Source organism: Populus euphratica, unplaced genomic scaffold (genome assembly GCF_000495115.2).
Source record: "Populus euphratica unplaced genomic scaffold, PopEup_1.0 scaffold31.1, whole genome shotgun sequence".
NCBI classification, from domain to species: Eukaryota; Viridiplantae; Streptophyta; class Magnoliopsida; order Malpighiales; family Salicaceae; genus Populus; species Populus euphratica.
Window position 1 is genome coordinate 2,138,315 of NW_011499850.1, and position 138,608 is coordinate 2,276,922.

The window sequence follows — 138,608 nt, forward strand, 5'->3', positions numbered from 1 at the left end:
ATGATGTGGCATAAAAAACTAGGTCACCTGTCAGAGAAATGTTTCAAGGTTCTCTCTGATCAGAAGTTACTCCCTAAGCTTACAAAGGTTACTTTACCTTTTTGTGAGCACTGTGTTACAAGTAAGCAGCATAGGCTGGTAAGCACCAATTTGTGATGCAAATTCAACAATGTTGGGCACCAATTCGGTGCCACTTGCAGCACCAATTGCTGCCTTTGTCCCATGCATGGATGTTTGCCTATAAATAGGCAAAGCATCCAAGCCTTAATTCACAACATAAGAAAAAACACAAGAGAGAAATAAAAGAGGAAAAGGAGAGTGAGAGAGAGAAAGTAATCCCACAAAATTGTGAAGTATTTGTGAGAGAGTAAGTGAGGTGTTTTCTCCTATTATTAGAGAGATTTCAGTTGTTCTTCTATTAATAGAGAGGGGTTGTAATTCCCATATTACTTAGTAAAATCCTTCTATACTTGCCTATGAAGGTAGCTCAATTGGGTGAACCACGTAAATTCTTATGTGTCATTTCTCATTTAATCCGGTCCTTTACCTTTTATTTTGTCGGGTTTGCATATCAGTATCTTAACATATATATATATGTATGTATATATATATATATCCTTCCCCAATAATATCACCCCAATTTCCATTCCAGTGTTAAAGTTACTTAACATGGTAAAATGTAGTCTTGTTATAGATTTTTGGAACATTGACTTAAATTCTTTCATTCCTTTTATTATATCTTTTTTTTTCTTTTAGGCTCTGTCGGTTCTTTTATTTTTTTTTAAGATTTTATTTTTAATGTACTATTTTGAAAAGAAAAAAATATTTTAATAATTGATAGATGATAGAATCAATATTTTTGGCTTATATTTTTGTGGTATAAAAAACTCAGGCATCATGGATATAATAACATATTAAACCTAATAATTTAGATTAATTTAAAATGATATAAATATTATAGTATGTTAGATTTAATAAATTTGGGTTTATTCTAAATTCAAAATAACTGGTAAAATACCAAACGTAATGTGTTTGAATTTAATAATTAATTGAATCTAAAATAATATAAATTTAATAAAATATCAGATTCAACGGATTAAATAATAAAATTAAATTAAATATGTAATAAGCGTCCGCTGAATATTACAGTTCTCTTGTCAAACCTCATGACAGGATACCTTGTTTTCCTTTAAAAAAAGTGCAAAGGGGTTGCGAAAACGCAATTACACAATATAATGAATATTCAGCGTGTGTGCTTTTGCCAGTCCATATTAACCCATTAGAGTGTGTGCTTTTTGACTGGTTCTATAAAAGATTACCATGCACGGAGCTTCCATCTCTTGTTTTGCAAATGGTCACGAGTGCATTACCTCTCATGGTGGCTCTTCTGTCTTCAGAATTCTTGGATTGATTAAACATCCAAACATAAAAAATAATAATTAGCGTAATCAAAATAGCTGATCACAATCAAACCATATTCATCCTTTACGGTACAAACAACTGGAATTAGATTTGTGATTTGTGAAGCTAGAAAGTTCACCCACAAACCTACGTTTGATGAAACAACAATAAATTAAACAAGGGAAGAAAGAAAAAGAAATTGATGGAGGATTCATTTGTAGAGAGATTCACGCGCTGACAGAATAGATAAAACGATATATAGCCCATGACTCCTTGGTAGCTCACAAACCCTGAGATTAATCTACTCTAATCCCGATCACTGATAGCTAGACAAGGCAGTACCAGGGAAACGACAGCGTTTGACGGACTGGAAGAGAAGACAACAAGTTTGCAGGCAGCTAGTTTTTTTTTTGTCTCGGCGGAAGAGGATGACGAAGAAGAAGGGGGTTTGTATGCATCGCACTCAAAATGACAACGTTTAGGAACTGAGAATGTCGAAAGACCCCCTGATGTTTGGCTCGCTTCACACTTTGATCCTCCCAGGCTTTTAATTCATACAATCTTGGTCAACATTAAGCCAAGTTGTCAAATGTTTCTCAATTGGGTCATTGGATTATTAAATTCCTCAAATTTGTTTAGAATTGGCTGTCAAATCACAAATCTTCTTCAATCAGGCTCAAATTGATGAAATTAATAATAATAATACCTGCCAGGCCATGCCAATTTAGCATTTTGGTTCTCCATACTTTTAATTCCATCAATTATAGAGCCAATTCTTTTCAATTACTATCCCCAAAATGCATCTCAAAATGAAAAATGTATTAGGTATATTATTTTATTAAATTCTTAAACTAATTATAAATATAATTAAATATTATTTTACTTAATGCCGTTCAAATCGTACTATTTTTTCAAATGAGATTATAGAGACATTTAAAATAATAATAATTGGAAAGTGATTTTTTTTACAACCCATAATCATTGTTTTAATTTTTTGATTGTTTTGATGCATGCAATAATTTTTTTAATATAATTAAAGAAAAAATAATTTTTATAAAATTCATTAAATCTAATTGAATTCAAGACTCAAGTTGTGACAAGTTAATTCAAGCTACTTTTAATGGTTTTAAGATGTTATTATTTTAATATTAAAAAAAATAACATTTTAAATTTTATTTCAAGTCAAACTAAATTTTTTAATAGTTCATATTATATAATTTTGAATCAAGTTGTATTATATCCCTAGTTTTATTTGAAATTCAATTCTGACAAGAAGCAATGTATGGAGATCTCCAAGTCGATATGCTAGGAAAGGTTTAATGAGAACACCAAAAGTTCATCCACGTGATGGCATTGTATTATTTTTATTTTTTTACTACAATAATGCCTAAATTATCAAAATGTTGTTTATTTATTTATTAAGAGTTGCTTTTGGAATAATGATGGAATTTTGTCCAAGAAATAAAAACTGTAGTGAAGGATTTTCTTAAAAAGAAAGAGAAATTATCTCGTTAAATTAATTTTAGTTATAATGATATCTTTTTTATCCATAGGTCCAGATTTTTTTTTTATATATGTCTTCTAATACCTTTTATTTTCATTTTAAATGGTCCAGATTTTTTTTTTATATGTCTTCTAATACCTTTTATTTTCATTAAATAAATGACATGGATATCCTTTTTAAAAAATATATGATAACAAAACTAATCAAATCAAATTAAAAACTTTGTCATCTTCCTCTTCACCATGAACCATCTCAATTAATCTTGAATTGTATGGATTTGAAATAATAATAGGTTTGGACGAGCAAAAGATCGTTGATTAAGTGACAAGAAGTAATGGGAACTTTACAATCAAAATTAAACAAAAAAATTAATAAAATAAAAGAAGCATCAGTTAATTTCAACACAAACGCATCCTAATATTTCTTCGCTACAAAATCAAAGTGCAGGTATAAAGATTTGACTAACTCATGAACACTGATCATCTTGAAAATGGAAATGAGAGGAGACAGCAACAGCACGGAAATTTCTCTCCTGTCACTCTCTCCCTGAAATTGTTGCCGCCTTCTTTTTCACCAACAAATCCTCAATTCAAATCCAGCAGCCTCTCTACAGCTAGCACTGACCTCCATTGAATCGACACCACTTAACCAGCTCCTCTGCCATAAAACAATAACACCTGGCAACCAAACCCTCACCCATGCATCCCTTTATCTGCCGTTGATCTCTCTCTTCCCTCACACAACCACACGCATATGCCACCACACCACATCAACCATCACTGAACTACCATCACGCAACCATCTTCTCTGCCATAAACCTAGTAACATAAGAAAATCAAACCCTCATCCATCTCAACCACTCTCACATGCTGATCTCCAATTTCCGGCCCTCACACAACCACAAATAAGTGCCTCTACACAACCAACCATCACCATCGTCCTCTTCTCTTGCAGCATCATAGCATCGAACCAACCTCCACCTAAAACTAACAAAACACAAACCCACAAACCCTAACCAAACCAGCACCATCACTATCACCATCACTTCACAAAAACAACATAACCCACTGTCATCTCTCTCGCCAAAAAATAGTAGCAGCTTGAGAAATGGTGGAGCTATGTTAATTAGTACAGTTTTGAGAGAGAGAGGCGAAGAGGGATTTTGGTTAAAGAGAGAGCATCACACCATTAAACCAGCCTATACCTAAAACCAATACAACACAGACCCGCAAACCCCAAAAACACCAGCATCATCACTGCGCAAAATCAACAACACGACCTGTTGCCTTCTCTCTAATAAAAATAGCTGTAACACAGAAGCTAATGGTGCTATGTTAATTAGTGAGAGAAACGAAAGATGTTTTAGTTAAAGAGAGAAAAGAGGGATCTGGATTATTGATATACACGAGCATTTTCATATTTTTATTGTGATTTAAAACTGGTATTAAAGTGTAATTTTTCAAAATATAGAAATACATATTATTGGGCTCAAAACATAAAAGATTTGAATTAAGTTTCTCTAACAAAACCAATTCACTCAATATTGAAAAATAAGGGGAAACCTCCACATCAAGTTTGTATAAATATGATTTATACCGCGTGAGAATTGTCTAAATATGATTTAGTTCACGAACTATCAGCCGCCCTTTGGAGTCAGTTTCTGGATCATCTTCTGATTCCTGCTTTCTTTTAAGATGCGCAGTTGATCAGGGGGTTGATCGTGGAGAATGGTATTATAAATATCTAATGTTCAGTGGAGTTATGGTGCGCGAAGTGTTCTAACATCTCAAGACTAGAAAATAACTTGATGAAGTGCATGCCTACCCCAAATTAAAAACATTGACAAGATGTTTTGGCTTAGTGAGAACGAGGTATTTATTAAAAAATTATTTTAATTTAATAGTTTAAGTTATTAAATGAATTCTTAAAATATAATTTATATTATTTTTTAATATGTTCCTTCAAGTAAAAACTTTTTAGGTTTGAAACTTGTACATGCTCATATTACTTTGTGTTTAATCTTAAATCAAATAAATAAGGATGGTGAGATTCGAATTCATGACCACTTGATTATCAAGACTCTGATATTATGTTAAAAAAACATTTTAATTTATTAACTTAAACTGTTAGGTAAAATTCTAAAATATAATTTATATTATTCTCTAATAGTTTTTTTGGCTTGACTAGAACCACTAGGTTTTTTTTTTTTTTTAATGATGCAATATAATTTACTATGATTTCTCAAAGAAGATGACTTAATGTATATTAGCGTTAAAATTAAAAAAAACATTGTTATTGATAATTTGATAAAAGTATATTTAATTTATAATATTCATACAATCACACCTATAAAAAAAATATAATAAAAATCAACATAATAAAATTATCTTCTTTTATTAAAAAGTAATGAAAAATTGTTACCTTCATTATTTCCTCAACACATTTAAGTTCAAGTAATCAATAATATTTACTTTATAGTCGTTTCTTTAACATCTTTCTCAGTGCTTGGACCTTCCGTTGGAAGAAAGGCGACGAAGGTTTTCCACTGTTTCCTTATTGAAGTTGCTTTTAGATGCGGGTGGATTGTGTGCATTAGCTAAGCTGCGATGGACAGGATAGCTAGAATATTTATGAAGAGGATTACGACAACTCATTTTTGCCCCTACGAGGTCTCTTTCTGCATAACGACCAATATTGGATGTGGATAGAAAGGAGAGCTTCGAGCTCAAATTGCTCACATCGTGGGCGTTAGCTAAGCAACTCATTTCTGGCCGTACGAGGTCTCTTTCTGTATAACGACGTCCATTGGATGCGGATGGAAAGGAGAGCTTAGAGCTCAAATTGCTCAAATCGTGGGCGTTAGCTGAGCAACTCATTTCTGCCCCTGCGAGTTCTCTTTCTGCATAACGACCATTGGATGTGGATCGAAAGGAGAGTTTAGAGCTCATATTGCTCAAATCGTGGGCGTTTGCTGAGCAACTCATTTCTGCCCCTACGAGTTCTCTTTCTGTATAACCACTATTGGATGTGGATGGAGAGAAGAGCTTATAGCTCATATCGCTCATCTTTTCTCTGATATGGCTCTATTCTGGGGATTGGATTGAAGAGGTATCGGGCAAAGAAGAAGCGTACGTCGTCTTAAATATAATTGCTCATTGTTGAATTGGAAACTGCAGACTCAGTACGATTTTTGAAAGAAACTGATTTTCGGGAGGACTGGAGGTAATCTATGGATGAAGGGCGGTGATAATTATTCGTTGGTGCTTTGATGGTGGTGGCCTTAAGAAGCAATAGATCAAACAGATATATATATATATATATATATATATGTATATATATAGGATGCGAATTCAAGAGGAGGGACACTGGTATCTCTCTGGTGTTCTGGATTTCGTGAAGGCACGCAACTCGGCAAAAAATTTATCCTCAACAAGCAAAACAGAGAGTTCCTAGAAATTCACGTGAAGATGTATACGAGCACACAAATTTGTGAAGGAAAAAAAAGAGAGTATAATGCGCGTAGGGTGGACTCGATACATTTTGCTCTAAAAAGGTAGCGCAAATGGTTTGAGAGCATGCAATTATACATACTATAGAAAGATAGAAAGAAGTGATTCAGTGGATGATAATTAAAACATAAAACAAATAAAATTATGGACGTTCGTATGAAGGGGACATGGTTATGGAGAATCAAGAACGGTGGTTTCAAAGGTGATCGCTTGGGTTTGATCTCACCCTCAATAGATGGAATATGAAGTTTCAGTTGATTATGAGGTGATTTGCTCATGCTTCAGCAAGAATTGTGTTTCTACAGTAAAAAATTGGATGACTTTTAAAATTTTAATTAATTCCTATCTAGTTTTCTTTTTAATATATTGATGTGATTAGAGATAATAATAAAATGAAATATAATTTTTTTTTCTTTTCTTAAATGACACAGACATGGAGGATAAAAGGATAGATATAAACACTGAAAAACTTAAATAAATACAAAAAAAATAAAAATAATAAAAGGATATGGTATTATTTTAAAGTCTAGTTCTGATATCAACTGATACATAGTTATATAATTCACAATTAAAATTGAGATTTGATCAGTGAGCCTTGAGAGAGAAACAAGAGAGAGACACTCTCCTTCCACCCGAAGTTGTTTCCACCCGTGTTTATGGCCATCCACCACACCTGATCTTGTAGTTGGTTCCTCTAACCCGTAGTTGGTTTTTGTTAATTGTTATAATTGTGAGTGAAACTATTGGCCAGCCAACGTGTTCAATACTCGTTTTTGCGTGGATACCCCATGCATCATGGAAATGTTTTTCTTAGGGAAAAAATATAGAAATTAAAATGATATTTATTTTTTAAAAAATATTTAATTAAATCAAGTTTTATAATTTAATTCATTAAACTTGTAACCGTTATTAAATTTAATAATATTATAATTAATTTTTAATTAATAATATGACAATAAATAAAACTACTCACAAAATAAAAACCAATCAAACATTACAATGTCTTTTTAAGATTTTGATAATCTTGAAACAAATTATGAAAATCAATTTAAAATTAATTATATATTAAAGTATAATTTTTTTTAAAAAAATAAAAGATTCAACCAAAAAAAATTAGAATATTGAATTGAAAACTAGAAAAATAAAAAAGGCCCCCTTAATCTAGCAAGCTATCCTTGCCCAACTTAAATTAACCAATATGAGAGTTTTTCTAATATGGTTTAATTAATTTGTCATATTTAAAAGCAACCTAGATTATTAGAAAAATATAACTTGATTTAAAAAAAATTTAAGATAATAATTTTTAAAAATAATTAAATGGTAATATATTGAATTAACCTAAACTCCATTACTTAACTTATAAAACTCAAATTTTGAATTATTGACTCTATTGAGTTTAAAATCTTTATTTTTTTAAAAATATATTTTTTATTTAATAATACAATAACAAAAATAAAATTTTATATAATTAAACATCAACTCAATAATAAGATATTTGTTTGAGACTGTAAAACTTTATATAAAGTATACCAAAATAAGTCAGGAAGATTAATTTAAAATTAATAAAATATTAAATGATAAATATGAAAGAAAAACCATAAAAAATTCAATTAAAAAAAATTAAAAAATAGTTTTTTTTATAAGAAAGCAAATCTTTCATAGTTATAGTTTATATGAACAATGAAGAGCTGGGTTTTTCCATTCTTTTGGAAGTTAATATATATATGAGATGAAGTCTACGAGAGCCTCTATCAGAGTACAATTTCCATGCCTCGATGAAGTGTGATGGATGTTCTTCTCTCGATAAAGCCCTTTTAACCTCCACCGGGGCGCAAAAGAAGAAAATGAAAATTGCCGGAAAAAAATTCCAAAACCATTTACGTTGCAAAAACAGATCAAACCGCGATAATTCACCTATTTTTTATGCTTGAATTCTTTATGGAGTTCAGCTACAGAGGTCTCCAAGTTAGAATTGTCCCATAAACATCTCTAAACTAGATCTTCCTTTGTCGATTCGTCTGTAGCTGGAATTTTTCAGGGCGGTGTTTGGAAGAGGTCTCCAGAGCCCTGACGCAACGGAGTGGCGCGTGCCGGTAATGCGTAACGGGTTTGGCAATGCTGATCCTCTCTAGAAGGTTTGGAAGCTGAATTTCATTGATCTGCTAATCTACTATGCATTTTTGTCTTTTTTTCATTTTCACTTTAGTCCCTATACTTTGCAAGGTTTGCAATTTAGTAATTTACCTTTTCTTCTTTTCAATTCTATCATTTGAAGTTATGTTTCCATGATTTTATGTGCTTAAATATGTTTTGATATATCTTCACTCGCTTACGTTATGTATCACTAAACATTATGAAATTCAATTTATGATAAATTTTTTGAAATAATGTTTTAGCCTTTTCCTAAGAAAATTGAGAGATAGAGGACCAACGTTGACATACAAGAAAAACCAAAGGACTTTTCCAAAAAATACAAAATTATTATTTGATCCCTCATGTTTATTTTTATGCATAAAAGCTCATGGGCAGCAAGATTACACTTACCTATAACTTTGATTTTGGTCTTTAGAGATTTGCTTTAAGAAAAAAACTCAATGAAAATGGTTTTTTTTTTAATAATATTTAAAAAATAAATTAACTCAAAAAATATTTTAAATTTATTTTAATTTTAAATTTTTTAATAAAATAACGTGTTATTAAAATATGCTACGTATGTGAGCCTACTAGCTTAGGCCTAGCATGCCTTAATAAAAATGAAAGCTAAGAAACAAAACCATTTAGCTAGGTTTGTATGCCTAGACTTATTTTTTTTTATTATTATTAAATAAGGGATAAAACACATTGTTCATCCAAAATATTTATTCGTTAAATTTGTAACATAACATATTATCCATAACCTAGATTTTAATAACTAGTGGGTTGCTTAAAAATTAGGTCATGAGTGTTTTACACTTAAAATGCATTTCAAACTATTTTTTTTTTACACTAAACATTTAAAAAACAACTTAAAAATTTAATTAAATCTATTTATGCCCTCAAACAACTCAAAACATGGTAAAAAAAAAATCAATGTGAAATCAAAGAACTTCTTGATATCAAATCTATTTTTTCATATAAATTAAAAGTAAAAACATACACTAATACAATTTATTTTATCTAATACAACCGTTAATACTAACATTAACTATTTTGATGGTTAGAATTAGTGTTGATATATAGTTTTTTCTCTATTATAAAAATCTAATGATTCTCTCTCCATTCTTAAATTGAGAATTGAAAAATAATAAAAATAAATTTTTAAATCAATATTGAATTTTTAAAAATTATAGTAACCAAAAATATATTAATGGGAAATTAAGTAAGAGGATCAAAGTTAACTTTTTGTGCTAATTTTGAGATAGCCATATAGTTTCTCTGCTTTTTCCACTTTGCTTCCCTAACTTTGAATCTTGTCCTTTAACAAATTGGATGTTACTGGCATAAAAGAAGTTCTATTACCAAAATGAAAAAACATTTCACCGTGACAGTGAAATGTAAGAGGGGCTGCCCTGCTTTCTTGCACAATAAAACCCCTACTCCTCTTAGTCGAGCACCATTCCGCTGACTGCTGCTAGATCACTCAATCAAAATCATGTGAGGGTCTAGCAGAGAAGCTTAGGCTGTAATTGTCCGTTACACTCCGCCCCCAACCGCCACCCCCCCCCCCCCCCCACTCAATGAAAATGGTTTTTTTTTTAATAATATTTAAAAAATAAATTAACTCAAAAAATATTTTAAATTTATTTTAATTTTAATTTTTTAAATAAAATAATATGTGTTATTAAAATATACTATGCACTTGGGCATACTAGCTTAGGCCTAGCATGCATGAGCCTCAACAAAAATAAAAGCTAAAAAACATGACCATTCAGCTAGATTTGCATGCTTAGACTTATTATTATTATTATTTTATTAAACTAGGGATAAGATACATTGTTCATCCAAAATATTTTTTTATTAAATTTATAAATGACACGTTATCCATAACCTCAATTTTAGTGACTAGTGGGTTGCTTAAAAATTAAATTATGGGTGTTTTATACTTAAAATGCATTTCAAACTATTTTTTTTACACAAAACACCTAAAAAACAACTTAAAGATCTAATTGAACTTATTTATGCCCTCATAGTCCAAAAATAAATAAAAAAATTCAACGTGAAATCAAAGAATTTCTTGATATCAAATCTATTTTTTCATATAAATTCAAGGTGAAAAAACACACTAATACAACTTATCTTATCTAATGAAACCATTAACACTAACATTAACTAGTTTAGTGGTTAGAATTAGTGTTGACATATATTTTTTTTTCTACCACAAGAAGTTAATGACTTTCTCTATTCTCAGATTGATAACTGAAAAATAATAAAAATAAACTTTTAAATCAATATTGAATTTTTAAAAACTATAGTAACCAAAAATATATTAATGGGAAATTAAGTAAGAGGATCAAAGTTAACTTTTTGTGCTAATTTTGAGATAGCCATATAGTTTCTCTGCTTTTTCCACTTTGCTTCCCTAACTTTGAATCTTGTCCTTTAACAAATTGGATGTTACTGGCATAAAAGAAGTTCTATTACCAAAATGAAAAAACATTTCACCGTGACAGTGAAATGTAAGAGGGGCTGCCCTGCTTTCTTGCACAATAAAACCTCTACTCCTCTTAGTCGAGTACCATTCCGCTGACTGCTTGTAGATCACTCAGTCAAAATCATATGAGGGTCTAGCAAAGAAGCTTAGGCTGTAATTGTTCGTTACTCTCCGCCCCCAACCGCCACCCCCCCTCCCTGCGGTGTTCTTATCAATGGAGTTATTGTAATATATATAAAAAACGAAAAATGACAGTTCCAAAATGATTATTATTTAGTCTCTAAAAAGATTTAAATATATTCGATTTATGATAGAAATCATGGAAATAATTAATATTTAAAGAAAACATAATTAATAACATGCTAAAATATTCCTAATACTCAAATAATATACAGAGTATGTTAACATTAAGAAATTAAAAAATGAAACATGCCTTAACATCCAAACAATATATATCTGAAAATTAAGATTTTGACCTGAAATTATTACATTTAATTAATAGAACCCACAGGACACGACGTATTATTCTTCCATAAACTCTTGCATAAACCCGCTCCAGTAAACCTCTTAACCAGGACCCCTCCATACCAAGCAAAAATCTCGAGATCCCTGACTATCCTCAGCAGTATTCATATATTTTTCAACGCCTTCTCGCGTTAGATAGCACAATTTCTTTATCAGAAAAAAGGCTTCACTTTCATTGCTTCCTTAATGACATGGCTTTTAAACTAGGACGGAGCCTTGATGGACTGGACGCCAGCAAATATTGAAGAATGGGACTGTGACAACTCATTTTTGCCCCTGTAAGCTTTTTTTTTGTTTGTGAACTGCCAACTGTGGGCTTTAAATAAGCCGTAATGGACTGGACGCGAGCAAATATGGAAGGATTGCGGAAAGAAGTGTGCCAACTCTTTTTTGCCCTTGTAAGGCCACTTTTTGTGTGTGAACTGCCTCCTGTGGGCACTGGACAAGCCTTGATAGACTGGACGTCAGCATGTATTCAACAATTGTGACAAATAATTTTTGTTCCTGTAAGGCCACTTGCTGTCTTGATGGACTGGATGCCAGCATGTATTGAACAATTGTGACAACTAATTTTTGTTCCTGCAAGGCCACTTGCTGTCTTGATGGACTGGATGCCAGCATGTATTGAACAATTGTGACAACTCATTTCTGCCTCGAACAATTGTGACAACTCATTTCTGCCCCGATAAGGCTACTTGCTGTCTTGGTGGACTGGACGTCGGCATGTATTGAACTATTGTGACAACTCATTGTTGCTCCTGTAAGGTCAGTTTCTGCATCTGAACTGCCTTCTGTGGGCATTGGATAAACCTTGATGGACTGGATGTCACCATGTGTTGAAAAATTGTGACAACTTGTTTTTGCCCCTATAAGGTCAGTTTCTGCATCTGAACTGCCTTCTGTGGGTATTGGATAATCCTTGATGGACTGGATGTAAGCATGTCCTGAAGAATTGTGACAACTCATTTCTGCCCCTACAAGGTCATCTGAACTGCCTTCTGTGGGCATTGGATAAGTCTTGGACTGGACGGAATTGCGACAACTCGTTTGTGCCCGTGTAAAGCAATTTTCTGTATGTGAACTGCCTGTAGATGTTGATGAAGAGCAAACCTTATTTTTCACCGTGGAGTTCCGGCCATCCATGGATTGGTGGCTTATTTTTCCTTTGGAACCAGAAGCCTTATTTCTCATTGGTTGGACTTGAGGTCTGTTGGATAAGTAATCATGAAGGCTAGGATTCAGGTTATTCATTGCTTCCTTAATGACTTTGTTCTTAAATCCGGATGGAAAGGAGACCTTATTGCTCATCTTTGCCCCCATAAGGTTCCCTTCTCTGGATTTGACTGAATTCCTCATTGTTGAATTGGAAACTGCAGACTCACAATGATTTTTTAAAGAAAATGATTTGCGGGAGGATTGAAGCTGGTAAATTAGATGTGGATGAAGGGCGGTGATAATTATTCGTTGCTGCTTTGATGGTGGTGGTCTTAAGAAGCGATCGATCAAAACGCCAGCCATATATAGGAGTGAATTCAAGAGGAGGGGTCGATGGTATCTCTCTGGTGTTCTGGATGTCGTGAAGGCACGCAACTCAGCAAATAATTTATCGTCAACAAGCTAAACAGAGAGTTCCTAGAAATTCACGTGAAGATGTATACGAACACACAAATTTATAAAGAAAACAAAAAGTATAATGCGCGTCGGGTGGACTCGATACCTTGTGCTCTAAAAAGATAGCGCAAATGGTTTGAGAGCATGCAGTTATACATTAGAAAGAAGTGATTCAAAAAATAAAAAATAAAAAATAAAAATATGGACGTCTGTATGAATGGGACATGGTTATGGAGAATCAAGAACGGTGGTTTCAAAGGTGATCACTTGCGTTTTTGGAGTCTTAGTTGATTGTTATTATTGTCAGTGAAAGTATTGGCCAGCCAACGTGTTCAGTACTCGTTTATGCGTGGATACTCCAGCCTCAGAGTCAAGTTTAAGATTGAAAACTATTCATATGCCCGCGACGGAAGTAACAAACCGCTACACTGCCAATCAAATCAAAATCTATTTGATTAAGAAAAAAAAAAAACATAGACTACAAGCTTATTTGATAATATTCTCCCATAAACGTCTCTAAACTAGATCTTCCTTTGTCGATTCGTCTCCAAGTTGGAATTCTCCCATTAACTAGATTTTCTTTTCGGGGTGGTGTTTGGAAGGGGTCTCCGGAGCCCTGACGCCATGCAGTGGGGCGTGCCCGTTTTGGCAATGTTGATCCTCTCAAGAAGGTTTGGATACTGAATTTCATTGATCTGCTGACCATCTCATGTGTTTCTTGAGTAGGATGCAACCATTTCAGACTCCCTTCAGCTTTAAAATTATTACCTTGAAAATCAATGCTTGAGCAAGAAGTTATGATCTTCACCAGATTTCGATGCCGAATGTTTCTCGAGGCTCCACATTCATCTATGAAACTCTTAGACGCTCCACGACGTTGCAGGTTAAGAACTTTGATTGCAACTAGTGTTCCATCGTCATCAATATTTCCTTCGTACACAGTGCTAAAATTAACTACCATCTCCAATCAAGTTGGTTGTAGAAAATCCATCGGTTGCTTTAAAGAGCCTCTCATAAGGGATCTAGATTTGAGGAAAAGGACTTGAGGCATTGAATATGCGCATATAAAATAAAAGATAAAAAATAAACAAAATATAAATTGAAAATAATGTCCATCAACCAGCTAGTTAAAAACACACACGTAAAATTAATGGTTTCAGAAGTTTTAATGGATAAAAGAGATTAAAAATCTTGACATGTAAATCATGTTGGAGTAATTTGAAATGGAGAATTGAAATAAATAAAAATAATAAACATAGGTATTTATTTTGATTTTAGGTTATTGTTGCTCAAAAACATGATTTCTTTTGGCAGTCTAAAAATTAAGATAAGATGCATGAATTACCAAACAATTTTCCTCATACTTCCTGACTATTAATATCAGGCAACTCTTTTTTGATATTAATATAATCAATATACATTAAAATAGTTACTTGATATAAACAAACAAGATAGCAAAAGATTGCGTCAAACATAACAATGACCACATCAGAGTATGCTTCAAGCAAACAATGCAGAATTTAAGTTATTATGTCTTCCTCGGAAAGAGAACATTCATTTGCTTGAAGAGAATCAATAATGGACTTCACATATTGAAGATAACCACTCAGTGGGCGTGTGCTCTTGGAGGTTTCATTGAAATCAGATTTCAAGTGCATATATCTATTGGGATATTTTCATTAATAGGCAACAACTTGTGCAACCTACCCTAAGAAGTAGAGTTGCTATTGTCAAAAGGCTACAATGATAGTTGCACCAACCATTGAAAAAAATAGTGTAACCCACCATTTATGCTATAACTAATAGCTTTTTACCTTATCATTGATGCCTATAAATATAGGCATTATTTGAGAGCAAAATGAGAGTGAGAGAGAGTGAAAAGAAAAGAAAGAGAGGTTGCCAAGGGCAGCAACCCTTCTACAATGTGCAGCAGTGTGTGTGAGAGCAATGAGAGTAGAGTTTGAATGAAGTGATCCTCCTTCTCCATGTGTGTTGTAACCCTTTTTCTATTTATCTCTAATAATATTGACTTCTCCTGTAGATGTAGACAGTTTGTCAAACCATGTTAAATATTGTGCCAGTGTGCTTAGCCTCCTATAAGCGATTATCAGTACATCACTGGTCTCAGATTTCCCAACAATTGGTATCAGAACACATGGTTTAAAGTGGTATTTGATTTTACTTAAAAATAAAAGTTATCAAAATTGTGTTTTGACCACACCATTGTGTAGAGGAGGAGAAAGAGACGAAATCACTAGTGAAAACTACGTCAAAGTCGGACTTAAAAAATGTCCCCACACCATTATGTGCCAGTAAGGTGGTTACCCACGGGCACAGACAAGCGTCACGCGTCGCATGCTTCTTCTTTACTCGGATGAGCTGACCCAACCCAACCCAAATACCATATGACCCGACCCACGTGCCTGACCCAGATGGAGGATGACATCATCATGTTGTCATCATACACAGTTGGCATGCCATGTTAGCTTCCAGTCAGTTAACACGTCAGCATAGTGGGACCTAAATGCCACATAATCAGTCGCAAGCCAGGCTAAGTTGAGCTAAGCCAAACAGAGTTGAGCAGAGGGAAAGGATCTAATGTAGCTGATCCTACGTGCAACCAGATCTGATATTGAATCTGAGCTGTTAATTAGACCAAAATTGTTTTAATCAACTTTTAGCCATCTGAAATGCGATTTGGACAATTTCAGACCTGTTTCTAGCTAATTTGATCATTCTAGATGCAATGGTATGGTTCGATCATTGAGATCGAGATAGAAAATGGTGGTGGTGAATTATTAAAAGAGATTGCCTAATTAGGAGGCATCTGAAGGTTATCATGATGGTCGATATAGATGAAAAAGAGGAAATCGCACATGTTTGCCCAATTATATATGCTGAAACACTGAGTGGAGAAATTTTAACTACCTTAAGGAAAGGAAAAATTGGGACATTCTGGACACCTGATCATGTGAATAATTGGAGGTGGAGAGTGGAAACTGATGAAGACCAATCTTGACAAATCTAAGGATTGGTAGTCTGGCTAGATATTGAGAAATCAGGTATAAAATCAGGATACCCCAGATCACTGATAAAGAAAAGCCATAATAAAACTAGCAAATGATTATATATACAGAAAGATAATATGATGGATAGATATGGCCTAAGAAGTTCTAGCTAGGAGATTGAGTTTTAAGCGGGACCAGTGTGATCCCTCTAATCTTTTCTGGAAACTTGCTTAGTTGAAGGATTATCCATACGGTACTATTTCGTATATGTAACATTTTGTAATGAAACTGTTGAAGACTAATAGAATGACGACATAAAGGAACAGTTGGGTTTTGTATGATCAAGGATTTGATGAAGTGGTGATTGTGATTTCTTGAAGAGAGAATTGACGAAGACCTTGATAGTGAAAGAGAAATACAACAAGAGAATAAAGATTGATACCCTATTTTGACTTGGATAGGTGTGTGGCAAGATGAGTTTCTGTCAAACATAAAAGTAAGGAATAAGGAGAAATCTGGAGAACAGATATTGCACGAAGGCACACGGAGATTGTGTAGGAGTACTTATAGGATCTAATGAGGTACTGTAATAAGACGACAGGTGCAAGGAGAGGAAGAGTTCCTACATGAAACTCAGAGCAGAGATTATGTGAAGGTTATACAATAGAAAGTCTCTTATGCTCTTAATGAAAGACAACAGGCAAATATCTTTCCAATGCATGCAAGGATGGAAAGAGAGTTGTTGTGGAGGCATCTAATTGAGGGGGTGCAAATGCTTGTGATAGAACGTGACAGCCTATAAAAGATGAAGACATCAAAGAGAGTTGGTGTGGGTGGAGCTGTCAAACAGAAAGACGTAGAAGCTCCAAACATAGAAATCAAGATGGAGAATTGTGAGGAGTGTACCACAATGCTCTTTTTCTATATGATTAGTAGTAGTAATCTTTCTCATAGTCCACATAGTGGTAAAGAATTTTAGAGCCACTTTGATGCATCCTAGTTGAAGAAGGATGCGGCCGCTTATGAAAGGCGAAGACACATTAGACAAAAGGTGTATGGGCTCCAATATAAGCCTAGGTTCAAACCGTTACATGATAACGAGCGGAGACACCTCTGAAGAAGGTGTAAGGGTCATGATAGAAGCTCAATTACAGAACGTTCTAGAGCCAATGTGGTGGCTGGATATAAGTAGCCATGTATATAGCCAATGAAGTGGCTATGATGAGTATGAAGACAAATGCAGGATTGAATTTCATGAATATTAACCCCATGCTAAATGTCAATGAGCTAAAAGATATTTGTCTTGGACAATAAGTGGGTGACTTGTGAAGCATTAAGACGCGACTGTTATGTAGGAGAAGAGGGCTTGTGCAGGTTTTGAAAACAAGTTGACTCTTGTCAAGGTGATGAACTTAGTAATGACATTGTAATACTCAGAATATGAAGACAAATATGGATCAACCTTTGATGGGCTACCCTCACGGATAAAGGTGGAGCGCTACTTAGATTCTTGGACTAAGAGTGAAAGACTCATGTAGAAGTAAGACGCGATTCCTAAGGGGGAACATAGAGTAGACTCTTGGAAAAGCTCGTGATCATATTGAGATACTTAGATAATCACTATTGCACTTGAAAAGAGAAATTTTCGTTTGAGGGGGTTTGTAAGCCTTGGTGTGAGGCTTGGAAAATCATTCCAGACCGAGTATGATTGATATGCTCGAAGGAGAATGTTGTATCCCAGAGACAAGTGTTAACACTCTTCAAATGTGATGTGGAAGATTATCTGGTTGAAGATATCCTTTAGTGTAAGCAAGGGTGTGCTTTGATAACTTTGGTGATTGAAAGGTTTGGCAAGTACCCATAAACTTGCCCACAAACGCTCTTAGAATAGTAAGTTTGAAAGAGCTATAATATACAAATTTGTCCTAAAGAAGCAAGAGGATAATTGCCTATATAAATGTCAAAGAGGGTGATTGTTGGGATATTGTCATTAATGGTCAAAAACTTGTGCAACCTAGCCTAATAAGAAAGGTTGCTATTATCAAAAGGCTACAATGATAGTTGTACCAACTATTGAAAAAATGGTACAACCCATGTACTGTCACTATTTATGCCATAATTGATGGCCTCTTACCTTACTATTGATGCCTAAAAATAGAGGTATTATTTGAGAGTAAAGTGAGAGAGTGAGAGAGAGTGAAAAGAAGAGAAAGAGAGGTTGCCAAGGGCAGCAGTCCTGCTGCAATGTGCAGCAGCGCGTGTGAGAGCAATGAGAGTAGAGTTTGAATGAAATGATTCTCCTTCTCCATGTGTGTTGTAACCTTTTCTCTATCTATTTCTAATAATATTAATTTTCCCTATGCATGTAGATGGTTTGCCAAACTATGTTAAATATTATGTTAGTATGCTTAGTTTCTTATAAGCAATTACCTATGTATGTAGATAGTTTGTTAAACTATGTTAAATATTATGTTAGTATGCTTAGCTTCTTATAAGCAATTATAAGCACATCGACGTGGATTCTCCATTAATATCTTGATGTCAAGCTGTCAAGAAATAGTTTTTAATAGAAACCCAGGTATCACGGGCAAAGAAAGCAATTTCAGGGGAGATGCTATGCTTAAAAATCTCTAATGACATTGCAGCATTTATCCAGGAGACAAGAACGTGGTCAATTTACAGCCAAATAGCAAAATCTAGATTAATAATAAGTTGTAAGAAGTTTCAGTGATGGATTGAGAATGACTATGAGTGTCATCCACATGATCATAAACCCTATGACAATGAAGAATATTTGTGAAAAGATTTTGCCAGATAAGAAAGTTAGAGAAGTCTAGACTCTCTGGTGTATATTGTTTTATATTACTTCCACCAAACACTGCATGTGGTGTGTTTTTACAAGAGAGTGGTGCAGAAATCATAAGGACATGAATGAATGTGAATAAAGGAGCAGTAAGGGAATAAAATCTAGAAATTTCTTGTGAAGCTAGCCCTCTCAATTTTTATCATTTTTTGTTTTACTACAAACAATGTCTCTTCTATTGATTTTTTTTTTTAATTTTTCGTAATTTTAGTTTGCTTATTTACCTCGGAGAAGAGATTAATATTTACTTTTTATGTTACCATTCCTATGAAAAATATGTAATCATTTAATTAAGTAAAAGATTTCAGATGAAATTGACACAAAACATAAATCTTGGAGGCAAGTTGAAATTACCCTAATGAAAACGCTGAATCAACAGTAGCGGCGCCGCCGTCTCTGATTCGAAAGACTCAGAAGCAACAGGTTAGGTGACCCATGGCGTCGAATCGTCCCTGTCCAGTTCGAACCTTGACAGTCAAAGGGCCCCGATACTTGGGCAAACGTCCAGATTGCACTCAAATCAACAGCGATGGTTGACTTTAAGGCGGCTGCGTTCTTACTCAAAGGTAGCGACTACTTCTCATCAACCTTCAAAATATTTTCTCCCTCCAATAATTCACCAAACGCGGTGGATGGAAATTTATTCCCAAAACGAAAAGCACATTCTAACAAATACTGAGTGAAGGATCCAATTGAGAAACGTGAAAGGCATCAGGGACCGAAATTATAGATTGATTTGTCTTGGGAGTGAATTTAAAATAAGTACATAGATAGCTCGATTGAGGTTTCCTAGACTTTATCATCATTAGAACTCAATTGAGGTTTCCTAGACTTTATCATCATTAGCCTTAACCCTTAATTATTCGATTATTACCGAACTTAATTAGAAAGATAAGAAATATTTGTCCTGTTTATTTATTTCCCAGAGAAATCTCTGATTACACAGGGAAAAAAAGTTTTATTTTCAATTGTCTTGACTTTATGAGGTTGTTGTCTGATCCAACCGTCAGTGGTAATTACTTTCCCTTTGATCTCTCGATCTTTTTTCTTTTTCAATCTTAACATAAATTGTTTCTGTATTTATTAATATCATTTGCCTTATTTAGATATTTATTATAAATAAATAAAAAGCGAAGATGAGGGTAGCCAAGTCACAGGTATGGCAGCCATGCAAGAAGAAGAGATCTTGATCGATCAAAAACAGGATTTTCAGTTTTAGAGAGAGAAATTTAACTGGTCTAGTTAGAGAATGTCGTCTTCTAGAAGTGGTGGTGGTGGTGGGGGAGGAAGCGGAAGCAAGACACGTGTGGGGAGATACGAACTCGGAAGGACCCTCGGAGAAGGAAATTTTGCTAAGGTGAAATTCGCTAGGAACGTTAAGACGAAAGAGAATGTTGCCATCAAAATTCTCGATAAAGAGAATGTTCTTAAGCACAAAATGATCGGTCAGGTATTTATTCTTTACTTTTAATTTCATATAATTCTGTGAATCTGAAGTTTGTTTAATTAAATTGAAGGTATTTTTGTGTTAGTTTTAGTTTATGATTTTTTTTTCTGTTTGGTTACCGAGAAAATTTAATTGGAAAATCAAGAATTTCGGAAAAAGAAAAGAAAAGAAAGAGTAGTCAATTTGATTGGGGAGACATGTCGTTTGCTACATATTTATTTATTTTTATATTTTTTGCAGATTAAACGGGAGATTTCAACGATGAAGTTAATCAGACACCCTAATGTCGTCCGCATGTATGAGGTTGGAATTTTTTTTGGAATATTAATAAGCAAGTTGTTATCTTTCTTTTTATGTTATTTTTGTGATGTTGAAGTAGCTTGAGGAAAGATTACTGTTGTAGGTGATGGCGAGCAAGACCAAAATTTACATTGTTTTACAATTTGTGACGGGTGGTGAACTTTTCGACAAAATTGTAAGATTAATGTGTTTGAAATGAGTATGTTGAAATTGTTCTGCATGTTTTTGAGGAAGTCTTAACTCTTTCTATGGTTTTTGTGCTATTTTTCTTGAGTTAGGCAAGTAAGGGGAGGTTGAAAGAGGATGAAGCCAGAAAGTATTTTCAACAACTTATCTGTGCTGTAGATTACTGCCACAGCAGAGGTGTATACCATAGGGATCTGAAGGTGTGATTTTGTTGCCTTGATTCTTGTTCTAATGCTAAAATGAGAATGACCCCCTTAGATTTCTTCAGTTAAGCTGATGGATTAATCTCTTATAGTTTCGGTAATAAACTAAGTTTGTGACATGCGGTTTTAAACTACAGCCTGAAAATCTGCTAATGGATGCTGACGGGGTTCTTAAAGTTTCGGATTTTGGATTGAGTGCACTACCTCAGCAAGTTAGAGTATGTTAATTTCTGACTCGAGAACTCTGTGCTATGGTCAATTACTGTCCATTTCAGAAGAATTTCTAATTGTTTATCTTTTATTTCTCCTCCAGCTTCATTTCAGAAGAATTCCTAATTGTTTATCTTTTATTTCTCCTCCAGGAAGATGGGTTACTTCACACAACGTGTGGAACACCAAATTATGTTGCTCCGGAGGTGTGTGGCTTTTCCTGCAACCAGTAATTCTTAAAGCTTCAACCATTTATGCTCTTTTATTTATTCCTTGGCGTTTCACCTTGCTAGGTGATCAACAATAAGGGCTATGATGGTGCCAAGGCAGATTTATGGTCATGTGGCGTGATTCTTTTTGTCTTGATGGCTGGCTACTTACCTTTTGAAGAAGCCAACCTGATGGCACTATATAAAAAGGTGATTGTTTCTGTTCCTTCTGGTCGCTTTGTATGCACACACCCATCTTCATTTTGCTGGCTGTGCCTGTATAAAATGCTAGAGCGAGTTTTAATTTATTTACCTATTGATTTTATCGTTTTGACCTGAAAATGGTTGAGTATAAAAGATCTTCAAGATCTCTTAAACCCTTGTAGAACCTAATCTATGAAAATGTTGAACTATTATCAACTATTATGATTGGGAAGTTAACCATAATTTTGTAAGTTAAAAAATCAATTATGTATGGGTGGAGTTGTGCCATGGCAAGTATGACTTGGAAAATGAAGACCCTAAATTCTTCTTGGATTTGGCTCATTCAATGTAAGAATGAGGTTGAGAGAGCTATCAGACAAGCCAATCATCAAGTTGTGATTATTTTGCAAAATGTCATGATCGCTAGTACAGTTTATGCCATTGACATATTCTTACAAGCCGTCCACAAAATCTGAGAGCATGTGTGAAAAACTCAAATAGGGAATTGAATGGCAGGTTGATATCTGATTCTGGTTTGTAAAACAGAACTTTATCGTGGACCCATGGTTTGCAATCAGATCCTTTGTGCATGTCTGCTTTTGTAAACCTCTTCTGTTGCTGTCTAAGATTAGCTAAATGTGGTATTGGTGTATTCAGCAGTGCCTAAATGGATGGAACTTTATTGTATTTTAATTTGGCTAAATACAGTTTACGTTTGACTGCAGATATTCAAGGCTGACTTCACGTGTCCTCCATGGTTCTCCTCAAGTGCAAAGAAACTAATCAAAAGGATTCTTGACCCTAATCCCTCGACAGTTTGCCCCCGCACTTCCCTTCATATAAATTTATTGCACTTCTTTCCTTCTCTAGAATGATGCATTGTAATATTAGGTACTTGTCAACTTACTGTACATGCTAATGGTATTGAACAGCGTATCACCATTGCCGAGCTTATTGAAAATGAATGGTTTAAGAAAGGATATAAGCCACCTGCTTTTGAACAAGCTAATGTTAGTCTCGACGATGTGAACTCTGTCTTCAATGAATCAGTGGTAATTCTTGTGGTTCACTTGTGCATCATGCTTTCAATCTTAGTGCACCACTTGTGGGTTTGTACTTGATGTTCCTCTTGGTTAACAGGATTCTCAAAACCTAGTTGTGGAGAGGCGAGAAGAAGGGTTTATAGGGCCTATGGCTCCTGTAACCATGAATGCATTTGAACTCATCTCTACCTCTCAGGGTCTTAACCTTAGTAGTCTTTTTGAGAAACAAATGGTATGTTTGAACTTTTTGCCGTTCTCTGTAAATGAAGCCAAAATCTGTAAAATGTTAGAAGTTGAGAGCCTGACAGTTTGTCACATTTGTTGGCATTGAGATTTCAATTTAAAATTATTCCATGGATTGATGGTTGAATACTCTTTAGTATTATACACACGAACTTTTATTATTTAAAACCATGTCTTAGATCATTTTCCTACTTTGTTCCAATATTTAGCCTGCTCAATTTTGTGAAATAGTTGCCGAGCAAAAATCAGAAATAACTTCTATGTTTCCAGTGCAAGTTTTTTTTTTTTTGAAATATCATAGTTTAATGAGCCATGCCATTTGCTTGAATATGCAGTTATCTTTGAGTTTCACAACTATGAACTCAAGAGACTTTCTTTTCCTATGGAATATAGGGGCTTGTTAAACGGGAATCAAGATTCACATCCAAACATTCTGCTAGTGAGATAATCTCAAAAATTGAAGCAGCAGCAGCGCCTTTGGGTTTTGATGTTAAGAAAAATAACTTCAAGGTTTGATAACACTCCCTTCAATAAATGAAAATTTTAAGTGGAATTTTTAATTCATGTTTAGCAAGATTCCTGCAGTCTTTTTGCATCCAACTTGTCATGTCTGTAAGGTTTTCATCAAGTTGTCTTCAAACTTGAATCCTGAAAGATTTAAGTGAATTGAATATCCTTTTCTGGTCCTTTCACCTTCGTAAGTGAATTGGATTTTTCAATATTTGCCTTTTTTCTATATGGTTCAGTGGACTCCGCATTTTATGTGCTTGAGAAAAGAGGATGTCTTCAGAACTTTGATCTTATTAGGCAGTCAACTGTTAAATTATTGTTTCTGCTGAAACAGCTCTTCTGTTTCAAATTGCAGATGAAGCTTCAAGGGGATAAGGATGGGCGTAAGGGTCGTCTATCTGTTGCAACAGAGGTATGTCTTCAGGAAATGATTTCCGCTACAAACTTGTCTGTAGTAGTTTGAGCTGGGTGTAAGATTTCTCTATCTTTCAGATCTTTGAAGTGGCCCCTTCTCTTTACATGGTCGAGGTTCGCAAGTCTGGTGGAGATACCCTGGAATTTCACAAGGTATGGCCTTTAAATACTGGTGCTTTTCTGGCAATTAAAACAGTAATGAATAATTTCTCCTCCATCAAAGAATGTCTGGTCTCTGTATTCTTTTACATCAATCAGTTGATGCCTGTGCAGTTAGGTCATGTGTGTAACCCATGGTTTGGCTGCAAACTGAATGGAGCTGTTCTTGAAAAGTACATATTTAGCTGGTTTGCTTATTTAAGTGTTCATGCAAAACAATTATGACAAAATGAAGCTTTTAGTAAAAAGAGAGGCTTGACTGGGAGGGGTACTTGAGATACTCAACCACAGTTGATGGTGTACACATTGATGCCAAGAACTAGCCAATAACTGCATCATTTGTGATTCAACTTTTCCCATTTCATGTTCCAGTTATTATTACCATTACTGAAACAAAAAACATGCTTCTGGAATTATACATTCCTGGGCCAAGTTGAATTAAAAATGATTTCCACGCTCAAGGCAAAGTTAAAATGTTCACTATAGCATTGGTAGCTCAAGAGTAAGGCCAAGCTAAATTCATTTGCATGTTTTATGGGACATGTAATCTCTTGGAGTCTGCTGAAGGCTTGATTTGTGTGTCTGCTCTTATAGGGTGGACTTAACGGGCCATAAAAAAACATAGCTGCCTCCACTGGCATTGTTGCTCCATCAATTGTATTATTAGTTAATTCCTCCTTTTATCCTTAATTGCTATGAGGTCTGATTTTGAATTCAACTGGTTTAAATGACAGTTTTACAAGAACCTCTCAACTGGACTGAAAGACATCGTATGGAAAACAATTGATGAAGAAAAGGAGGAAGAAGAGGCAGCGCCAAATGGTCAGTATTCATTAATTGTATGTTAAGTGCAGTCTTTCCGGGCTTGTAATATTGAGTCTCTGAAATTTTTTATTCCCTGGAGACTCTGTATACAGAACCAAATTTTCTGGAAAAAAAATTGACCTGTGCACAGCATTCTGTAAAATGATTGGAAAACTATTTTCTTCTCTCCTGTTATTTTAGCATCGAACCTGTTAGATAATATTTGTGCTTCTTAATATGCTGTCTGATTTGTGACTTGGAGATACATGGACCCTGAATTCAACATCCTATGCGAGGAAAAATATTTTAGGAAGGGCAATAATTTCTTACTCCTTAGGAAGTTACCTAATTCCCTTAGGCTTTACCCTTTCTGATTCTCTTTACAATTACCTTCACACCTCATACGTGTCCAATACAGTTTGTAGCCTGCCAACACTAGCCATGTCTCTGATTTTCCTCCTTTCTTTTTCATTCTTCTTTGCTTTCTTCAATAATTCTCCTCTCTTTTCCATCACCTTATCTCTTCATATAAAAATAGAAATCTCTCATGTCCTTGTTTTACAAAGACATTTGATTGAAAACTCACTTCTTTTTTCATAATTTAATTGCGTTTTTTATCATGAATTTCCAAACACCAATCAACAACAACATCAATTCAATGCAACATTCAAAAGAGGGGGGGTTTGGTGTATATGTTTCTGAGAGATTTTAAGCATTACAATGGGAAGAAGGAAGAAATTATTGAAGAGAAAATCTTAATTAAAGAAAAAGTAGAGGGGAAGTGACATCAGATGTTTTAGGCGCACACTTGTGCGCCAGAGGTATATGAAAGTTATTGTGATTTTAGATGGGTTCCATATCATGGAAGCAGGGGAATTAGTGTCCATTTTTGTAGCACTCGGGTCTTTAATATTGCAAAAATAAAATTAAAAAAACAGTTTTAACTTCTTTAGGTTAGCCAGGTTTCAGTATGCATTTGCTTTTGTTCCTCCCCTAATCGTGTACAAGCATTAAGTTTTGAATATCTTTTTCTCTGCAGGTGTTGCTCAGGTTACAACTCAATAACTGGGTTTTTTTTTTTTCCCACTTGTAAAATCCAAATGTTGATTATTCAACCGGCTGTGGCCTGGTGGTAGTGTTTTTCTTCTTTCCTTTCCTCATGAATGATATGAAGGTTAATGGGCGGAACATAATGTAGCTTTCATTGACGTGTTCCTTGTGCCCAGAACAAGCTCTTTCATGCCTACGTAGGCGTGGTCTTGTCCAAACTTTTATATATAACTGGGCTTGGTGGGTTTTTCTCCAAACTGTGAATGTATCAGAACCCTCGGCCTCGTTCGGTTTAAAACAAAGTTTTTCTATTATGTATGTTATCTCCCTTGTTTCCAATTGGATGCTCCCAGATTCTCTTCTTGATTGAATATCTCTTTTTTTATTCCATGTGATGATAAAAGTAAGAACAATAAATATCAATATTTTTTGTGGAGAGCAAAAGCATCATTCTCTCTACTAATGACACAATGATTGAAACCAACAATGAATGCTAAACTTGTATTATTTCTATTCTACCAACAAGCACAACAACAAACGATTTAATTTTTTAGGTTTTTTTATCATTATTTTTAGGTATTTTTTGTCATTACACAATTATTTATAAGATAAGCTAATGTGATCAAGAGATATTTTGAGTTATTAAATAAACATTCAGACTATTCAAGTTCATTCAATAGCTTGTAGTTCATCCAATAGTGAATAATTTATGATTCTAAAATGCTGATTGATGTGGTTTTTGTTTTGGTCCTTTGACTTGATGGAGTCTCTTTTGGTCCTCCAATATAAAGCTTTCAATTTTCGAAGAGATCCTTGGTTCCATCGTCCGAGAGAGCCTCTGGGTCGGAGAAATGGATGAGAGAGAGAGTAGATGGAGCAACGATTTTTAACATGGAATAAGCCTATTTTAACCTTTAATTGATAAAGCATAGCTCTCCGAGCCAATTGGAGCTTTTAGGAGTTTATAAGTGGCTTCAAAAAATGAAGAAGACTTGAGCTTTGTTGTACAAATAGGTTTTGAAAATATTTTGGATGATTTGTTGTATGAACAAATATTAAAAATGGACTTCGAGATATCATTGCATGTTTCTCTCTTTCCTTCCTTCGTTTTTGTGGGGAGAGTTTAGCTCCCTTGGGTTGATATGGTGTTTGAAAGTATAATTGTAATTTTTTTATTTAAAAATATATTAAAATAATATTTTTAAAAAAATTATTTTTCACACTCATATATAAAAAAATCTGAAAACATAAAAAAAATTAATTTTAAATAAAAAAATAAAATAATTTTAAATTTTTTAAAAACACTTTTAAAACACAAAAATAAACAAACCAATTCCCTTTCCTCACTCCTTTTGCTTTCCTTTTCTAATTCTTCTTTTCTTTGACTTTCCTCCGATATCCTTTGTTTTTTCCCAGTATTTAAAAAATAAATTAACGTTTTATTTCTTAAGTATAAATAGAATTAGGTTAAAGCTTTTTCATATAAATCATAATAGTGTTTGCTAATAAATTTATGAAAACATGAGATTTTCATATGGGTTGAGGATTTCTTATAATAATAAATTCTTTCTTATTAATAATTTATGTAACACAACTTGTTTTCTGTAAAATATATTTGGATTCTTTGGAAATTACTAAATTAAAAATGTTAAATAAATAATATTGAAGTGTTTGATAATATATATGGTAGTGGATCATCCAAAAGTTCTTATATACTTGAAATGTCTGATGCCCAGAATATATATATCTGCTGTCCTCGACTTGTCATTTCACAAGATGTGCGGTATACTTTTTATCCACCAAATAGCTGAAAATCCATGTTACCATTTTTTCCAACTAAAAGAACCCATTTTCAAACATTGTTTCACTTTTTTTTTTAAATAGTCTATAGGACTATAAGAACCATCTATGGTCTTAAATTTGAAAGATTTCGGTTAAAAAATATAAATCAGCCTGAATTAAAAAAATTTCAAAATCTTATCTATATTTTTCAATAAAAATGAGAGTCAAATAACATGTTAATGGAACTCCTCTCGTAAAAAACACTTACTGACATAAATCTTTTTGTTGGCCATAATCATAGCTAACCAAAAATTATTTATCCTTCATCGTTTTTCTGCAACTTCTTCTTCTTCTTCTTTTTCAATAAAAATATTGCAAAAAATGAGAAAAAAATGAATTTTAGGTTAAAAATAAAATTTCAAAAACCACAAGGACATAAAAGAAATAAACAAAAAAGTAGAAAGACCTAAGTGAACTTTTTCAGGCCAACTTGTTATTGCCTATTTAATGTCCCTGTCTTTTGCACTTTAAACTAAATAAACTAGATTTGGAGCTTCTTTCTGATGAGTATCTGTTGACAAAATGTCGAGAGAATGGGTTGAGGAACATTCACCTACTTTCATGGCTGGAGCATGTTGAAAGTAAATCTAATTTTGATTATAAGAAACAAAGGAACCAGTCTACCAGTGGAGAACTGGTCGACTGACTGAAATAAGTTAAATTAGTTGATTGGTTTAGAAACAGTTGATGAATTCAGTTGACAGAATATCATTCCTATTTATATTAGAATTTTCTTATATTAGTTTAATTCCTTGATTGTGTAGGATTTTATGCCTATTTGTTTTTTTTTGTAATTCATCACAATGAATAAGCATAGAAGAGAGAGAATAACTAAGAGAGCTTAGAGATAAATAATTAATAAAAGTATATCTTCCTCTCTGTCTTGAGTTTTTAACTTTGCATTACTGTTTTTGATCTTATACCTCACATATTGTTCTTTCAATAGGTGGAATCAGAGCTTGTATTTGATTATTTAACATGACAAATTCTAACTTTCCATTTCAATGTCCTAGGATGGCAAAGGATAACTATGAAACTTGGTGTATTTGGGTAAAAGCTTGGCTAAATTACTAAAATGTATAAGAGATAGTTGAAAAATGTTCTGAGGAGCCTATAAATGGAGCAACGTTGACTCCAGCTCAAAAGAAGGCCATGTAAAAGGCATAAATAAATGATCAACAAGCACTAACAATCATTCATCAATGTCTAGATGATGTCGCTTTTAATATAATGGTCAACGTAACCATTGTCAAACAAGTATGAGAAGTTATACAAGAATCAAACCAAAAGGATGACAATACAATAATAATATGTCTATAAAAGCTACGCAGTGACTTTGAAAAATTACATATGCTTGAATAAGAGATTATTTCAGAATACTTTGCAAGAGTATTGACCATATACAATCAAATAAAAAGATACAGAGAGAAGATGGAAGAGACATGTAGGAGAAAAAACCCTATGCTTGCAGCAAAAGAAATTTCATTATATTGTAATCGCAATAAAAAAGTCATAAAATATGGATTTTCTTACAATTCAAGGTCTCATGGGGAAATTACAAACACGTGAGAAAAAAGTCAATGAGATTCAAGAAGATATAGGTGGATAAGCACTTTTTTTAAAGCAAGATGATTCTGGGTATTCTTAAAGGGGTAAAGGATATGGACAAATCAAAAGAAGAAGCTAGAATATTTAAAAGAGGAGGTTGTGCCAGCCTTAACAGGTCAACTAGGTGACCACATTAAGCAAATTGATTGATTGATTACATTGACTATGGCAATCTGAAATTCATATTTGACAAATCAAAAGTTAAATGCTATAATTATGAAAAGGTAGGTCATTATAATAGGGATTGGTAGAGTCCAACCAAGAGGGTTGGGGAGAATGCAAATCTAATGATTGAAGAGGAGAAGGAAATCACCTATTACTAGTGCATGATAAGATAATGCAAAACAAAGAGAACATGTGATATCTAGACAATAGAGCTAATAACCATATATGTTGATGCAAAGATATATTCATAGAGCTTGATGAAGCAATTAGAGGTAATGTCCCATTTGTGGATGATTTAAAGGTTTCCATTAAAGGAAAATGTATGATTTTGATTAAAATTAAAAAATTAAAAGCCATTAATTTATTGGTGATGTCTATTATATACTAAAGATGAAAAGCAATATGTTGAGCTTATGACAACTGTTAGAGAAAGGGTATGAGATTAAATTGAAAGATCGAACTTTGATATTACTTGACATTAAAAAAGCTACAATTATAAAGATAGTCATGATAAAAGAATAGAATGTTCTTGCTAAGCATACAGATAAATATGCCTAAATATATATGTAAAGAATAAGACTTGACTTTGGCATATGAGACTTAAGCATGTAAACTTTAGTACTTCATTAAGTCCACCAAGAAAGATGAGAAGGCTTGATGACTTATATGAGGTAACTAATCCAATTGTTTATGATGTAACATTATATTATCACCTTACTATATATGATCCTATAATGTTTGAAAAAGAAGTAAATGATGCAAAATGAAGACTTTTTATTGATGAGGAGATTTCAATTGAAAAGAATAACACATAGAAATTGGTTCCTAGACCAAATAGATAGAAACCAATAGGTTTCAAATGGATCTACAAAGAAAAGAAGAATGTTAAAGGAGAGATGGAGTGATATAAGACAAGGTTGATGGTAAATGACTATAGTTAAAAGTATGAGATTGACTATGATGAGATTTTTGCTCTTGTTACTAGATTGGAGACCATTTGATTAATCATCATTACTGTTACCTAATATAGATGGAGAATCTATCAAATCGATATCAAATTAGCCTTTCTTGAAAAAGAGTTTTACAATGAGCAATATATGAGATATGAAGTGAAGGGATATAAAAACAATGTATTAAAGTTGGAGAAAGCCTTGTATGGATTAAAGTAAACCCCAAGAGCTTGGAATAGTCACATTGATGGATATTTATTAAAGAATAGATTTGTTAAATGCCCACATGAATATGCTATCTATATGAAGATCAAATAGAGCGGTGATACTCTCATTGTATATTTATATATGGATGACTTAATCTTTATAGAAAATAATCCAAAGATGTTTGGAGACTTTAAGCAAGCAATAATCAAGGAGTTTAGGACGACATATATTGGTCTCATATCCTGTTACTTAGGGATTGAGATCAAATAAGGAGGAGATTGAATCTTTATGAATTAAGAGAAGTTTGCAAGGGAGGTTCTCAAGAAGTTCAAAATGAAGGATTGTGCAAGAGTAAATACTCCGGTTGATTGTAGAGTAAAGATGTCAAAGAATAATGAAGGAGAGAAGATAAACTTTATAACATTCAAGAGCTTAGTTGGGAGTTTGAGATATTTGACATGCACTCGTCCAAATATTATTTTTGAAGTAGGACTTATGAGTAGATTTATGAAGACACCAACCATGACATACTTCAAAGAATTGAAGTGAAATCTTCAATATATCAAATTTATTATTGATTTTGGTTTGTTATATGGTTATTCTAATAATTTTGAACTTGTGAGTTATAATGATAGTGATTGGGTTGGAGATATAGATGATAGAAAAAGCATTACAGGATTTGTTTTCTACATGGAAGACATAACATTCATATGGAGTTCAAAAAAACAATCTATAGTCACTTTTTCAACATGTAAAGCTAAATATGTAGTTACTAAATCATGTGTTTATCATTACATATGGCTAAGCAGATTATTAAAAAAATTGTAAATGCCACAAAAAAAGCCTATAGAGATTTATATGAACAACTCATCAATTATTAATTAGCTAAAAATCCAGTTTTTCATGATAGAAGTAAATATATTGACACAAGATTTCATCACCTAAGAGATTGTATTATAAAAAAAAGAGTTGAAATCAAGTATGTGAAGATATAAGATCAAGTTACGGATATCTTCACAAAACCACTAAAAAATTATGTTTTGATCAAGATAAGAAATATTTTAAGAGATATGCTGGGAGTAATGAAGAAATCAAGTTTAAATAGGGGTGTTGAAAATTAAACTTGATTTTTTATTTTTCTGAAGAATAGAAGAACCAATCGACTGGCTGGATTAAATAAATCAATCAACTGGTTCAGTTGATAGAATACAATTTCTATTCAGATTAAGATTTTCTTATATTAGTTTAATTTCTTGATTATTTAGGATTTTACACCAATAAAAAGGTTTATAATTTAATATTATTAAAAAACACAAAAGATAGAGAAAATAACTAATAGATTTTAAAGAAAAATACTGAATAAAAATATATTTTCCTCTCATTTTCTTCGTGGTCTTAAGATTTATGACTTTCCATTATTGTTTTTAATCTTATATCACAACCATCCTTCTTCCAACAAGCTTGTACCTTGAAATAACATTAAAATTTCATTTTTACAGTGCTCAAATCATCATGCGATGAAGGAAACATCAAACGTCCTCCGCTTTCTGCTTTTATCTTGTCACTGCTTCGTCAAAAAACCAAAGTTGCTTTTTCTTTGTCTCCCACTGATGGAGTCCAAACAGTAAACATTTAGAGTTTCTTAGTCTTTGGAACTTTACCAAGTCGTTTCACACATAATTAGTTGCCCATGCCAAAAGACTTTAATTACATAATGGAATCGCTTCACTGACAGCGGAGTTGCTTGAAAACATTTCTCGTTTAAAAAGTTTAGAGCAGGACTTAAATAAAATACGAAAAAATCAAGTTGGTATAATTATTTTAATCAACCCAAAAGTGCATGAACTTACCGTGTAATTTCACAAGTCAATTTATAAGTCAATCTTCTTGCCTTTGGCTTTCCTTTTCGTACGAAAAGAAAGGATTGTGAAGTTTCAGAAGTGTACAGAAACAGCTCTGGCGCTTGTGGAATTTCTCAGAAAATAAAGTGGTTCTCTAGCTTTTCATTTACCTTCCTTATCCTATAAAAATACGAGTAGTGGAATGTGACCCTAGATTCATTTCAATGGATGCTAGATTGTTTGATTCAGCTTTCAGAGGAGATGTGAATACCTTGCAAGAATTAATTGTAGAAGATCCTCTAGTCCTCCATGCTGTAACAGTCACTACGTCAAACACACCATTGCACGTTGCTGCACTTCTTGGTCATACTCAGTTTGCCATGAAAGTGATGCAAAATTATCCTGGATTAGCAGACGAACTTAACCAGCAAGGTCTTAGTCCCATCCATGTGGCCTCAGCAAAAGGGCACCTGGAGATTGTGAAGGGAATGCTTGTTCTTCGACCTGATCTTACTCTTATAGAAGACAAGGACGGAAATATTCCCCTTCACACGGCTGCCATTAGAGGAAGGAGGGAAATCTTGTCACAGCTTTTTACAACTGTATCAGCAAATGAGCTTACCTCGAGCAGGGAGACTGTTCTGCACCTTGCCGTGAAACACAATCGATACGAGGCACTAGAGTTGTTGATTCAGCTTGCCAATCAATACCAAATTGGCAATGAGCTTTTCAATGCCGTGGATGCAGGCGGTAATACCATATTTCACCTTGCTTGTGCTGGAAAAAAGTCAAAGGTAATGAATGATATTTGCTGTTCCTTTCAAGTCTTTCTCTTTTCCTCAAAAACGAATATACAATAAGAGATTGTTAGCTTTGGCTCCAGTGGTAAAAGGACCCTTGAAGCCTGTTGAGGCATTTTAATTTGAGAAGTTCTATAAGCCATAGATGCATCCCTTTTGCAGCAGAAATTACTTTATGAACCATATAGTTATTCAAGGGTTTTTTTTTTCTTTTAAAAAAAAATTCTCAAGTAGAAACTTGCAGAATCTCATCACTACTTTATATTTAATATTATTAATTAGTTAGAATATTATATCGAATAGCCATCTTTACTGAAAAAAACTTGAGCTAAGTGGTGAAACTGTAAGGATAATTTTTTTTGTACTTTATTACAGTTCTATGAGTATTTATTTATAGAATCCTTTCCGTTGGCAATTCCTCAATAAATACTGACAGGATGTTTTATGTCAGTGATTCTGACAGTAATCATCGACCGAAAAAATTCTGTCATTAATTTTATTGATAATTAAACAATTTCGGTTGTCTATAGTGAGATTATGTACGCAATCAGTTCAGTTAATGAGATTTTTTTTTTGAGTTGTTGATTACTAGCTGTAATCCTTTTTTATTATGAAAGTTTGTTTATGAAGTAGGCAAAGTCAAACCAAATAGATTGTTGTTTATTTTTATTTTTAGTTTTTGCTACAAAGAAAAGGGACAAGCTTGAGATCTTTACCCTCGCGCCAGTTGAACTGCAAACTCAATGCGATAAATTTATTGTTAAGTTGCGGTTGATTGCACAATTAATTAAAGTGAAAATTTGATTCTGCAGATGGTAAAGCTTTTGTCACGGAATAATGTGGATGTGAATGCTGTTAATTCTGAAGGGCTTACTGCTTTAGATTTGGCAGTACGAGCGACGACAGGATCTAATGATGAAGATGAAATACAAGAAATAATCCGAAGTGTAGGAGCAGAGCTTACAGAGCGAGTTGAACGATTAGAGCAATCCATTGCCACTAAGCAACAACGAAGAAGGGAAAAGTTTGTTGGTTCATTAAAGAATGGCATTGTTATTTTGGCAGGAATCTTTGCCTCATTATCTTTTGAAGTAGGAATGAATCCTCCTGGAGGTGTGTGGCAAGAATGGGCTTCATCCAATGCTACTAAATCTGCTACTGCTGCTGCTGATGGCAATAATGACACCGATCCCAACTCATGGAGCAATTCATTATTCTTAGGTTTGTTCGAGTTGGCGAGCGTCAGTGAAGGTGACTCACACAAGCCTGGACTATCCATAAGTTGGGAACTAGGCAAAAAACAATTCCTTAATTTTATCTTGTGCAATTCACTGTGCTTTTTCTTATCAATAGCAACAATTGTGGTTGTAGCATTGACTGAAATCTTCCTGTGGGACTGGCAATCTACTTCACTTCTTTTGGTGCCTATGATGTGCATTCTCTTGCTAATTGCTGCAGCAGAGTTCGTATTTGGGGTGGCTATGGTTACCGATACAAGCGTTGCAAATGTATTTCCACTTCGAGCTTTGATTTTGGTTGTAATCCTACTTAACATAATATGGCAGATTGCTTGGATCTGCCAATGTATCCTGAAAAGGTTACGGAGGTGAATAGAGCCATTTACTGAACATAACCATTACGTTCATATTATCCATGTTTTTTCTAGCTCTAGTTTTTGTGTTTCTGGATGCTAATTGTATCTAAATGTTCTTTGCAGATTACGCCGCAACGAAGAGGGGAGTGGAGCATGAACGAATTGAATCAGAAAAGCAATGCTAATGATGTCCTGCATGACGAGATCTGATTGAATGTTAATGTTCAGGATTAAGAACTTGATTTTCTTGTAACACCAATTTGATTTTGAATGACAAGCTACTTTACATGTCTGAGGCATGTCTTGTTTTGCTTTGAAAAAGAAACGAAAGCATGGAAGACTAGTTTGGTTTTTGCTGGTAGGTTATCATCATTTTAACGGTGCAGGATATCTATGGTTGGATCAAGGCTTGCAGTTGATAGAGATGAGTGAGGAAGAACGCTTCTAATCCTAGTTTAAAAGAAACAAAATGAAAACTAAGCACATAATCCAAAAGGAAAAAATTCAACTCATAACTGTAGCCACCTCCGAATGCCAAAACCCCCTGATTTACCCTTGAATAATAGTTTCATTGATGGGCTTACAGGCGCTGGATTAAATAGACGGATAAATTTCCTAGATGAAACCATCTGAGGATCTTCTTTATTGGTTTTTCCTTCTTCTGAGAGGACCAACAATGGCACCATCATTTTAAATAGAAGATGATTTTGAATCGAATATGTGATGCATCCATAAGATGTCCAATTTCTGCATCCTGACAAGGAGGTGGAAATTTCTCGCTCTTGCTTTAGCCTTGGCTCGTGCCATGGCTCTCCATGTATGGATAGTATCAAACAAATGAGAGTTTCAAGTAAAACTATGCTTTGAAAAACCAAGAAGAGAGCAGAGAACGTATGGCATCTGCAGATCATGAAGTGAAGGACCTAACCAGTTGACAATTCTGACGAGTTGATTTGACAACTGTTGACCTAAGATACCTAAGCCAAAGTGGATTTCACCATTTAACAAGGTCCTGTGGCCAGCCACAGTTTTCGAATGATAAGGAAAAAGTGGTAAACTAAACGAGATCAAGAACGGGTATCACAGAAGAATTCTCAAATTTAGAGTTACCCGACAAGTCTACAGAGATACGGCTTAGTATATATACCTAGGTATTATATATATAAAAGAGTATATATACCTAGTAAGCACTCATCAAGAAAGCAATGACACATAATGAAAATGAGACAAATAAAAATGGATGGATTCAGGGGTGGCTGGGTTTCTGCTATCTAATATATAAGATTCTAGTTAATGTAGGAATCCTTTATCAAAAACGTGATTTGTGTTAGACTAATTTATTAGAATCATTGTTTAATTAGATAGTTAGATTCCTAGTTAGATTATAATAATTAGAGGTGTAATCTCCCTATAAATATAAGGAACAACGTAATCAAAAGAGAAAGTTGTGTTTTTAAGTGTATTGATAAAAGTGATTAATCAATAAAGCTTGGAAGGTTCATCCAAATACTTGCAGAACTTGGATTTAGTGTTTTCAACCATTGATATCAGAACTTAATAAGCTTGGTGTTTTTTTAACCATTAGAGAGAAAAGCAAGCTTGGTGTCCTTTTCTTTTAACAATTGGAGAGAAAAACGCAGTAGTCTTCTTCTCCCTTCGAAGATCGAAAACTGTAGGAATGCACAAGAAGAAGAATTTCACACGAGAAAGGGTTATATATTAAAACCAAAGGATAATATCACAGTGTTAAACAACCAAATTGGTTAGCCTGAAATATCAACAAGGAATTTTATTTTTGAATTAAATCTTCAACACGCCCCTCCAACCGAATGGGCAGTTCTTGAACACGAAGGTTGTCCTGCCATAGCTGAAAACAAATGGTTGACAGTGGCTTAGTTAATAAATCTGCGAGCTAATCCCTACTAGATAGAAAAGAGACTTGAAGTTTTTTTTGCTAAAACTTGATCCCTAACAAAGTGAAAATCAATTTCAACATGTTTAGTCCAGCTTGAAAAATCAGATTAGAGGACAAGTAAGAAGCTCCAATGTTATCACTCCATAGTTTTGGACTGGTTACAAAGGGAAGCTATAGATCATGGAAAACGGATTGGAGCCAATGTATTTCAGCTGCTGTGTTTAAGAGGGATTTATATTTTGATTCATTTTTTGTATCAACGGTTTGTTGTTGTTTACAGCTCCAACTGATCATATTGGTTCCATGACAGATATAATAGGCCCCAATACTATGTCTATCATCTCTATCACCAGCCTAGTCAGCATCATTAAACCTTTGAAAAGAGTGATCTGATATACTTCTGAAACAAATGCCATAGCTTGTTATGGATGCGTTTGACAACTTGCCAATAATTTTCCACGGGTTGATGCATGGATTTGATGCATGGATTTGCTAACACAGTAAACCCTCAAAAGAATACGAAGGAGACATATTTTACGAACAACTTAAAAGAATATACAACTTATTTAATATACTTAATTAAGGGTCTATTTCATAACTTTATATATTTTTGAATTAACTAGTTATTTTTTCTAAAAAAACCAACATTAAATGGTTTTCCCGAAATCCAATCTATAATAAAGCAAATAGTAAAATTTTTAATAATTTACTAAATAATACTTAATTATTCATCAAACCAATTTGAAAGGGCTAATATTACATTTAGGGACCAATCTGAATTTTATCATATTTTTAAGGGTCAAATTGTAACTTTGTCAAATTAGAGGACCAAAATAAAATTGTTATAATGCCATGACTATACTGAAATTCTAACCATGATTAATCCTCAATTCTGTCCAGAATATCTCATTATGCTCCAGGGACCATTCTGGAATTTTACCAAATTTTTAGGGTCAAATGATAATTTTTGTCAAATTGAAGGACCATTGAAGGACCAAATTGAAAGTGCTAAAAATTCATAACTATACTGGAATTTTACCCATAATTCATATTTTATTCTGTTTAGAATCTTGGAATATGCTCCAGGGATCATTCTGTAATTTTTCTAAAATTTGGAGACTAAACTACAATTTTCATAAATTGAGGGACCAAACCGAAATTTTATCATCTTCAACCTCCAACCCAGAATTTTAATAAAAAACCTACTGTCAGATTTCTAACTTAAAATTCATCATTTACATAAATCATAACTTAAAATAATCATCTTTATCTATAATTTCTCAAAATCAACTACCAATCTTTTACTCACAATAATTAACTCTATAACATTCAAATTAATTTATCAATAAACTTAATAAAAAAATTTCAAAACCCTAACATTCAATTAAAAAGAAATTTAAAACTTAAAGAACACATATTTATACATAATTTTACATTTAAACTTATTTTTTCTAATTTTCTTCTATTAATTTCCTTGTTTTTCCCTTTTTTCTCTTCTTCTTTTTTTTCTTTTTCTTTTTCTTTTCTTTTTCAGTCAGTTTTTAACTTTTAATTTCAGATCTTTTTCTTTTTTTTTTATTTATACTTATTATGTTTATTCAATTACTATATTATTTTTTATTCATTTATATCCTCTCTTTAATTCCCCGGAACTTTATTATCTTTTCTTTTATCTCTTTGATTCAAAACGTCACATCAATCTACCTAATACTTAATTGCCGTGCGATGGCTAAAGATGGTAATAATCATATAAATGGTTCATGTCTTAACCATGAGACTAAAGGTTTTTGTGTATCCACACCATGTGATGATCATATCCATTTGTTGCCTACCAGATTATAACTAGGCTTAGGAGGTACAAGATCCCATTTATTATTTCTTACAAGAGCATTAGATTCAATGTCCATGGTTGTATGCCATTGGAGATGTTTAAAATTTTCAGAGAAACAAGTATGTTCTATGATAAAAGAGACATGCTTAGCTAGCAAACTCTGAGGCAACGGATAGCAAGCGATACCAACATATAGAACTTCTAGTTTGAGAGACTGTTTGAGATTAAGTGATCGATCATGTGGTGTTGTCGGGGCTTATTTGGAGAGACATGTTAAAGACCAGGGAACATGGAGGAGCATATGGTTGAGAAATTGCGGTAGCTGTAGTTGAAGATGGATATTTTCTCGTGTTCAAGATATAAATTGCCATTCCAGTTCACTATTCGGATCATGAATGCTTGCAACCTTCTTTTTTCCCCGTGGATGATAGAACTGCACTTAGAATCAGTACATTCCAAAGCCAAATCATCACATGGCGCACTGAAAGGATGGCATGCAGGGAAATCCTCTGCCGTCTCCACTTGAGCGAGGGGTAGAGGATGGATGACATACTTGTAACTGCCCCCTTGCTTGATAATGGTTCTTCCCAAGAGCGCAGTAGGGATGAGCATCAAAGCCACATTCTCAACACCGGTAGAACCAAAATTTCTGGTTTGTTTTTCCTCCGCAAATTTGACAAACAAATTGGTATGAATTGGGATCAACGTAGACGAGGAAGAGAGGATGTTTTCACCATCCTTGTGCCATATTTTAATTGTTATCATAAAGCCTCAATTTATTTATATTTATGGTTTTCATTTTCACGCATGGGAGGCCGCGAGGTCTTGCTTGCAAGGCCCAGGCGCTTAGGAATTATTTTTGGAAGAATATGCTGTTAAAACACCAAGTTTCCAATAAAAAAATGCCTAGACATTATCATCCTGCAAATCTGATACCAACTAAAAAAAAAAACAACATTTTGATATACTTGAGTATGGCATGGTTGAGTGTGGATCCATGTAAAACCCTCTCAAAAGTTGCAAAGCCAAGAGGCTCTTCTCATGCTCTTAAGAAAAACAGGTACAAAACCGCTTGGATTTATTGATACATGAATCAAGATCTAAATAACGAAAACAAATAAAATTGGAGAGCACATGATAAATCCCATCAATTCAAATATCCCACACATTGTATTCAAGAACTTTGCTCGACGAACAACATGCAGAGGCCACTACTTCACAATTATTGAGATTGTATTAAGAGAAAATTAAGTAGCATAATTCTTTGATCCAAGTTACTTCTTAACGCTAATAACTACAAACCTGGATACATTCTCAATGAAAAATCAAAAAACATGAGTGCTGATTTCTTCGCTTTCGCTTTGTCTCGGATCTTGTATTGCCTAGTTTGCTCTGAGCTTGTTATGGATGCGTTTGACAACTTGTAAATGATTTTCCATGGGTTGATGCATGGATTTGCTAACACAGTAGACCTCTTGAAAGAATACGAAGGAGATATATTTAATAACAACTTAAAAAAATATAACTTATTTAATACACTTAATTAAAGGTTTATTCTATAATCTTATATATTTTTGAACTAACTAATTATTTTTTCTAAAAAACCAATATTAAATGGTTTTCTTGAAATCCAATCCATAATAAAGTAAATAATAAAATTTTTAATAATTTACTAAATAATACTTAATTATTCATCAAACCAATTTGAAAAGGTTAATATTACATTTAGGGACCAATCTGAATTTTGTCATATTTTTAAGGGTCAAATTATAACTTTATCAAATTAGAGGACCAAACTAAAATTGTTATAATGCCATGACTATACTGAAATTCTGACCATGATTAATCCTCAATTTTGTCCAGAATATCTCATTATGCTCCAGGGACCATTCTGGAATTTTACCAAATTTTTAGGGTCAAATGATGATTTTTGTCAAATTGAAGGACCAAATTGAAAGTGCTAAAAATTCATAACTATACTGGAATTTTACCCATAATTCATATTTTATTCTGTTTAGAATCTTGGAATATGCTCCAGGGATCATTCTGTAATTTTTCTAAAATTTGGAGACTAAACTACAATTTTCATAAATTGAGGGACCAAACCGAAATTTTATCATCTTCAACCTCCAACCCAGAATTTTAATAAAAAACCTACTGTCAGATTTCTAACTTAAAATTCATCATTTACATAAATCATAACTTAAAATAATCATCTTTATCTATAATTTCTCAAAATCAACTACCAATCTTTTACTCACAATAATTAACTCTATAACATTCAAATTAATTTATCAATAAACTTAATAAAAAAATTTCAAAACCCTAACATTCAATTAAAAAGAAATTTAAAACTTAAAGAACACATATTTATACATAATTTTACATTTAAACTTATTTTTTCTAATTTTCTTCTATTAATTTCCTTGTTTTTCCCTTTTTTCTCTTCTTCTTTTTTTTCTTTTTCTTTTTCTTTTCTTTTTCAGTCAGTTTTTAACTTTTAATTTCAGATCTTTTTCTTTTTTTTTTATTTATACTTATTATGTTTATTCAATTACTATATTATTTTTTATTCATTTATATCCTCTCTTTAATTCCCCGGAACTTTATTATCTTTTCTTTTATCTCTTTGATTCAAAACGTCACATCAATCTACCTAATACTTAATTGCCGTGCGATGGCTAAAGATGGTAATAATCATATAAATGGTTCATGTCTTAACCATGAGACTAAAGGTTTTTGTGTATCCACACCATGTGATGATCATATCCATTTGTTGCCTACCAGATTATAACTAGGCTTAGGAGGTACAAGATCCCATTTATTATTTCTTACAAGAGCATTAGATTCAATGTCCATGGTTGTATGCCATTGGAGATGTTTAAAATTTTCAGAGAAACAAGTATGTTCTATGATAAAAGAGACATGCTTAGCTAGCAAACTCTGAGGCAACGGATAGCAAGCGATACCAACATATAGAACTTCTAGTTTGAGAGACTGTTTGAGATTAAGTGATCGATCATGTGGTGTTGTCGGGGCTTATTTGGAGAGACATGTTAAAGACCAGGGAACATGGAGGAGCATATGGTTGAGAAATTGCGGTAGCTGTAGTTGAAGATGGATATTTTCTCGTGTTCAAGATATAAATTGCCATTCCAGTTCACTATTCGGATCATGAATGCTTGCAACCTTCTTTTTTCCCCGTGGATGATAGAACTGCACTTAGAATCAGTACATTCCAAAGCCAAATCATCACATGGCGCACTGAAAGGATGGCATGCAGGGAAATCCTCTGCCGTCTCCACTTGAGCGAGGGGTAGAGGATGGATGACATACTTGTAACTGCCCCCTTGCTTGATAATGGTTCTTCCCAAGAGCGCAGTAGGGATGAGCATCAAAGCCACATTCTCAACACCGGTAGAACCAAAATTTCTGGTTTGTTTTTCCTCCGCAAATTTGACAAACAAATTGGTATGAATTGGGATCAACGTAGACGAGGAAGAGAGGATGTTTTCACCATCCTTGTGCCATATTTTAATTGTTATCATAAAGCCTCAATTTATTTATATTTATGGTTTTCATTTTCACGCATGGGAGGCCGCGAGGTCTTGCTTGCAAGGCCCAGGCGCTTAGGAATTATTTTTGGAAGAATATGCTGTTAAAACACCAAGTTTCCAATAAAAAAATGCCTAGACATTATCATCCTGCAAATCTGATAGCAACTAAAAAAAAAAAAACATTTTGATATACTCGAGTATGGCATGGTTGAGTGTGGATCCGTGCAAAACCCTCTCAAAAGTTGCAAAGCCAAGAGGCTCTTCTCATGCTCTTAAGAAAAACAGGTACAAAACCGCTTGGATTTATTGATACATGAATCAAGATCTAAATAACGAAAACAAATAAAATTGGAGAGCACATGATAAATCCCATCAATTCAAATATCCCACACATTGTATTCAAGAACTTTGCTCGACGAACAACATGCAGAGGCCACTACTTACAATTATTGAGATTGTATTAAGAGAAAATTAAGTAGCATAATTCTTTGATCCAAGTTACTTCTTAACGCTAATAACTACAAACCTGGATACATTCTCAATGAAAAATCAAAAACATGAGTGCTGATTTCTTCGCTTTCGCTTTGTCTCGGATCTTGTATTGCCTAGTTTGCTCTGCTCTTTAAGAACACAAACACCCCCTTTGCATACGCTTCTCTGGCTTTTAGACACATCACCAAAGCATCTGAATATATTTGAGAAAAGTGTCATGGCAGTCTTATAAATGGTTGTTAATCGTATGAAGATGATTATGCTCATGTTTTCCGAAGCATTATATCTTTAATAAAAGGGAAGGAGGGTATTTTAGTATGTCCCGCGAGGAAATGCGGGTCAATTATGACCATGTAGATTTTGCCTCGAAAATTCGTGGTTTGCAGCGTGACTGGTCTCCCTAGAGATTGTAATTATTCAAATACTTAAAGCAACACGTGGACATATGAACCAGAGTTCCCACGGGAAAAAAAGTGGCTTTAGACCGTGTCTGGTCGTAAAGGGCTGCCTCCCTGCTAGTAGGAAATGAACATAATTCTTTGGTCTCCAGTTTTTGTCAAAATTATTAAAACCGACTACAAATATGACGGATGACCTGATTAAATATTCAGGTTGGTTACAGTTTAAATGAATTAATTTAGGCTTATCCAATAAATTTAAAACATTATTATTTTATTTTAAAAAATCAAAACAAATTTGTTTTGAAAATTTTATTTAACAACGTTGTTCTCAGAGAGAGAGAGAGAGAGAGAGAGACGAAAGGAAATGTTACATCGAATGCTAGAAAATGCCTGAAATCAACTTTGCCGACATGGTTCAGCGGAAATCGATAATTAAGGTCCTGAGGGAGTGTCTATTCTGAGGTCTTGAAGGCCCATAAGTAAAGATCAAAGGGCTTCTCTGTTTCTTTCTTTTTTGTGAAATAGAGGTAGGTTTTGTGATTCCATGTTTTCCCCGTTGTATTTTGTATGGTAACTGTAGAAAGAGCTAGAGTGTAACCATTCTCAATTTAACAATAATACTCTAGTTTTTAAATATTTATACCTCTTTGCCAGAATGATACTAGTAACTAGGTTTCCATGATTAATAAACTTGGACTTTCATCAAGAAAACATTGTTCTTGTTTGAAATCAACTTTGCCGACATGGTTCAGCCGAAATCGATAATTAAGGTCCAGAGGGAGTGTTTATTTTGAGGTCTTGAAGGCCCTTAACTAAAGATCAAAGGGCTTCTTTGTTTCTTTCTTTTTTGTGAAATGGAGGTAGGTTTTCTGATTCCAGGTTTTCCCCGTTGTATTTTGTATGGTAACTGTAGAAAGAGCTAGACTGTGTAACCATTCTATTTAACAATAATACTCTAGTTTTTAAATATTTATACCTCTTTGCCAGAATGATACTAGTAACTAGGTTTCCATGATTAATAAACTTTGCTTGCCACCCCTTGATTCCGCCTCTAACCATTCTATTTAACAATAATACTCTTGTTTGTAAATAAAAAAAATAGTAAAACTAGTAGATCTAGAAAAAAAATAACATAAACATTGTTCTTGTTTTTCTTCTTTCGGGGCATATAAATCCGGTGATGAGGAGGAGTACGTAGGTGGTCTAGGAAAGCCGTAAAGGCTAACGTTAAAAAATATGTAGTTTTGCATCTTCATTTGTTGTTGCTTTGTAATTAATGACATTGTTCTTGTTTTTCTTCTTTCGGGGCGTATAAATCCGGTGATGAGGAGTCAGTAGGAGTATTTTTTTTGTTAGGATTCTAGAGAAAATAGTAAAAAAATAATTAAATTGAAAAGTTTTTTTTTAATAACTTGGACAAAAAAATAATTTTATATTTAAAAATAATTAATAAAATAATATTTAAATACTGAATAAAAAAATATAAAATATTTTCTAAGGGTGTTTTCCAGGGGCCGGAGCCGTCACGCCTTGGTGATGAGAACCAAGAATTTTCATGTTGTTGTCAAATTCAATTCAAAATTACAAACAGAAGTTGACAGAATTAGGATGTATGTCAACTAAGGAGTTCTGAGTTCTGGTCTTAGAATTGTTTTTATGAGTGTTGGAATTTTTATTTTTTTTTAATTAAAAGTCTAGTTAGGTGAGGATGTGAGGCTATAAATAGCCTTGAAAGTTCATTATAAGAATATATATATATCAAACACCTTTCAGAGACTTTTCTCAATTAATTTTTTTATTAGTGTTAGATGGAAATACTCAATTAATTTCTTAAATGATATATTTAAACAAAAATTAAAATTTATATGCTCAATTAAGAAAAAAATGTAAAATATTGTAATTATCTCCGTATGAAATACGAAACGCCGACAACAAACTCTTTTCAAATTGATTCATTTCTTAACGCATACAAGGAAAAGAAAAGAAAAAACAATAGAAAACGCGGAAAGGAATGCATCCCTGTTTATGGCCCAGTTGAAATATTGCCTCAACTATAAGATTTGTTTTTTGACCGATACATTTAGATATTTTCTCTCTTTGATTGGTTGTTACTTCAATTATGTGCTAGCTATAGACAGTAGCTAGGGTCGATGGTTTCGTTTTCTTAGACAGATATTACTAATCACAGAAAAATGGTTCATTTTGTTTTGCTTGCTCAAAAGGATATTACAGATATTACTAATCACAGATATTACTAAGAAAAATGGTTCATTTTGTTTTGCTTGCTTTTATACAGTATTTTTCTAATTTTAGTATCAATGACCAGATGGGGTTGTGGTGATGTGGATTCTTTCTAAGCCACTGTTTCTTCAGATTAATTTCAATAAATACTTTGCTTTAGGGTTTAGACAGATCTGCATGCTTTTCCTCTAAATGGTGGTGAATTAGCAGGCCCGTGTTAACTAGACAGCCGTGCACTTGGTTCAGCTGAGCTGTAAAAATATTCACAAGAAGCAATACAATGGTAGAGTATCTTGCTATCTTTTTCGTCTATGGAGTAAGCAATTAGCTAAATCACATAAATATATTTTTTTTTTCTCTTTTATGTTTTCTCAATCTTTGTAGCGTTGTACTGTACGATAAATTTGTCTAAGATCTTAAACAAATTCCTAGCAAAGTAGAATCAAGGCTTTGATTTGCACTAACCCTTCATCTATCATTACACGTGAAAATGATAACAAAAACTTAATTAAAGAAGATAGTGAAAAAAAATCTAATTGAAGAAGAAGAAAAATGATCTATCTATCTCTCTCTCTGTCATGGATTGCAGGTCTCAAATCTCTACACTTTATCACCTCTCTCTTCCTCTTTCCTTATCACCTTTGTTAAAGCCATTCGATATACTATAAGTTCTCACCAGCAAAGTTGCCTAAATGGTGGTGGTTTGGGTAGAAGATCCATGGTGGTTTATATGGTTGTAAGTATTTTGTGGTACGACAGTAGTTGAAAGTTTGCAGCAGATTGAATCTACTACCGTGGCAGGTTTGCTATATTGCAATATAATTAAATCTTTAACTCATAAAGTTTAAATGTTATTAGTTCTATGTGTATTACTTGGAATTATTAATCTTATAACGGTTAAAAAGGGAAAATAGTTAAAGAAGAAAATGGATGGATCTTAACCATAGTTATTATAGGTAGAATAGTTCACTAGGTGACCCGGAGCCTTGTACGGTCTAGGTTTTTTTTTTCAAATTATTTAGACGTTAACCTAATTAAACCCGTGATCCGATTGACTCTAACAATTCTTGACAAGACTTTTCCGAGATAATTTCAAAGATTTTTTTTTGTGTGTGTGCTGGAGAGATATGTTGGATAGCATGGGAATGTGGAGGAGCAAATGGTTGAGAAATGACAGCAGCAGTAGTTGAAGATGGAGTGGAAAAAAAGTTTGGTTTAGGAGGAACTTGGGAAGAGGACTCTTGTTGGCATGGAAACAAAGATTTATAAAAAATAACATGAAGGGAGACATAAATTTTTCCTGTGCTAAATCAATACATTTAAATCGTGGTGAGATAAACTGTAACCAAGTAAGATGCAAGTTTTGGACCAAAAATCAATTTTATGCTTATTATGAACGTGCAAGTTTGGCCATCTCTGCTGGTACTGTAACAGCCTACTACGTACGTATACGATCTCCCAAATCTCTATTATAAAATCACAAGAGCATAGTTAATTGGGCGTACAAGATGGACTCTAAGAGATCAAGGCATATACGTACGACAACACTTAATTCTCCTTAATCTAAATAGTTGAACATACTGGACTCAAAGAATTCATCAATTGCTTCCGTTTTACTTGTATATTGTTATGATTAACTAGTTCTTGATACTGTTAAATAATTTATTCAATATTTCGTGAGTAACTACAAGTATGATATAAAAAGAAGAAAGAGTGGTAAAGATGCTTGAAGGACGTAGTATTTCTTATGACTCCAAATTTTTCTCGTTGCTTGTTGCTACTCTATTTAACATTGTTATTGTTTTTCTTCTTCAGGACATAAAAGGGATAAGGAGTAGGAGGTCTATGAAAACCATAAAGACTATGGTCAAAAATATGTAGTTTTCCATCTCCGTTTGCTCTTCCATTGGCATGATCACTACTTGGAGCTGTCACTGTACTGTTTTCCTCTGCTGTTGGAGATGCATGAAATCTGGGAACATAGGGTGGAAGTCTATCATGACTAGATAATGGAGCTGCCACCTTGATGTTTTGTTCTGTGGTTCGAGATGAGTTGCTAGTTAGAGATGCCGTTCTACCACTACGAGGTGCCACCGTGATGTTTTCTTCCGTGGGCAGAGTTGAATCGTCATTAAACATGGAGAAGCTGGAAGGAGGTTCATCATTTTTACTTGAAGCCGCTACCATGATGTTTTCCTCCATTAGCGAAGATGAACCGCCTTTTAAAGTGGGAAAATAAGGAGGAGACCTCTCGTAAGTATGAGGAAAAAGGGTTGTGCTTTGGGGTTTGTCATCATGTCGGTTTGCTAAACCACTTGTTGGCGCCCGTCTTTCATGTTTCTCAGACTTATTAAGGCTTCTATCAGAATACTTGTCAGAACCTTCTTCATTTATTTTAACAGCTTCGTCAAATTCCTTCAAAACAAAGTCAATGTCAGCCCTGAGCTTATTCATTCTTGTATCTATCAGAAGTTGCTGATCCTCAAGACGGGATAATTTCTTGTCTTTATAAGCTATCTTCTCACTAAGTTGCGGGTTTTGCTGGCTTTTAAGGCGAGAGATTTCCTCGTCTTTAAGAGCCAACAACTTGCCAAGGGCTGATATCTGGATATCTTTTTCAATTACCTTCCCGATTAGACTCGCAATATCAGACTTAAGCCCATCACACTTTTCACATTGAGCAGACTGTAGGAACAATATAATTGTAATAGATTCCAAATCAACATCGATACACGTAACACCAACGTGAAAAAAAATGGTAAATGAAAAAATATTTATCAAAGCAAATGAAATCATATCATGCTGTTCAACAAAACACTTTTGAATTGCAACAACGTTATTATTGGATGGATGGACTTTATTATTAACAGAGAAGGAAAAATTTAAGTATACCTGGATTGATGGATGAACGGAAAACAATACCCTAAACTTGACATAATTAATTATTTGGAGGTTGTGTTGAGCAGTGATTACCTTTTTCTTGGAAAATCTTGAGAGGATTTCCTTCATTGCAAGGATGTGCTTAATTGTTTGACGAAGATTATGCTATAAGTTTGCACGGGTCTCATTGGCCCTCCTATCAAATATATACTATCAAAAGCGTGTATGATTAACAATAACTCTTTTCTTACGAAATAGCAGAAATGTTATCAAAGTTGATAAAATATACTAATATATATATATATATATATATATATATAAAGAAAGAGAGGCGAAAGTGCAGTGAATATTACATCGAATGCTAGAAAATGAGAAGAAATCAACTTCGCCAACTTGGCTCGGTCGGAATCATTTTTTAAGTTGACTAGTTTATTTATTGCCATTTAGCGACAGGGAGGAAAGGTGATTAGGTCTAGATAAAATAGGTGCAGAGTGATAGAACCAGTTCACTGGTTATCTAAAATAAATTCTCAAGGGATAATATTTTCTTAGGGTGAGAATGAACCACAATTTGGATGAAATAATTCTTATATTCATAATGATCTCCGAGACATCTTTTTATAGCCAATAACACTGCTTCTGCCGAATACTAGGACCCTATCAGCTACTAATAGTAATCATCAACACATGTTCTGCAGAAGGTGGAAAAAAATGCAACAGAAAGATTAAATACAAAGCTAGAGACTCTCCAACTGCTTTCTTTCGATCCATTCTTTCCCTTGCTTCATGCCTGCAACACAAAGTCTACACAAGGAGGAGATGAGAAGGAAAGAGGAGAAACAGAATGGAAAGCCCAGCTGGGCCATGCTAGCCCAACCGGAATCCAAAAAAAAGAAAAGGAAGGGAGGAGAACCGTAGAATGCAAATGAAGGGATAACTTAACTGTGTGTATATTGACCCAACCAAGCTAGGAAGAAGAGAGGAAATTTTTTAAACTCGAGATTAATGGAAAAAAATGTATAAATGGGACTCTCTTGTTTTTAATTCCAAATATGGCATTTATTTTGTTTCATTTTCTGTGTTTTGCAAATTTAAACTACTATTAATTAGAATAATATTCTATCGACGTTTTTTTGCATTGCATAGACTGAAATTCTGCAAGAAAAAAGAGAGAACCATAAGACATACTGCCGGAGCTGAGACCAAGAATTTTCAAAACAAAATAAAACTTTATAAACTCGTAAATTAATTGCCGTTGACGTCCTGCTGTGTATATGCCATGAATATAAATAATCGTATATATAATCAAACTAATCCCATAAGACAAATCACCTCATCTTTCTACGCGCTCTATATATATATATACACACACGCGTGCGCGCGCGCACACACGACAAGGACAGATTAACAAAACTTGAATTAATTCAAGTATTCAACTCCTGATCGGCCCCTCACGCAACATGATCACCGCTAAAAAAACGAGGAGTTCCAGATATTTTATTTGAAATGGTTTCATTTTCTGAGACAGATATTACTAATCACAGAGAAATAGTTCATTTTGTTTTGTTTGCTTTTATACAGTAATTCTCTAACTCTATTATCAATGGTTGGTTGGCGTTATAGTGATTGGTTTTCTTTTTTTAAGCTATTGTTTCTTCAGATTAATTCAATGAAGATTTTGCTTTAGAGTGTAAATCTGTAAAATTTGACCTGTATTTTTGCAGTTAGTTCGCTGTTGTTGGTGATCTTATTGGATAAGTATCTGCCTTTCGTCTAAAAAGAGGAAGCTGTGCGCATAGCTGAGCTGAGCTGCAAAAGTATTCACAAGAAGCAATACAATGGTAAGAGTTTGTTTGCAGCTGGTGAGCTGCAATGGTAAGAGTTTGTTTGCAGCTGGTGAACTGGAGACACACACACACACGGGTGTGTGTGTGTGTGTGTATCCTCGTTAATAATTTCTGCATATGCATGCTTGTTTCAATTACATGCTCTGAATTGCAGGAGGTTGATGAGCAAATAAGTAGACCTAACCATGTTCCTTACGAAAAGTACCGGGAACTTTTGGAAGAAACGAGTTCCCTAAAGATGCGGGCACTTCATAGAGAAGAGGAAATACAGACTCTCAAGGGCATGTTAGCTCAAAAGGACAAGGAAACGGTTCGCCTTAAAGACCAGCTGCTTCTAAGAGATACAACTATTAGTAAGCTAAGGGCTTTGGTTCAGTTTGCTTGGACAGAATTCGACAGTGCTAAGAAAAGAAATATAAATCCTGAAGCTTCTGCTATCGAGGAACAAGAAAAGGAGACTATACGGGAGATCAATGAGACAGCTTCAATTGTCAATGAAAATGGAATTACAAACCTAGATGGAAACACACCCACCTCCGCCCATGTTTCTTCCATTAAAGGGGAACCTCCTTCCCTTCTCTCAACATTCAATGGCCCTCAACCCCCTCCAGCAGAAGCGAAAATCCCTAGGGAAGCTCCTAACCCATTGACAAAAGAAGCAAAACCAGATGACAAACCCCTTGCCTCGGCACCTATATTCTACGGTGGACCTATTCTCTCTGTTTCCAACTCTAAAGGCCATTCACTCCCTCCAGCTCCACCACGTCCACCCCCTCCACCTTCACGTATGGAAGCAAACATCGTAGGAGCAACTCCGACCCCTGTTCGTGAATTTCATATCGCTCCATGTCCACCTCCTCCACGTCCATCACCTCCACCTCCACCTCCACCTATGGAAGCAAACATCTTAGGAGCAACTCCGACCCCTGTTCGTGTATTTAGTGTTGCTCCAGTCCTACGGATAGAAGCGAACATCACAGGAGCAACTCAAACCCCTGTTCGTAAACATCGTCCTAACAACACAGAAACAAACCCAAGCTCATCAACGATTAGAGTAGCCCATCAAGATGGAAAACCCCGTGTCTCAGCTCCCATACCTTCTGTTGTTAAACCTTAATTCTACCCTTGTTCTTTTAATAGACAGTAACAATTAGATAATCATGTCTAGTTTGGTGTCCATATCTTCCATTTGCTGCGAATGGAAAATGTAGTGGCTTTTGTAGGACAATGTGGGGATGCAATTTATGAAGGATTGTTTCGCCGGCTGCAGAGAAATTGTAATATTGAAGGGACTCTTTAGCAAAGAAAAGTGATCAATCCAGTGGCAACAGAAAAATTAATTGTCATGATTTTGGATGCTTTACAAGCTTGTTTGTGGGTTTTCTATTGAAATAAAGTGCTTTTGCGTTGTCCCTTGTCCCTATGACCCCAGTTTCAAATATACTAGATAAGTGGAGTAAACTCTTCGCACTTTGCAGGACGACGTAGTTTTTCTGATTCCATGAAGACTGCGGTAAGAAATAAGGACACTATTGCTCTGAGGAGTTTCAGTCATGAACTACATCAGCCAGAACACGGAAGATCCTGGATATCATGCACGAACTACACGGACAAGTGCAAAATAAGCTGTGAATGGAAAATGGGAACAGAGCTGCGTAGCAGTTGCATTCTGTGCGTAAAAAATTTCTCAACATATTAGCAAAGCTACAACAATGACTTTCTCAAGCATTTTCGGTTCAGTTTTTTCCCTAAAAAATAACCCACCTACAAATTTTTATTTTTAAATTAAAAACCAAAACTGGTTTAACCGATCAATTTCGCTCCTTTGGGTTAATTGAAGTAAAGAACCGGGAAAAACTGATTTTATCAAACTACTGAGTGTTGAATCCCCTGCTGCGAATCACTTCATTCTAATGCAGAAATAAATAAAACACTTGTAGAAAGGAAGAATGACCAGACTAGCAGAGTGGATGGCCATGGAAGATGAGCTTGATAGCTTCAATTTGATACATGACTTTAAACAAAGCGTTCCCATGAGATTGGCCTAACAGGAAATGGAGATATAGAAATTGAATTGAGCAAAATAAAGAAAGTTATAGCTTAGAAGATTGCTAGATAACTCTTTTTTTTTTCTGGTGACTTTGAACCTTAAAACTGGAGAAGACAAGAAAACATAGAAACCAGAGGAGGGATGCGAGAACTGAGACTGAGAGAAAACTTGAGGGAGGGGGGCAGCTGGGTTTGACCTGGCCTCTAGAGTTAAAAGAGAAGTTTATATTTATACTGTTTATTGTTTCAGTGGTGATAGAAGTTTCAGACTGTTAATATCAACACCGAACCAATTGTTTTATTTTTATTTTCTAATAGGTTAATTCAATTTGTTTTCTCAATTTAATTTTTTCAGTAAATTTTTTTATTTTCTTGATTTAATCTGTTTTTTTATTTTTATTTTTCCTCACCATCCTTTCCCTACATGAAAGCAAATGCATTTCTACAGCATTCCAGTTGCGCATCAAGTAATCTTACAATCAAAACAATCACACAAAATTACAAATGTCATCAATTTACACAGCTAACTAATATTTCCCAAGTATTCTGATCTTCCAAGCATGAACGACTATGAGCTTGAGTTCTAAATTAAAGATTTTCTCCTATGAACAAATTCCATCCCCTGCATTGAGTACGAACATCTGCAGCAGTTATCTCCCAAATGCTGAATGAATTTCTTCGCTATTCAGAAGTTTAACACCTTGAACCCCAATGGTTCTGTAACCCAAAATCTCCACGAAAAGAGCAATTACTGTTCTGACAATCAGTGAACCTGCATCGAAACCATTGTACACTAGAAAACCAGATGCCTAGAACAGAGCAATCAACCTCGTTGAGAATTTATTATCCAACGATCTTACAAACCGAAGATAATTCTTAAATTCTTTGCAGGGAACACAACCTCCGAGTAAGAATTACAGAGTTACTTTCTTTGAGCAGGGAAGCATGGTTCCCCTTTCCTAGACGCATCAAACACGAAATGGCTTGGCACTGTTGTTGTAGAGGATGGTTGAAATTTGATATTTTTGTTTATGGCAGTATGTGGCAGCGAGTCACTGCTTTAAAGTTTCATAAGGTGTTCACTGCGGAACTGCCTAAAAATGCAAATGCGAATCCAAATTATTCAATCTATGGTCTTATGCTATAAAAATGACATAATAAGGCCCTCACCCGCCCGCCCTTCAAGCAGTGAAAGTGGAGAACGGGATCCAAATTGATTGATTGAATCACATTCACAATCCTATGCAAATTTCAAATATAAAGGACAACAATACAAAATTCAGACAAATAACTAAAGGAGAGGGCTTCTGCAAAAGTACCTGATACGAGTAGTTAATAACATGTTGTGCCAAATCATAGCCAAGAACTGACAGATATTTGAAGTGGCTCCTCTCCACAAAAAAAAAGTAACCCCATTAAAGATGTCGAAATATCTCCCTCACATTGTCACATTTACAAGTAACCACATAAAATAAGCAGAGTTAGCACCATATGTAAACATAATGGAGAATCCCCATGAAATTTCTATATGGCACTTGACTTGAGACTGCTCCTCGAGGTTCACCTTTACAGGAAACATGAAATCCATCTCATCACATAATTCCAGCGATGCCAAGACCAAGCTCCTCTTTTCCTGTCAATGGTACTTGGTTTCTCGTTGTTGACCTATATGCCACACCTTTCATTGTGATCCATGCATGGCAACCAAGTCAGCAGGTCTATAAATGTGTTTTAATCATTATCAAAACGACTTGTGGATAATTATACAGCAGTGGGCTTCTGTACTGTAAACACTGGTCCTGTATTTAATGGAAGGAGGCTCCAATAGGAACCTTGACTATCAATACAACAGCTCTGCCATTTGATTCTATAAGATCCTACTGGAAAATGAGAAACATCAAGAAGGCAATTTGAAAACCCTTTCCTTGCATCGATTAAATCAAAACACACAAATCCAGTAATAACCTCATCAGAATCAATGTCTTTTTCCCTGTCACGTTTACCATTACTAGTCTTCTTTGTACGCTCTGTTACATGGTGCAACAATTTTTCATTCATTCGAATCAAGTTGTCAGTGTCCAAAGGTCCATTTTCCCACAGAAATAGCCCCTTGGTTTCTCCATTTTCCTTGCACTCTTGAAAAGACATACTAGAATAAAGGACACAGTAAGACCTGGTGACTCCGAACGGAAGATCTGGCGGCAGATTTCTTAATTGAAGACAAAGATTCAGTGATAAGTTAAAGCCTGGCAAGACAGACAACTGATTTGAGTTTCTGACATCTGCATTGAAGACAAAGAGCTCTGACCCGATGCAAGGCCTGAATTTTAATGTCAAACTCAAATATTAGAACCGATGACATGACTGCAAGAATCAAACTAAAGAAAGGAATTTTCAAATTTTTGCATGGAAGTTATTCCACTTGTCCTAGAGTTCATTTAATGAAAAAGGATCCACTAAAAGTGAAATTAAATTCTGCCAACAATCACAGTTCTTTGGATAAGAAGATAGCAAACTGATCATTAAGGAGCAATTAAAAGATAAGAAAGACCTCAGGAAAATGGAAGAATCCACTGTTCCACAAACCTGAAGCAGCTTACAGAGGGAGAAGAGGGAGAAAATAGGTGAAATCATATGGTTAACATTCAAGTCTTTTGGGTTTTCCTCAAGACCTTCATGAGCAAGTAAGAAACAATCAGTTAAAAACTGGTGTGTCTAATAAACCATTCAACTAAAAAAGATCTCTGCTGCCTCGTGGTTTGCCATTTGTATTATCAAAAAGAAAAGGCAAAAAGGAATTTTTCAAGATAAATGACAAATATCACCTTGTGTATTAAGGGTAGCAAAAGAGCATTAGAGTTGACCCTCACATGCTCTGGAAGGAAGAGGAGAGATAAAGATAGATGATTAATGTGGAAAAACATGAGAAGCATACCTTATTTTAAAGAAATATGTTGGCACCTGAAAAGGGATGCGCATCCACTTCGTGATAGTGTTCAAGAGAAGTTGGAAACCATCCTCGGTAACTTGGGAGAGAATCTCCTCATTTTTCTTGCTATTTGCCTCTTCTTTTAATGCAACAATGCCAGCAACAATATAATTGCAAACATCAAGAATATTTCTTTCTTCAACACTAATGTTCGATCTTTGACTTCTAGATTGGTGAAAATCATCATTAGGCTGTACACCAACACCTAAAAGCAAGCACAGATGTGAAATTGTATCTTGGTCCAAGTGCCATAACCGCCTAATTAAATTTCGCACCAGCATTCCTTGTAAATAGTTCTTGGAGTTTTCCAAATCACAAGGCGTCAAAATTTCATTCGCAAGCTGGTCTGAGATTGAAATAGCAAATCCAGTAGCAAAAGCCAACAGCAAACAACTTAATGCAAGAGTAGAAATGATCTTTGAACTTCTGCTGTCCATTCCAATGAAAGAAATGGAAATTAGATCACATTCCTGCACCAGCCTGTTCAACCGGAAAGATGATTGAGTAATTTGTCTCAAAGAGTTGAGATACTCATCTTTTTTCTCACCCTTTCTATTGTTGCTAATACTGTCCTCACTAATTGGGGTGGCACCCAAGACTTTAACAACATCCGCCATAGTTCCTAAAAGTTCCACCCGTATAGCTAAAAACCATTTCTGGAAACAGAATGATTTATTGGATGTGACGATGGATTCTAATGTTTTCCTTGAAGAACAAAGTCCATGATGAGCCTGAAGAAGCATTTCAGTATAATTAGGGTCACGGATATTCTCAACAGCACCTTGACCAAGTTCATCAGAAAAGTCCTGGAAAAACATGACTGGAAATTCATTCATCTTCGACCAATCTGCCAAACTGAAACCCCATTGTGTTATGGGATAGAACTGGAATTTACTCTCAGTTTGAGCAAATTGAGTTAATGATTTTAACCAGCAAGAGCAGGATCCAGACTGAACCTTACTTGTTAGTTGCTCAAATACAAATGCAGCTGTGATCCATGCTCCCTGACATGCTGCAAATGTCCCAGCTTTATAAGCAGACCAGTTATCCCTCTCTGTCAACAGTTTTTTTGCACAATCAAGGGTGAAAAATTCACGCTCAACCAAGTCACTACAAAGTGAGCAGTTCAAGTTGCTATCAGGATTGCAACTTTCCTTCTTGTTATGAACTACATAACTCCACATGGAATGAGAGTGCAGCAGTATGGAGTACATTATAAGTATATACCAATGAAACAAAGTGCAGCGATAAACAGACTGAACTAAAAGATTTACTTTGTCAACTAATTGGGTGGTGATGGCACTGGCTTCATTCATAATTTCAATGCAACTAACAGAAAATTTATGGACATAATATGCCAGCTTCAAACTAACGCCCACATTTTCTCCTTTAAAGTCAAAAACCTCTGGAACTGATAAACTTTCTTGCCTTATAACTATGTTGCCTTCATGTACATCCACAAGATACTCAATAAATAACCTAACTTTATCCAGTACAGAGACACCCAGATCTGGATGTTCTCTAACCAAAGAAAGTAGAAGACTGAGCAGGCTTTGGACTTCCTGAAGGACTCCTGCACCAGCCTGGCAGAGAACTAACGATGGCTTCACCAGCAAAATAACCCGGTCAATAATTAGGGAGACGGTTCGTGTTAGCAGAGGAGAGAAAGAATTCCCACCAGATTCCATTTCAGCTCTTCTACTGAGCTTCATTGATAAATCTGCTAAAACATGTATGGCTAGAAGGCTCTTTGACATAATAAAAGACTCAGCTGAATTCTCAATGGTAGTCAAAATAGGAGATAATTCAAGCATGTTGTCTTGAGGAAGATTATGTAGTCTATATAAAAGCATCTGCAATTAAACAATGTCTCAACAAGATACCAAATGCCAAATCATTACTTAGAAGATTGGATTCAGAAATGACCTTATGCAGAATTTGTAAAGCTTCACATTGCATGGATAATGGAAGGTCAGCTTCGTCTACAATTCTGGATAATGTTTTGATTCCATGTGCGCTAACAGAAGAGTAAACAACTACTCTCATTAATATGAAGTGAAGGCATCTTAAAGCTGTTGCTTGCAATAGCAAATCTTTCTCTTGGCTAAGGAACAATAAAAGCAAATCCACCTGTTAACAGATGCAAAACTAATTACAAATGAAGTAACCATTTTACTTCACAATGATAATAAGATAGTAATACACAGACTTAGAACCAAACAAAATCACCTACATACTCGCCAAGGAGATTCAAACAGGTACCTGTTCCAATAATAGAAGGGTTGATTTCGATGCAAGTTTTGTGAGAGAAACCAGCATTTTAACCACAAGGTCCTCTTCTAAAGATAACAACTTTAGTCATTTTAACCACAAGGTCCTCTTCTAAAGAGTCTAACAACTTTAGGCCTGTCTGTAGCAGACCAGTAGTTAGTATTATTTTATAAACTCTGAGATACAGCTTCACACGTGCAGCACTGACAAGCAATCTTGACAGAATGAATTATTAGCGCATAAAATCATTCCATAAGTGCACTAAATTGCATCACACCATGATATGTAAGTTTTGTATTATCAGGAAATCACTAGGGTACACTGGTGATCATGTATTTCTTCCTTCAATCTTCATCCAATGGCTCTTATAAACCAAGAGGTTACATTCTACTACATATGTGAACTTATTTCAAGTTTGTTGATCCGATAAGGAGCAAGGTATTAACATGCAGTTCAGATGAGGTAAAAAATCCGAATAACAGTAACAAGATAGCATCAACCAACATTGAAAAAGGGGCATGCTTTCGATTAAAACCAAATCAAATTTTAAAAAAAAAAATAGAAAAAGGGGCATGCTTTCGATTAAAACCACATCAAATTTAAAAAAAAAAAAAAATTGTTTATAGTCAAAAAGATGAATATTTTTGTAATGTTTGTACTATATTATAAACTTTATTTATAACATCCACTACAGGTGACTTTTAATGATATTGTCTGGTGAACAAAAACATGTGGAAGATCATCCAAACTTCCTAAATTTACTACATGCATAAATGTCTTTTTTATCGAACAATATAACTAGATTCATTTGTAGTGAATCGTCCAAACTTTCTAAATATAACAAATACAAAGCTCCACAGTGAGCTACATATTCACTATTAATTGGAACAACAAACTACAAGCTCAGTACATTGTCTAGAACAACAAAGCAAACATGGATGTTCTGATATGAAATTGGATGAGAAGAGACTCAAAACCTTGTAGGCTCTACTAGCAACAGAATATGAGGGCCCCATTTTAGCAAAAACTCGTGTTCCAGCTAATCTTATGGTCAACAATGTTTCAGATGAAGTGACCATATTAACCAACATCTCTAAGACAACAGGCACAAAGTCACCTGCCAACTCACAAAAGCAACCTGCAGCAAATAATGACGCCTTTACCTGCAGAAAGAAAGGAGTGAAGGCCAGTTACACTGTATGATAAAGAGAATCCTTTAATTAAAATAGCAAACGCCCAGCTAGAAACCACAGTGGCATAGCAGAAACAAGCAATCACAAACTTTAAATTTTCACAACAGACATAACACTGACCTCACCTGCAAAACATCAGAGGAGATCATACTGGAAAGTATGATGTATCGTATATGAGCACTATCTTTCGCAAAAGGAGCCCAACAGCCAAAGAGAGCCAATGCCAAGGCCTTTGAATCAACATCTCCGGTATCAAAAACTATTTTAACTCTTTCCAGAAGTTCCACATGATTTTGCACCATGTCCTTTGACAAAATCCCTCTATACTGTCTACCTTTCAATTTCTTATTCGTACGGCTCTTGAGCTCCAACAAAAAAACCTTTACAATAGAAACCCTTGTTTCTCTGTCACCAAACCTGAATGCATCAGCAAGCCGTAATAGAATTGTATTGGCAAAGAGCCTATCCTCTCCTGTGACTAGCCCAAACATGTTATAAACTGCCATAGTCGGTTTGGGTTCTTTACTCCACTCCTGAATTCTTTTGCCAATTCGTTGTATGCCCTCAATAGCTTGTCCTAAAACATGGCAAAACTCTTTCAATTACCATTTACTCAATATCCCTCTAATGAATTTGCATAAATTCAAACTTTTTGAAGCATCAGCAACTCCAAGTTAACATATAGATTATTAAAAATAGAGTGGAAGTGTATACTTACCAGGTTTTTTAGAGCGAAGGGCCTTCTCAAGCTCAATGCTCCATTCCATAGCACAAGCTGCAGAAATCCTCTCCATTTTTGCTTGCTAGAGATGAATTTTGCAAAAAATTCATGAATCTATCAACTCCATGCCTCTTCCTTCTTAAAAATAGAAGGAAAAAAACCCTAAACCCTAAATGACCAAATTTATTTACAAAATTGGAACTTGATGGTGGCGATGTGAGACTAATGCTAGAGCTTAAGAAGCAATTTTAAGCAAAAATGTAATATCGCAGAGAAACGAAAGGGAATAGGGGGACTGAAAATTCTGACCTTCAGAAACGATGCTCTGATAGCGGTCGACGGCGGAGTGTGCGAACAGTGTGATTGCGCGTGATCAGTCGAGGGTGCATAAGGAGTGTATATATAAATTATAATGAGAGAGCGCGGGGCGCTTCAATAATCCTAAGATCCGATTGTTGAGAATTAATGGTCTTTAAAGGGGAAAGCCCAGTGAAGTACAAATATGAACAGATGGAGCCCATTATAGAGGAGTTCTAGCATGGAACGGCCCATTTTATTTTCTTTCAAGTAAGTGATGGATAATTATTCATATTTAGTTTTTGATAATAATAGTTACATTTTTAAGATTTTTTAAGAAAAAAATTATTTACATTAAATCATAAAATTAATTTTAAAATATAAAGAATAAAAATAAATTTTGACCTTGTTTCTAGTGATATATTATTAGAAATTTTATATATGTAAAAACCCTGTAAATATTTTCGTTGAAGAAATATCCACCAGGGCAAGTGCAAGCAATGTCATTCCAAATCATGCCAGTAAAAGTTTAATTTCTGACAACGGCAGATTTGTGCAGCAATTGCAAGATTGAAAGAAGAAGGACTAGGGTGAAAATATGGAAGTAACGGGTGGTAGTTTCAAAAATGGAAGTAAAAATTTCATTTTTGATCCTTAAGCTTTTTAAATTATAAATTTGTGGTCCCTCTAGTCTTCTAAAATTCAATATATTTAAACCATTCAGCAACCATGATGTATATTTTTTAAAACATAAATATATTTCTTAGTTAATTTTTTTTTTATTTTGCATTGTTATATTCTTTTTGGTTATGTCTTATATTCAATAGTTTTTTATTTTATTTCTCCTATTTATTATTATTAGGATTTTCTAGTTTTTTTTCTATATAAAAAATTGCAATAGTCTTTTGGCAATCAAGACATGGAAAAATAAGAAATGAATATGTCAGATGTCTTTCTCATAATTATAGTTTTTTTTTTTTATCTACCAGAGTTTTAACTTGTAACAAATCCTTGTCCTATGATTTCTAATGATTTTGCTCTTTCTCATAATTATAGTTTTTTTTTTTTTTTTGTCTATGAGAGTTTTAACTTGTAACAAACCCTTGTCTTATGATTTCTAATGGTTTTGGTTGGAGATCTTGTAGATGACATATATTATAGTTTGATGATTTTTAGTGATTAGTTGTTGTGTATTGTTAAATAATTATGGCTGAAAAAGATAAAAAAAAACATATATTATAGTTTGATGATTTTTAGTAATTAGTTGTTGTATATTGTTAAATAATTATGGCTGAAAAAAATAATAAAAAAAATTATACCTATGCAGGAGAGGATGTAGAGGTAAAAAAATCATCATATTAGTGATCTATAACTAAAAAGATATAAAGATATTATATTAGAGATTCATAATGAAACAGTAAATATAAAAATATCATGTTAGGATCTACTACGAAAAAGCTCACATAAAGATATTGAGGATTCATAGTGTCATTCATAAAAATAAAAAATAAAAAAATTAGTGGTAGAGGAAGTTTTTATAGGAAAATAAATATTTTTCTTAATTAATTTTATTTTTTATTATCTATTATTATGTTTTTCTATTTTTTATATAGAATAATTTTCTTATTTTATCTTTTCCACACCCTGTTATTAGAGTTTTTGATTATATATATAGGCTAATACAACATATAAAGGGTTGTAATATATAGAAAGGGTTATGAAACATGGATAAATAAAAATTAAATATTTTGATATTTTTCAAAAATAAATATTTTTTTAGTTAATTTTATTTTTTATTATCTATTATTATGTTTTTCTATTTTTTATATAGAATAATTTTCTTATTTTATCTTTTCCACACCCTGTTATTAGAGTTTTCTGATTATATATATAGGCTAATACAACATATAAAGGGTTGTAATATATAGAAAGGCTTGTGAAACATGGATAAATAAAAATTAAATATTTTGATGTTTTTCATATAATATTGTTGTATTTTTTTATCTTTCAAATATTTTGAATTCTCTTCGCTCCTTCTACCTGAACCGTAGTATTGTGTCTGGCACTTTTCGTAAGCGGGTTTTGATAATAATTTTGTCCTTCTCTTTAGGCCTGGCTTTGAAAGACGCCCGGACTCGATCATGGTTTTTCTCCGAAAGGAAAGGTCATCCATGCTTCTGCAGTAAATAGCAGTGCAAAATCTGGGGGATTTGAACAAACACAACTTCACTTCAAACCCGGTAAAAGAAAGAGGCTAGAACTAGAGAGATTCAGGAAGAAAACAGATGTGGGTGTCGATTGAGCCACGGGCTCATCAACGAATGGCAGAATCTTTGTGGCCAGCAAATTGAGCATTTTATGAAAGAACTTAATGGTGACCCTGAAAACTGAGAACTGACAAATGCAAGGCAGATAAGAATCTCGTCCTAGGAAAGTTAGAACCGCAGCAATGCGTGTTGCACATGAAATGACAATCAACCTAAGAAGAACCGCAGCAATGTGCAATGCAACAGTACTTGAAAGCTAAATTAAACGTAAGCATAAATTAAATTTTCACTGCTTCTATCGCCCTCTTCCCTTCCTGATAGTACTGAAAGTACTTGCTGCCATAATCTTGCACCTTCTTGTATAATCTCGGCCTCGTCTCACTGACTGCCCCATCCACAGGTTCAATGTCGTTGTCCGGGTCTGGAGAACAGAACACAGCCACGGAAGTCCTCTCCCTTTCTGAATTTGTCACTACTCTGTGGACTGGGCTCTTGAAAAACCCATTGCTCATTACCTATGTATGCCATTCATAACTAGTTACAGTTAACAATGAACTCCCATGAATTAATTTCATACTTCAGGCTTAAGGCATGAAATTCTAGTTGCAGATAGTGTATTGTCTAAAATGTTTCCAAGTCTGGAGTTTACTATTCATCTTCGTTTTTCCTTAAGGAGTTATTTATATAAATTGAATGCCTGCTGATGATGAGACGAATCTGTAATTTACCTCTGATTGATCACCAACATTAATAAGAAGAGCATGAGGAAGCTGGATAGGAACTCTAAACCATTGATCATCTTTAAGGAACTGAAGCCCTTCGACTTCTTTGTCTTGTAGGACGATGGTGATTGCTGATCCATCTGAGTGTGGTTTCAGGCCAAGAGATCGATCAGGCCTCGGACAGGGAGGAAATAAGTTGAATCTGGCCTGCATCAATGCCCTTTCTCCGTACATGTCCAGAAAGCAGTTGTCTTCCAAGTTTAATGACCTTGCCATGGCTTTGAGAACAACTTCAACTATCACCTTTAACTTTGTGGTATATTCTTGCAAAATTTCCCTGCAAGCTCAAGATTTGTTTCATATTTTTTCGTGTCATTATAGGAGGTAATTTCCATACATGGTCATAAATGGTTGGATTAAACTGTACATGGAGCTGTTTCCATACATGGTCATATATGGTTGGATTAACCATTATCTATATAATCTTCAGGTAGCATGGTTAACATACCTAAAAATTTCAGGTTTTTCAGGCCAAAATTTGAACTGTCGCTGATCTTCTGGGCTTAGTATAAGATATAATCTGTCTGTCCAATCAAGTATTTGATCTTCTGAAAGGATCATGTCATTTCCATAACCTTCTGCGCTATCAACTGCTCTGGAGAACTTCAACTTCTCTTCCATTGGAAGTGCAAAGAACTGCGCAGTAACTGAACGTACTTGGTCCAAGAATACAGCAGTGATTCCATGATTTATTGACTGGAACAAAAAACCCAGCTCTTGAGAAAAAAATTCATAGAACACAGCTTGTCAAACTAAGATCCTGATGTCAAAATCTAGTATATGAGCATGGTCACAAGAAAGTAGTTGAATTCCAAGAAGAGTAATTGAAAAACAAACCATAAAGCAGCCACATGAGATGAGAGCTGAGTGGAGTTTTTCAACTTCCTCTCTGCTTGTTGACGGAGATGTGAGGCGGCTTATATCAATAACTGGCATCTCCAACACTGGAAGAGAACTGTCTAGGACTCCATTAACACCATCTTCATAGAAATAATTTCCAGGAGGTTCTTCGTTCTTCATGACCAACTCTTGGACAGATTTTGATTTTGATTCTATTTTGGTAGGAAAAAGATTATCAGCCATACTTTTCCAGACACTGAGATTACGCTTGATTTTGATAGATGAACAGATGATATTAATTTATGGTTGCCTTCTAACTTGAACAGGAAACAAGAGAGAGCGAGTTCGAACTAAACTCAAGTCCCTATGGATAGAAATACGTTCCTACAACTTTAAAAGAAAATTGTCTAGTAAATGAACCAAAAGATTTACAGGAATTCACTCTCTGTTTTGTCCTAGATCTTGAGATGAGTTAAATAGTTCAAAAGCGAGGCTTGAGTAGAGTTGACAGGGAAGGTTTGGCTGGGAGAGTCGGCCAATTTGCAGCCACAACAAGGACTAGATGAACCAAATCACTACAATAAATAAATAAAAAAGAGAAGGCAGGCACTATCGAGTCATGAATTCATAGTTGTCGGTAAAGGTCACTGAGCAACGTTAAATATTCTTTATCAAGTTGATGTTAACTCCTTTAAGTTGTAGACTTGACCATTATGAACAGTTATTCCAGACATGCCACGAATTATTCTACTCCTGGAAACCCCTGTTCTTGTTTTGTTTAAAAAACATTAGCAGCAGGTGCTTGAGATGAGCCAGATTTAGTAACTCGATTGTTGGGTTTGTTCTAGATTATGGGTCAAGTGAGAAACAAATATCAATGTATTTAATTTCTATGAAAGTTTAAAGTTATCACATTTTAGGTATGATTTATTTATTAGTGCTTTAATTCTCTAGAACATAAAAGGAGTTTTGGGTTACTAAAACCCCACAATGGCTCTCCGGGACTCATTTTCATCTTCTTTCAGAACACATAGTAGCTGTCTCCATGTAAAATAAAAAAACTTCTGACAGCCACCCTCACAAGCTCCACAAGTCAAGCCATCACAACTCCTTGATGTCAAGACAATATCTCTTCAAAGCCTCAGTTTCCTCTTTTGGTTCTATTTTTTTATTGAGTTTCATTTCATCATGTAAGTAAATTCACTATTTATTTTTTTAACTCATTACATTTTAAGTTAATTTATTGAAACTTATTCACAACATTTGTAATTTTTTATATATTTAAATGTTTTACTTGTTTTATAATGATAATTTTATTGTATTTATATATGATTTATATTTTAGAATTTGTTTGAGATTTGAAGGAAATAAATTTAATTTTTCACTTGATGAAATTGAATATAATTTTATAATTCATTTATTTTAGAATTGAAGAAATCATAAGTAATTTAATGAGTATTAATTTTTTTGGCAATTTTATAGTTAAATTAAAAATTTAGAAAAAATTAATTTTGTGTATAATTAATAATAATTAAATGTATTAATTTAGGTTGAGTAAGTTTGAATTAAAGAAATGATGAATAATTAGTTGAGTCCAATTAGTTTTAGTCAATTTAAAATTTAAGAACAAATAAATTAATATGTAATTAATCATAGGTATTAATTGATTTTTTTATTCTTGAATTAGATAAATAATAGGCAGTTAGTTGGATACAAATTACCGATATGTTTTTTTTATCATTTTAGTATCTATAAGTTATTAGTTCTAAATTTTATTTTACAAAATTATGTGCTATTTGATTGAATTGATTTGTGTAGTTAATTATATTAAAGTAATAATTTTTTAATTTAAAAAATTATTGTTTTCAATATATTATATATATTTATCAAAAATAATAGATAATTATTATTGAATATATCAAAAATCAAGTAATAAATTATAAAGGCAAGATTTTTTTTAAAGAGTTTTTGTTAATTTTGTACTTTATAATTTAAAGAACAATAATTTTTGTACTTTCCAATCAATCAAAAGATGTTATTAATTAATCCAAGTCAGAAAATCCAAATTTACGACGACGGCAGAAGAAATTAAAACCCTGACAAGTTAGTTTACGACAGTTGTATTTCTCGCCGGTTCTACTGGCAATTCTAATTACCAACAGAGTATTTCCGTTCTACCGGTTGACTTTACAAATGAGCATGTGGAATGATGGGAACTCTAAACCACTCGTTGTCTTTCAGGAATTGAAGACCTTCCACTTCTTTGTCTTGCAAGAGGAAGGTAACTGCCGATGCATCTGCATGAGGCTTAACGCCAAGAATTCGATCAGGCCTTGGACATGGAGGATAGAAGTTAAACCTTGCAGTCACAAGTGGTTGTTCTCCATACTGGTCTAGAAAGCAGCTTTCCTCCAAGTTCAATGACCTCGCCATGGCTCCGAGGAGAAAGTTATTTGTCTCTTGTAACTTCACGGTGTATTCATGTAGGGTTTCCCTGCAGCAACGGTTAAGAACAAGGTTAGCATTTACTTCTCAAAATCTTATTAATGCATTGGATGGTTATCAGCTGTAAGTTCAACTAACTCCATCGCTGCAACTCAGAAGATATGTCAATTCTTCTTTTAACATTGTGAAAATTCACTGAATAATTTGGTAATGTATTCTAATTACCTAAAATCTTTAGGATTTTCGGGCCAAAATTTGATCTTTCTCTGGTCTTCTGGGCTAATGGTAAGATACAATCGATCAGTCCAGTCAACTGTTTGGTGGTCGGAAAGAATCATGTCATTTCCATACCCTTCAATGCTGTCAGCTTCTCTGGAGTATTTCTGCTTCTCTTCCATCGGAAATGCGAAGAATTGCTTGCTAACTTCACGAATTTTGTCTAAAAAGGAACTCGTCATTCCATGATTTATTACCTAAAACATCAAAATAAACTCTGCTTATATCGCAAGAGCAATGCTAGTTATACACATGGAAGCATATTGTAATCTAAAATCTGGGTTGTATCCATAGTTATTCAATTTTTTGTTATATTTTGTTATCAAATAGAAACCAGAACGCATAAAGCCCTAAACTTGAATAAAATACTCAAGCCAGATAATGTGAAATAGAGAATGATAACAATTCATTTATCCAGTTGATCAGTGTCTATCAAATCTTGGGCTTTCACAACATTTCTTTGACCATCTTTAACGCTCAAGTCATATTGAAACAGACATTGAGCAAGATTAGAACAGGGAATTATCGGTAGTAAGAGTGAGTTCAGAAAAGAAGAGGACCTGAAAGCAGCCCCATGAGCTAAGAGCTAATTTAAGCTTCTCAAGTTCTTGGGCACTGGTTGATGGAGAAGTAAGGAGACCAAGATCAACAACTGGGATTTCAATTAAAGGAACAGGAGCATCCAGGACTCCACCATCATTTCCTTTAGAGAAATACTTCACTGGTGGTTCTTGTCCATTGGTAGCCATTTCTTGGACTGAATTTGATATCAACTCTGCCATGACAGCCATGTTATCTCACCCGCAGCTGCAGAAAACTACTCGCTTTAGTCGCAGTAAAGGTCGTTTTATTGAAAAGGGTTTATTCTTCGGCTGAATTTCAGCAGTTCATGTGGATTGTACAGCAAAGAAAGATTTGGACTTGTCCGCTATTTAGGATCCATTCAATTCAAATTTGATCTATTATGAAGCTGATGCATGCAATGAGCTTTTTTTTTTAATTTATTTATGTGAGGTGTCCGGCCTAGCTTGTACGCACCACGATTAATTTCTCGGGTCCATTGAATATCCTGAAAATCCAGTAATCATGTAAGACATCACGGGAGTAACAAGTATGCACATCAGGACTTAAATTCAAATACAATAAAAAAAACAAGCTCCTTCCACCACTAGACCACCCACTGGTATCCTGCAGCTCTTTTTGGTTCTCTTTCTGGTAGCTGTAGTCAAAGATTGGAGGATGGCGGCCGTAATTCCAGCCCCTTCAATTTTATTCATTATTCTCTTCTTTAAATCAACTTGATTTTGTAGTCCCAGTTCACTATGTGATCTGATGAAGTGACGGGAGCTTTTATTAACGGAAGCGAAGGACAACTAACCTTATGCTTTTTATAATTTATAATTTTTAAAGATTAAAAATAGGGGAAATATTTAATATTTATTTATTTAAGTCAATTTTTTAAAAGGATATTATAATTTTTTTATAAAAAAACTTGTAATATTGAATTGAAAAAATGAACTAAGAAAATTATTCTTTATAAATATAAAAAAATAAAAAAAAACAATCATACATAATAGAAAAATATTAAAAATACAATTAATTAAAAAAATATTTATTTTTCTAGAAAAAAATCTTATTAATGTTCTCATGTTGAAAGAAATTTGTGTGAATTTAAACCTTAATAAAAAACTATTATCTATAAAAATATTTTTTCAAGAACCATCCATAAAATATTTGTATGAGTTATCCCATCATTATAGATCTCTAAAATAATATTTTTATGCTAGTTATATAATTATGGATCACATTATCAAAATACTTAATAACAACAACTAATATAAATGGAAACCTCGTCATTTTTCTGATATAAACATGTTGGATTCTGTGATTTTTTTTTAAATATAATTATGCAACAACATACATCATCTAACTATCAAGAATGGTTGAGCTTTAAAACAAATCCTTTACAATCTCTATTCAAAACCACTAATTAACACAAATAAAAGCGAAGATAATAAAGTTAGTTGCAAGTCAAAACACTCAGAGATTAAAAAGAAAATTATAACTATAAAAAAAAATTCAAAATATTTAATTTTTATTAATACAATCTAACATGCTAAAAGGCTACTAGAATTATTTATACAATTAACTAAAAACTTTATCTATTTTACTACCGTTTTATTTTCCTTTAAGAAAGAGGCTCGAGTTCAAGACCTTCAAGGGGATGGAAAGGGGGGGATAAATGTTAGTTGAGCTACGAGCTCATTGACAGCTGAATAAATAAAATGGACCTCATCAGCAAAAATGCAATTGCAGCAACGTGCAGCTGCACCATTGTTATGTTCATCAGGAAAAGGAGAAAAAGAAGCAAGATAATGTTGTTTTCTTCTGGTCATCTTTTTGTCGCTTAGCTACATTCTGATCACAGGATGATCATATAAGCTGCACGCACTTGTGACCTAATCCATAAGGATTATTTTAATGGCGAGTAAAATATTGTAAACAAGTTGCAACTACACTACAGGAAATGAAGGAATCTTATTTGTAGATTTAGCTCTGCCTATGTCTCCTCCTTTCCTTTACACAGACTACTGAAATGCCTGTTACTTTCAGCCTGAAACACAGGCGAAAGATGAACTTACTATTGACAGAACTAGCTGAAACCCATGAACTGGAAAAAACACCTCCGACAGACGGCAACGGGAGCTTACTTTTACAGTGCCAAGTGCTCTCTTCCCATTTATCGGAAGCGCTCAAACTTGATACATAGTAGCATCATTTCTCAACATCCTCTATTGTACTTGGCCTTTTCTCTTTTATATAAAATATATATTTGAATATATAGTGATCGTCACCAAGTATTCCGTTGTCGTCCAGCGGTTAGGATATCTGGCTTTCACCCAGGAGACCCGGGTTCGATTCCCGGCAACGGAATTCCTTTTGGTTGTCAAACAGTTTTATTTTATATTTTGCCCCCCAAGGTTCTGTATTATCTCAATTTCACCCAAAACTTTGGTAGCCTTTTCAATTGCTACCTCTCATAGTTCCATCCATTTTCGTCCAAAATTTAATTTGGAACCCTGTAAAAATATTGGTAAATTTTATTTTTTCCCCCTAAGGTTTTTGAAATATCTAAATCTCACATAAGAAGTATTAAAAACTAATAAAATTTCTTAAAAAGAAACAGAAAGATCAGTAAAAAAATATTTTTTTTCTAGGGAAACAAATCACATGTTCAATATACGAGAATGAATTTATAGAATCCTATAAACAATATAGGTAAATCTTAATTTATTTCCTCCATGGGTTTTGAAATATATAAATCTCACCTAAATATACTAAAAACTAATACAAATTAAAAAAAAAAGTCATTAAAAAATATTTTTTTCTTGAAAAACAAATTGAATAAGGTAACTTTAATTCTTAATTTTATTATTGTGCATTTCTCTTCCAGTAATTTTCTTCTATAAAAAATTTATAATTTATTAAATAAATTGAAAAACTAACCTAAATAGACTAAAAAAATAAAATTATTAAGTATGAAATTTAATTTTTTATGCTAAATAAAAAAACAAATAAAAATAATTAAGAAAAAAATATTTTTTTAAAAAAAATTATCTTGCATAATTTAAAAAACTCGTTCTCAAATTTAATTTACTTTTTCCTTCATCCAATCAAAAAAATTCACCTTTTTATATGCTCAGTTTTCCATTAAAAATATTATATATATCAAACCTGTAAAGTATATATTCTAACCATAAGCCATAAACTAACATGTAATCCAGCAAAAGAACTCCAATCTTGATTGCAATCGCCATTGACATCTCCTTTCCGTTTTCATTTCTACAAAATTAAAAAGATAAAATTAAAATAAAATCAACCCTTGTTTCTTAAAACACATTCTATAATCCTAGATTAAAAAAAAACAAATCCCGATAAAAAATATAATTAAGGATTACCCCCTAAACATAAGATAAAACTAAAGGTCTCACTTTTCTTCTAAAATGTCATCTTAGTCAACCGCTAACCAAGATTAGTCTAAGGTTTTGTTCTAATAAATTATATTATTATAACAAGAAAAACCTCAAAAAAGTATATAGGCATCCATATAATTAATGGGCCTTTAAGAAGTTTGTCCACAAAACCCTCACGGTAAAGACAAAACTCTTTGCAAATGAAAAAAAAAACTTTGATAAATAATTTTTTAACTAATTAATATTTAAATTAATAAATTGATAATTTATTTAATTAATAATTTTTCAAGGTTATAAGATATTGATTTTTTAAAATTTAATTGTATATTTTACTTTAATCTTGATATGGATAAATTGATTGACATGTATATATGATAATAACATTGTAAAGTTTTTTGTTTATGTAATTAGGTTAAAAAAATTTTAAAATTCTTGTCAACTTATTATGTAGTATTTTTGAGAAAATAAGAAAAAACCAGAATATTTTTTTATAAGAATTTAAATGATCGTAGAATAAGTTACAAAAACGAAAAATAAATGATAGATAAATCAATATTGTTTAAAGACATTACAATATATTAATGCTTAAATAAATATTAATTTTAAATTATAAAAATATTTATCAACATTTGATATTATTAAATAATTTATTATGAATTTCTATTTCACTTGTATGAATAAGAGAAAATAACAAAAATTACTTGTAGAATATTTTACATAACTAATAGTTAAAAAATATAGAGTTTGGTTGGGAGTGCTTTTCAAAAGTATTTTTTAAAAAAATTAATTTTTTTTATTTTTTTATTTTGAATTAATATATTTTTATATTTCTAAATCATTTTGATATACTAATATTAAAAATAATTTTTAAAAAATAAAAAATATTATTAACATGTTTTTTTAAATGAAAAATATTTTAAAAAATAATCGAATGACACTACTAATCTCACACATTATTTTAAAAAATAATCGAATGACACTACCAATCTCACACATATAACCTATTTTGAAACGTGGTTGAACATAAATTCTTAAAAAATTTAATTTTTTTTAATTTTTTATTAAAATTTAATATAATTTGTATATTTTGGATCATTTTAATATACTAAAATTAAAAATAATTTTAAAAAAATAAATAAATATTTTTAATATATATTTTAAGAAAAATTATTTAAAAACCAACCACTACTATACACACGTATCTTCCGATAGCTACCCGACAAAGGTGGGTCCCACTAACAAACACCAGCCACAAGTCATTCCTCCGTGGCCACCCCAAGTCCTTGCAAATGATATGCCAAGCTTTCTGCAATGGCTTCCTCTGACAAGAAGTCAATGGACATAAACATAATGCTTACTATTTCCTCTCTTTATATTGTCTTCACTTCCGAAAAATACAGTTCTTTCTTCGTCCCTCAAGAAAAAATAAAATGGCAAACTTAACACTCAAAGCAAAGTGCTTTTGCTCTCTCTCACACAACAGAAACACACAAACCTCAGTCTTCAAAACAACCACCTCATTCAAGAACAATTCTTTACATTTCCTTCACTCTGGAAACAGCTTGAAGTTCAGGGTTTGGTGTGGTGTTAAAGAGAAAGAGAACGTGAAAGAAAGTGAGAGGGTCCCTGATGTACCCGCTGGACTAAAAAAAGTTGATGAGCTGGACCCCAAGAGGGGTTCAAGTTTGGATTTTGAGCAGAGATTGGGGGATGATAGTGGGTCTAGTGAGGTGGGTTTTGATTGGAAATGGCCTCCATGGAAGAATATCCCTCTGAGATATAAGCTTATTGGCACGACATCACTTGCCTTTGTTATTTGTAACATGGACAAGGTAAGTAGTGGTATTTTTGGTCTAATTTGATATGTTCATATGACTTGGTGTTTTTCTGTTAGTTTTAAACTAAGAATAGTGATTTTTTAATGGTGCAGCTAATACTTGGTTACTTGTCTTGTGTTTGTAGCTAACGTATGTTTTGATGAATTTGCTAAATTGGGTAGGTGAACTTGAGTGTTGCAATAATTCCTATGTCTCACCAATTTGGATGGAATGCATCAACGGCTGGGCTAGTGCAATCATCCTTCTTTTGGGGGTATGCTTTGAGCCAATTACCAGGAGGCTGGCTTGCTAAGATTTTTGGTGGGAGGTTAGTTCCTTATGGCTTGCTGTATTTACAATGTCTTTCATATTAGAGGAATATGTCATTTTTCCCATCAATAAACTATTTTTATAGGCTCCGGCAATGGGAGACCACTTATTTAAGCTCCAGTAATGGATTTATTACTTGGAAGCATGTGGAGGGTGGGGTCATATTGGTATCTTTCAGTGCTAGATTTTACCTTGAGCTATTTAACTTCTTCTCCCATACCCTTACTTACACTGGTCAAGTAATGCTAAGTTATGCTAACTTCTTCTCTTGATTGAGATCTAGTTGAATGATCTTCTATGTTTGATTACGGGCCAAATGATGTTACTGATCACAATAAGTTTAGCCAAGAATTGAACATAGCAGGGAAAGAAAAGGATTTATATAGCTGATGTAATGAGTTGGCATCAATGTTTTGGGTTGAGTTGTTTAAGTCGAGTGCTATTTTTAATTTTACAAGCTTAAATTGCCATAATAAAGGTGGAGGTGGTTCTGATTTGACAAAAAATCAATATCAGGTCTCTGCATTCCGTCAATTTATTTGCTCCATTCAAGTAGTCCTCCCGTAAGATTTAGAGAAATATTCTTTCCACTCGACTGTAATCCTAACTTCTGCTAATCGATGCAAATACTATGCTTCATTTCCATTAGACTTTCTAAACTCTAAATGCTACACCTCAACTGTAGCATTTTGGGAATATGAACTGCAGACACTTTCATTATGACCATATATTTCATACTTATTTCATCCCCTCCAGTGCTTAAATGTACATCTGTTTACCTTTTTTATGTTTGCACAAGTAATTTTTTCCGCTCAATGTAACTGAATGCTTGATCCATGATTACCCTATCCACTAAAGCAGTAAAAATCTATATGTTTTCGGAAAAATGGCTGACTCCACTTGGGCAGTTCATGGTTTTGATAGTCACACTAGGTCTCTTTAAAGTTGGAGGGTAATAGGTTTTTCTTTCACCTGTCTTCTGGGTCTGGTGCATTTTGTGCTATACATGCCTCATGCCTTCATTATTATCATTATTATTATGCAGAAAAGTTCTTCAGATTGGAGTATTGACATGGTCAGTGGCTACAGCACTTCTTCCTTTTCTTGCTGGATATATGCCTGGATTTGTGTTGTCAAGGGTTTTGGTATGTGCAGCTTCCTCCCATACTCTTTATGTTGAGCAAGTATTTCTATCCAACTTGAATGCAACTTTTCATGAATCTGCAACTCATTACTAGTTAAATATGCATCGTAAACATTTGTGATAGTTTAGAGATTCTCCCTTACTAAATTAGTCTCTGTCTCTCTATCTTTTCATATTACTCTTATGCATTTTTCTTTGACATTCCTTCAGTTAATGTTGAATTGCATAAGTTGTTTCGTGTATCTTATTGAGTATTTCTCTTATGTGTTCCAAATCTAGGTTGGAATAGGAGAAGGAGTTTCCCCCTCTGCGGCAACCGACCTCATTGCCAGGCATGTATGACATCCAAAGCTCTATAGGAGCATGTTTTAGTGGACCTTTTAGATAGTATGTGGGTAAACATAATCATCCATTTCTATGTTTGTGTTGGGTATTTGGTTTTCATGTGTTTCAATTGGACTCGTATTCCTTTGCGCTTTTTCTAGTTTTTCCTATAGTCATGTTCATGAACAGATTGCATTCTTTTTCATTATTATATAAATCGGTAGTCTCATGGAAAACATCTTAGAGATTTCATCATGGAAATATTTGGAAGCTAACTTTTATGTGTGGATCTTTAGGACTATTTCTGTGGTTTATGGAGTGTCCTGCTCACCTCGAACAATTTATTTATGTACAATAATAACCAGTTAAATGTGTATACTAATTCATGTTTCAACATTGAGACTTACGTTTCCTATCTCTGTATTTTGAGTTTTTTCTTGGCTTTCTTCTGTTTCATATTAACTTATTATCTGTCTCAGACTTGTCCTGCCTATTTTGTGGTAGGCTGTGTCCTGTTTTCTTGTTCTTGAAATTATGCCTTTTGGCTTGTTAAAACTGCAAACTCGTTGACTGCAGTGCCCTATGGCTTACTTTCTTACATTGCTTATATTGTAGACATTCTTTTATACTGTCAGCATGTCATTGGGATAAAGCCAATTTCTGATGAAGAGCTAGTGTAGAGTTCTTTTCTTCTTTTGATTTGCATTGACCAACACTGCATGCGCAGGTCGATACCTTTGGAAGAGCGATCACGAGCTGTAGCATTTGTCTTTGGGGGACTAAGTGTAGGAAGTGTTACAGGGTATGTTTTGTTTAATTTGGTGTGTGATAGCAACAATTTTTTCTATTGAGGAAACTGCTTGCCTCTTAATTTGAGTTACCCAGAATGTTAACTGTAGAAATGTCATATTCAGCTCATTGACTTATGTGATTATCGATAAGTAGAGAAACTATTTACAACTTTACATCTTCCTGTGAAATTGCACCTAAAAGGAATCAGTGTGTGAGGTCCTAAACATATTTAATCGACAAATTTATGCCATTATGACTATTTTCTTCTTTCTGTGTCTGTTTTGTTTTAGTTAAAGTGCGTTCCTGGTTTCATTTGCTGGTCTTTTCTTAACATTTTTAAAGTTCTTGCAGGCTTCTTTTAGCTCCTCCGCTTATTCAAAATCTTGGTTGGGCATCTGTATTTTATATATTTGGCTTTCTTGGGGTGGCCTGGTAAGTATCTGTCCCTAATCTCATGGATTTCAATGCTTACCTGCTTCTGCCTTGAACTAAAGGAAATTACACTATTATGATACCCATAAAGGCTTTTGTTTTCATGTTAAATACAAGACGATATTTCATGGCTTTTGGGTCCACTTTGGTTCTGAACTGAGTGATCAATTGTTTATTTGATTATATTCAGCTTTTTAAGTTGCTAGTATTAATAACTGACTAAGAGTTGATTTTATAATTTTGGCAACACCAAAAATTATGAAGGTTTTTGGGGTTTCAATATCTTGAAGAGGGACAGGCTTCATTCGCTGCCAAACCTACTTCACGTGAGCACTTTACTTGTATTGATTTTTATTATTCTAGATTTGATGAATAAAGCTTCTGAGTTTATTGGTATGTGGATGATGATTAGTTGACCACTTGTGTGTGATTTTCCAAATCATATGGTGTCTTCTTTTGCATCTCTTTTTGCATGCTGATAATGCCTTATTCTGCTCTGCCTTTCTGATAAAATTATATGGTTAGTATACCTGACATTGCACACATGACAAATATTTTGCCTAATTTATACATATTTAGCAATTCACAGCAGAAGAAGTAAAAAAAAATTAAGCTAAAGGAGTCACATTTCTGAAACACCCTAATGTTTAGGGAGCCTTGTATAACTGTTCATATATTGAGTTGCAAGAGAATAACCCACTTTATATTCCAAATATCATTTTGATCATAAAAATATGTCCTCTGTATTGTTCAAAAAATGCTTAGTATCTCATTTCAGCTGCGTATACTTATATCGTTGCCTTGGAGACCATCTTGAGAATTCATCTCATCTTTTCCACTAGAAGGATGATATCTGAAGAAAAAGTCCTGTTCTAGAGGCTGGAGAGAAAACTTCTAATTGGACTTAGTGTATTATTTTTAAACCAGTAGCATGTTTCCCCAAGTGTTCAGCTGACTTTCTATGCCCAACTGCAGTATTGACCTTTCATTGGAGGTTATCCTAGGTAAGGCTCAATTCTTAGGTGATGTGCTGATATGAACTAAATAAAAATAATTGGCTGTAAAATTGCTGTTTGTCTTTGTGTTCCCTTCCTCTTATTCATGGTGCACTTTTCCTTGATATGTTTGACAGGGTCCCAATCTATCTATTCAGAAAAATCATCAAGTAATGCTGTTGGAGAGTTGGGTGGCTCACTGAAGGTACAATGCTTTCTTCTTTTTCTTTGTTCTCCTATATAATATTAGAAACTGTAAGGATGGAGAAGGTGCTGATTGAGAAATTGAATGTATCTTAAATGCAACACTTCTTGAAGAGTGGCATGTTTCACTGATTTGTCAAGTTAAACCCAAGTAACTAGGCTTAAGGGTCATTCAATACTCTAAAACTCGATGGCAAAAGTGAATAGATCTGCCTGAGTTCCAGCATCATATGTTTGCTGATATTCAGAACTAAATGGTTAGAACCATAGTTCTCCAGGAAGTGCTATTTGCTCAGATATTCATGATTGTTCTCTCATGAGTTTAAATATGTATAGCATACAAGTGAAGCCTCCTGAAGGAAAGTGCCAATCCTCACTAAAGTATGAAATTGTGAGGAAATTTAGGAAGTTTATTGTTTTCAAAATTATTGTGAACTGTGTATCATACCTGATTTTGAAATTAAGGACCTTCCCTAAAAAAACGTTTTAGCCATTTGTGCTTGCTTTTCTTAGTGTCTCTATTGTGACAGGATGTTCCATGGAAGGCATTTTTCCAAACCCCAGCTGTATGGGCAATGATATATGCTCACTTTTGTGGAAGTTGGGGTCATTATACTTGTTTATCTTGGCTTCCTTCTTATTTTAGGTATATTTTCAGTTCAACTTTCTGAATTTCTTTTCTCATTCTGGAAAAAGAGAATTTAGCAACTGCTATATCAATGTCTTCAATGTGCCTGCCATTATGGCTGTAATGCAAAGAAACCTAACTTTCAATGGAAATGCCGTGCAGTGAGGAGCTGAGCCTGAATTTGACAGAAGCTGCATGGGTAAGTTTGAAGATCTATGATTGTCTTTCTCTCACTTTAGTTGAGTATAGCAATCAAATTGCATGAACAAGGAAGAATGATTACCTTAAAGTTTGATTTACATTAAATTTTTGCATCTTGAAATGCACGTGGGAAGTCATACTTGATAAAAACAAAGAACTCTGCTGTACATGAAATCACACATTTCAACATCTCATTTATTGTTATTGGTACCCTATTTACCATGTACATGGAACTAGTTTGAAATCATCCATCTACAAGCATCTTTTGATGCAAAAAATTATTATAGAGAAATGCTGGTGCTATAACGTGCCAGAAACTTGGGTATATTATGGTACCATACCATGAAGGTGTTCATTTTTACCTGTGAGGGATTGATCTTCCTTGCAGTGATTTAGATAACATGTTGTCCTCTGAAATTGAGTACAGTGTGAATGTTTTATCCTAAATTTTTATGGTAATTTGACTGGTCAGGTCCCTGAGGACTTGAACTTTACATGCAATACTATTGAAGCACTGAACACTTGAACTTGGGACTACCATGTCAGTCCATCAAGTATGAACATTGGATAGCCATCAATCTTTTGATTGTTCAACTGCAATTAGATTATTTGACATTTTATTTTCCTATGAAGTAACTATCAACAATTTCAGGTTTCTATCCTTCCTCCCTTGGCTTCAGTTTTCGTGACTAGCATTGCCGCACAGCTTGCTGACAAGTTAATTTCCAATGGAGTTGAAATCACTACGGTCTGCAAAACCAAATGTCTATTATTATAGTTCTACACTTCTATAATCATCATCTTGTCAGAAACTCTTCACTATGTCAACAAGCTTGACCTTTTTGACCTTGCAGGTGAGAAAGATTTGCCAAACAATTGCCTTTTTGTCTCCTGCTCTTTGCATGACTCTCTCCTCTGTGGATCTAGGATTGCCTCCCTGGGAGATTGTGGGAATTCTCACTGGTGGCTTGGCCCTCTCAAGCTTTGCCTTGTCTGGTAGTGGAGTACTTGAGAACTCTTTTAATTCATTTCATGTGTAGGAACATATTGACTTGTGCTAGGTTAATTTCTAATTCAAAGTTTTATCATTTTTGCAGGACTTTACTGTACGCATCAAGATATGTCTCCTGAATATGCAAGTATACTTTTGGTATGTAAGCCTACAAATCCTAGATTTTGTTGCATATGCTATGCATTTTCTAATCGACCTCCTGTATAGATTGATAGTAGGTTTCATTAGCACGATCCTCACTCTCACTTGACTTAAAATCAATTCAACTCTCACTTGACTTAAAATCAATTCAGCACGTGGTTCCTGAATTATGTGCATCGTTATTTATGACATGGAGAAATGATAACCAGGCAATCAATAATATCTTTTGCAAGGCGGAGTTGGTTTTAGTGTGAAAGTGCAAAGCAGAAAAGAGAGAGAGAAAAATCTATGCTGATTCACTGCAATTAATGGTTTTGTTCGTGGATCTGTCATCCTTCCTTTTCCAGATACCCACTTCTCCAATTAAGGTTGATCCCAGGACAGGAATTCTAATTATGTCATAAATCCCTTTTTTACATGGATTTTGGTCCTATCATCAATGAGTATTTGTCCATCTCTGCCTTCAGATTATTCAGGAAATTATGCAAAGTTGTAATGAACTGGCAGTTCTAGATTAAACTTTTGCAAAACATTCTTGTGTCATTGTTTCTAATTTTAGCTCCAGGTCAAGTACATGATTCATTCATTTGGATCCATCTTGACTACTGTAAGCTTGCCACCGTTTTAAGGCCTTTGCTTGAATTTGTAAAGCAAAAATAACTTTCTTTTAACCATGTTGATCTTTTTCTTTTTTCTTTTCAATTTTATTATGCAGGGCATTACCAACACTGTCGGAGCAATACCTGGAATTGTAGGGATTCCCTTGACTGGTTATCTACTTGATACAACTCATTCATGGAGTGTAAGTTGCCTCTTGACCACTTTTAAGTTTTAATATATATACTTCTTTGGACAGGTTTCTATATTAACTTCTCCCTAGTAATTTTTTATTCCTTGTATTTTGCCATGCAGATTTCATTGTTCGTTCCATCAATTTTCTTTTACTTGACCGGTACCATTGTATGGTTGGCATTTGCCAGCAGCAAGCCTCCAAACTTTTCCAAGACGGATTGACATTGGATGAAGCATCCAAATTAGAGAACACACAATTGAATATGTTTGTTCATTAAACTTCTTTTCCATAGCATTTGGTGGAAATTGCCTCATCTCCTATAGTCAGCTTCTTCATTTGTATACTAAACATAATGCATGGTTGACTTTGTGGTCTTGGCTGGCCACCAACATGTAATTGACATGCTTGTTGTCCTACTGTTTTTTAAGGCTCGCGTTTTATGGTATGCCTTTGAAAGCTCAAAAACTTTGTTATACCAATCTCTCTTATCTACCGCGTGATAAAAATAAATAAAAAAGTGTCCTGGGGCAGTTCATTCCTGTAGGACGAGCAGCGCACACCGCAGTAAAGAAATATATGCTATGTGCTTGCAATTACAAGGGACACTGGTTTTCTTTAAAAGAAGAATGAAAACTGTGGCTTCCCAACTTACCAAAACAATTTTCATCGTATTATTCACCAAGAAAGAATGTAGCATTTACTGCTTGTATTCTGTCTTATTTGATCAATCACTATTCACTATATAGAACTAATTTCAGTTCCATTAAGTGCTACCACCTAACTGCAAGCAGGGAGAACATATGACATTTGAACGAATACAATAGAGGACACTGGTTTTCTTTAAAAGAAGAATGAAAACTATGGCTTCCCAACTTACCAAAACAATTTTCATCGTATTATTCACCAAGAAAGAATGTAGCATTTACTGCTTGTATTCTGTCTTATTTGATCAATCACTATTCACTACATAGAACTAATTTCAGTTCCATTAAGTGCTACCACCTAACTGCAAGCAGGGAGAACATATGACATTTGAACGAATACAATAGAGTAAGGACCAACCACTATCGGCTTTGATGAATTTACAAGTAGTGGCTCGAAGGAAGGTATGTCCCCGGATGAATTTACTGTTAAAATGTTCCCATTGAGTAGCATTATTCGGCTGTGTAAATCTCCATCTTTTGCTGTTAGATGGTATTCTTCTCTTGTTATCTCACTCGTGGATCCTTCAAGCAGTCGAATGACCTTTGTTTCATGAGACCTGTGAGTCTTGTGTTTCCGGTGCAATCCCAAAGTGCTGTTGAATTTTACATTGACATCAACAGTCGTGCTACTGTCAAGGTTGATTAGTAGTAATGTGATCCCTTTCTGCAAGATCATGAATCTAATTAGATCATAAAGCTCTCTGCTAGTGTGATGATTGTGTTGTGGAACTTACAGATTGTTTTGCGCAATGAGTATATGCACGTATTTTTTTCGTTCCAGAAGACCTGGTTGATAGAACATTTCTTCCCATTAAGCGGTGCCAAAGAAGAGCACTGCATTGAAGAAAGCAAAATATTAGAACTTCTGAGAGACCTTATTACTGAATATGAGATTCCAGAGTGGGAAACAAGAGGTTTCATCTTGGTATGAAGCCAACTTGGTTGAAAAAATTCAATTCATAATAAGCATAGATACCTCTCTCTTGGAAAATTATCACTAATTTAATCCTCTACCTATCTCAAAACTTAATCCTCTTTCTTCTTGCAGACAAATGAATTTCTTAAGAATTGCCATGATATTGGAAAGATAATTCACTGCACCTCTTCATTTCTATCCTGCTATCTCATTTTTCATAGCAACCTGCCAGTATCAGTAGTTTTCGAATACCTGTAGTAATCCGGATTTGGAACAAAAGTAGTAGTGTTGAGTAAACCATAATTGCCACCAATCAATGACTGTCTGCAGTACGTTTTTGTATCATAAGATGATGCCATCCCAAGCTGATCCAAATACCTGTTTTGACATCCCTGGACTTAGAATCCACAACAGAAAAGCTGAAGTTTTTTTAACATAATTTTGACCTCCCTTACCAGAAACTAAACACGAATGCATTGGTAACAAGGTTACGGCCACTGTTGTAAGCCCCTCCTGATTCACCAACCCATGCAACTGCTGAAGTTGCAGAACTCTTGAGAGTGCTTTGGAGGCTATTGAAGGTCCTAGCCTCACCATCAAGATAGGATGGATTAAGGATCTTTTCAATGAGATGTGTATCAACTCCTGCATCAAAAGAGGATATAATCATGTCAAGATAGACCTATTGTCCAAGATGTGAGACCACAGAAGTCAGGTCGTTTTCTTCAAAGAGATACCTGGACCGAGATTGTATATGTGGTGGGTGATCGCATCTACAGAATTGCCTGTTTTATCTACAAACTCTTTGAACCAATTTGCATCATAGAATCCTCCAGGCGCTATAACTAGCGGTTTCGGTTCAATGCTGCTGTAAATCCTTTTCACGATGTTATACAGGGAAATTGTATCAGAGGCATACTGAGCTGCTGCAACTTTTGTTCCAACACCACTCCCACATAATTCATTTCCTGATCAGCAGAAAAGGACTTGTTGGAGGTTCAGATAAATTAATCCCAACAAAATATAATCTGATCGTATTTAGTTCACATTTCCTTATAGTCAATAAAGCAATGATACTTTCATGGATTTCATGAAACAACAATGATCAGCATCAACGACGAGAAAGCATTGGATGGTGTTCTTACCGAGCTCCCAGCCATAAATAGAGTAGTTCTTCTTGACAGTATAGCTTATAAATGATTCTGCATTAGAGTAGTTCCAAGCTCCTACTGCAGAACCATCAGATTTCATGGACCGGCCAGTGAGAGCATTTAACCCAAATATAATTTCAGCCCTGAATTTGCAAAATTAAGAGGACGTTCAGCTGCTAGAAATTGTAAAGTAAGGTTAACAGGAAACAGAAGAGAACATTGTTGTTACCCAGATTTCTTGAAAAAGGCATTAAGTTCATCCCATCTATGCAGTGGTAAGCAACCCTGAGTGAAACCAAACATCTCCCTGGTGTTTTTGACAAATTGGACACAAGGTTGCTTATTATCTTCGGTGTCATAAATGACCTTATCTTGCAAAGTGCCCCCTATTCTGATTTTCAATGGCGAAAAAGCTGGACCATAGTGCAAAAAAGAAAAAGAAAAAAGAGGCAATTAGGACTCTGAAAAGCATTAAAAAAAATCCCTGCCAACAAGAGGAAGAAAAGGTTGCTTTGGTTCAAAGGGCTCTCACCCTTTATGGCATTTAACAAGATGCTGTTGTTAAGATCCTGCATAAGAGAACATAAAAAAATTCAAAAAGATTAAATATTTAGAGAATAACTTCTTGAAATTTTAAAGAACAACTCTGTATCTAATAGTAAAATGCCAGTTAAGTTTTGAGAAGTGCAGGACAGGACAAGCATTTCAAGTTCAGTTGCAACTATCAAACAACATATTTAGATATCTAATCCTAAAAAACAATCTCAGAAGCATGCTAAAATGAATCATTACCAGATTAATGAGAGAAGCATGATCCCAGCTGCATGTCCCATAATCACATTTCTCAGGTGGCCACCAATCTAAGGTGGCACAAATGGAATTTTCATCAATCTTTCCAATGGAAGATTTTCCATCTATGAAAACAGTTCCTTCAACAACACTGCTATTATCATTTCCAGCTACAGCACTTTGTGAACTCACAGAAATGAAGCAACAGCTAATGATATAGACCAGCAAGCACAGCCCCATTTGCCAGTTCTGCAAATAAATCATCTTTTTAGAAGCAAACACAAGTTCAGGATCTAAGGGTTTCTCTTTAGATGTGTAAGGTAGCCATGAAAGTCTGGTTACTAGAGGTTAGCCACAGCAGGCTACAGAGTTTAATAAAAGACATAAAATATTTAGATTTTCACAAGTAAGATACAGTTAACGCAGGGTAGAGATTGATTTTTAACTGTTTTTATTTTTTAAAATACATTAAAATAATATATTTTTTATTTTTTAAAATTTATTTTTAATATTAATATATTAAAACCATTTAAAAATACTAAAACATATAATCTAAAGCGAAAAAAGGATTAAATCTTTTTTATCGGACCCTATAAAAGTGATTATGGTATAAAAGATGGGAAATTTATTGGTAATTATTTATGCTTTGTTTGATTAGCAAGTACTTAGCTTTTGGTTTTCCTTTCTTTTGCCTTTGGAACCTTGCTGGTTAGAATAATGAGAGGTTTGCGTCAGAGTGGACCATTGCTTTTGCTTTGCTTCGTGAAAGCAGCTAGTTGCCTCTCAATTTTCCAAGTGGCTTTGTGCCTTGCCTCCCTGTGAAAGTGTGATCTTGGGACCCACTTGTTTGGTTAATTTCTTTTTTTCGAGTTTTTTTTTAGATTTTTTCTAGGTTCAGGAAGTGTTTGATTTCTTCTTCTTTTTTGGGTTATATGCTTTTTTAAATTATTTTTTTGTATAATAAAATATTAAATTAATTTTTTAGTATTTTATTAATAATTTTAATGTGATATTAAAAAAATAAAAAATCTAAAAAACATATAATTTTAATGAATTTTCAATTTTATATACTATATTATCAAATACATACTTAATCAAATTTATTAAACCTGACTTAGCTTTTGACTTGATTGAGTTAATTTTGATTGATCAAAGTCAAGTACAATAATATTATTTTATTGTTTTTAAGTTAAAATAATTTACTTTAAAAATAAATAAATTAAATTAAATTTTAATCAAATAAATTAAATAACATATTGATATTGACCTGTGGGTTAACTGGCCGAAACCATCATCAATTCTCGAGTCAATCAAAGGTGACAGTGAAGTTTAATAACTTTAGTTTTAATAGAGTCTAATTTTATATTAACTTTACATCTTGACGAGGAATATCTGTTTTTCTATAATAAATTGTAATATTTCTTTTTTTGGCTTGATATACACAGTTTATTTCCTAAAAATCACTTGATATGCACATTATTACGACAAAAATATATACTTTGTACTGGTGTTTAAGCTTTGAACCTTTCCCGAAGGAAAAAAAAAACATATAACAAGGTGCAGGTGATATAAATACATTGAAAGGTTACAAATAAAATATTTTTAAATTTCAAGTTATTATTTTTAGTTATATAAACAAGAATTCAAATATTAAATTATAGAAAAAATAAATATTTTAATTTCAATTTTTTATCATTTATCCACCACTTAAATAATTTTTTTTTTATATTATGTGATAGGGATAGGCAAAGTATCTCTCATGATCAAATATTAGGTTTTTATTTAAATAATTTTATTTAATAATTTAAATTATTAAATAACATCTTAAATATAATTTATATTATCTTTTCATATACTCATATTATTTTCTAATATATCCGTTTAAATAAAAATCACCAACAACTCCACCACTGTATTAAAATATTATCTGAATAGTTGAATTGATATCATTGTAGTGCCGTACTAAAATATTATCTCAATAATAGATATCATTCGCTTATTCTCTATCACATGATGTCCAACGTCATCACCACTTGCAATTGCAAGCCCCTGGCACCAATCCTGTTAGCAGCGGCAAAGTCGCAGGAGTAGAAGATCAAGATGTCGCATAAAACATGAAAGAATAAGAGAAAAGCACCACTTCGGAGCGACGATCTGTATATAATTTGAACTTTAAGCTCTTGTTTTACATGAAAACTATTAATCCACCTTGAAAAATCGAAATGATCAGCAACATCTCCACGTGCATCCCAATCATCCCCTGTCACCCTGTGCATGTTGACTGGCCCACCTATATTTTTCGCCATGGCTGGTGTCGGGATAGCTCCGAGAGACACAGGATACAGAATGGGAGATGAGCTTCTGCAGAACCTGAACAAGTGCACTCCATGTATCATCGTCTCTATCCAGAAAAGATTGAAGGCGTAAAATTTATGCAACAGAGAGTGCTGTATACCTCTAACACGAACGTTAATTCATCTACGTCCAAGTTATTACCAGATACACAATCATGTTTCACTGCAGATCAAAAAAGAACAAAAGAACAAAAGCAATTATTAAAGCAAAGAAAGACTGACGTGTAGCCACTAAAAAAAATAGTGATTCATGTACTTGTTTGTCATTTTCTGTACAGATCTCGAGAGTGTTCTAAAAATCATCGGCTGGATGATGATGATGATGCCTGAGTGGGTACAGTAGTGTAGGGCAGATAGAATTACAGTTATCGTATAGTATGTTACTTGCGACTAGCATGTCGGTAATTTCCAAGAAAAACGCAGCAAGCCTGTTAAATCTTAATATACTTGCGACTAGCATGTCGGTAATCTTCAAGAAAAACTCAGCAAGCCTGTTAAATCTTAATGCTTAAGTTAATTTATATGTATTTTAATCAATTTTATAAATTTTAAAATTAATAATTATATAAATTTATTAATTTTAAAGTTTATAAAACTTAAATTAATTATTTTTAAGATATAAATTTAAAACTTCATCAGTTAAATTATACGCCTAATATTTCTGCACTCATTTCTGGTTATATGGTGTGTTTGTTCAAGAAATGCAGCATAAAATATAATTTATTAAAAAAAATACACTGTATGTTTTTATTGAAATATACCGCGTGGCAATCGTAAACAAACACTGCCTAACTGAGCTGGAATTTCCAAATCTAGGCTGGTTCCAAGCACGTGCAGGCATCACGTATCTTGACCATTGCAACAGACAATTAATCTAATTGAGCCTCTGTTGCTCCATCGTTGTCCGGAACCCGGGAAAAAAACAAAGGCCCTGTCGGCATATGAATTCTGTGCCGCATGGAAGAAGGCTTAATAAAAAAGTAAAAGAAATGAAAATAAAAGAAAGGGCCTTGCACCACACGCCATAATTGAAATGGAGAGCTTGTCTTTCAGCTTTCTTTGACTATTTTTAAATTTTAATTTAATCACAAGTTTAATGGAAACTTTATGCGAACTCATCATCTTTACATCAGGATAAGAGTAAATACAATACATCATTCACTCATGACATGTGATATGGTGTATTTGTTTTTTGAAAAATTATTTTTAATAAATTACTTTTAAAATTATTTTATATATATATATATATATATATATATATATTTACTATTAAAAAAATTAATCAATGAAAAAAAAATTAATTAATAAAAAATACTTTCTAGTCAAATACAAATTTGACTTGATTTTTAGAAATGTGTTTTTATTTTATTTTGAGTAAAAAAATACTTTATAAAAATTATGAAAAATTTAAAAATATTATATTATTTATTTATCATATCAAATATCAAAATTTTAATTACTATATATATTTTGTTTTGAATATTTATTTTTTAAATTTATTCTTAAAATTTAATTTTTATATTAACATTAATTCTTGTTTTTATAATTTTTATTTGCTTTTCTCTTGTTATTTTTTAATTGAAATTTTTTATCTATTAAATTTGATTTTTATTCTTTTGATTGTTATTTATTTTACGTGAAATAATTTATGAAATATTATTTGTTATTATTATTTTAATTTTTTTATCTTATAATTTTTTTTATTTTTTTATACTTGATTTGTATTTTTTTTAATTATTTATTTTATTTGAGATAAGTCATAAAATTAGATTTTTTTTCAATTTCATTCTCACTTAACTTTTTAATTTATAAGATATGTTCCTCGTTGTTCTAATAAGTTATTTTTCATGATATAATCAACTAATAGAAAGTATTTTTCAATTTATTTTTTATTGTACAACTAAACATCAAAAAATAATTATTTATTTAAAATTTATTTTTTACAAAAAAAACTACTTTGTAGCAAACAAACATGTTTTTAATTTTTATATGTTATCTAGAATTGTTTCAAGTAAATTTGAGTTATGCGAAATTAATTTAATTTAATTTGAGTTAATTTAATTTTTTTATTTTTTTAAAGTAAATAAATATTGTTTTTTTTAAGCAATGGTTTTGATTGTGTTTTTCTAGCTAATTACGTCGAATCATTTTATTTTTTTTTATTAAAATTTAACTTAGTTTATATCACAGACCATGGTAAATTAACCTGTCAGCAGTGTTAATTTTAAATTGAAGCCTAAAAGTTTCCTTCATGGCATGCCTCCATCGTATCCTCGCTCGCAAACATAATTCAGGACAAGAATAGAGATAAACATTGTTAGTACGTCCTTTTGGCTTATGATTGTGTTGATAATTAACCTTATATCTTGTTTTCATTATAACCTAGCTCTAGCTATTTTATTTTTTTATTAACATACGTGTTTGACTAGCTTTGTGCATACTTTTATTGATTTTATAAATTTTAAAATTAATAATTATATAAATTTTTAATAACTTTAAAAAAAATTCAAATTCATAACTAGTATAAAACAAACTCAATACTCAACACCTAATCATTAAACTACTCCTCAATATTGAGCCCCGGTTATCTCTTCTTTCGTTTGGTTTGATATATATTTTATGTATCCATCGAAAGATTTGACCAATTTTTTTAAGGAAGCAAAAGTCAAAGAAACAAGCAAATTGTTTTGGATAAGAATGCAATCGTCAAGTGGATCTGATTGGCAGCGGAAAGATAGGAATGTCTGAGAAATCGCAAGAGAAACAAAAAAAAAAAATGCAGATAAATAGAGAGGTTGACCACAAGGAGTCCAGGACTCAGGCTTGAAGAAGATATCGAAACCCAAGCTCAGAGAACAGGCCCATTGAGATAATCAAGCTCTAGGATTTGCCATGTTTTTACCATCTTGTTTATTTTTATATTTTAAAAAAAAATTAAAAAATTATTTTTTATTTTATTTTAAATTGATATATTTTTAATGTTTTCAAATTATTTTGATGTTTTAATATTAAAAATAATTTTTAAAAAATAAAAAAAATATTAACATATGCTTCCTGTCCGGTGAATTATTAAGTTAATATTATAAACTTATGATTTGAAATCTAATTAGAGCCCGGCTTCACTTATTTTTTCTCTTAATAAATCTCATTCGGTTTTTAGATGCAATAAAATGGTAATTAGCATGAAGTGATGATGAGGGTATCAAGATATTATGTGACCCTGAATATAGACAAGAAAAAAAATTATAAATGTCACGACAAATTAACACTTTTTTTAGTCCATTACAGTATCCACGAATATTGTTTCATACAACAGAGATAATACTCTCACCACAAATTATATTTAGGATAATTGCAACATTAGATGAAGATTATGGATTAACCTACTCAACTTGTTTTTATTTTTATTAAAATGACATTGATTTTTTTTAATGAAATAATACATTTAAGTTTAGATTTCTAATTAATATATATATACACACACACACCGAGATGACCTTCTAATCCAACCAAGTTTCACAACTATAATATTTATTAAACCTATAACTTTGATATATATATATATAAGATTACAACTATTCAAGCTAAATCTATTTATAAACATTATCGTGAACTCTACAATTATTGGTATTAAAATAAATCTAACTCAAAAAAAAATTTGAGTAACTGATTTAAAAAATCAATTTATTTTTTATTTTTATTATAAAATATAACTCGTGAAAAAATCTGAGTAACTTATTAAAAAAATCAATTTATATAGATTTTTTTTAAAAGCATCAAAATTACATTGTTTTATAAAATAATAATAATAATAATAAATTTAAAATCAAGTTTTATTCTAGATTGAAGCAGATTGCAAGTCGACTTGAATATTTTATCAGGTCAGGCTGAATTACTATTTATTCTATTTTCTTCGACTGGAACTAATTTAATCAGAGGTCAATCGGAATTTAGACTAACCTTCCGGCCCATCCGAGTTTTATAAATAGGCGTTTTGTGGGAAGCCATTGTTTTGCATGAGCTGCAAGTCGTCCACCTTAATAAGTGGTTTGTAGCATGACAAGTCGTCCACGATAAAACTTTCCCACCAGGCTTATTTCACTGAACTTGTTCTCAGATGCCAAACACATCCGCCTCTCCCTCTCTATCCCTCAGCCAAAATGCTAAGAAGAAAACCAACAAAAATCCAGGTCAAAATCGAAGACAAAGAAGAACTTGAAGAATCCCGAAAGCCCACCATCACCACCACAACCACCTCCTCCTCCACCACTGCCACCAGCACCTCATCTCTCCTCCACCTCCTTGACCACTCCAAACCTAACCCCTCTTCCAAATCCAAACGTATCGGCCTCTCCCCATAACCAAAAACCCCACAAAAATAAATAAATAAAATTTACCAAAAACCCACAAAAAAGATCGAAACTTTTTTGCAAAAAAATCCACAAAATAATTTAGCCCTTTATGGAGGTGGAGGTGAAATTGCGTCTGCTTGATGCAGTCAATCACAGTCGCTTAAAAGAAATCCTTTCACCATTTCACATAAAAAAACTTAACCAAAAAAATGTCTTTTTTGATTCTGCCAATGGCATTCTTGCTTCTCAAAGGGCAGTGCTTCGCTTGCGTTCATTCAGTAACAACAACAACGAAAAAACTCGTTGTGTTTTGTCTCTCAAGGCAAAGCCAGTGCTGATTAATGGGGTGAGTCGTGTCGAGGAGGATGAGGAGGAAATAGAGCCATTGACTGGGGAGCAATGTGTGGAGGAAGCAGGCAAGTTGGGGTTTACTGAGTCGAGGATTATTAAGAGGTGTAAAGATGAGTTTGGGATTGATGGGGAAATGGGTTTTGTGTGTTTAGGCGGGTTTGAGAATGTGAGGGATGTTTATGAATGGAGAGGGTTGAAGTTGGAGGTTGATGAGAGTAAGTTTAGTTTTGGAGTGTGTTACGAGATTGAGTGTGAGAATGACGATCCTGAAAGAGTCAAGAGGGAACTTGAAGGGTTTTTGAAGGAGAATGGGATTGATTATAAGTACTCTGAGATGTCAAAGTTTGCGATTTTTCGAGCTGGGAAATTGCCTTAGTAAGTGAAAGATTAATTGTTGGACATGTTTTATTGTTCTTTTTTATGTATTGAATGATTCTTGATGTGAAAATGCTTCTTGATGGATGTTTATCAGTCATTGTTCTTTTGGTTGTGTTATTATTGTTGCTTTAGATAATTGCACCGCGTACTTTGATCAGTGGTTATTAAGTAATGAATGTAAGTTTGAATCTCTAACCACTGAGTGGTTATTGAATGGATGATTTTGGGTGTTATGAGAGGACTATTACTTGCTGAATTATGGAGTTTGTATCTGTTTGATGGGTTAAGATTTGCTTTGTGACTGTTAATGAGATCTAGCTTTATAGCTTCGCTCTGGGTAAATATCGGAGCCTGAGAAATGTCAATGGCCACAGAAACCATTTATTATATGTTTTTTCTTATATTCTTTCATATAACCTGGCCATGTTTTCTTGAAACTAGATGCCAGGTGACTGATTTTTTGACATCTCTTCATCATATTCATTGTCAGAGATTCAGGTGCCAGTTGCATGATGCATCTTCTATATGTTCAAAGAACATGTTCTAGTTTTCTTGATTGACATGTGGTTACTTTTTCCCATGCTGTTGATAGTTGATTCTGTTTTGCATTTGTTATCACTTATTTTGATGACTTAGTTGGGCACTGTAAATAGATCTTCAATCTAATCTCAGCTGTCCGATTTTGTTGTGAACATGCTACTTGCAGCAAGATTTTTCTGTGATAACAGTGATGAGATTTAGTCACCACAGAGCAACATAATTTTGCTTATATGCAGTGCTTTATGCACTTAAAAACCAATATGTTTTAATATCCTCTGAATGAGTAGGATTCGGATTCATGTGAGCTCATCCATATTTGCATTAAGTAAAAAGTTTGCACAAGCCATCTACTTCGACTCAGAAACCACTAAACAATTTGATCAACTGGTTTAGTTACTCACTTGCCTCCAAGGCAGTTTCTTTGCACTGTTCACCACTTTTACCAAGTCTAAAATCTGTTTCAGTTCTTGCCTTGGGTTTTTGGTTGTTCCATATGGCTCTCAAAAGAGTTCATCAAGTATCTTACCATGCATTCTTGATCAACTGTTGTTAGCAACTAGGCTACAAGCACCTAGCGTGACTATTCTTTTGCATTTGATTGGTTTCTCCATACAGGAACTTGCATATATTTTCATGTTTGTTGTTTTGCTTCTCATGTTTCTTAAATGGCGAGGAGAAAAATTGCAGTTGTGGTGCATGTTTTATTTACTTGGCTATGAGGCAAAATAAAGGTAGTTTTTATTCCTCATTCTGCTCTAGCCATGCTTGTAAGTCCTCTCCACATTGTTAATCATGCTGCTCTTTCACTTACAAAGGGATAGCGTATTCATAACATTGTTTGAAAAGTTCATAACGTGGCATGTTCTTTTGAGTAATATGCCATTCTCAAATTGCACAACTATGACTAATCTTACAATAAGATTTTTGTTGATATTACTATGGTGATTTATCCGATTACTCATCCTTTTGCAGGTTATGTCAGCATATTGCTTGAGTTCTTGGTGGTCCTCCCCTGCAGCTGCACTCTCCATAGACATCTACTTGGGCAATGAATTCTATTTTAATACTACTAGTTTGAATTAAACAGTAAATTATCTCTGTTCTGCAATGCAGTGATACAACTATGAATTTGAGATGTTTTCGTGGTCATCCATCACATGCAGATGGACCCTTTTTTTATATGATTTTTTTTTTTTGGGTCGTATGTTTGTTGGTGTTTATCTACCTGCCCTTCAAGGAACTGAGTTGTAAGATAGCATGCTAGACTATCAGATTCAATTCCAAGGATATTTTTCAAGATTCAAGAAGGGTTTATAAAACTGATGGAACAATATCCTACAAAATACTCGAGTTTGAAGAATGTTATTGTTAAGTTTGGGCTCTTCAGTTGCAGAGAAATAATTGCTTGATATATGGTAAGGGTCCTGGGCACAATTCAGATCTATTGTTTTTGAAAATGCTTTTGAATTTTTTTTTTGTTTTAAATGATTTTTACTATTTTTAAATTGTTTTAATATTTTAATATAAAAAATAAAATTTTAAAAATAGAACAAATATTATTTTGATGTATTTTTAAATATTTTTTTTTTAAAAAGTAATCATATTAATATTTACATTTAAATTATGTAGTAATGAAGACATAATCCTCTTTAAGTTTATGTTCACTCCAAACTAGTCTGAAAAAGTAGAATTCTATGACAGTCTCAGGCAGCATCCTTGGTGACCAAAAATGATCCATCAATAATATGTATTCTCCATGCAGTTTGAATTGTGAGCTTGTATGCGTAGAAAGGAAAGAAAACGAATTGAACCTCCATAGTTTTGAAGAAAAACTCCGCCGGGGGAAACAGGCGGCTACCAGCGGAAGGTACAGAAGGAAACCAAGAATGTATTTTCCGTTATTTTAAACTGTTTATAGACAGAAGGGCTAATTAATTCACAATCGAAACTTTAGAAGAGATATTTATTATTCTTCCCAGCCCTTGATATTCTTTTATTTTTTAATAAACAGGGTGGATTTAATATTAGTTATAGATTATTTCTTTGATTGAGTGGAGAGTTGGAGTAACATTGTCACCTCACATTCCGTTCTAAAAAATGAAAGAATAAAGCAAACCAACACATTCCATTCCGTAATAAGTTCAGGTTCAAAACTCAAATATTTTAAATTAAATAAAGGAAATAGAAATTGAAGAGGTAAAAAATGGGGATCACATTTATTTTTATAAATGCTCAGGCTTACCTCGAACGAAACCCATCTCCAGAAAATATAAAGCAAGTCTCCAACCAAGAGTCCATGACTTCCTAGAGCCACTTCGTGCCATGTTAGCCCAAGAACCCACCAGCACCACCTCCGGAGATCCATTAATGTTCATTTGTACAAGAGGAGCACGTCCAAGGAACGTGTATCTGTTATGTATAGAGTTTGTTGTTGCTTTATGTATATGGTCTGTGTAGCCTAACTTTAGTCAAAGATGGACTGTGTGTGGCACAAGAGTTTGGTGGCGTGTATGGATTCTGGGCTGGTGGGGCTGGGAGGTTCCGGGCTAATCTTGGCTGGTGGACCTGGGATTATTTAGTGGTTGTGGGAGAGGAAATTGGGGTGGCGGGCAAAATTTTGCAGCTGGTCCAGGCTGATTCCACCGTGTTTGGGACGATCATCCATGCACAGCTAGCTTCTCCTAGGAGCAAATGCTAAGCACACAGAGACTAGAAACCTCATCCTGCATTTAGCTCTTTCCTTTTCTTTCTTTTTCAGGATGACCTTTCGTTTATTCATTTTCTTTTTCTATAACTTGGATTAATGTATTTAAAAATTAATATTTTCTTCATAATAGAGTCCATTAGAATGGGTGAGGATGATACCATTAATCATCAAATAAGGGGAGGAAAACAAGAGTACTGATGTCTTGATTCCAGATTAGAAATTAACTAATGATTAATGCCTTGTTCTTCGGGTCAATTATTTTTATTTAATCATCAATTTATTGATTTTCTTTTTTGATGTGCCATGTGTGCGTTTTGTCGTGGAATAAAACAAGCTATGAATGGCACATACATGATAACTAGGAGAGGCGTGCTCAACACTTAGCTGTTATTCGAGGTCAACTCCAGCTCGATGGCTACTAAAATAAAAGCCACTTTCCTGAGGGTCCAGTAGCCACTCGAGACCCTAACCCCTTCCCATGGTCAAGCAGCCAGTGATACTTTCATTTACTAATTAAAATGCGTTTAACCAGATCTGAACATCTCTTCAAACTGTCCTCAAACCCAACTTTTTATTTATTTATTTATTTATTTTATGCAACCCCAAATTTTAAGTTTTATCTTTGATTCTTTAAAATCATTAAAAATATAAAACAAATATTTAATATTTTTTATGATGAACTCACTTTTGAGAATTACCAAAAAAACCCCACCACCATCTCAAGCAGGTGCTAATGTATATTCTCTCTCATAAATATTAGACCGGGCTGACACAACGAAATTGGTTGAGGAAAAGGAAACCCCAGCGACCAAACACTCCCGCCCCCAAAAGCTGAGATCGAACAACCGTCAAATTATCGAGGACACGTCTGAAGAGGAGGCGGGCGCCCTCTAAGTCACCCACCCTATCCACTAATGGACTACGAGGGAGGTAGGCGAACGAGAACCAACCGAGAACCCGAACTGATTGACTGGCTGATCCCTGAATACATACTCGATTCATTAGGTTCGGAGATGGATGAAATCACGCAAGCGAAGACGGGAGACGGACCGCAGCGCAACGACTAGGACTCGTGTCGGAGGAGTTTTGAGCATGAGCCACCACTCATGCAGCGGCAAATTTATTTGTACTGATTAATTGATCGTTGTTTCGGTCAACTTTTTTTTTTTCTGGTAATAGTAATATTTTGTTACTAATATTATTTTAGATCCCCAATGTATCGACAAATTCATAATTAAATCCTCCACTTGCTTTAGTCAACAAGACTATTAAGTCGTGGCATGAAATTTATATGATTTATTTCCCAAAAAACCACTGTATTTTCTAATATTTTCATTTTACATAAAAAAATTCACAGGAAAAGTCAAACTATATAAAAAAAAACACAAAGCCCTTACTTTTATTTCTATAGTTTGTTTTATCATGAGATATGAAAGATTTTAGTAAGTTAATAGAATTTTAACAAAGTAGAGATAAATTAATCACATGATTTTCGCCTGAATAATTAACCATTATTATGTTGGTATAAACTATCAAGAAGATCTGATTGAGAATCCATTAGGAATCTAATCTAGATTAAAAATAAGTTGGAGATTTATTTGATTTATCTTTATAGATCAGGGACTTTTTAAAGGTTTTTCCAAGAAAAAAAATACAAATGAAGAGAAATAGATCAACAAGAAATTTTTTTGCCTTGGACCGCTGGCTAATCATATATTTTCGTGTTATAAAAGTGATATAATTTTAGTTTTTTTTTAAATTATTTATTATGATCAATTATTTAATGATTTGATTATAATATTATAGTCTCCATTATGTGCTATTGTAGACTTTATAATCATATTTTATTTTAATCATTTATATTTTATTTAAATAGTAATAGATATTACTGGTTAATATTGTCTAATTATATCCGTTTTATATTATAATTTATTTGATTGTCAGCATTTCTGGTTAATATTCAAATATATACTCATAAAAACTCATGTATTTTAATCATGGAATATAATGAGACCATGTTCTAACCATCGAACATGGTTAGAAACTTAGAATTGTATCTATTTTATTATTTTACATATAGATAGATAATTATTATATGAAATTGAATGGAATTATAAAAAAATTGTAATTATAGGTAGATTCTATAAAGAAATTAATCATCTATATCATGAGTGTATCCATGCTATTCAATATCAAATACACACACCAAGCCACACTTTTTAAAAAAAAAAACACAAAACATGTTTACAACCACACTTAAAAAAAAAAACACAAAACATGTTTACAATATTTGAGATAGGAGTAAAAATTGATTTTCAAAGTATTTCTTGTTTGGAAATATATTAAAATAATATATTTTTAATTTTTTAAATATTAACACATCAAAATGATTAAAAAACACAATCAAAATAAAAAATAATTTAAAAAATAATTAAATCACAAAAACAAATATTGCCCTCTATTATCACATTACAAGTCAACACAGGGCATCAAACCAACACAGATGAAGATAAGAAAATCTAAAAACTAATAAATAAAAAATACTAAAAGAACAACATAAAAATAATTAAATACAAAGCTGACCAGGAACACTAGATCAATGCACATAAAAATCATTAATTATGTAAGGGTAAAAATAGAATTAACACATCAAAATGATTAAAAAACACAATCAAAATAAAAAATAATTTAAAAAATAATTAAATCACAAAAACAAATATTGCCCTCTATTATCACATTACAAGTCAACACAGGGCATCAAACCAACACAGATGAAGATAAGAAAATCTAAAAACTAATAAATAAAAAATACTAAAAGAACAACATAAAAATAATTAAATACAAAGCTGACCAGGAACACTAGATCAACACACATGAGAATCATTAATTATGTAAGGGTAAAAATAGACATGGGATTTTTTTTTTATTAATATGGGTGTCCGGGCTAGCTTGCGTGTACCACGACTAATCTCACAGCTCACTGAACATCCTGCAAACCCAGTAAATAGGTAAGGCATCGCGAGGGTGACAGACATACCACACAGAGAGGATCCAATAGAGACATAAAAGAAACAGCTCTTCAGTGATATTTTTATTGGGACTCGAATCGAAGTTTGGAAGAAGAAGAGTTGCACCAATAACCACTGAGCTAGACATGAGATTATTAATATTATTAATGATGTTGTTTTTTTAAAAAAAAAGGTGAACAGCATGAAGAATCGATGTTACTGCAAGAATAACCTAATTTTTGATCCAGAAGTCACAATCGATGATCTTCATAACATCAAGACCTCCTCCAGTGATCTTGAAATAAGTTAGAGATCTATGTATGCAACTCATGCACACCTCTTCCTATGATCTTGAAAGGGAACAAAAAAAGATTGATTTCCCCTGTCGTGAAGGAGATTTAACGTTTTATTTCTTGGATAATGGAGGAGGAACCTCCCATCCTTCTGCGTGGAAATTTACAGGGCGAGGTGTTTGGATTTTTCTCGACGGAGTAGGTGAGAATGGTAGGATTGATTCCATTCTAAGAATGAAAAAATAAGGTCTCCTCCTTCCTCAAGTTCTATTCCGATTTGTTTTTTTATTTTTAAATTAACACAATAAGTTAAAAATGCAGAAAGAACAACATAAGATGCAAAAGATAGCAATATATATATATTGAGAAATATAATATTTATAACTTGCTGCTATTTAAAATAGTAACTTCTAAAATAAATATACAAAATGGATAGCAAAGAAAAGAGATGGGGGAGAAAGAAAAATAAAACTTCTAATATATACTAAAGTTTTAATTACAATATTATCAATATTATAAAAAAGATTAACAATAATGAATTGAACAGATCATACATATTATAGAGTTTCGATGTATCTTCGAGTTTTTTTTTTCAATTCCTTTTTTGTCCTTTTCATTTTTTTTTTTGTAAAAGTTGCTATTTTAAATACCAACAAGTTATAAATGTTATATTTTCTAAATTTACAAATTATATGATTTTATTAATTTTTTTATAATGTATTATTTCACCAATATTTACTTTAAAAAGTGATAATAAACCAAAATAACCATTTTTTAGAACAATCTATTTTAAATTCCTCAAATCACCATCACTGTATTTTAGTGAAAATTAATCAGCACATCAAAGTTTAACAATTCCAATATTTACAAGACTAAAAAAGCGAATCACAGCGATAACAACAATGAAGACGATAACCACGATTGATGCCACTTTTCGCATGTTTACATTCACTAATCTATTAATAATAAAATCATAAAATTAATGTGTCCAATGAATTGTTGACAGTTGTTAATCTCGATCATGATATTAATATAAAGAAAAATCTAAGTTATTCAGTCATTATATTAATTTGAGGATTATCAAATCAACATGAATTAATTATTTTTATTAAAATAACATTATATTTTTTATTTTGTAAGAGTTGACCCTACCGAGTTTTAGTAAGGTCAACCTGACCATATAGATATTCTAACGAGTCAATATTTTTTATTTTATTTTATTTTATTTAAATTCCACAAATTAAGACGAGTTTAACAAGTACCATATTGGCTGATCCATTTGACCATGGACCCTTGCATTGTTATCACGCAAAAATGAAAAAAAAATAAAAATAAAAATAAAAAAAGGATAAAAATATTCAAAGAAACAAATGAATTATCAAGGGGAAAAAAAGAGAGAAAATGTCTATAGAGGAAGAAGGAAGATAATCATAGGCAAACTGGCTGGCGTTAACCCTTTGGTTTCCTCCCTCTCTATTAGGCAACTACAATACCATCCTGATGTCTCTCCCAGTCAACAAGGAAGGCCATGTAACCCAATAACCCTAAACTTTTTTAGCTAAAAAACTTAGAAAGCAAATCGTCAAATCAATCAACAAATTCACATCTCCAAAGATGTCATCGGAGATTGAGATAGTGGAGGAAGATGCGGTGGTCCAATCCAACGATCGAGAATCAGCAGCTCTCAATGGAGGCAACACTAACAATGGGGTTGCTGTTGTTGGAGAAGAGAGTTTGAGAAATGATGTTTACACAGCAGCTGCTTATGGAGATATAGAGAACCTTCATAGATTGGTGGAGAGTGAAGGTTGTTCTGTTTCTATACCTGATAGCCTTGGTTATTATGCTTTACAGTGGGCTGCTTTGAATAATCGCTCTGCTGCTGCTCAGTATATTATTGAGGTTTGTCTCTCTCTCTTTTTTTTTGGTTTTTTGATTGGTTTCTTGAATTGGTTCGTTTTTATTTTTCTGCTTTTTAAATGGGTTGTTTCCTTTGCTTGTTTTTTTTTTTTTTGATTAGCCTGGTTGGTGGGTCAGATTTGATGTATTGAAGAGTTTATTGAGGTGTTTAAGTTTTTTTTTTGTTAGTTCATTTCTTGATAAAAAGTGATGATTTTGAGTTGGGGAGTTGGATTTTGTAGTAAAGTTCGTGTCTTTTAGTTTGAATGAAGTGCAATTTGTTTGGTTAGGGTTTGATGCATTAATGAAGCGAGGTAATAGTTGGTTTTGGTTTGTTTGTTAGTTCCTTTAATGTTATTTTGGCGGGTAAAAAGTGATGATTTTGATCCTGGAAAGTTGATATTGTGTTAAAGTGACTGTCATTTAGTCTGTTTGTATTGATCAAAGAGAGTTCAATGGATGATATTGATGGTAATTTGGAGTTGATGATATAGGATGATGACTAATTTGGGATCCTTTTCTTTTTGCCAGCATGGTGGGGATGTAAATGCGACAGATCATACAAGGCAGACAGCATTGCATTGGACTGCAGTTCGGGGTGCAATTCAAGTTGCTGAGCTGTTACTGCAAGAGGGTGCGAGGGTAAATGCTGCTGATATGTATGGCTATCAGGTTAGGGCCATCTTTGTTGTGTAAATATGCATTTGCTTCATTTAAGGGAGAGATAAGAGCTGTTTTATAATTGTGGTTTGAAGTGATATATGTGCTGTGAAATTATTACCTGTTTTTAACTTGGCACCTCTAGCACTTACCTAGTCATAAATGCGCCAGCTTTGTTCACGTGTCATTAGGGTATGGAAATTCAGTAATGCATGTGTGCCTGTTGTTTTATCCCTCAGCAGTTTATCATTAAGGATGAACATATACAAAAATAATGAATATCTGAAAACTTTGGGACGCATTTGTGGCTTCTGTGCAAATTATTTTCTTGTTAATTGATAGTGTTAAATAATGTCACAGTGATTGTTTACATCCGTAATCATGAAAACTGCTTATTGGTCGTGTTGTTTTCCACCCTAGTGTTGGGTTTTTTTTCTTGAAATAAATTTGTGAGGATGAACTTCTGTTGTAACAATAGAAGACTTGGGCTAGCGACCAAGAGGGCTGGAGTTTGGTGTGGTTATTTTATGCAAAATTGATATAATGTAGGATAATTTGAGGAGCTCTTCACTTCCCCTTCAAGGTGTGCTCCTTTTTTATTTTTTGGTGAATAATATTGATCTTTTCCCCCTCTGATTGGGTCATGGATTTGGTAATAAGTAGGGAAGTCTAATACTCTTTGGTCAATTTGTTTTTACTTTAACCGAAGATATGGATTGAACTAAGTTTTCAGATCCCTTGGCTTGCTCTTTCTTTGTTCTCTTTTATACTTCTTCAAGAGATTCTATATCCAGTGTGCAAGAGGTCATGCATCAAACATGCACAACTTTGATAGCCTGTTTCTGCTTGAACACAGTATAACCAGAGTAGGTGGCTGTGCTCATCTAATTTATATTGAGAGATTCTGTAACATGGATGAGAGGACCGTCTCTCACCTGTAAACAGGATCCAAAACATTGGTCATGCATAGAAAATGGACCATGTGCTGCAAAATGGTGAAGTCCATGTGCTGCAAAATGGTGAAGTTTGCATAATTTCTCTTGAAGGAAGCTTATTGCTTTAGTAAAGCTTCCGAGCTCAGCATTACAAGCCAGCTTTTGGACTCACCATTTGATTGTTGGTAACTTCATCCATTTAATAGATTCTTTGAGTGAAGGAAAACTTCCAAATATATCAAGAGAAAATACATTTAAAATGGGATGAATTTTTCATATTTAAGGAGCAATTCTTTGGCAATCTATTGTCTGGGATCTGTTAGACAGGGTTTCAGCTTCTTCTGTTTGATTGTTGAATTGATCAGAACTTGAACTTAAGAAGTGCAATGATACTATTTTCTGCCCCTGCTTTTTTAAATCTTGAATATTTAGGGGTCCAGTGAACTTGTTGATTCTATCTCTAGCTATAAGCTCTGGCTGCTTGTTAACTTTTTAAATATTCCCTTTAATTTGTGCTATCAAGATATTGGCAATCACACTTTTGCAGTGCCCTCCTTTAGTTGTGGAGATGCCTTCCCAAGATAACTGATAACTATTTCTATGCAATAACTTGGACTGTTTGAATCATGTTAGATGCGTAAATGGAAGGTTTCTAGATGCTGTGCTTTGCATTACTGTCCTGAAATAGCCAGTTATTAGTTGCTCTAATTAGAACTTAGCTGTGAAATCTGAGGATAACAATCTGCTGGTTGTTAATTTGACATCAATGCAGACAACTCATGTTGCAGCTCAATATGGTCAGACGGCTTTTCTCTATCACATTGTCTCAAAATGGAATGCTGACCCTGATGTTCCTGATGTTGATGGAAGAAGCCCTTTGCACTGGTATATGAGGACTTCCCCTTCCCTTTTATTATTGAAGAGATTATTGTTTACTTGAAACTTTTTTCCCTAATATATTTCAACGTTTTCTTGCTTGGTATATGCCATTGCGGTTTGCTCACAATGACATAACAGCTTTCATAGCCTTTATATAATAATATCACCTGTCCATGCTTTTGGTTTTGTTGACAAATATCTCAGGGGGTCACACTTGCTTAAAATCAACAATTTAGCTTCCATATTAAATGTTAAGCCATTATCAATTCCTTTGTTGGTCATTATTTTTCTGTATCAAGTAGCTCCTTTACCAAGTACTTCTTACCATATTTTCTTTTCTATCAGCTATTGGTGGTGTTTTGATTTTTTTTTCTAATCTGTTTCTTTCTTGGATTATTTTAGGGCTGCTTATAAAGGTTTTCCTGATTGTATACGCCTTCTATTATTTCTGGATTCTTATAGAGGACGCCAGGATAGAGAGGGTAAATCAGCTTCCCAAATGTTGAACTTCTGTTTTGTCAATATAGAAAGAAATAGATGAAATGTACATGCGTTAACCTGTATGGATAAGTGTGTCTTAGATGAAATGTACATGCCTTAACCTGTATGGATAAGTGTGTCTATTCCCTTGCTATTTTTCATTTATACATCAGGTTGCACTCCTCTCCATTGGGCTGCTATTAGGGGTAACTTGGAGGCATGCACAGTGTTAGTACAGGCTGGCAAGAAGGAAGACTTGATGGTGACTGATAACACTGGCCTTACACCGGCACAGCTTGCTTCTGACAAGAATCATCAACAAGTTGCTTTTTTCCTTGTATGTGTTCCATAATAAAAATAATTTAAATTGGTTAGTGATGTTACTTTTTAAGGGATTTATTGTTTTTTCTATATGTTATGTGAAGCTCAAATGCCTTTTGTGGTTAGTGATTCACCATTGAAATAATGTCTTAGAGACAGAAGTAAAATAATATTGCAATGATTAAGAAGGATAACAATAAAAGAAGTTTATGCTAGAACTGTTTCAAGAGGCACCCTGGGAACTTGCGGATGTGGCAAGGACAATGTAATGGTAGGATTCCACAGTGAATGGAAGCTTGTATTCTAATCTTGTTGGTTTTCTATGTTGTGTTGTGTCCATTTAATGAAGTGTTCTATTTCAAAGACTTTTATTCTTTCTGGATCTACCCTCATTCACTTCTTTGGCTCTCATATAGGCAAAGGTCATCCTCCCTATTGTGAAATATAGTTTACTAATGATGTGTGGTTCTAGGTAATCGAGGCTTGATTTGCCTCTATAATTGTGATATCCTTTTTGACAGAAACCCTTCCATTTCGATAAAGATATTTAATCTCATCTGAAAGTCTATTTGTGGACTCTAGTATTTCCTTGTAGGTACCTCCATAGTGGTGACAATACTATCTCAGTGCAGACATGCAATAGACCTTCTCTCATGAATTGGCAATAGCTATTTGCAAGCCAGCTAAGATTTAGATAGAATCATTAGTTCTCAGTTGATGAATGAGAACTGTGGGAGGATCTTTCTGTGTATAGATGATTACCTGGAAACCTGATCTACCTGAATATGACAAGACCTGATATACATAGCCTATGCCTTTTCTCCCATTTATTTTTCAATTTCCTTCCAAGTGTGGCTTAGTGTTCTGTTTTTGTTTGAATTCTTACTTTTCCTAAGAATTTTAAATTTTTTGATGAGTTTTCTGTTTACTTTTCCAAGTTTCTTAGTTCTCTGTTGTCATTTGAAAGGCTCTGAAGTTTTGTCTTCAAGTTATATTTTCTAATAAATCTTAGTCTGCAGGGAAACGCTAGAAGGTTGCTTGACAAACAGTGTGATGGGAACAGTCGACTGGGACGCCTCTCAAAGTTGGGGCTAGCACCTGTGTTATGTTTCATAATATTACTTCTCCTCGTGACCTATGTTCACTCTGTCATCTTGGGTATCTTCCATTATCTCTTTGTTACAATTTATTTTACTCCTATCATCAAAACTACACTACCATGTCCTTGTCTTACATTTTTAATTTAATAACTTTCGGTACAGCTTCAAATCTGCCAAAGTTAACAGCTGGCTTTGGCCTTCTTGCCTGGTTGGCTGTTTTCCTAGTCACAGCTGGACTAGTTATGTTTTATAGGTGTAGCAGGTATGCTCTATTGTGCATTCTAGCTATGTGTTGTATAGCTGAATAAATTCATGCTAGAACTGTTGCCTATGTTTTGTATTCCTTATCGTTTTCTGTTGCTAAAGAAAATCATTAATAAAAATAGAGAAATATGTTAAGGAAGAATGTAGATCCTCTATGCATTTGAGGCTTCCATTATATTGCTCAGGGGGGAATGCATTCCTGCAATCCTCAAATTCAGATATTTGTGGAGTGAGCAATTTGATATAGTTGAGATACAGTAGGACCACTGTTTGTGAAGCAATTTAAATGCACTGTATAAATTATAAGCAACATGGAAAAAATTCTTTGCATGTCTAGATGTGGCTGTTCTGACCTCAATCAATCATGAAATGCCTTTAGTTTGTTTATTCGGAGCAGCATTGTGAAACAGATGCACACTATTGGAAATTTATGGTCACAGTGTTCCAATGTACATTGATCCTTTTGAGTTTAGCAGACCTTCTTCTGTTGGCTGTTGTGGCGTCTTCATGTGTTGTCTCATAAAGACACCCATGTTTGGTGAGAAAAACATAAATTACTTTTGCATCATGTTCCCAAGATATTATGATCACCTTCAGCTCACCTTTCAGCATGTTTCTTTATACATAATTATTGCTTATCTTATTGCACATCACATCTCCAATTGATTACATGCATCCATACGTGTTTTTTTTTGTTCATGTTACAATGTGAATTACACAAAATTATGATGTAACACCAAACTTGAACATAGCAATCCGAATTGATATTTCACTTTCTTCTTTGGATTACCTCTTGGCAGGAAGGATCCGGGTTACATTAGAATGAATGTGCACGATCCACAAAATATGAAAGATGATGTATGTTTCATCCCCTTTAGATTAATCATGCTTATATTTATTACTATTCATGGTTCTTTGGCATGTAGAAAGATAGTTTTCTAGCCAGTTATTTTATTGAAGTCGTGCAGAGTTTTCTTTCTATCTTTCTTTTTCTAAACAAAAACACAGGCCCTGTATATTTGCTGATCACTTCTGTATTTATATTTGGCTTTTTATTCTAGGAGCCACTTTTGAAGATTGAGATAAATAATCCTGCTTTGCTTACTGGGAATTGGTCTCAGCTCTGTGCGACATGCAAGGTACTGATTTTTGGCAGCCTATATGGATCTTGCTTGATGAGCAATTCATCTAGCTTTCTCTGATTGATGCTCGGTTTAGTGAAATTTTGTTAATTAATCCAATTTCAAATAATAATCAGATTGTCAGACCTCTTCGTGCAAAGCACTGTTCCACATGTGATCGATGTGTTGAACAATTTGATCATCATTGCCCTTGGGTATCTAATTGCATTGGCAAGGTGCGTAAATACTGTTTGATGTCTTTTCTTTCAACTCACACTTCCACTTCGTATTTTATCAACAAGGAGAATGTATGGTTAATGTCAAACATTCATGAAACAGATCTCAGTTGATTGCCCTGGTAATTAGTTTGATAACATTCAGCCAGATAAATTGATCTTTGACTGTTTGGAATGCATGTCTGACTGGTAGGCATAAAAATAATGGCTTGATACTTGCATTTAGTTTATTACATATGAACACGACCTGAGCTTTCCTTAGGGGGACCTTGGCATTTAATTTACATGGTTTAACCTGCACTGAAGATCCATATTGTAGATATTTTTCAACTGTACTATAAAAGAATGTGGCATATTTGTGTCTGATGCAGAAAAACAAATGGGAATTCTTTGCATTTCTTGTTCTAGAAGTTTCAGCAATGTTGATAACTGGTGGAGTGACTCTCACAAGTATGTGACTGATTAGCCTTTCAGATTCTAGCCATTTCTGAGCATATTTTTGCTTATTTTTTTTTGGTGGGGTGGGGAAGTTTCTGATTGAGAATGATTCGCGGTATGCAGGAGTTTTGACTGATCCTTTGGCTCCCTCTACTCTGGGAGCATGGATAAACCATGCTGTATCTCATCATATTGGTGCTATATCATTTCTGATTATGGATTTCTTCCTCTTCTTTGGCGTGGCAGTATTAACTGTTGTACAAGCTTCTCAGGTGAGTCCTGTAAACATCTGCTAGTGCTGAATATCTGACTGTTTGTCTTGGGTGATTTGTTCTGTAGCAGCTGTTAGAGTAATTGAACTCATAAGCTTGAGTTGCATGCTTATATTTTCACATGATATGCTATTGTGATGCACTTTAGAGTTGCATACCGGTAACCATATGGACTGCATATGTACTGTTAAGTGCAGTTTCTCGCTGTTACTGTGTGCTGTGTCTGAAGAAAAAAAGTTATGCTGGAGTACATGTAATTTACTATTTTATACTAAGGGAGTGTATTAGGTAGGATAGCACGTATTAAATGAGATATACACTTGAAGAGGATATCAAATGATGTATAATTAAAATAGCATTTTGTTTTCCAACTTCTTTTGTGATGAATGTTCCATGTGTTGACAAGCTGTGCTTTGCCATTGAACTCTGAAGGTGATTCATGCTGTCATTTTTAACACCTTTAGCTGAATCATTTCTTCTCCTGTGACAGATATCTCGTAATATAACTACCAATGAAATGGCAAATGCACTGCGTTATAGCTATCTCAGGGGCCCAGGGGGTCGCTTCAGAAACCCATTTGATCATGGTTGTAAAAAGAATTGTTCAGATTTCTTGATCAATGGTTACAATGAAGATGTGGAGTATTTTGAAGATTCCCCACATTCTGAGGAGATTGGAATGATGCACATGTCAAGGAATTCAAACCTGCAAAATGGGGATGCTCATTCTCATAACATGAATGGCAATGGCCATGTTTCCATCAATGTGAATTCGGAAAGTAAAATCCATCATGATCATGTTCATTCTTCCCACTGCAGCCACGATCACCAAGGGAGGTCTAAATCGGACACCGCACCCTTGGGTTTGGGTGGTCTTGGTCTTGGAAGAAGCAGTGCCCGAACTGTTGCAGCTGCATGATACTGTGATACAAGCTGAAATTGATATGTTTTGTATCATAAACCCATGGGATTGAGCTTTTGTTATTTGATTGATTGCTGCTCTTTTTTGCCCCTAAAGGTGCTCAATTTTTGTACAGATTTACCCTCTTCAATGTTTGTAGCAGCTGTTAGTGAATATCAGATTTATATGTGGGTACACTACTACAGAGAGCACCATTGCTTCTTGTACCTTACCATGTAACTTGCTGTCGTCTTCTCGCATCGTTATTTCTTACAATTATACAAATCCCTTTTCCAAGTTTATATGGCAGGATCTGCATTCTCCAGAATGGCATCCAATTTCATGATTTATAGCTTTTTGGGGGTTTCCCTATCTGCAAAGCTGCAGTGTTGCATGTGCTACTAGCCATTGAATTTTGTTCTGCTTCGTTGGCCTCGTGTTGATTGTCAAGCAGTGACTAAGATGAGAATGCAGATCATCTTTTTCCAAACAATATACTCAAAACTGTTCTTGGTAACTTGAGTTAAGCTTGTCAAATACACTCTTTAGAAGAATAATTTAGAAGTGGGAGTTGCAAGCATGTACTCTTTAACTTCTTGCTGATTGTTCGTATTTCGTACTTCAAATTTGGTGCAGGTTTATTCAACAAAGAAATCAGCATCCGCAAGAGAGGTGGATTGTGGTTAACGGCGGAGTGGTATTTTAGTTCTTGTTTATTTATTGAAAATTAATTTTTTTAAGTGAATTTTTTTAATATTTAAAAGTGATATTTTAAGTCTTGTTTATTTATTGAAAAGTAATTTTTTTTTAAAGTAAATTATAGAAAAGTGAATTATTTTTTAATATTTGGTAGTATAATGAAAAATAAGTTGAAAAACACTTTCTAGTATTTGGTTATATCATGAAAAATAAGCTAAAAAATAATTTATTAATGTTTTATTTTTTTCAAGTTTATTAAAATAATGAGAAATAGATCTTACAAATTAAAAAGTTGATGAAAATGAAATTTTTAAAAATATATAATTTTATAAATTATTTTAAATAAAATAAATAATAATTAAAATAATAGAAATCAAATATAAAAAAAATTAAAAAATGAATAAATTAAAATAATAATATTAACATTTCATAAATTATTTCAAATAAAATAAGTAATATTCAAAAGAATGAGGATCAAATTTGATAAATAAAAATTTTTAATAAAAAAATAATAAGAAAAAAAATAACAATTATAAAAATAAGCACCAAATTTAATATAAAAATTAAATTTTAAGAGATGAAATTGAATAATAAATATTTAAAACAAAATATATATAGCAATCAAAAGTTTAAGGACCAAATTTAATATAATCAGCAAATAATATGATATTTCTAATTTTTTCACAACTTCCAGAAAATATTTTTCACCTAAATTTTTCATGAAAACACTTTTCTGAAAACCAAATCAAATTTTTCTTTGATTGGAAAGCGTTTTTTGTCAACCAACTTTTTTAATGGCAAATAAATATAAAAAAATTTAAAAAATAATTTTTAAAAAATTACTTTTCAAAAAACAAACATAGTTGTAAATTAAATTTTGCAAAATTAAACTCACCATTATATCACCATCCAAGCCAAAATCCATTCTAAACGAGGGGTAATGCTTTATATCTCATGGAAGAAACATTTATAAAACAAAAAAAAAAGCATTTTTTTAAATCAATTTTTATATATAAAGATTAGATCCATCTCTTTATTTTTATTAAAGAAGAACGCTACAATTAAAAGATAAATAGATTTTCAAATAACTTTATATATCAAAATTAGATATATCTCTTTGAATCTTTATCATAAACAATGATTGCGTGTAATTAATATCTTATCATAGGCATTGAATCCACTTGCCTCATAATTAATGGGAGTTCCTTTTTATACAAGCATTGGTGAGCTTTCATGGAGTTGTCTATGTTTGTTTCTGAAATAATAATGAAACTGTTTAAAATAAATCCTTTGGAAATGAATCTTTAACATGACTTTCATTATCATCTATTTGACTATTTCCTTAAAATAAAAAAAATAAAAAAATAGAAAGGAAAAAACATTGTTTCCAAGCCCATTAATAGCTTTGATGGATTGACTTTAAATCTAATTTGTTCAATTTTATATATGTTTGGTACTGTGGCTAAAAGTAAATTTTATTTAAAAATATATTAAAATAGTTTTTTTTAATTTTTTATATTATTACATTAAAATTATTTAAAAAATAGTAAAAAAAATCATTTTAATATTTTTCAAGCCACATATTTTTAAAACACTTTCAAATATAATTTCAACCTCAATGTCAAATAACTTATTAGTAGTTAACATCTGTTTCGAATATCTCATACAGCCAAAGAAAAATCTTTATAGTAAATCTAATTGTAGAAAATTTCAGCTGGTGAATTCATTGTTAAAACTTTAACAATTGAATTTATGAAATTTTACTAATTAGATCCACCCATTTAATACATGGAAATTTTTGGAACTTGAATTCATAAAAACATCTTAAGTGGTATGAGAATATTTTTCAGAATATTTTATCTTCAATTTTTCTTTTATTTATAACTCTGTTTAATATGTGTTTTGTGATACAGCTAGAGTGTTTTTTGTTTTAAAAAAATATACTGAATTGATTTTTTAATTTTTCTTCAGTAATTTTAAAAACATCGTAAACTTAATTTTGGTCCTTACATTATATTTTAATTCTAAAATGAATTCCAAACTTATACAATTCCCACGTTCCCCTGTAAGATATGTTTTTTAGAATTCCTCAACAGGGTTGTTAATTCAATTTCTGTTCACGTTACGTGCAGAAGAATCAACATGTTAGCTTCGACCAGAGACATTTGCAGCTTGAAGGCTTAACAATGGAATACAACTAACAGCAGTAACATTAGGATTAGCTAATAAAAAGGTGTTAAATAAGAACGCACATGCAGAATTCAGCTAGTTGTTGATGACATAAAAACAAACTGTCCTTGGTTTGATTTGGTCTTGAATTGAGAATACAGCTGAAAACGCTGCTCCCGTCCCGTGTATGATATGTTTATACTGGTTCGTGTACTTTAGTTGTCCACCACTTTGTCAAAAGAAACATAAGCTTCACTTTTATTTATATGAAGATTCCATGCTTGGAACCTATTGTGAACCATGGCTATATTTGAAATAGTTTTATGGCATGGTTGGTAATGCGTGAAGCTACTGAGAGAAGGTTCATATATATGCAAGAGAACTGGGACATTTCTACATCAACTGTCTTTGTTTCCCCGGTTCCATTCTTTCTTTCTTTCTATATCTTTTCTCCTTTCAGTTGGATTCGGAAGATTCACTCAGTGATTCTTATGGCATTGTCAATCTAATTGAGGAATTTAAATTGGGATCCCAATTACATTTGGCTTACATTTCTTTTCATAAAAATGTTCTGAAAAAATGTTTGCTAGTTGGAAACTCTAGAAAAGCAAACCCAAATTGGCTTGTCTGGTGACCCTCCCTTTAGTAGGCTTTATGTAATTATCCCTTTATTATGTTAGGATTATGTGACAAAAGTGTTCAAGGCCAATTGTACAATGTTTCTTGTTATTTGCACTAAATTGACAAAATTAAGAGCTCCAGGACTGATCTAGGATGACAAACTTTGATTTTTAGCTGACACATGTTCACGATCTGCCTTGTGACCACGGGGTTGACAGAATTGGTATCATTGAATGTTTCAAATTCTCTCATAATCATTGATGGATTGCGCTATTTGAAGCCTTTGAAGATTTATGCTCAGTATCTTTGGAATCCTGCAAGGTGACGGCATCTGAAATTAAGAAGCTTCAGTCAACTCCCTAATCTTGTTAGCTTTAGGCCAGAATAGTGAGAGACTGGATGCATAACACAACGTAAATAGACTGCTATCAGCCTGATAGCATTTTGTACAGTTCAGTTCTATAAAGTGGGGCTGGCAAGAAACAGGAAATGTTCAGTGTGGTGATGGGCACTGGCGTTTCAGAGAGCCAAAGTTCCATGTAAATATGGCTTGGTGCTGAATGATTCTGTATATAGTTGTTTATTTGGGTGCGAACAACTACTATCTGCCCTGCAATGGAAATTCCATCTTGCAGTGCGCAGGTCGGAATTAATTAGCCATGCTGGAAATCATATAGCTGATCTTGGAAGGATTCTTGGCAACTCTTTTTTTCTAGTGTAATTTCCTTTGTGTTTATATGGTTCGGTAGGAATCTGGTCTTGTTTCTGGGTTGACGCCCATTCAACGGTGAGTGTTTTCTGTCGCTGAGTGATTATATTTCTTTCTAAAATAATGTTTTGTATATATATAAAATATCAAATCATTAAAATTAATTAATGTCATTAAAAAACAAGTTAAAAACCACAAAAACACCCTTTCTCAAAGGGTGTGCATTTCTATCCCTTGTCCACTTCAAATATTTTATCCTGATGGCACAGGACGACTTCATCAATGCATCATGCATGTGGAGATATCTTTTGTTTACGCATTGCACTCATTCTTTATTATGAGGCCTTTCTATCAGTATCATCTGGCGCAAAAACACATCCTCAGCGCTTAAAACTTTCAGGTTCTTATCGCAGAGGTGTGAGCCATACTGTACTTCATATTGATATTTAACCCCATTGAAATCTCTTGTCGGGGTTAACAGTCTCGCCTGACCTTACCTCTGGCGGGTCACCAAAGAGGCATGTCGAAGGGCCTGTAAGACTAGAATTATTGCAACGCGGCGAGAAAGCATTGCATGAGCTTGGCTCACCTGCCATTTTCGTGACACAATGTCTATGAGTTCACTCCACAAAGTGGGGTGTGAGTGAATCTATATTCATTACTTGATATGGGGTTCCACCCAGTTTACATGAGTAGGTGCCCATGCAAAACCGGGCTTATCTAATATTTCATCTAAATAAGACACCATCTTCCATTCTTAAGATATCACTGTACTGGAACCTGTATAATCTTTTTTACCTAGTTACTGCTGTCCTGTGGTTTCCACCGAGCTCAGCCGATGAGAGTATTTGATGGATTAAAATAATCTGAGGTCCAACTTTTGCTTACATGTTACACTATTAATAACTTAACAATCAATTTTAAAGGGACCCATATGTTGTGTAGGGCAAATGATGGGAGCTGCGAACCCAACTTCAATTCTACAAAGATGTCATATGCTACACAAATGCATATGCTGCAATCTGCCAAGATATGGTTTCTGGCGTATGAAGTAAAGAAAGATTTTCTATCAAAAGAAAAAAACAAGACCGATTTTCTTTCAAAAGTTTGTAAGACGAGACACTGGACTCAATCCAGTAGAGAAGCACACTTGTTTCCTTGAAACCTAACTAGCATGACTGTACATTTACAAAGAACACAAAATTCAAGATTATAAATCATAGCGGCAAACAAACAATGTATAATTGCTGAATACTTGATAAATGAATAACATATACCATCTCCTGTTGACTGTCAGTCTAAAAAGTGGGGAGGCAATTGAGTGGAGGCAGAAATTAACAAAAAGGGAAACCTTAGCAGCTTCATCTTATCCCCGTCAGTGTAAACAAATGGAAGAATCTGTTTCTGCTATTATCATGCAATACAATCCCATTACTACAGCAGCTACACCTCTGATGTTTCTAAAAATACATGGCTGAAACTGCATTTTAAGGAGAAGATACCTGCAGAACATGCAACAATGGTTATCTTGAGCAAAAAGGCATCTAGACTCTGGATAAACGAAAGAAACAAATCAATTAAGGAGACTGAAATATGAACTGGTGAGTGGTAAGAGGTAAGCATGCACTAATCAGAAGTGGCAGAGATAACGCAAAGCCTATCGCTGGTCTGACAAGAGTGCATAACACTAAAATCCCAAACAAGAAATCACATTGAATTCTTGAAAGCCATTTTCATCAAGTCAAAGGATATTGTCCCTTCCTGAGATCGAACTATTTAACAAATTAAAGCAGTGACCGCATAGAGCTGCTTGTGAAGTGGTTGCAAGCAGAGATTTAAAAACGGAGAAAAGGTCACTCTATCAATTATTAGACAGCAGCTGCTATATGAAATTTGCACATAACATATGGTAGCTGGCAGCCAAGGTATCACAGAGATTTTTCCATCTTATGCAAAAGAACTTGATTAACGAGAGTGTTTTTGGCATGCATGTACATACCTAAGCAAGAAGTCATCTATTCATAGTAAAGTTTTGATGGATGCAACTCATAAAATCTCCAAGGCATGATAAATATCGGAAACACGACGTCGAAGTAATGGTTCTAGCCGGAATGTGGGAACCCCATCCCGCCACCTCTTAGCTTCATGCATCTCCTTCCATGCCTGTACTATCTCGTCAATTCTAAATCCTAAACCTGCAATGGTGAATTTTAAGCAGATATATTTGTTAGCATCTCAGAGATGATTCTTAAACAAAATTTCTAATAAGTAATCAAAAGTTATACCTTCCAGTGCATTATCGTTTGAAACATGATTCTTTATCATAACAGCTATATCTGTGGGGGATGCTCCAGCAAGATGAAACTTCTCTATTGCAACTTCCAAGCATTCTTGCCAGACTGGTAGGCCTAATTTGAATTCCATAATTGACCGCTCATATAGTATGGTGCCCCAAAGGAGGTTAATCTGGGACCTCATGTTCCTAGCCTGCTCAGTAGCATCTTCTGAGAACACATCTTTAAATAGCTTGTCTGACCCAGTTTTCTGAGACTGGGATTCAACCTTCGCTATGCTGGAAATGTTCAGGTGTTGAGCCTCAAATTCTTCCCACATTACCATGCCCTTTTCCATGTTGTCCTCAGCCATGTTATAAAGTTGGACAACCTCTTCAGAAGGCCATGTTTCCAAGTTAACATTGTTTCCAATTGCATAGTACCAGGAAAGTTTTGCCCGTTCAAACTGCTGCTGCGCTTGAGCTAGAAGACCTTCATAGAAGTCTGGTTTGATTCTTAGTGCTTCTTCATATCTCTTCCCAGCTTTTATATATTCTTTTTGCGCCCAATCATATGACTTTCTAATCTCTTTAAGTATTGATTCTCTTGAAGCTTCTTCAGTGAAGCCGAGCGTCTTCCTTGCCCTGGACATGTGAATGTTTCCCCAGTTGAACAGTGCCAAAGCTGCCATCTCTTGAAACTTGCTTGCTGCTGTGTTGAAAAGGTCTTGCGCTTCTTCACTGGTAACTGTTTCCTCCATAGCATCTGAATACACCTTCATACCGAGTTCATGAAGACCCAAATAAGAATCAGAATCGAACCCCACATGTTTCTTGAACAGCTTAGCAAACTCTACTATCCATTCATCAAAGCAACATGATCTGTTTTCAGACAGCTTGCCATTTTCCTTGTTCCCATTCTCAGTGGCAAGCTTTTGTTTGATATCCAGTTTGTGCACCTCCTCCAGCGTAAGTCTATCAAAGGATGGGTCTTTCTTAGGATTGGCTTCGACCAGATACAGCTTGATAGAAACCTGGGTTTCTGCTGATGCTTCTACCAGCCTTAATTCTTCATCAGAGGTTATTGTAACCAAATCACCTTCATGGTCCCTGTATTTGATAAGAATCTCTTCTAAGCCTGGAAACCGATCAGCAATAACTTCCCTAAGTTGCAGGAGGTTGCAATTAATAGGCAACTGAGCCCATCTTATGTCCTCCCCAAAAACCAATTTTACGGACTTCTTAGGTTCTTCCGTTTTCCTCTTCAGTTTTTCCTCCACCACCACCTTATCCTCGGCTTTCTTCCCCTCGAGTTGGCTATCAACTCTACTGTATTCAATTTCTTTCCCAGCATTCTGTCCCTCAACTTCATCCCCAACCATCTTTTGCTCAGTTTCACCTGCAGTCTTCTTTTCCTCCACTTTTTTGCCCTTCTTCTTCTTTGTCTTCTGTTTCGCTAGTCTAGATGAAGCAACAGGGGGTTCAACATATTCTGGAGGCAGTTCAATTACTGTATCGTTCACCCTTAGCCCCTTCTGCTCAATTGTCTTTTTCACCCTCTCTGAAATCTCTGATGCCATGAAATTATTTGGCTCCATTTTCAAAACCGTACTGACATCTCTCATAGCCAAATCCAGCCTATTCAAAGCCTCATAACACCTTGCTCTCTTCAACAGTGCCTTACTATACTTTGGTGTGACCTCTAACGACAAATTACACTCATGAATTGCACTGGGGTATTTTCTCAGACCCATCTGCATATAACATGCGGCCATATTACTCCGAAGATAGGATACATCTATATGATTCCTCGGAAGCAACTTGATGGCCTTTTCGTACTTCAACATGGCTCCTTCATGGTCTCTCTTCTGAAACAACTTGTTCCCTTCCTCCTTCAATTCTTGTGACATGGAAATGAAGACTGCAGTGTCCTTATCCAGCGCCTTAGGGCTATTATTCCCAACCTTAGGTTGCTTCATATCATTCTCACTTGATTGTCTTCCTACCTGTTTCTTATTCTTTCCGTTCTCCTTCGCCATTGGGAATCCGACAATCCAAAATAGAAGAACTACAACTCAATATCAACTAACTATATTATGATTATCCAAGCTAAAACCTCAAAATCCACAACAATCTAATCAAACAGTTCACAAACTAACAACCGAACTCAACTACAAGATAAATAACTGAAACCCAACAACCACTTCTGTGTAAAAGCTTTAAAATTGCAGGAACAAGATAGGCTAGAACTTCAAAAGCATTAGGTAAACAGATCTTCACAACTCAAATCAAGAATATACTAACATACAACAGACCACAGACAGAGGCAAATCAAAACCAAGCTCTAATACAGAAGACCCCACAAACCAAATTCAAACTTTTCCTCCAAAATGCTGCCAATTCCCACAAAAAAAAAAACTTCAAAAATCTAAATTTCTCCCTTGAAACAGGCTCTTCTCTTTTTAAGCACACAATGACTTCAAAACCAGAAACCAGACAACACGAAAGGAAAAGTAATAAACTTTGTCTATCCCTCCAAATCAGGACAAATTCTTTCTCCTCCAGGGAACAAACAAATCCCAATTCAGAGAGATGCAAAACAAAATTTTAAAAAGAAAAGAAACCTTCTTTCAGCTAAAGATTGCAACTTGATACTTTGCTTGAACAAAAAGAAATTAAGACTTATCTGGGAAATGAATTCTTGAAATGAGAAGGCTTGTAATGGAGATTTTTTTTTTCCTTTTCTCAGGAAAATGCAAAGAGAAGGTTGAAGCCGAAGGAACACGATAGCTCGTACGCTTGTGATTAAAAAACGAAAAATGGAAAGAAAACCGACCAAATTCTTGTACTTTTATAATGTGTAAGATTTTCACAAGCTTAACATAAACGCCACAAAAAAAAAAAAAAGCTGATAAAACATTTTTTTTGTCTCACGCATTTTTATTTTCTTTCTAATATTTTGAAGCTTTCGATGTTTTATATATATATATATATATATATATATTGTGGCTTATATACGTATACACAAAAAAATGGTAAGGCCCATGATTACGTAAATTCCAAGTATCTTGGGGACGTTTGATGAGAAGTGAAGGGCAAAGATTTGATTTGACTAGTTGCCACGTAAAAATGGCTTGTCTTTTTCTTGAATCTAAATCCTTTAGCTTAATTAATAATTAATAATTAATTAGGAACATCTTAAATAAAATCTTACATGCTAAGTAAGGTCATTCAATAGCAGACCACGATTTCAACCATGTGAAATCCGATAGCTTAATTAATTAATTAATCAAATAAATAGGGACATCTTAAATAAAATCTTAAATGCTAAATAAAGTCATTAAATAAGAGGCCTCGATTTCAAAGCAAGTGACTTTTGCTGGCATACGATTATTATTAGTTGTCTTTCAGTTACAAAGGATGGGATTGTTAGTTATTTAAATGGGAGTGGACAGGGTAATTTCACTTGTAATTGATTTTTTTTATTATTTGTACACGTCATGAGATAAAAAAATATTTTTTTATATTTAGATATATATTTTTTTTATAAAAAAATAGTTGTATCTTATCAAGAAATATTTTATGTAACTTAAAAGATATCTAATAACATTCTTATCATTTTTTATAGGATCATAAATTTTATTTTTTTATATTTATTTTATTAAAAAAATATTTCTATCTAATTTTATCCCTTCCCTAATCATACCTTTTATTAGATCATATACAATTATATAATCATCATTGCAAAATAAGATCATGGTTATAAATAAATTAAAAAAAAACAAAGATTTTCAAAGCACTCAACAACTAAGCTCTATTTTTTTTGTGTTTAAAAGTATTTTTAAAAAAAATTAAATTGTTTTAATTTTTTATTTTAAATTAATATTTTTTAGTGTTTTTAGATCCTTTGGTTACGCTAATTTTAAAAATAATTTTAAAAAATTAAAAAAATAATATTTTGATATATATATTTCTAAAAAAAAATATTTTAAAAAACAATCATAACCATATTATCAAACAAACTCTAAATATATAAATAATTATTATCTCAAATGAGTACCTTGTTTTTAATGATATTGGATACATGATGTATGAATATTATTAACAATGTTTTACTGAAAGCTATTATAATTAATTAAAAATATTTTGCAAAACCTTTTTTTTTCTTTTTTTAATCCCTTTAAAAGAAAAATCTACAAGTTATGTAAGCTCTGACTCTCCACATGATCTCTGTAAATTCTTTTCTTTTATTATATGTTCTTTTCTATCAAAAGAAAAGGGTTTCTGCTAATAATAATAATTAAAAAAAGAAAAAGGAATTTAATGAGGCCTTTCCTCGTCACACCATGTGTACAATATGCATTGCCTTTTTGGTTATTATTGCGGCAAAAACCATGAGTGGACGACACGCTGCTCCACCTCTTGTCTTCCTCTTTCTCTCACGTGCGTCCCTCTCATGCAATCCAAAGCAAGACAAGGTCTCCGTGGTACCTAAATAAACGACCGCCAATCACGGAACAAAGAAGAAGAAAAGAAGAGTTCTTTTTTTTTAAAAAAAAAAACAAACACCTTCACCAAAATAGTTTATAAAACACCTCAGCCAAAAAATTATTTTAAAATAATATTTGAAAATAGCCCAAAAAAATTATTTATGAGTCTTTTCTTCTCTATACTCTCCTTATATTATGAGATAAAAGTTTCTGTTATCATCTGAAAAGACATAATACTCTAGTAAATAATTATTAAATGCAAAAAAATTAGTTGTGTTAAGCACTATGTAAGAATATTTATATATATATATATATATATAATAACCTTAATTACTTATGTTATTCCTAATAATGGTATTAAATTTAATTAGTTGCGTTGTTAAAAAAAATGACACAATCATTTAAAAAAATAGTTTCAATAATTTTTATATATATAAAGTTTACGCTATACCTAACAATATAACTTTTACAATTTATTTCAGTACGCAACCTTTATAAATTGTTTTTACAGTTTTACTATTATTTGTGTTGCTAAAAAAACGTAACAATCAAGCTATGTTATTTTTGTTATTTTTCTGGCTCAACTAATTTATAAATTATTTTTACTAATCATAATTTTTGTTTTTAGTTATTTTTTAAAATGTATTTGTTTTAAGAAAATATTAAATTAGTTTTTTAATGTTTTTAATATAATGAGAATAAATAAAAAAATATCTAAATATATATTTTTTAAAATACTTTTAAAGAATATCATAACACTAACAATTTGCAACGATAAAACCGGCAACAGCAGAAGCCTTGTGAAGCAAGACAGTCGTTTTTTGTTTTCGCAAAGCAAGAAATTGGAATTTCCCTTTCCCTTGAGCAAAAGCGAGCACCCATTTTTTTTTTATATAGTGTTTGGGAGAATTGCGAAAATTATTTTTTATTTAAAATATATTAAAATAATTTTTTTACTTTTTAAAATTTATTTTTGATATTAAAATACTAAAAAAATTAAAAATACTAAATAGATAACTTAAAATAAAAAATAAATACATTTTAATTAAAAAAAGAAGAAGTTTATCGCAGCTCCGGATTCCGTGTCTAGAAACGAATGGAGGAGGCGTGACAAAACAAGCACGCGTCACCGCTCGTCAACTCCTTGACCCTTCTTTATTCCCTTCGGTTTCTTCGTAATTTCTTGGTTTTGAGGGTAGCAAACAAACACGACTCACCGCTCCTCCATTGAACAAGGCGAGGACTGGTCGGTGTATGGAGGTGTTGAAATTTCAAGTTAATTTCCTTCTACATCCCTCCACAATTGAAAATGAATAATCCCGGCACCAACAAGTCGAGAAACACGCGTCAAAAACATATAACAAAACCTTTATCCATTTATTTTTTAAAAAAATTGAGGTTTAAATTTAAGATTTTTAGTCATAGATTTAAGTCTTTATTTTTGTTTGGTTCCAATTTGTTTTTTTTATAACTCCTTAAATTCCATGTGACCCCATTAAGACCTAGGAAGAATAATAAGAGAAAAGGACATGTTGCCCAAATATATCATTTGATTGAGATTATGTTTATATCTCAAGTTATAAATTTTATAGGTTAATTTAGATTAATTAAAATTAATATAATATTGAATATTTTTTAAATTTTATTTTTAACTTTTTTTTATAAATTTTCAATGTAATTCTAATTTTAATCTATCTAGGGACCAATTAGGACTCAATAAACTCCAGACTAATTAGGACTCAATAAACTCCAACTAGAAAAAAGTAAAGAAAAATAAAGAAATATATTGTCTAACCAAGTTAACTCTTTTATGGTAGTGTTTATTACTCGGATCATAAATTTTTCTTGGTAATCTATGTCAATACAACATATTATTATCTTTTAATTTTTACTTTTCAGTGCTTTTTATGACTTAATTTTTCAAAAATTTGTTATATTATATTTAAGTTAGAGTTAGATAAAAATTAAAACAACAAGGATATGAAATATTTTTTATTATTATTTGAATTGGACAACTAGTTCACCCTTGATCCGTTAAGTTAAACAAATCATATAGATCTATTTTTTTAATTAAACAAACCATATAGATCTATTTTTTTAATTTAATAATAAATATGATGATCAATTAATTTGATATGATACAATATTTGAGTTTTTAATTCTTATTTCAATTATTTCATCACATGCATGGAACAAATAACAATACTTAAATATTTTGTATAAATAGTGAAGTCCTTTTTTTTATTTGTTTTTGTTTATTTTATATCTTTTTAAAATTTTATCATCAATTTTTTTTATTTTAATTTAATGATTTTTTAGTGTAATTCTATAAGATAATATTTTCAGTAGAAAGATAAAATTTAAAACTAAATGGCTACAATGTAAAACATTAGAGAAAATGATTGGCCAATCTAAAGTTTTTTTAATTTTTATTTTAATTCAAAAATTTATTTTATTTATTTTTTGGTGTTTTTACTTTCCCGTAAAAAAAGCATAAAATAAAAAAAGTTATTATTTTATCAAAATCCAATTAATAAAAAAAATCTTTGTGTTAATAATTTTATTTGATAAAAAAAATTTAATTAATAAATATAGTTTTTCACTATAAAAATAAAAAGAAAGGTAGATTGTGGTCGGTTTTGATTTTTTTTATTAAGTTGATTTTAAATTTTTATAATATTTTAAAGTATTTTTAGATAAAAAAAAATGTAATAAAATAGATTTGTAAACTACCCCGTTCCTCCAAATTTTTTATTCTACCACCACAGCTACAAATTATTTGTAGCCATGAGGAGGGATTTTATTTAACAAGAGCTGTCGCCAAGTATAAGATTGACACGATCAGTTCTGTAAATATTTTCAGCGTCCGAACACTAAATAAAAAAATAAAATAAAAAATAAACAAATGGAAAATATAATATATCACCATCCCTGAGGATACAGTTGTTGGCGAATGGATTTGTTTTAATAATAATAAGAAGAATAAGACAAAAAAAAGAAAAAGAAGAAAAAAAAGAAGAAGAACCAAGCACCTCAACAAGTAAAAAATCAGAATCAATTATCACTTATTCTTGATATTTTAACAAAAACTAATTAGTTAGTCCTTGTTATTTAAAAGATTATGTATTAAATCCATTTATAAATCTTTTATCTCATAAATCTCACAGTGTTTTCTAGTTTATTAAGTTTTTTTTCCTTTTTTGAAAAAAAGAAAAAAGAAAAAAAAGTAGGTAAAATGGAAAAAAATGATTAGGAAAGAAGGTAATTTTGAAAAATTATTTATTAAGGATGATCAGTACTAATCAAGAGATTATTTAATTATATATATAATAAAAGGTTTGATTAATTAATGTTTTTGATGAACTGAATTGACTAAATTATAATTATAATAACTCAGGAAATTGTGAAAAAAAAATATATGATGATTGTAACTCCAATCAAACAGACGGGCCCAAATTCGATCTTAAAGCCTAATCATCACAAGCCTGGACTAGATGTGTTTATCCAGCCCACTATTTGTTACGTGGCGAATCTTCATTTGCCAATCAATTAGCATTTAATTATATATATAATTAAAGGTCTGATTAATTAATGTTTTTGATGAATTGAGTTGACTAAATTATAATTATAATAACTCGGGAAATTGTGAAATTTTTTATATGATGATTGTAATTCCAATCAAACAGACGGGCCCAAATTCGATATATATGATGATTGTAACTCCAATCAAACAGACGGGCCCAAATTCGATCTTAAAATCTAATCATCACAAGCCTGGACTAGATGTGTTTATCCAGCCCACTATTTGTTACGTGGCGAATCTTCATTTGCCAATCAATTCAGCCTCAAGAACACATGATTCAGACTCGCAAAGGAACGCTTCCTCTTCCTCTTCAATTCTTAACGCAAAACCCAAAATCTGCAATTTTTTTGGAAGTTCTTAGATTATTAATCATAAAAGTTCAATAAAAGTAAAATAAACCACAGCAAGGGAGTAGAAAGATGAGATTTTTGTGGTTAATTGTGGTGTTATACACTGTATGCAACCATGTTTTAGCTGATCAGATCTTCCCTGGTCATGTAGGTAAAAAGATTGCTACTTTGACTGTAAAGTCGATTGCTTTGTAAACATAAGATTAATGGGTCTTTGAGATTTTATTGTTTTTGTCATGGGTTTATCTTGTTTCGCTATGATTTCTCAATTTTTGAAGAATTTGGTTTCTTAGGATTAATTAATTATTAATGTGTTTCATGGAATGTTTTTGTTGTTTCGTGCAATGTTTTTTCAACAAAGATTTTTATGTTTTGTGTGGAGAACATTGGAGTGCCTTTAATTGGTTAGAAGGTAATTTTTTGGACAAAATTCAGAGGGAAAGGGTGTTAATGATAGTTTGTAATACGCTGTGGTGCTGAATCGGCTTGGCCTTTTATTGTTTAGTTGTTTTATATCAAAGCATGAAGTAGTTTACTGGTTATGAATGAAGCTTAAACACGGATAACTAAATGGGGGGTTGTAATTCAGCCATGACTGTTGCTGGCAGTTGTCATGGCACTATTTAAGAATTTAGAGGTTTCAAGTCCTGTTTTGATATGTTCAGTCAGTTACAAGGGTGTTTTTGTGTTTTGCATGTTAAGCGAGTTAGTTAAATTAATGTTGTTGAGTTATATCCTTCTTCTGTTTGTGTATTTCTAAATCTGCTATGTTAACTTTCTGCTAATCAACAGGTGCTACATTTCGCAGTTCTCGTGAACCAAAATATCAGATCGAATTTCATTCAGAAGACTCTCCTTTTCTTCCTGTAAGCAAGCGTAGGGTTTTTGGCTTTTATTTCCTTTCTGTGCTACGTATATCTTTGTATCATGCTAGTCTTTGTCATCAGCTAGATTGCATGTCCATGTTTAAAAAATGCGCCTTTTAACACTGTTATCACCGCATGCTCTTTGATCAGTTAAAATGAGAATATGATGGGAACCTGGGACTTGGGGCCAGTCAATTTGTGACTTGAAAAGAGAAAAACTGTCCTGGCTAGGATCTGGAAGATGAATGTTTCTCAAAAAGTTTGCATGCAAAGGAGGGTTGGTATTATTTGATAGTCAAGAGAGTTTCCTTGTTCATTTTCTGCAGCAGATGGGTATTGAGGGATTGAACAGTGACCGTGTTATGACATTGCAAATGCTCAACTCTGTTGTAATTTTAAATAGCTTCAGATTCTCTATTTTAAAGTCAGTTTTTAAGTTTCAGACTCAAACTGATATAACAATAATTTTTTTTCTCTTTTAGTTTCTCCACATCCCATGGAGCCTGTGAGTTTCTTTGGTGTGAAGAATGTTCATGCAACAACCTAATGACCATTCGTTAGCTTTCAATGTGATAACCTTAATTTATTTTCCTTTTTAGTTCTCTCTGTGTTGGAATTTGGTTTCTGTAACTTATATATAAAAAATGATTTGTTTTTTTAATCCGACAACTTTGCAGGATGATGACCAGGAGTCAATAGTTATACCCAACAAAAATGGTGAGAATTATTTATGCTTCTTGCCTAAGGTGGAGAAAGCCAAGAGTGAAAAACCAATTACTCAGCTAAATATAAGCAGCATGATTGTGGAAACTGAGGAACGGGTTAAATTGAAGACACCAGATGAGTTGCTTGAAGTACTGAAAGGCTCATGCTTTGTCAGAGTCAGTATCTGTCACTAAAATTTTTTTGGACATGTCATACTAAATAATGCGATTCTGTTTGTTGATCAAAATTGCTTCCAGTTGTGCTTTTTTTGTTTTCTGATATCTGGTCTTTTTGAATAAATTTGCATCAATCGCAAGTCATTTCTCTTACACTGCAGTATCTTTGATGCAGCAAGAGGGTTGGTGGTCTTATGAGTTATGCTATCAGAATAAAATAAGGCAATTCCATGTGGAGGATGAAAAGGAAAAGGTTGTGATCTGGGCATGTATGAGTTATTCTTATCTTTGATTTTTTAATTTCTTTTGTTTTGCCTTTGGTTTTGATATTTCCTTGCTTTGTAACTGGAAGCATGCTGATGGATTAATTTCTTGAAGTTTCGGTGGATAGGATGTCCTATACATCCTTTTAGGCTTGTCATAGTAAGAGCAATAATGCCAGGCAGTTGCTACTACTATTATTATATTGGAAAACCTAGTTTATTTTCCAAATTTTGGAATGATTAGGACATTTGACAGCAGTAATTTCAGCTTCCCTTTGTACATTGCACACCTGCAACTTGCATTTTATTGCCTTCATGATGCATATATTTCCCATTACAGGCTGTCCAAGAATTTATCTTGGGTGTGTATGATGAAGAAGCCACGGCTGCATTCAACCAGAATCTTTCTGACATTTCTACACTGAAGGATCATCATTCAAAAGATGCATCTCAAAGGTAAAATACCAACCCATGCAAAGAGTGTGAGGTAAACTCGGCTTGTGGGCAAAGTAAAGCGAATACAAGACGGTAACCATCATATTTCTATTGTTTGTGTGAGTAGGTATCATGCTCATCAGTATACAAATGGAACCATATGTGATCTTACAAATGAGCCACGAGAAACTGAGGTACGGTGGAGAAGTTACTTTTTTGCATCCTCTCTCTCTCTCTCTCTCTCTCATGTGGTGCCTGTGTTTTCTTTATGTGCAGGTGAGATTCGTATGCTCAGAGCCCAGAGCTATGATTAGTTCTATCATTGAGCTATCCACGTGCAAGTATGCTCTTACAGTACAGTCTCCAATGCTTTGCAAGCACCCGTAAGTCTCTCTCCCTCTTTGAGGTGAAAACCATTGCTGCTAGAGATCATGATAAAATATTGCAACCTTTAAATTGCTTATGGTTTAAATACAAAGGAATAAAATATACAATAGCATGTTAACTTCAGCAATCCTGTTCAATCTTTGGTGGTAAAAGCGCCTTACTTCATTTTAAGGCTTGATTGATCAACACAATTTGTCTCAAGTTTTAGACTCAATTTGACAGTCCAGGGCGCAATGAAATGCCAATCTTCTTGTTATGGTGAAAAATCATCTCTAAGGTGCCTTGCATCACTTGTTTAAACTTTAAACAAAGTTGTTATTTGAATAAGTTACATGTTACTACTACCACAAAATTGGGCTTTCATATCCATGTGCTGTTTATCGCAAAATGAAGGTAAAAAAATCTGTAAGAATGATAGATGGTGAATTTGGAGAACGACAAAGTGAAATGAAAAATATTATTGTTGTACAAAGCACAATTATTATGCTCCTTGGAGAACGACAAAGCGAAATGAAAAATATTATTGTTGTACAAAGCAACAACATATCGTTATACAATCTGTTTGTGATTGTATCTTGTGTGAAAATGTTGTTTTATCTGTTGAGTTGCTGGTATGAGCTTGTTTTGTATTTAGTTCGTGTTAATATAGCTTCAAATGGACTCTCAAGTTTCTATGGAAACATGCCATTTTATCCAACCGAATCTACAATACTTGCTTTCATGCATAATGCGTTGCATCCACTTTTGACTTCGCAGATTGTTTCAAGAAGAGAGACCAGTGTGGCACACCATTAATTGCAACCTTCTTCCAAAGGATTACAAACAAGCTAAGCCAGATGAAGTCGAAACCCGAAGATGAACAGATTTTTATGGTGTCTGACATTGAATCATCTAGTTATGATTCAGATGAATAAGCGACGCACAGGGACCTTTGTCAATATGGATCAAATTGAACGAGCTAACAAATTGTGTTCTTCGTGTTTTATATAGCTCTCTCTTCGCAAGTGCAACAAATGGTCAATCACTGTCATGCCATTGACATCAAACAGTCTTAAGACAGTTTTAATGGAACTTTGGATAACTCCAGGTTGATGAAACTGATCAGAAAATACATGTAAATTTTACGGAACAAGACATTCCTTGATGCTCCAAAATTTCTTCCATTTCTTTCCATGCATTCCACTAATTTGTTGCTTTCCAACATGCCGATTTTTGCTTCATGATGGAAGGCAAAGGTGAGAACATTTGGAGAGCTTAGTTTGGACCAGTAATATATGGGACGCACAGAATTCAATTAAAATGTTATTACAATTTCTTTTGATTCCCATTCCTCAATATTACTAAAATATATTTTGTATTTTAAGATTGAAGAATGAATTTGTGACGTAGCGTGAGAGGATTTTTTAAAAATTATTATTAAATTTGGTCGAGTTAAATTTGAAACTTTTTTCACTTTAACTCTTATATAATTTTGAATTTGATCTAAAAATTTAAATATCAATTCAAAATTAATCAATGAACTTAAAAAAGAAATCAATAATTAATTTTTAATAAAAAAATTCAATATTAAAAATTTAAAAAAATAATCAAATTTTGAGTGGCCCGGGGCTCAAAGGCTTAAAAAAAAGTTGTGGCTCTTGCACTCGGGCCATATTTTTATAAGAGATGTTATGTTGCCTATCCAATCTAAAATCTAGACGCCACTTTAGTGGTAAAAAAATTATATGGTCAAGTTTTTCAGTTTTTAAGGTTAAAAATTTATTTTTTTAACTTATTTTAATTTAAAAACACCTACTATAAAATCCTTTCTAAACTATCTACAAACCTCAAAGCACTCTAAAATCATCTGAAAAAACACTCATTATCATTAAACTCTCTCATCATCGGATAAAATCTGTTGATATCAAATTTAATTATTTTAGTTGCTGAAATCATAACTAATCATTCTCTCTTTTTCACCACTTACTAGTGCCTTTCTTTTCTCTTTCTAATCTAGAAATTAGAAAATATGCAAAATAAATTTTTGGATTAAAATAAACTTTTAGATTAGCCATATATTTTCTCTTGTTTTACAATTCAATTTTATTCCTTTTAATTTGATAATTATACCATAATTGTAATACTAATTCCATATCATTAAATGATGGGATATAATTGAAAGGATAAAGGTTTGAAAATTAAAAGAAAACTCGGAAAAAGTGAAGCCCCATAAGCTTTTCCAAATCTTTTACATGCATTAGGTAATAATTGCAATACTAATTCTATCAAGAAATTGAATGATGTTATTTAAAGGAAAAAAAGAAGAAGCTTGAAACAAAAAAATAAAAAAAATCAGAAGCTTCCTGTTCACTCGAAAAAGCTTGAAACAAAAAAATAAAAAAATCAGAAGCTTCCTGTTCACTCGATGTGTTTTTCGATGATATAATATTGTTTTTCAATAAAAAATAAAAACCTGATCAGTTAATACTTGCGCTTATGAATTTCTTCCACGTTTACCTTTGCGAGGGCAACCTTTCTTCTAGTAGATAAATCTATTAGAAATACAAACAAACGGGAATTGTTGCTTCTGCTTGGCTTTCATCTCTATAGTGCATTTATTTCAACCAGGAAGTCATTGTTTTACAATAAAAAGGATCGTTGCCAACACCATCACTCTCAAGATGGATGCTGCAATTACGTTTGCTGTGTGCAGTTCAGTACAACAACGCAGCCTATGCTTAGTTTCAACCCTTAAACACTAAGGCTCTATCATATCACCAGACTTGCTATTACCACTATTCACAATATATTCACAAAGATACACTTTGTGCTATTCTTTGAGTCAATTTCTTCTTACTGGGAAGATTGGGAAGATGAAGTGCCATCCGCTGACGCCAGCAAAGCGAGGTACTCATTGATGGCCTCCCCTTCTTTGGCTACTTCAATGTCATAATCAGACAATGCATCACCTCTCGCTAGTTCATCAGCAATTTCACCCTCCATCTCCACATCCCGCTGTTCAATTTCAGCAGCTGATGGACCTTCATTACTACAATCAATATCCAGGGCATCTGGATCCAGATTATCCAGAGCAAGGTCGGTAGGAGGTGAATCAGGAGCACTAGCATTATTATTAACAGTTGAACCATGAGCATTTGCACTGTTTTCAGCAGCAACAGTGGTATCTGCTCTGGAATGTGTGAGCAGTTGATGCATGGCTTGCTCTAAAGAACCACCAGCTTGGACAGCACCAATCACTGCAGAAAGCAGGCAAGAATAAATGTCACTAACTTGGCAAGGTAATAATGCCTACAAACATAGAAACAGCCTAGAATTAGTGCACCACAACGCACAGCTGCTTATTAGTACCTCTTGATCTTTCAAAGCCCATGGACACAAGCCGTTCAATGGTGGCATCAGTGGCTCGTTGCTGTCTTCTTCTTTTCCTCAATTCTATATTACGCTGCAGGTCAACTCAAGTTAGTAATGATAAAAGTTTGAAATGAAATTCAACAATATTTCATGTGTAATTTCAGAAACCTGAAGTGCAGTATTAGCTTCTGGATTTGTCAAGTCATCCAATGCTTTTTGAGTATCATTCTCATTTTTTCGAAGAGCTTCAGCAGCTAGCTCCTTCTCAAACCTGCCACAATGAGGAACCCTTAGCTTTTACCAGGGACGATAAGTGTTAAATGAGTAGGAAAGGGAAGTACAAGTGTTAATATCATATTTACAGAATGCCCTAAAGAATTGAAGAATCTGATAATCAACATGTCAAAATATCGAGGAAGTTCATGAAATTGCTCCTCCAACACAATATTAAGCTCAGGTACCAAGAATGTGCATGAAATTGGGATAACAAACGTTTGAGTACCAAATGTTGAAGCACAAATATATGCACTCCTAATGCTTGTTACAAATAAGTTTTCCAACACGAAACTATGTTTTCTTACAGGAACACCAGTAACAAAGGTATTAAAATGCCTGCTTACCCTATGGAGACCACCTCTGTCAGTCTTTGGAGATCCACAGCTTTCTTTAAGGGTGTAACTCCATACCGTTTCTGCTCCCTGGAAATCAGCAGAGAAATGATGTTACTAACATGGGATAATCCCATATGAAACAAAAGTCAATTTTATGACACTTGCATTATTTCATTTCTTCGACGAATGTCATCTTCCCTTTTCTGTTCTCTCTTTTCCCTTTCTACTACAAGAAAATTAACAGCACTCTGAATATCCTGATTGCTCATTCTTAATGCTCGTTTTGCATCCCATTCCCAAAAGCCCATGCTCATGACAAGTGATAAGGCTTCATCAGGCACTTGTAGCTGGAATCCACAATAGGGCTTGTTTTCAGAAGGAATAAAAATGCAAGGAAGCTTTGATAGGAAAAGAAAGAGTGCATTGAGATGGAAGATCAAAGACAAAGTAAATGAAGAATCCAGAATTACTCAATATTGAGATTCATAAATTTGATTTCAACGTTTAGACAATTGCAAAAGTTCAAGCCTCAAAAGCAACCACTTCAACCAAAAAGACTAAAAACTAGATCTTATTTGCAGATGCGTTGGTTTCAATTTTGGTAAAAGTTTGCAAACATCATACATCATCCATAGACAAAATGAGAAAAATCAGACAACATTCAGTAAACTATCCCAGAATATATCAAACAAGATGAGAAAACATTATGTACTTAAAAAGTATGTTCACTGATACAATGTCATGTCTACACACACGCACACAAGGAAAAAAATGTTTGACCTGGAAGAACTTTTCTTGTGCAGAGGCCAAGAACTTCCTAGATTTGTCCAACTGGCCACTGTGATAAGCCACCACTCCTTCCAACAATTCCAATCGCAAATATCTACAAAGAAATAACAAAATGGAGTTACATTCAAAGTGCCAACCAAGACTTTCAATCCAGCTATCAGTACCCATGCAGAAAACTTTACATTAGACACTCACAGTGCAAGCTCTGAAGTACGACCAGCTTGAAGCAGTCTGAATCGGGAGGAGTCCTTTCCATGAGCACGCTCAAGTCCTTCTCTAGCCTTTTTGAGGCGTAATCCTGCCACTGCAATCCAGGCAATATCTCGGAGCATGAAGTAACACCAGACCATGTCTATTTGCAGTATTGGAATATTGTCAACGAGCTGGAAGCAACACAGCCGAAAGGCAAAAGAAAAGGACAGTATTAATTACTTAACCATAAAAGACACCAGAAAAGGATCTAGCATTAGCCATCTAAGTTAAAGCAAAAAAATAGCTCACTCACTTCAATGGACTTGGGATTGCATAGAGAGAAAGCCTCCTGCAACATAGAAATCAACAGGATATTCATTTCCTTCGTCAATTACTGGAGGGTTTCTCAATTGATAAGCAACAATCAAGTTTCCAAAAGCCAAAAAAAGTCATCCAATAAGTCTAAAAATCATTTCATATGCATGAGAAAAGTTTTGAAAAGGAGCACAATGCCAGTTGTAATAGACAAGCAGAGGAAATATGAAAAATAAAGGGAATTGTGATAAGTTAATTAAAGGAAATCTATGAAAAAGTATAATATGTAGATACAAAAACTGTCCCCTAAAAAATTTCAATCGGAATATCTTAAAAGACGCACCAATAACTTACTCCAAAACAATTGATTAAACCATAGAAGTCAAATATACAAATCAATTGCAATAAATTGACCATTTAAATAAATGCACTAGGAACTAACCTCTCCCATAGTAAGAACTTCTAGTGCATCAGTAAACATTTGCTTTCTGATAAATCGCTTTCCACTTGTATGGAGCATCAGACCTGTCATTATTGCCCTGCCAAAAAATGGTTCAGATCTTACTTCTTATTGAGTAGGATGATAGACCCTTAAACTCTTAACCATGGAATTTTTGTCAGGTATCGAAACAATCTAGAAAAGTTACAAGCACAATTTACTTCAGTATCTTACAGTCTATCAGTCTCAGAAAAGTGCACTTTCTTCCCATTCTGATCTTCAAGTTCAATATCAAAGTCTTCTATAGGTAATGCACCATCTGCATGCCTCTTGGACAATGCAGTAACAGCTGCCCTGCCAAGTTAAAAGAAACCACATGTGAAATGCAACAATTTGCAAATTACAAAGACATGTTCAGAACGATGTTATCCTCAGTCAGCACATCTGAGAGATTTATCTTCAACAAACATGTAGCAGAAGCACAACAAATAAATCCAAAATTCTAGTTGGGGGTTGGAACAACTTGGCTTAGTCATTCCTGAGTTATATAAATTTCCAGATAAAGAATTAACCGAGTTCAAACTCAAATTGTATTTTCTTCCAACAGATTTGACCATCATATCAAAATACTTCACTCATTGATTCATCTTCTTAGTTTATAGAAAAAGCTCAAATACCTAAGTCTGCATCAATAACAATCCATAAAAAATTCAAGCACTGTTGTCCAATCTACCTACACAATTCAATACCCAAATCAAAATGTTTGCGAAATCTCAAAAATCTGTTAGCACCAAGAACCCAAGGACCGATAAAAAGTACCTAAAGAGACCAAATTTGACACAAAATTCCCAAGAAATATAACACTTAAGAATTTTCTCTCTAAATTCAAAACAATAAAACCTATCAAAAACTTACAAACCCATCATCGGCAGCACTCCAATTAAGTCAATATAAAAAAAAGAAAAACCTTGAGCCATACGATTTCAAAAAACCAAATATATATAAACAAAATAAAAAGAAGAGGAGAACTCACCTAATACGAGCAAGTCTACGGTTCCTTTCATCATCAGCCAACAATTCATTCTTTAAAGTTTTACCCTCCTCAACAGAGACACGACAAGCAAGAATTTTAGAGTTATTTTTAATACCCAGCTGAGAAAGACTGCTTTTTTCCTCACTAGTACAGTCTTTCAAGACTTTGCCAGCAAAAATTAGGTTGATCGACTCAGTACCCATGCTTGATCTCTTTGCAATCTCTTCTCTCAACATGGGCACAGTCCAATTCTCTGTTTCTACCTCTAAGAGTCCTGCCCATGTCCCTGCTACCTTCAGCTTTGCAATTGAAGCAGAAGAAGAAGAAGACATAGTGTTTGTATTTGTGTAAGAGTGAGAAGTGAATGAGAAGCTGGTTTCTTTTGGGGTTTATATAGGTTGAGTGACATATTGACAAACAAAGTTTTTGTGTAATTTCCTTCCTTGGCGATCACGTTGCTTTTGTGTTTTTCTAACTGGATTGGAAATTGTAGTAGTTGCCAGTTGGAATGGCTCTGGATAAAGCTACAGTTTAATATTAGTTGGAAATTGTATTAATTTTTTTAAACTATAAAACTTATTTTGATATATTAAAATAAAAAAATATTAATTATTACTAAAAATAATTTTTTAAAAATATAAAATTTTTTATTACTTACAAGTAAAAAACAATTACAAGGAAAAACAATTGCTATAATACTCCAAAACATCTCGAAGGTGGATTATATACTTAATTACATTTAAGCTATTCAATTTTAGTGTACTTAAATTTGGTAGTTTTTATTACTTACAATTAAAAAACAATCGCTATAATACTCCAAAACATCTCGAGGGTGGATTATATAATTAATTACATTTAAGTTATTCAATTTTAGTGTACTTAAATTTGGTATATCTCTATTTTAGTATAGTTAAATTTAGTCCTTTAAATAAATCAAGTTTTTCATTTCATTACAATTACAAGTTCCATTAAATTATATAAACAATTAAGAGTGTCTTTGTTTTTACAAAATCATTTTTGAAGATTTTTAAAATTTTATTTTTATTTAAAATTAATATTATTATTATTATTTTAATGCACTAATATCAAAAATAAATTTTAAAAAATAAAAATAATATTATTTTAATATATTTTAAAATAAAAAATAATTTAAAAAACAGTTAAAAATACAACCACAACCACACCATAATCATAATTATAATCTTCAATACCATCTAAAATTATATACGAGGATTGTTCTGTAATGTGTTACACCATAATCATAATTATAATCTTCAATACCATCTAAAATTATATACGAGGATTGTTCTGTAATGTGTTACACCATAATCATAATTATAATCTTCAATACCATCTAAAATTATATACGAGGATTGTTCTGTAATGTGTTACACCATAATCATAATTATAATCTTCAATACCATCTAAAATTATATACGAGGATTGTTCTGTAATGTGTTACACCATAATCATAATTATAATCTTCAATACCATCTAAAATTATATACGAGGATTGTTCTGTAATGTGTTACACCATAATCATAATTATAATCTTCAATACCATCTAAAATTATATACGAGGATTGTTCTGTAATGTGTTACACCATAATCATAATTATAATCTTCAATACCATCTAAAATTATATACGAGGATTGTTCTGTAATGTGTTACACCATAATCATAATTATAATCTTCAATACCATCTAAAATTATATACGAGGATTGTTCTGTAATGTGTTACACCATAATCATAATTATAATCTTCAATACCATCTAAAATTATATACGAGGATTGTTCTGTAATGTGTTACACCATAATCATAATTATAATCTTCAATACCATCTAAAATTATATACGAGGATTGTTCTGTAATGTGTTACACCATAATCATAATTATAATCTTCAATACCATCTAAAATTATATACGAGGATTGTTCTGTAATGTGTTACACCATAATCATAATTATAATCTTCAATACCATCTAAAATTATATACGAGGATTGTTCTGTAATGTGTTACACCATAATCATAATTATAATCTTCAATACCATCTAAAATTATATACGAGGATTGTTCTGTAATGTGTTACACCATAATCATAATTATAATCTTCAATACCATCTAAAATTATATACGAGGATTGTTCTGTAATGTGTTACACCATAATCATAATTATAATCTTCAATACCATCTAAAATTATATGTCTATGCGTGTGTTAGAGATCAAGGGGGTCGGGGATGGGGGGATTAATACTGACATTTATTTAACTACTATAATCATTTTGTGGATGAAGCTGAAAATATCTAATTGCTTGTTCCTTTGGGTGCATGAACTCTCTTAGTCTTACAAATGACTAAAGATTTGGATGGTGAAACACTTAAATTTGATTAATTAATTTCTTTCATTCCACATCAATGTGCTGAAAGGATCATACTCCGTATGATTAGTGGGCACCTATGAATCCCACACCAGTTCCAAGATTGAGCTGTGTTTGATAATCCATGGATTTGCTTGCTGTGTAGATTTTGGCACATTAGAATGATGCTATCTTATTTAACTTTCATGATTGTAATAGCTTTGTTGTCAAATGATTATTATTAATGTGGCATTTCTTTTTTTGATTACAAAGAGATAAAAATATAATGCACTTGCCATTTTCATCATCCTGATGCTGTGGAAGATGCTATATACAGACTCACAAATAATGCCTGCATGAACATAAATGTGAATATTTTGCATTTCCTGTGTTTATCTGTATTATAAACAAGTATGGACATGGTAGTCTGGGTTGCGTATGTTGCATGGACACAGTATCAATGTTGACTTTTATGCTAAAAATACTCGCAATCGCTTGAATGATGAATGCAAATATTCATTTGCTTATTCACTTGGTAAACCATCTGCACCATACTGCTTGCACGAGCTTTCTTACAATAGAAATTTATTTTGGAATTTAACAGTGTACATTATCATTCAAGTATTGGTTCACCAGCAATTTTTCATGAAGTGCTTGATTACAAGTGAGGATGGACTTTGGATATTCTATCTAGATCTGTAGCTTCAGTTCTTTGTAGAGAATGATGAAGAAAGTTACTACTGGAACTTGATTAGTGGTTCTGTCCCAAGTTCTAAATGCATCTTTTGAGCTCCAAAAAACAAAAAATGCCTCCTCCTGAAAGAACATGTGGACTAGCTTTTGAACTTCGAAAGTATGAAAAACCCGTGTTCCATATAAATCGATTGAATTTGGTTGCAATTCAATCCTAGAGGCAGATGCGCAGTACGTGATAAAGGAGCATAATGAAATATTAAACAAAATATTGAACAGAAGAGGAAGGCAAATTGCCTGAACACCTTTTTACACTGCTTTTGCCAAAGTAAAAATAGGAAAGGAAGGAAAGGTTGATAAGGAGAACAATACCAGAGAGGTTTTACAAGGCCATGCTGGCTTAACAACAAACATAGACTCCACGGATACATCTATACGCAAGGCTGTGAAAATCGTGGAAAATTATTGATGGCATAATTTTCTACAAACAAAGCGAAGCCTCTGTACTGTAGTAACTGTACTATATTCATGGCAAGAACAAGCATACTAATCCCATCTCTGGCCTATATGACCTTGAGTAGGAGAGGAAATGTCCAGGGAGTATTTCACCTTTAAAACTTAAATGAGAGACAACTTGGTGTGACTTGAAGGAGCAAATACATGTTGGATTGGAGTCTGAGCATGTTTCCGATCGATCAGAGTTGGGAAGTGGAGAATGCCGTGGTTTTTCTGGGTTATCCATGATACATTCACTTCAATCTGCAGACGAAACCTGACAATCTTTAATACCTATCTCAGTAGTGAATACTTCTAGTGCAACCCCATGAAGAAAATAAAAATAAAAATGGGCAGCTAGATGTTGGTTAGTCACTAACCTGTCATACCTATGGTGCTATGCTTTACGTAAATGTCCAGGTTTACCATGTATTGGCCAATATATTAGAGGAGACGCTTTGCAGATGAGTAATTTTTGGCGCAGTTTGCACAACAAGACATCAATCCCTTCAATCCTGGTTCTCTAGCGATCCAGCTTGCCGTCTCACGTCCCTGCAGAACTCTTACAAACTGATCCGAACTTAAGTTCCCATCGCGATTAGCATTGAAGACATGGAATGTTATGTCAACCAAATCATTGGTGATGGAGATGCCGCATACCTAGTAAAACTTAAACCACATATCAGTATGAGAAGTAAGACAGTTAATGGGATGTCAACAAAGCTTGAAGAAATGTAACAATCAGCTAAATATTTACCTGCGATGAAGCTCTCTGGAAATCTTTTCTCGTTAACACCCCATTCACTTTTCCATGGCTAAAAATGGCGAGAGATAAATACTGCAACTGTCTACGTAGCTCTGCGAAGCTTTTGAACTCCTCTAATGTAATTCGTATGTCTCTTATCTGTGGTTCATTGCTTGCTTCATCTACCCGATCGAGTAGCTTGCTAATGTGTCTAATGTCAGCTGACGCAACCAAGGACAAGGCAAAATCTTTAGCTGATATAGTACCACATGATCTGTAATCATAATGGGCGAATTCCAGCCGTAAAATCTGTAAAATTCAACAGATTCAGTTCTTGTGAATTGTATACGAGTACAATGAGACAATGATCATGAACAGAATCAAGAATTGATGATTCATAAGAGCACAATTAGACTGGAAAAGGAAACTTCTCCTCTATCGAATCAAATATTATGACATTCCAGACATTTCCCAACAAAAATCCTGTTCATTTAAAACCCTTCATGGGAGATTACATCAGAAACTGTAATAAAAAGTAGGAAATATAAACACAGATTACAACAGAAACTGCAATAAGAAGTTAGAAATATAAACACATACTTCATCATGCAAGTCCCTCAAAAATTGGACAAATCTTTCATGTTGGAGACAGGTCCTGCCATCTTTGCCAAAGAAGTATTCTAAGAGGCCACCATTCTCCACAGGCTCCGCTACTTTCAACCCAAATCTCCTTCCATCTCTGAGGCCTGCCCCTTGCCTGTTTTGAGCTCTCATTAAACCCATCACTTTCTTAAATTCTTCTCTGTCAATTTGTCTGTTATAAACACGCGAACATTTAAATAAGCACAAATAGAAATAAGAGAATCAAGAAGCAAATTGTACTATAAGTATCAATGAACTTCAAAACTGTTTTGATATTCTGCAGAAGCTAAACGATGAAAAATGTGGACTGTGTGTCCAGAAAGCAGTAAATGAAAAATTTTCTTCAAGAGAAAGGCAATTCATATTTCTACTGAACTAAATGTCTTTACTTGTAGTAGCTTCCTGGTCTGGTCACCTGCCAACTGCACATAGATCTTGAAACTACAAGCAACTCACCCATTATTGTCGAGGTCAAACATCTTAAATGCAACAGAAAAACTTGATTCAGGAATGCTGAGCAGGGTGACAAAGAAGATGTACCTAAACGTTGAACATGGAAAGGACTAAGTAAGAACACAAGTTTCTGTAACAGAACATGTGATGCAACATGAATGATGTTGAAGAAATTCATAAGGCCAGCAAATTCAACAGAGACAATAGATTATTACTCTGAAAAAGAAATAAGTCCATTACTGTTAGTGTCAAAAAGCATGAAAAATCTTGAAGGTGCACAATGCAATTCCCCAGGGACTGTTTCCCCTCTCAGAAATCCCTCTCTAACGCGATTTGACTCTGATGGAGGAAATACATGAACTACTGCTCTCATCAAGTCTGCTGGTGTCGTAAGAACTTCACCATCAGGCTTTTTCAAAGATGCGAAGTACTCAAAAACCTGAAAGGAAAATAAATGAAACATTACACAAAAAAGAAGCAGCATAACATATAACTAGTACTCATAGTTGTAATAATGGCTTCCACACCCAGGAAGATAAAAAATAAAAGAATATCAGGGAAACAAAATGAAAAGAAAAGAAAAGAAAAGAATATCAGGGAAACAAAATGAAAAATATTGAACAAAATTATCAATCCTATTAAAACTAGGAGGAGTTGGAAGATAGTGGGTAGTTGACAACTGACTTTCATGCCACTTCTGAGTTTTGGGGTGCTCTTATTGAAGGACAGCAAGGTTGTCTTGATGCACATCCTTAACTCTCCTTAATACAAACCCCTAACAATATTTGAATGTTTGGCTCCATTCGTGGATGAATTAGCCATTCGTAAGTCATTTAAAGGTTTCAAGCTTCCCGATCAGACAATCAGGTAAAACATAAATGTCCTCCAAATGGTTTTGAAGTAGTCCATTGCTCTGCATTGGAAAGCCTAGATAGCTTCCACCGCCGGAGACACAGGATTGAGATCTAATGTCCAAGACATGCTTGAAATGACCTTGCCATACCAGGATTAGCCGTAGGATTGCCAATTAATAAAAGTGCATACTTGGAATCACAGTGAATAGGTAAATCAGAAAAGAAGAAAGCTTTGTTTCAACAGACAGAAAACCAAATAACAACACACAAGTTCATTATTTAATTTCTCATTGCTTAAAGTTAGACATGTTGCTGCAATGAATTGAGTCGCCAATAATGTGTGTGATTGAATGCTGTCATAAATACAAAGAAAATATTTCCATTCCTGAAAGATTTGCGTACCTTCTCTGGAGGGCTTTGCAACCTGATGCGCTTTTCATAATTAAAGAAAACTCTTCTCCTGTATGAATCTGGAACAATCGACAAAAATGATACAAAGGAGTACCCAATACCAGGTATTGAAAAAGTCTGTATGATCTGTTCATATGCTGGCAAAAAAAATATTGTAGAAAAGAATCTGGTATATTATGCATGACTCAATTCGAAAAACCGAAATTGTATGTAAAGAAAAAAATTACAGAGGTAACTCCAAGGAGGAACCTTTTCTTCTTCTTGTATGGAAGAAGATCATCACTTGACACCCATGCTGCATCGTTTGCAATGTCGGCGAAAGAAACAAACGAACACTTACCAACCAAGGAAGGATACCAGTTGCTAAAGCTCAAGCTGGAGCCAACAATCACAACTCCTGAAGCGACTGATCTTAATAAAAATTTCAGCAATGCATCTCCACTCTTATGGTCATCATTTTGGGACCCACTGAAGGATGATCTTGACAAAGAAGCTGCCGCTGGTAATGGATCAGGCCCTTCTGATTGTGTGAGAATTGCTCTTTTGCAGGTCCGTTGATTGGCAAGCACTCTACGGGCCAGCTCTGAGGATTTCCTCAGGAATTCCCAAGACAACATAGTAGTAAAAAATTTCTTTCTGTGTTCTTACAACAGATAAAGCTGAAAAGGGTTTCTGAATTAAGAAATAGATAAATGAAAGAGAAAGATGGAAATGGAATTTTAGCAGGAATCAAGAATGTTATTGTTGACCGAGAAAGATGTAGTTAAGATAGTTTCTTATGATCAGACAGTTAAGCCCGTCCTTTAGTTTTTCCTTGGTAGCAGCTAACTTGTGTCCAAGGTACAGTGAACGACGAAATAATTAATAATCAGTTCCCTTCATAGTTTCCTCCTTAAACTACGTACCCTGAATAGGACAATTTCTACTCAATACAAATCTTGAATTGTCTTGTGAGATTTTTGACAAAACCTGAACTAACTACAATAAGAATAAAAAATCACGAGTACAGAATTCATGAAAAGGCCAAACAAGAACCATAACCACACTTTATTTTAGGAATAAAGTTCCTCTGCCAATATCTACATCATATATATATATGACTGGTTTATTGATTAATCACGACTTGAAAATGTAAATTCTAAATAAAGTATACACAGAGCCAATACCGTTTCAGACACAAGGCTGAAATCGTCTGAACTTGGCTGGCACAAGTAGATTGTCTACAAGATAGTAATAGCAATTATTGATGCTCTCCCCAATAAAGTAAAACCATGATTGTCGCCAATACGGGTTTATGTACAGAATTGCACCTATTACCAACAGAACCACG

At 33.5% G+C, this 138,608-nt stretch overlaps 17 protein-coding genes, 3 long non-coding RNA genes and 1 other non-coding gene across 54 annotated transcripts in view; 10 read left to right on the forward strand and 11 right to left on the reverse strand.

The window, feature by feature from the left end:
• The window catches only part of LOC105121080 (uncharacterized), a 17,107-nt gene extending 3,870 nt beyond the window's left edge, over positions 1–13,237 (reverse strand). Inside the window, exons 1-2 of one of the 2 annotated variants that reach the window (XM_011019577.1) lie at positions 12,971–13,231; positions 11,479–12,940 (exon numbers count right to left, since the gene is read on the reverse strand). In XM_011019577.1, the coding sequence (XP_011017879.1) occupies positions 12,212–12,940; positions 12,971–13,087 (846 nt within the window). In that variant the 5' untranslated portion in view covers positions 13,088–13,231 and the 3' untranslated portion in view covers positions 11,479–12,211. Of the gene's footprint in view, positions 1–11,478; positions 12,941–12,970 lie in introns of those variants that run through there. The other variant, XM_011019576.1, reaches the window with a different exon arrangement.
• A 6,666-nt stretch (positions 13,238–19,903) lies between these two features.
• Positions 19,904–26,372, forward strand: CIPK25 (CBL-interacting serine/threonine-protein kinase 23-like). 5 transcript variants are annotated; one of them, XM_011019581.1, is made up of 16 exons: positions 19,904–20,501; positions 20,739–20,801; positions 20,902–20,973; positions 21,077–21,184; positions 21,325–21,405; positions 21,550–21,603; positions 21,691–21,816; positions 22,536–22,625; positions 22,743–22,862; positions 22,951–23,085; positions 23,490–23,606; positions 23,962–24,018; positions 24,099–24,173; positions 24,914–25,001; positions 26,023–26,093; positions 26,124–26,372. In XM_011019581.1, exons 1-15 carry the CDS (start codon positions 20,301–20,303, stop codon positions 26,046–26,048), a joined length of 1,413 nt encoding a protein of 470 aa, XP_011017883.1. In that variant the 5' UTR covers positions 19,904–20,300; the 3' UTR covers positions 26,049–26,093; positions 26,124–26,372.
• Positions 26,373–32,732: 6,360 nt separating this feature from the next.
• Positions 32,733–49,398, forward strand: LOC105121087 (ankyrin repeat-containing protein At2g01680-like). 4 transcript variants are annotated; one of them, XM_011019590.1, is made up of 4 exons: positions 32,733–33,440; positions 34,259–35,052; positions 35,164–35,186; positions 49,171–49,398. In XM_011019590.1, the coding sequence occupies exons 1-4, from the start codon at positions 32,871–32,873 to the stop codon at positions 49,284–49,286; spliced, it is 1,503 nt and encodes a 500-aa protein (XP_011017892.1). In that variant the 5' UTR covers positions 32,733–32,870; the 3' UTR covers positions 49,287–49,398. The 4 variants fall into 4 exon arrangements, with proteins under 4 accessions (XP_011017892.1, XP_011017893.1, XP_011017894.1 ...); XM_011019591.1 differs by lacking the exon at positions 49,171–49,398 and having other exon boundaries at positions 35,164–35,393; XM_011019592.1 differs by lacking the exon at positions 49,171–49,398 and having other exon boundaries at positions 34,259–35,043; positions 35,164–35,393.
• LOC105121086 (uncharacterized) lies at positions 39,728–43,202 on the reverse strand. Its single transcript, XR_841487.1, has 2 exons — positions 42,949–43,202; positions 39,728–40,168 (listed from the first exon to the last, which is right to left on the reverse strand). It is a non-coding gene; the product is annotated as an uncharacterized LOC105121086 (long non-coding RNA).
• LOC105121085 (uncharacterized) lies at positions 45,528–47,345 on the forward strand. The gene is made up of 2 exons (XR_841486.1): positions 45,528–46,278; positions 47,293–47,345. It is a non-coding gene; the product is annotated as an uncharacterized LOC105121085 (long non-coding RNA).
• Positions 47,097–48,516, reverse strand: LOC105121084 (uncharacterized). The gene is made up of 2 exons (XM_011019588.1): positions 48,451–48,516; positions 47,097–48,162 (listed from the first exon to the last, which is right to left on the reverse strand). The coding sequence occupies exons 1-2, from the start codon at positions 48,484–48,486 to the stop codon at positions 47,260–47,262; spliced, it is 939 nt and encodes a 312-aa protein (XP_011017890.1). The 5' UTR covers positions 48,487–48,516; the 3' UTR covers positions 47,097–47,259.
• A 355-nt stretch (positions 49,399–49,753) lies between the features above and the next one.
• LOC105121083 (pollen-specific leucine-rich repeat extensin-like protein 2) lies at positions 49,754–51,605 on the forward strand. 2 transcript variants are annotated; one of them, XM_011019587.1, is made up of 3 exons: positions 49,754–49,937; positions 50,082–50,198; positions 50,359–51,605. In XM_011019587.1, the coding sequence occupies exons 2-3, from the start codon at positions 50,196–50,198 to the stop codon at positions 51,319–51,321; spliced, it is 966 nt and encodes a 321-aa protein (XP_011017889.1). In that variant the 5' UTR covers positions 49,754–49,937; positions 50,082–50,195; the 3' UTR covers positions 51,322–51,605. The 2 variants fall into 2 exon arrangements, with proteins under 2 accessions (XP_011017889.1, XP_011017888.1); XM_011019586.1 differs by lacking the exon at positions 49,754–49,937 and having other exon boundaries at positions 50,004–50,198.
• A 1,075-nt stretch (positions 51,606–52,680) lies between these two features.
• Positions 52,681–59,846, reverse strand: EMB1895 (ARM repeat superfamily protein). Of its 12 annotated transcripts, none has more exons than XR_841479.1 (10): positions 59,737–59,846; positions 59,425–59,509; positions 58,832–59,283; positions 58,491–58,676; positions 57,632–57,652; positions 57,505–57,588; positions 57,169–57,372; positions 55,189–57,095; positions 53,573–54,573; positions 52,681–53,025 (listed from the first exon to the last, which is right to left on the reverse strand). XR_841479.1 is itself a non-coding variant. In XM_011019583.1 (9 exons), the coding sequence occupies exons 2-9, from the start codon at positions 59,498–59,500 to the stop codon at positions 54,015–54,017; spliced, it is 3,489 nt and encodes a 1,162-aa protein (XP_011017885.1). In that variant the 5' UTR covers positions 59,501–59,509; positions 59,737–59,846; the 3' UTR covers positions 53,449–54,014. The 12 variants fall into 12 exon arrangements, 2 of the variants coding, with proteins under 2 accessions (XP_011017885.1, XP_011017886.1); XR_841478.1 differs by having other exon boundaries at positions 52,681–53,062; XR_841477.1 differs by having other exon boundaries at positions 52,681–53,343.
• Positions 59,847–62,056: 2,210 nt separating this feature from the next.
• Positions 62,057–64,178, reverse strand: LOC105121089 (protein SRG1-like). Its single transcript, XM_011019594.1, has 5 exons — positions 63,611–64,178; positions 63,222–63,469; positions 62,720–63,050; positions 62,226–62,506; positions 62,057–62,177 (listed from the first exon to the last, which is right to left on the reverse strand). The coding sequence occupies exons 1-4, from the start codon at positions 63,854–63,856 to the stop codon at positions 62,270–62,272; spliced, it is 1,062 nt and encodes a 353-aa protein (XP_011017896.1). The 5' UTR covers positions 63,857–64,178; the 3' UTR covers positions 62,057–62,177; positions 62,226–62,269.
• A 1,573-nt stretch (positions 64,179–65,751) lies between these two features.
• LOC105121090 (protein SRG1-like) lies at positions 65,752–67,325 on the reverse strand. Its single transcript, XM_011019595.1, has 3 exons — positions 66,895–67,325; positions 66,284–66,531; positions 65,752–66,107 (listed from the first exon to the last, which is right to left on the reverse strand). The coding sequence occupies exons 1-3, from the start codon at positions 67,123–67,125 to the stop codon at positions 65,801–65,803; spliced, it is 786 nt and encodes a 261-aa protein (XP_011017897.1). The 5' UTR covers positions 67,126–67,325; the 3' UTR covers positions 65,752–65,800.
• A 1,871-nt stretch (positions 67,326–69,196) lies between these two features.
• Positions 69,197–69,268, forward strand: TRNAE-UUC (transfer RNA glutamic acid (anticodon UUC)). The gene has a single exon. It is a non-coding gene; the product is annotated as a tRNA-Glu (tRNA).
• Positions 69,269–71,591: 2,323 nt separating this feature from the next.
• LOC105121092 (probable anion transporter 6, chloroplastic) lies at positions 71,592–79,600 on the forward strand. The gene is made up of 15 exons (XM_011019597.1): positions 71,592–72,140; positions 72,308–72,453; positions 73,501–73,600; positions 73,879–73,931; positions 74,651–74,725; positions 75,067–75,147; positions 75,412–75,473; positions 76,280–76,347; positions 76,877–76,992; positions 77,137–77,173; positions 77,828–77,923; positions 78,030–78,171; positions 78,273–78,325; positions 79,044–79,130; positions 79,241–79,600. The coding sequence occupies exons 1-15, from the start codon at positions 71,739–71,741 to the stop codon at positions 79,340–79,342; spliced, it is 1,620 nt and encodes a 539-aa protein (XP_011017899.1). The 5' UTR covers positions 71,592–71,738; the 3' UTR covers positions 79,343–79,600.
• LOC105121091 (uncharacterized) lies at positions 78,332–78,985 on the forward strand. The gene is made up of 2 exons (XR_841488.1): positions 78,332–78,771; positions 78,888–78,985. It is a non-coding gene; the product is annotated as an uncharacterized LOC105121091 (long non-coding RNA).
• A 169-nt stretch (positions 79,601–79,769) lies between the features above and the next one.
• On the reverse strand, positions 79,770–83,055 carry LOC105121093 (heparanase-like protein 3). 2 transcript variants are annotated; one of them, XM_011019599.1, is made up of 10 exons: positions 82,685–83,055; positions 82,425–82,461; positions 82,122–82,305; positions 81,887–82,035; positions 81,479–81,709; positions 81,197–81,386; positions 80,994–81,119; positions 80,560–80,659; positions 80,154–80,489; positions 79,770–79,928 (listed from the first exon to the last, which is right to left on the reverse strand). In XM_011019599.1, exons 1-10 carry the CDS (start codon positions 82,943–82,945, stop codon positions 79,899–79,901), a joined length of 1,644 nt encoding a protein of 547 aa, XP_011017901.1. In that variant the 5' UTR covers positions 82,946–83,055; the 3' UTR covers positions 79,770–79,898. The 2 variants fall into 2 exon arrangements, with proteins under 2 accessions (XP_011017901.1, XP_011017900.1); XM_011019598.1 differs by lacking the exon at positions 79,770–79,928 and having other exon boundaries at positions 79,995–80,489; positions 82,685–83,054.
• A 6,060-nt stretch (positions 83,056–89,115) lies between these two features.
• LOC105121094 (triphosphate tunel metalloenzyme 3-like) lies at positions 89,116–92,016 on the forward strand. Of its 2 annotated transcripts, XM_011019600.1 has the most exons (2): positions 89,121–90,113; positions 91,629–92,016. In XM_011019600.1, coding segments are annotated over exons 1-2 (618 nt in total). In that variant the 5' UTR covers positions 89,121–89,496; the 3' UTR covers positions 91,630–92,016. The 2 variants fall into 2 exon arrangements, with proteins under 2 accessions (XP_011017903.1, XP_011017902.1); XM_011019601.1 differs by lacking the exon at positions 91,629–92,016 and having other exon boundaries at positions 89,116–90,114.
• A 5,997-nt stretch (positions 92,017–98,013) lies between these two features.
• Positions 98,014–106,470, forward strand: LOC105121095 (protein S-acyltransferase 24-like). The gene is made up of 13 exons (XM_011019602.1): positions 98,014–98,566; positions 99,095–99,235; positions 100,931–101,043; positions 101,440–101,519; positions 101,691–101,854; positions 102,858–102,996; positions 103,101–103,200; positions 104,003–104,060; positions 104,264–104,341; positions 104,461–104,559; positions 104,931–105,009; positions 105,121–105,269; positions 105,760–106,470. The coding sequence occupies exons 1-13, from the start codon at positions 98,279–98,281 to the stop codon at positions 106,186–106,188; spliced, it is 1,917 nt and encodes a 638-aa protein (XP_011017904.1). The 5' UTR covers positions 98,014–98,278; the 3' UTR covers positions 106,189–106,470.
• Positions 106,471–111,496: 5,026 nt separating this feature from the next.
• LOC105121096 (uncharacterized) lies at positions 111,497–115,521 on the reverse strand. The gene is made up of 3 exons (XM_011019603.1): positions 112,654–115,521; positions 112,368–112,563; positions 111,497–111,870 (listed from the first exon to the last, which is right to left on the reverse strand). The coding sequence occupies exons 1-2, from the start codon at positions 114,677–114,679 to the stop codon at positions 112,415–112,417; spliced, it is 2,175 nt and encodes a 724-aa protein (XP_011017905.1). The 5' UTR covers positions 114,680–115,521; the 3' UTR covers positions 111,497–111,870; positions 112,368–112,414.
• Positions 115,522–120,972: 5,451 nt separating this feature from the next.
• Positions 120,973–125,068, forward strand: LOC105121101 (protein OS-9 homolog). 6 transcript variants are annotated; one of them, XR_841489.1, is made up of 9 exons: positions 120,973–121,214; positions 121,856–121,929; positions 122,607–122,810; positions 122,986–123,063; positions 123,414–123,529; positions 123,636–123,702; positions 123,785–123,891; positions 124,097–124,172; positions 124,652–124,738. XR_841489.1 is itself a non-coding variant. In XM_011019619.1 (9 exons), the coding sequence occupies exons 3-9, from the start codon at positions 122,457–122,459 to the stop codon at positions 124,752–124,754; spliced, it is 717 nt and encodes a 238-aa protein (XP_011017921.1). In that variant the 5' UTR covers positions 121,126–121,214; positions 121,872–121,929; positions 122,412–122,456; the 3' UTR covers positions 124,755–125,068. The 6 variants fall into 6 exon arrangements, 5 of the variants coding, with proteins under 5 accessions (XP_011017918.1, XP_011017917.1, XP_011017921.1 ...); XM_011019619.1 differs by lacking the exon at positions 124,097–124,172 and adding an exon at positions 122,412–122,498 and having other exon boundaries at positions 121,126–121,214; positions 121,872–121,929; positions 124,652–125,068; XM_011019618.1 differs by lacking the exon at positions 124,097–124,172 and adding an exon at positions 122,412–122,498 and having other exon boundaries at positions 121,172–121,237; positions 124,652–125,068.
• A 1,384-nt stretch (positions 125,069–126,452) lies between these two features.
• Positions 126,453–131,053, reverse strand: LOC105121100 (NEDD8 ultimate buster 1-like). The gene is made up of 11 exons (XM_011019614.1): positions 130,626–131,053; positions 129,827–129,946; positions 129,596–129,692; positions 129,152–129,187; positions 128,842–129,029; positions 128,638–128,740; positions 128,023–128,204; positions 127,867–127,944; positions 127,415–127,517; positions 127,244–127,337; positions 126,453–127,131 (listed from the first exon to the last, which is right to left on the reverse strand). The coding sequence occupies exons 1-11, from the start codon at positions 130,955–130,957 to the stop codon at positions 126,728–126,730; spliced, it is 1,737 nt and encodes a 578-aa protein (XP_011017916.1). The 5' UTR covers positions 130,958–131,053; the 3' UTR covers positions 126,453–126,727.
• Positions 131,054–134,346: 3,293 nt separating this feature from the next.
• LOC105121099 (calcium uptake protein 1 homolog, mitochondrial-like) lies at positions 134,347–138,056 on the reverse strand. 4 transcript variants are annotated; one of them, XM_011019611.1, is made up of 8 exons: positions 137,528–138,056; positions 137,270–137,337; positions 136,229–136,452; positions 136,017–136,100; positions 135,519–135,732; positions 134,931–135,227; positions 134,554–134,833; positions 134,347–134,450 (listed from the first exon to the last, which is right to left on the reverse strand). In XM_011019611.1, the coding sequence occupies exons 1-7, from the start codon at positions 137,577–137,579 to the stop codon at positions 134,618–134,620; spliced, it is 1,155 nt and encodes a 384-aa protein (XP_011017913.1). In that variant the 5' UTR covers positions 137,580–138,056; the 3' UTR covers positions 134,347–134,450; positions 134,554–134,617. The 4 variants fall into 4 exon arrangements, with proteins under 4 accessions (XP_011017913.1, XP_011017912.1, XP_011017911.1 ...); XM_011019610.1 differs by having other exon boundaries at positions 134,347–134,458; XM_011019609.1 differs by having other exon boundaries at positions 134,356–134,437; positions 137,528–137,611.
• A 123-nt stretch (positions 138,057–138,179) lies between these two features.
• Positions 138,180–138,608, reverse strand: part of LOC105121098 (LRR receptor-like serine/threonine-protein kinase GSO2) — a 51,631-nt gene continuing 51,202 nt past the window's right edge. For 3 of the 4 annotated variants that reach the window (XM_011019608.1, XM_011019607.1, XM_011019606.1), the window contains one exon: positions 138,365–138,608. This exon is cut by the window's right edge and continues 1,963 nt beyond it. In XM_011019608.1, coding sequence (XP_011017910.1) covers positions 138,449–138,608 — 160 coding nt within the window. In that variant the 3' untranslated portion in view covers positions 138,365–138,448. Of the gene's footprint in view, positions 138,257–138,364 lie in introns of those variants that run through there. The other variant, XM_011019605.1, reaches the window with a different exon arrangement.

What these genes read in the sequence shown, in the direction of transcription:
- LOC105121084 (XM_011019588.1), bottom strand. Translation starts at nt 48,486, where the DNA reads ATGAAGGAAATCCTCTCAAGATTTTCCAAGAAAAAG. An exon ending in CAAGATTTTCCAAGAAAAAG is followed by an intron (nt 48,163 to 48,450) that starts GTAATCACTGCT and finishes TTGTTCCTACAG; the next exon opens with TCTGCTCAATGTGAAAAGTG.
- LOC105121087 (XM_011019590.1), top strand. Translation starts at nt 32,871, where the DNA reads ATGGATGCTAGATTGTTTGATTCAGCTTTCAGAGGAGATGTGAATACC. An exon ending in GTGCTGGAAAAAAGTCAAAG is followed by an intron (nt 33,441 to 34,258) that starts GTAATGAATGAT and finishes TTGATTCTGCAG; the next exon opens with ATGGTAAAGCTTTTGTCACG. An exon ending in ACGCCGCAACGAAGAGGGGA is followed by an intron (nt 35,187 to 49,170) that starts GTGGAGCATGAA and finishes AGTCTACACAAG; the next exon opens with GAGGAGATGAGAAGGAAAGA.
- LOC105121099 (XM_011019611.1), bottom strand. Translation starts at nt 137,579, where the DNA reads ATGCAGCATGGGTGTCAAGTGATGATCTTCTTCCATACAAGAAGAAGA. An exon ending in CCATACAAGAAGAAGAAAAG is followed by an intron (nt 137,338 to 137,527) that starts GTTCCTCCTTGG and finishes CGATTGTTCCAG; the next exon opens with ATTCATACAGGAGAAGAGTT. An exon ending in TTTGACCTCGACAATAATGG is followed by an intron (nt 135,733 to 136,016) that starts GTGAGTTGCTTG and finishes TGTTTATAACAG; the next exon opens with ACAAATTGACAGAGAAGAAT.
- EMB1895 (XM_011019583.1), bottom strand. Translation starts at nt 59,500, where the DNA reads ATGGAGAGGATTTCTGCAGCTTGTGCTATGGAATGGAGCATTGAGCTT. An exon ending in CCTTCGCTCTAAAAAACCTG is followed by an intron (nt 59,284 to 59,424) that starts GTAAGTATACAC and finishes GCCATGTTTTAG; the next exon opens with GACAAGCTATTGAGGGCATA. An exon ending in ACATATTTCTTTAAAATAAG is followed by an intron (nt 54,574 to 55,188) that starts GTATGCTTCTCA and finishes ATTAAAATTCAG; the next exon opens with GCCTTGCATCGGGTCAGAGC.
- LOC105121096 (XM_011019603.1), bottom strand. Translation starts at nt 114,679, where the DNA reads ATGGCGAAGGAGAACGGAAAGAATAAGAAACAGGTAGGAAGACAATCA. An exon ending in AAACGATAATGCACTGGAAG is followed by an intron (nt 112,564 to 112,653) that starts GTATAACTTTTG and finishes TCACCATTGCAG; the next exon opens with GTTTAGGATTTAGAATTGAC.
- LOC105121095 (XM_011019602.1), top strand. Translation starts at nt 98,279, where the DNA reads ATGTCATCGGAGATTGAGATAGTGGAGGAAGATGCGGTGGTCCAATCC. An exon ending in ATGTTTTATAGGTGTAGCAG is followed by an intron (nt 103,201 to 104,002) that starts GTATGCTCTATT and finishes ACCTCTTGGCAG; the next exon opens with GAAGGATCCGGGTTACATTA. An exon ending in CACAAAATATGAAAGATGAT is followed by an intron (nt 104,061 to 104,263) that starts GTATGTTTCATC and finishes TTTTTATTCTAG; the next exon opens with GAGCCACTTTTGAAGATTGA.
- LOC105121089 (XM_011019594.1), bottom strand. Translation starts at nt 63,856, where the DNA reads ATGGCTGATAATCTTTTTCCTACCAAAATAGAATCAAAATCAAAATCT. An exon ending in GAAAAACCTGAAATTTTTAG is followed by an intron (nt 63,051 to 63,221) that starts GTATGTTAACCA and finishes TTGAGCTTGCAG; the next exon opens with GGAAATTTTGCAAGAATATA. An exon ending in ATGTTGGTGATCAATCAGAG is followed by an intron (nt 62,507 to 62,719) that starts GTAAATTACAGA and finishes TGGCATACATAG; the next exon opens with GTAATGAGCAATGGGTTTTT.
- LOC105121101 (XM_011019616.1), top strand. Translation starts at nt 121,133, where the DNA reads ATGAGATTTTTGTGGTTAATTGTGGTGTTATACACTGTATGCAACCAT. An exon ending in GATCTTCCCTGGTCATGTAG is followed by an intron (nt 121,215 to 121,855) that starts GTAAAAAGATTG and finishes GCTAATCAACAG; the next exon opens with GTGCTACATTTCGCAGTTCT. An exon ending in GATGAAAAGGAAAAGGTTGT is followed by an intron (nt 123,069 to 123,418) that starts GATCTGGGCATG and finishes ATTACAGGCTGT; the next exon opens with CCAAGAATTTATCTTGGGTG.
- LOC105121090 (XM_011019595.1), bottom strand. Translation starts at nt 67,125, where the DNA reads ATGGCTGTCATGGCAGAGTTGATATCAAATTCAGTCCAAGAAATGGCT. An exon ending in GCTCATGGGGCTGCTTTCAG is followed by an intron (nt 66,532 to 66,894) that starts GTCCTCTTCTTT and finishes TTGATGTTTTAG; the next exon opens with GTAATAAATCATGGAATGAC. An exon ending in GAAAATCCTAAAGATTTTAG is followed by an intron (nt 66,108 to 66,283) that starts GTAATTAGAATA and finishes CCGTTGCTGCAG; the next exon opens with GGAAACCCTACATGAATACA.
- LOC105121093 (XM_011019599.1), bottom strand. Translation starts at nt 82,945, where the DNA reads ATGATTTATTTGCAGAACTGGCAAATGGGGCTGTGCTTGCTGGTCTAT. An exon ending in ATGCTTCTCTCATTAATCTG is followed by an intron (nt 82,462 to 82,684) that starts GTAATGATTCAT and finishes TCTCTTATGCAG; the next exon opens with GATCTTAACAACAGCATCTT. An exon ending in ACTCTATTGTATTCGTTCAA is followed by an intron (nt 79,929 to 80,153) that starts ATGTCATATGTT and finishes GTATTCGTTCAA; the next exon opens with ATGTCATATGTTCTCCCTGC.
- CIPK25 (XM_011019580.1), top strand. Translation starts at nt 20,301, where the DNA reads ATGTCGTCTTCTAGAAGTGGTGGTGGTGGTGGGGGAGGAAGCGGAAGC. An exon ending in ATGTCGTCCGCATGTATGAG is followed by an intron (nt 20,802 to 20,901) that starts GTTGGAATTTTT and finishes TTACTGTTGTAG; the next exon opens with GTGATGGCGAGCAAGACCAA. An exon ending in CACTACCTCAGCAAGTTAGA is followed by an intron (nt 21,406 to 21,549) that starts GTATGTTAATTT and finishes TTTCTCCTCCAG; the next exon opens with GAAGATGGGTTACTTCACAC.
- LOC105121094 (XM_011019601.1), top strand. Translation starts at nt 89,497, where the DNA reads ATGGAGGTGGAGGTGAAATTGCGTCTGCTTGATGCAGTCAATCACAGT.
- LOC105121092 (XM_011019597.1), top strand. Translation starts at nt 71,739, where the DNA reads ATGGCAAACTTAACACTCAAAGCAAAGTGCTTTTGCTCTCTCTCACAC. An exon ending in AATATGCAAGTATACTTTTG is followed by an intron (nt 78,326 to 79,043) that starts GTATGTAAGCCT and finishes TTTATTATGCAG; the next exon opens with GGCATTACCAACACTGTCGG. An exon ending in ATACAACTCATTCATGGAGT is followed by an intron (nt 79,131 to 79,240) that starts GTAAGTTGCCTC and finishes TTTGCCATGCAG; the next exon opens with ATTTCATTGTTCGTTCCATC.
- LOC105121100 (XM_011019614.1), bottom strand. Translation starts at nt 130,957, where the DNA reads ATGTCTTCTTCTTCTTCTGCTTCAATTGCAAAGCTGAAGGTAGCAGGG. An exon ending in AAGTTCTTACTATGGGAGAG is followed by an intron (nt 129,188 to 129,595) that starts GTTAGTTCCTAG and finishes TCTATGTTGCAG; the next exon opens with GAGGCTTTCTCTCTATGCAA. An exon ending in ACAGAGGTGGTCTCCATAGG is followed by an intron (nt 127,518 to 127,866) that starts GTAAGCAGGCAT and finishes TCATTGTGGCAG; the next exon opens with GTTTGAGAAGGAGCTAGCTG.